This window comes from Ruditapes philippinarum, unplaced genomic scaffold (assembly GCF_026571515.1).
Source record: "Ruditapes philippinarum isolate M1 unplaced genomic scaffold, ASM2657151v2 ctg3034_1_1_1_1, whole genome shotgun sequence".
Taxonomy (NCBI): Eukaryota; Metazoa; Mollusca; class Bivalvia; order Venerida; family Veneridae; genus Ruditapes; species Ruditapes philippinarum.
Window position 1 is genome coordinate 1 of NW_026853259.1, and position 115,135 is coordinate 115,135.

Here is a 115,135-nt window from a genome sequence, read left to right on the forward strand (position 1 = left end):
GTTTTTTCATAATTGATCCATTTTCTATTATTCACATAAATTTATACATGTGAACTTTTTTTGATGATCAAGTGGGAGATTTTTCTTCAAAAACAGGGAGATTTTAGAATTTGATATACACAAAGAAGAATTAGTTCTGAAATCAAAAAGAGGAGGATTTCTTTAAATTCTCAAAATACCCCTTATTTTCATAAAAATCTTTGAAAAAATGGCCTAGAAAGTGAGAGAGTTCACATGTATGTAATATAATTCATAATCATTTGTATCAATGCACATCATATCTTCACAAAACTTAATTTTACATAAATATTTGCACTTAACAACTTTTATGTGATACATTTATGAATATCATCAAAAAGTATCAATGCTGTTAGTGCCTTTAAACAATTTCCTCTTACTGACATTACATCTTAAAATGTCAGATATTATTTATCATTTGAGTTCAAAAAGTCTAGAAACAAAAAATATGAAATTCTAACACACTTAGAAATTTTAAAACCTGCAAAAGATAATAAAAAAAGTATGTCCAGAATTGAATTGAATTTTGATTTTGTGTGTGATTTTTTAAGCCCAATTTGAGTGAAAAGTGTTCCAATGCTTTTTATTTTTGAGTCATTCTGCACAATAAAAATGATGATTCTGGAAAAACGGGGTTTAAATTTTTACGCACAAGTTATTGGTCTAGACCTACATCAAATAGTTCACAATTAAACCTCTGAAAAATATTTCTTGTTTTGTCATGTCAAAAAACCTCAGTTGAGTCCCTTTAATACTGTAGATGTTGTACTTGGTGCCTCCCTTTAATATTGTAGATGTTGTATTTGGTGCCTCCTTTAATACTGTATATGTTGTATTTGGTGCCTCCCTTTAATACTGTAGATGTTGTATTTGGTGCCTCCCTTTAATATTGTAGATGTTGTATTTGGTGCCTCCCTTTAATACTATAGATGTTGTATTTGGTGCCTCCCTTTAAAACTGTAAATGTTGTATTTGGTGCCTCCCTTTGATACTATAGATGTTGTATTTTGGTGCCTCCCTTTGATACTATAGATGTTGTATTTGGTGCCTCCCTTTAATACTATAGATGTTGTATTAGATGCCTCCCTTTAATACTGTAGATGTTGTATTTGGTGCCTCCCTTTAATATTGTAGATGTTGTATTTGGTGCCTCCCTTTAATATTGTAGATGTTGTATTTGGTGCCTCCCTTTAATACTATAGATGTTGTATTAGATGCCTCCCTTTAATACTGTAGATGTTGTATTTGGTGCCTCCCTTTAATATTGTAGATGTTGTATTTGGTGCCTCCCTTTAATATTGTAGATGTTGTATTTGGTGCCTCCCTTTAATACTATAGATGTTGTATTTGGTGCCTCCCTTTAATACTGTAGATGTTGTATTAGGTGCCTCCCTTTAATACTGTAGATGTTGTATTTGGTGCCTCCCTTTAATATTGTAGATGTTGTATTTGATGCCTCCTAAGATTGCTTTTCTGATTAAACTGTTTCCCGCAGATATTACACTGGAATGGTCTTTCTCCAGTATGTATTCTCATGTGTGTTTCCAACTTCCATTTTGTAGCAAAACGTTTGCCACACACAGAACATGTGTGTACAGTTAAATTCTTTATTTGTGCTTCAGCTGAAGATACAAGAAAACTTTATTTTATTAAATGATTAAATGAATATAGAAATAATTAGGTAGAATAATGTTCTTACAGGGTTGGCACTCATACAATACAAAAGCCACTGTTGGACTGGGGACATTACACTCGACATTTTTTTACTTTTTCTATAAGCAAGCAAATAAACGTTTTCAACAAATCTTTAAAAGGAAAAAAAGTCAAGCTGATATTGTACATAAAAACTATTCCATAATTGAGCAAGTAAACAAAAAAAAACATATGAGCCGTGCCATGACAAAACCAACATAATGGGTTTGCAACCAGCATGGATCCAGACCAGCCTGCGCATCCATGCAGTCTGATCAGGACCCATGCTGTTCGCTATCAGTTTCTCTACTTGTTATAGAGTTTGTAAGCGAACAGCATGGATCCTGATCAGACTGCGCGGATGCACAGGCTGGTCTGGATCCATGCTGGTCGCAAACCCATTATGTTGGTTTTGTCATGACGAGGCTCAAATCTCTAACAACAGTTTCAATCCATAAGATTTACAATTTATGAAGTCATGAAAATCACTGCTTTGATCTACAACTAAACCTTAAAATACATAACCCACCTGGCTTGTCTGTCCACCTGACCAGAATTTCCTGGATAACCCACCTAATGTGGTAATGTCTGGATTCAGCCTGACATTATTATAATATAACAAACACAATACTTTCTTTTTATTTCAACATAGTTTTATTTCATTATTTGTTGATTACACAAAACTATTTACATTAATATTACAATTAGAATATAAATCAAAGATATAGTCTACTTTGTAAAGATATAACCCTGTCACATGTAAAATTTTACATTTTTTTAAATCATACTACAAGTATAGTTTTTTTGGGTTATGTTTTGGTTGGGTTTTACTTCCCACCAACATAGTACAGGTCACAAGGCGACTTTCCAGCTTTACTGGCACAGGAAGGCATGAATAGGTACTTGAGTTAAGAACCACCGATTTTCCGTAAGCTTGCTGGATAGCTTCCTCACATGAAAGAATCCAAATTCCCTGTCGGGATTCGAATCCAGTGATGAGGGGCAATTAGTTGAAGTAAACAACCTTAACCACTCGGCCTCAGACAAGTACATGAAGTATAATATAAAAAAATCATTTAAACATGCATTGAAAACCATCATGCTGGCAAATTCCTGTTTACTGAAAACAATTATAAACACAGTTGCATAAAAATTAACAAAGTACATTGTACAGGAATACATCAATCAAATCAAAGACCAGTATAACAATGTCTATTTACAGAATTTCTGGCATAAATTAGTATCATTTTTACATTATAAGTCCAAAAATTTAATGCTCAGTCATTAACTTTATTATATATACAATTTAAAACATAATTAAAGTTTAATCATTTCAAACTTTTCATCTTGCACAAATGATCCTTCACATATTCAAAAGCTTCATCTGTAATAACCCTTGTTAATTACACTAGCTGTCAGATTTACTACATCTGTAATTACCCTTGTTATTTACACTAGCTGTCAGATTTACTACAACTGCAATAACCCTTGTTATTTACACTAGCTGTCAGATTTACTACATCTGTAATAACCCTTGTTATTTACACTAGCTGTCAGATTTACTACATCTGTAATAACCCTTGTTATTTACACTAGCTGTCAGATTTACTACATCTGCAATAACCCTTGTTATTTACACTAGCTGTCAGATTTACTACATCTGCAATAACCCTTGTTATTTACACTAGCTGTCAGATTTACTACATCTGTAATAATCCTTGTTATTTACACTAGCTGTCAGATTTACTACATCTGTAATAACCAAGGTTAATAACATAAGCTGTCAGATTTACTACATCAGTAATAACCCTTGTTAATTACACTAGCTGTCAGATTTACTACATCAGTAATAACCCTGGTTATTTACACTAGCTGTCAGATTTACTACATCTGTAATAACCCTTGTTAATTACACTAGCTGTCAGATTTACTACATCTGTAATTGCCCTTGTTATTTACACTAGCTGTCAGATTTACTACATCTGTAATTGCCCTTGTTATTTACAATAGCTGTCAGATTTATTACATCTGTAATAACCCTGGTTATTTACACTAGCTGTCAGATTTATTACATCTGTAAATAACCTCATTATTTGTTCTAGCTGTAGATTTCATAGAGTAAGGTATGTATTTCAGTTTCCTTTAGTTTTTGACTGAACCCGATACATAAATTTGAAGGGTTTTCTCTCAGTATAAATTCTCACTGTATTTTAGAGAAAATCCGTTACCGAAAGGTTTTTGCAGAATTTGGAGAGTATTTAAAAGGGATGGGCACATGAACTTTTTTGTTTGCCGCAGTTTCAGTGGGGTTTTTTCCAAAGTCAAAAAAAAATAAATAATATAAAAATTCCTTAAATATGTCACATTTTTTTTAATAATAGATATAAATGGGGTAGAAAAAATTCTTTTAAAATTGTTAAAAGTGAAAATGCAACTGTAAGACGTTTATCATATTCTCTGCCGCTTTTACAACTCTCTAAACATAGTATTGCACAGTGGTGCATATATTTTGATGTAACATCATTAGCATTATACAAACATAGCATAAAAACAACCTAAATGTTAGCGTCATAAAGAAAAGAAAAAGTGATTCATTTGTACTGTACACAATTTTATTTTGGATATGTAATAAATAGAATATTATATTCCTGTGGCTGCATTACTAAATTTATTTAACACGTTGACTAAAATGATATTATGCTTGCCAGATGCTCGCATAAAAAAGTTTTATTCATTTTATTCAATACTCGGAAAAAATGGATGGCACAGTCATATAGCTTTGTACTGATTAGTAGGTGTGTAAATTGAGAAGCCATTGGAACAGGTTGAACTTAAGAATTATCAAACTTGCCATTTAAGGTTAACATTGTATGGACAGACAGACAGACAGTTCAATTTAACTATATGCCATGGGGCAGAAAAACAACAACATTTTATTTATAAACACTAGCATCAGCAATGACAGATCAAATTGCTAGCCATATATTTTCAACTTAAAATGTCGATGCCTTGGTGCGAAAGGGTTGTAACTCACAATTTCACCGAAAATGGTTTTATGGTGTTTTTCAATGTAGGAGCAATATACACACATGTTGTAAAAATATTAAACTTGAAAGCTAAAATTAAACTACCAAAAAAGTATATTTGTCCAAAGGTTGTAACTCAAACAGACATAGTTTGTTGGTGCGAAACGGTTGTAACTTAAGTTACAACCGTTTCGCACCAACATTTTGATAATATTTTGAATAAATCCTAGTGCAAAATAGTTGTATCTCAATATCTTATATCATATTCTGTGAAATATTTAGTGGATTATTTCATTCAAACTAATTGACAAGTTTATAAAACAGTCTCAGCTTCTGATTCCTTGTTATTTACATAATTGTTAAGCTTTCATTCAGACATAATACAAGAATTTGAATAACTTACACATATTTCAAACATAAATCAATTCCAATGCTTGTAAAAGAAACAATATCATAGTACATTGCTATATTTGACTAACAGTACTATAATTGTGATTTTTTCTCAACATAAAAATTGTTATTGGTATAATGTTGCATTGTTTGCAAAATAGCAAGAAAAAGTAATGGACCTATTTTGGTTTTACGAAAATGAAATTACTGTAACTCGAAATAAATTTATTATAAACAATTGTCATACAATATTTTATGATTGTATCATAGTTTGGAGACTTTTGAAAACATGTCAGAGTTAAATTGCATACCAATACATGCACAGTGCTTTAACTCACTGTCCGTCTGGAGCTTGCTTCTTAACTGGTTCATTTTTTCTGGTTTCTACATATTGTGATGACAGGGATAAGAGAAAGGGAAGGAGATAACAGTAGAAAAGTCATATTCAGATGCTTAAACATTTAGTACATTTTTCTTGGATGACTGGGAATGTGTTTTCACTTTTGCCTAAGATACAAAAGAGAAAGAACATCAAAACAATCGGCAATCTGATTTATACTCTCATACAAATCCGACAGCCTTGTGTTTCGATGCTTTTTTAATTACTAAATGTTAAAATAACTAAAAGAAATTATACAATTATTACTCAATTCTTATTTGGTTTTAAACTTACATGAATTACTTTTATCACTTACATGTATTACTATTGGAATATTTTCATGTCTTGTCAAAGACAAATTGTATAAATATTGTACTAAAATTTATTTACGTTACAAGACAATGTCTAAATAGATATGTGAACAAATTTTTCTTTGACAACATATTGTAAACAGTAAGTTTAGAGACATATACATATGTATAGACAAAAGTATTACAATATAACAAAGGTGTTTATGTGTACAATGTAGATAATAGAATTAATATAAACCTACTTGTAGATAAAAGATGTTAAAACTAAAATTCTTAAAAAAATTATTAAAGGATTTCTCAGTATCAATAGAAAAATTTAAACCTAACATTATATCCCTAAAGCAAAGATTAAAAATGTAACATGCTTGTTTGCATGCCTGTTTGATTGAGCTTTTCAAGGATAGCAGTAGTAAATGCAATCAACTGTCAACTCTTCTGGCACAAATTTAAGCAAAACTCAACTAAACATGTTCATGGTGTTAAAATTGTGAAATCACAAATATCTGCTGATGGGACAAAAGAAAAAGACTTAAAGACTTTCCATTAAACTGCAAGCCAACAGTATGATGTATGGTTGAATTACACAGATAAACAGGCTACATATAGGTCTAGCTTAATACAAGTTACATAGGTCTATTATTTAAGAAATAATATATCACAAACTGTGATTTTATCGCTCAATAAAATCACTGTTTGGAGTCGGATGTGTGGAATTATGAGGGCGTAGCCCGAGTGATATAATGATGCACATTCAACAAACAGTGATTTTATCAAGTGATTCCAAGCGCTTTGGATATATTATTTTGATTCTAACACGACATCAACAAATAAAAATTTAATGCTGCCGTACCTTATATTTATCTAAATTGCGCCTGATTTGTTTTCGTACTCATTTTCAACATGTCACATTTTTAGTGGTTACTTTGCGTGTATAATGACTATGTCACATGTCTTAATATAGAATGTCAAACAGTGATTTTATTGCATAATAACGCACACTTTCGGTTCTTCTATGTTCAATAGGGAAAAATGCGGGTCATGTTAAAATATTAAGTAAAATATGTTATTGACCCTTTGTTTTCTGTTAGATAAAAGTAAATTATCAGATATATTCCATCTGCTTTTTAAAATCATTCATAAAGATATTAATCACTTCCTCAGCTGTATGTGCGTTTGTGTGCACACTTGTGAATTTTATTGGGGTCACAGGGGATTGCATTTTGTAATTTTTATTATTTGCAGGCCTTATTTTTTTTCTCATTTAATTACTGACTGATTCAGGCTGGACTGATTTATATAATTATAAACAATGAAATTTGGGACTGTAAAGAGTTGTAAGAATAGCATGAGCTTAGAAGCTTAGAACATCTATAATATTTATCATCTTTCTCATACTTTTGGCTTAATAGTAAAGAAGATCCAGGACCTGGATAATGCTTAAATATATAGAATTTGTACACAAAAGCACATCCTAGGAATTATCTAAGTTTTCAAATTAAGAAAAGCCTATGTATAGAATAGATGGAAAATAAAATGAGAGTATTCTTATTTTCAAAAGGCTTATATTAACAAAAATAATGTGTTTTAGATGGTTTTGTCATTATGTAAGTTAACATTTTGAATTGCGAAAATTTACCTTTGATTCTTGCAAAAACATACATGTTAATGCATATTTGGTACTTATGATGGGTTTGACAAGCTGAACTGTGTGTCACATAGAAAAAATATTATATACATGTATAAAGTGAATTTCTTTAAAAAAAATCATTTGACTGAAATTATATTTTAAAAACATAAAATTTGAAGGGTTTTTTTACTGAAATATCCAGGCAATATGTTAAATTAGTTCAGACTTAACACAACTAAGCTTGGATCTGTCCATTTGACCCATTACATTTATCAGAATTTAAAGCAAAAATTTAGTTACAACCCTTTCGCACCAAATCATTTTTTGAAATTTTTGATTTTTTTGGTGCGAAAGGGTTGTAACTGAAACTTTATCAATTATCTCTTTATGCTGACAAAATAAAATAACCTATCCAATCAATTATATATCAGTAATTGAATTAAAGCCAAAAACCAAAATGAAAGAAGTATTTATTAGAATGTAAAAGAATAAATAAGTTTTTTGTCTCTCCTGAATAATTTCAAAATATTGAGTTACAACCCTTTCGCACCAAGGCATCGATGTGTTGTAACCACACAAATGCCCCTGCATGCAGCCAAAATTTCAAATGTAATAATAATATAAAGTTCCAAATTTGTTTGCACAAACCATTTTTTTCATTGTAAGTTCAAAGCCCTTAAACTATTTAATGTTACTACAAACCATTTTTATACAAAGTTCAAGGCCCTGAAACTATTCAGTGTAAACCTTTTGCAAATAGCATATTTGTAGCCGAGATAATGATTAGAAACTGAGACTTTTTAAACCTTTTCAGAGTTCAAGAGGGATAACTGTCAAAAGACATCTGACCAAAACCAAATTAGAACTTGACTTGCATTTTCTGGAAAAATATGCAATGTTCACCTCGGACACACATCCTACAAAAGTTGGAGCAGAAACTAAAAATTTCTTATTTTTTCTATGTTCAAGAAGGATAACTCTGTCAATAATCATCGGACCAAAACCAAAGTTGAACTAAACTTGTAAATTCTGGTGAAATACTGTACAATGCAATGTCAATCTTATTCACACATTGCTACAAAGGTATAAGGGTGCGAAAACACAAAATTTCAAATCTTTCCCAACATTCAAGAGGGATAACTTTGTCCAAAATAATTTAACCATGACCAAGTTCAAACTTGACCTTCTTATTTTCTTCTTTTTTTTTCAAAGTTCAAGAGAGATAACTCTGGCAAAAATCATTGACCCATGACCAAATTCAAACTTAACCTGAGCATTCCTTTAACATAATATTATCCATATGGCAAATTTGAGTTGAATGTGTACAACTGTTGGGAAGATAATAAACGGAAATTGAAAAAAATTTTCAAGGGGCATAACTCTGTCAAAAGTCATAGAACATGACCAAATTCAAGCTTGACTTCCATATTCCTATGATGTATCCATATGCTAGATGTGAGTTGAATTTGTGCGATTGTTGCCAAGATAAGAAGCAGAAACTGATGAAAAAAAAATAACATATAAATGTGGAATATAAAATAACATATGTTACAAACAAATTATTGTAAAATATTATTTATTTCAACTATATGAACACACAATACATATTTGAAAAAATACGAGGGTCACTCATGATGAAAGTTAAGATATATTTGAGAATACCAGTCCTGATAACATATTACATTGTTCATTTGATTATATAAATAAAATAATAATGTAATTTGGTACGCTACATTTGTTTATTCTACAGATAATTAAAATGCTACATTGGCTGGCACGAGGGTAACTGTATATGGCGGCAACAATTAAGGCTCTCCCAAGTTTCCTTGAAAAAGTTACAAAAAAGAGTTTGATATTCCCATCTGTGGTGACAGCCAGCGTTTGATTTTTTTTCTTAAATATTACAAACAGATCATATTTCTGAAAGAAAATTTCAATTTTGCACCATCTTTAAATTTCACAAAAGCAAAAGAATTTACAACACTAATAACAGAAATGATGTCAACCCAAGCATGCAATTCATTCATAAAAGTCACACAATAACAATTTCGTAGCTTAGTAATACACAAGGGGTGTAAGATGGATTGTTCTTGCAGAAGAGAAAACAGTAGAAAATCCTGTCTGGTAATTGCAACAGTCCTCTTTCCACCACCCTTCCATACACCAAACACAGACTTTTACTACCAAAAGTTCTCCGATTTGATCATTTTAATTCAAACAACCAGCTAAAAATTATGTACACAAAATAATTATATATTGTAGAAAAACTATTGTTGAAAATGAATCACATGATGTGATTTCCAGTTACTTTTCTGATTAAATTGTTTGCCACATATTTCACATTTGAACGGTTTATCTCCAGTGTGAATTCTCATGTGTATATTTAAAGCAGACGGCTTCATGAAGACTTTGCCACATATATTACACGTCTTGTTCCTATTTCTGGCGTAATTCTTGGAAACTTCATCCCCGTCAACTTGATAGTTGCCATGGTAACTCTGTTGTAGATGTTGGTCAGAGTACGAACCTGAAACAAAATATCAGATTTGTGTCAAAAAATGTTAAACATAAAAATACAAATAAATAGTTTTGTGTAGAAATAAACAACACGAAAGTGTGGCGTTGGTGATCGCCGGATTCCAGTTGGACTCTTGTGATAACCATGATTACATAAGATGGCTGTTTGGTCGTGTTGACAACGGTTGCTAATGGTAACAATCCAAAAAGTAGTTCAAATATTACAAAATAACTGTTCATAATGATAATATAATGTAACTTTGGTCTGTTTAAGAGAGCTGTTACAGAAATTAAATTCTGTCTTTAGGGGATATTTATTATTCTTGTTAAAATGAAATGGAGTGTAAAATTACACTCCATTCCGAGTGTAAAATTACACTCCATTCCCCTCCATTTCATATGCAATGTGACAAAGTAATAAATATTACTTTGTCACATTGCATATGAAATGGAGGGGAATTTATTATATTGTATTATGAAATGAAGGGGAATTTATTATGCTGTATTTTGAAATGGGTGTGTAATATAACATTGTTATATGAAATGGAACAATCAAGATCAAAACACTACAGTATATATGATAATCAATTTATTTAAATGAATCTATACATGAAAAACAAACTACATGTAATAATAGCAATATCAATACAAAACAAAATGATTTTTAGGTTGAGACAAAATTAAGGAGATAAACAAAACATTTATAGATTAAAGCAGGCCTTCAGATTCAGAAAATTTTAAAAATTTATCTTAAAGTAAAATATTGTGAGGTGAACAAATTAAGTAATTAATGTATTGCAATTGGCACTTACCCTTGCAGAAATTACTGGTAATTTACCAGGATTTTACTAGGATTTTATTGGGAAATCCCAGGAATATTTACAGGGATAATTCCTAGGAAATGCAAGGAAATCTGAGGAATTTCCAGTTACTGGCTGGCGGTAATTGGAACGACTGAAAACTACTGGTAATAACTAGAAAAAAATGTGAAACCAGGAATGCCTTAGATCGACTTGTACTGGAAAATCCTAATTACTGAGAATGACCTGCCCACGGTATTTGGAACATTTTTCTAGTCAATCCCAGGCATTTCAAAGACCTATGATAATACCAGTAACTCCTGGTATTTTTATAATCTTAGGAATGACTGAGAATTACCTGCCCACGGTATTTGGAACATTTTTTCTAGTAATTCCCTGGCATTTCAAAGAACTTGGATATCCCAGACGTTCCTGGTATTTCCAAGATCTAGGAATAGCCTAGGATTGCATTGTACTGGAAATTCCTAGCAACTGGGTATGACTGGACCACAGCTGAATTACTGTTACTAGGGCCACCAAAGGATCATTACGATTAAAATCAAATACCGATAATCAGTTTTGTAGAAGATATCATTACAAGAAATTGCTGACAATACAAGATGCCATTGGACACAGGGCAATCACATTACTTCACATAAGCACATTGTACTGATGTGAACTAAAATGTGCACTTTTAAATCCAGTTAAATGACAAGCAGTTCAACATCAGTCATAAGCAAACTATTAAATTTAATAAAAAGCATGATTGCATATGAAACAAAGTATTTTCCTTACAGTTTAATTGTTTTTGTATTGTTTAGACACACTTCTTTAGATATATCATTGTAGTTACTGGAATGCAATGAGCTTTGGCAATAACACTTGACTTAAGATTCCTTTTTTTAAAACAGTGTAACATGAGACACCTCTTTGAATTTAGCACTAAAAGTTAAAACATTATTATATAATACTTGACTAGGTCTCTCCTAGATTTTAATTTGCTTTCATCATTTTCTTAACTGATTGAATGCGGGACATCACTTAAACAGTCTAAGAAACGTCACTTAAACAGTACAAAACATGACGCAAGAAACCTCCAGTATTACATGCAACTCCTACATTTTCTATTGCTGTCTTCTGAAATGAGTAAATCCTTGCTGTAAGATCCAATTTTTGCCAGTTTAATAATTTTCTTGTCATCAAATTTTTCATACTGAGAATCTCAGAAATCCACTGAATTGATGATCACTGGTAATCAAATGAAATGTTGATCTTTGGTAATCCAACGACTTCTTTGCATTTTCACAGATATATATATATATATATATATATACAACAGATAGAAAGCTCTAAAAATAGATAATAGTCAGATTCAGACCCACAATCCTTTGCAGGCTTCGGTGATAATTGGGTTTTCTCGTTAGTCTCCCATTTTCGCACTCTCGTTAAACTTGGACGATATCCATGAATTATTGTTTACATACCCCAACATAGATTTTCATCAGAGAAATATTTGTATAGAAAAGTGTGTATAGTACCTTTTACAATAAATAACTATTGCTTCTTATTTAAGCAAAAAAATGTTTCATCTTCCTCCGGGAATTCAATATGACGGTGTTTTGGCTATTTTTACCCAGGATGCATCAAATCTTTGAAAATCCCGCAACATATGATAACTTATAAGAACACAATTTTGCCAATACTGAATTTAACTGTGTGACATCACAGTTTTTTCTCCATGTGTATTTAGCTCCATGGCATTTTGTACAACTTGACCTCTTTCAATTAACTGAAGAATTTATGACAGTTTCTATATCAAAATTTTTTGACCCGTTTTATAGATTTAAGCTCTCACTCTCCTCAGCTTTGAACATCATCCACAAGTTAGTTGAACTCCTCCCTTTGTGGCCTTGTGGTACCAATTCTTAACTGAAATCAAACAAATACATTTCTCTACATATGGAAATATACCAAGATATTTGAATACGAAATAAATACAAATCACTTGGCAGGACGTGAAGTGGATGCACACTTGGTTCAAGCGAGTAAAATCATTGCAAACTTGACAAAATGGTTTCTGTGTCTTAAATATTTACAAAACTCTCACATATTTTTTCAGGTAAGTGGGTTTGTATGTTATTTGATTTTTTTTAAAATGGCCATTCATGAAGGAAGTGTTTATGACACACTCTGTTCTGGGCCTCAGATTTGTAGCTTTTGGTTATACAAAGCTATTGAAGTTATAAACTGGTCATGTACATATTTTGAAATTTGATAAGTGAAAATCCAGGGCGGTTTTTATGCTCATTTATTCACATGTGTAAGTTTTGAAGTTCACCAAAAAAGGCAAACTAATGAAAATATACTGTGTATTTTTTTTATTATTATTTACTATCATTGTTATTCCTGTAATTTAGTGATGTTGACCATTATTTCTGTAAAGTTGGTTGATTCTAACTCAAGCACTCAAGGAACAAATAACACAACATTATGAAACAGTTTTTACGAAGTCAAGGGAAATAACTCTACAAATACGGGATAAATCCACAAGCGGAACCCAAGGTGCACAACTACATATGCTGACCGACCTTCCCGTAAGGTTTAATGACTCTATGTCAAATCCTTTATGATTTACATGCGACAAGTTGAAAATTGCAAAAATTTTCTTATTCAAGGTCAATAACTCTAAAAAATAAAATAAATCCACAAGAAAATATCCAGTGCACAACTTCACATGCTGATCAACATTCCTGCAAAGTTTCATGACTCTATGTCAAACCCATTTTGAGTTACATGCGACACAAGTTGAAAATTGCAAAATTTTACTAAGTCAAGGGCAATAACTCTAAAAATACTATATAAATCCAGACAAAAATACCCAGGTGCACAACTACACATGCTGATCAACATTCCTGTAAAGTTTCATGACTCTAGGTCAAATACTTTGAGTTTAACATCCGACACAAAAGAGAACGGACGGACAAGGGTAAATCTAAATGCCCGTCACTAAAGTGGGGCAACAAAAATATCTTGTTCAAGCGTGTTCAACCACTTCACGTCCTGCCCCCTAATACAATAACAGATTACAGTCATCAAATTTAGCACTGGCCTGGTGGCCCATGACCAGTGTAAATTTTAAGAGAATTTAGTTAAATATATAGTAGAATAAATTCAAAACGATTCAAAAATCTTAAATTCGATGACTGAGATTAAGGCAATGTATTCAGGTTAGTGCTTAAAGTATGACACTGTTTGTGCTATTTTTGTTCTTTGCAAATCATCATGTGGGATTTATTTTAATGGACCAGTATTCAGATTCTCTAGTATAGGCTTAGGCAGTGTCAAAGACAAACCATTTTAGCCAGGCTGTCACCTGGACCACTGACCGATAAATTTTGGTGGCCTAGACAACTTTTTAGTGGTCCAATAATTCCTATACATGCACAGAAATCTAGAGATTAAATCACACATACAAAACAAAAACAAACAGAAAACATGATTTCTGTTTCAAATAAATTTTTTGAGGTATCTTATTGTGATTTAAAAATACAGTCAGTAATGTGTTATTTTAAAATACAGACATGATGTAGGCTTATTGAACATCATCTTTTCTTGTTGATCTTGTTTATCATATTCTAATATAACTACATAATTTCATAGATTAATGGTGATATAAAAATATTGTTTCTGCATACTAGGGTATTGAACTGTCTGGGGGGGGGGGGGGAACTTGCTACCATGCATTTTTCAAAACAATATTTTAAACTTTTAGAGGGCATAAGCAAATAATTTCCTGCAGGGAAGCACAACCATCTTCAACGATGGTTTGTTTTTTATTCATTATTATTATATCTTTCCTGTTCAACAAAGAAATAAATAAAAACAGGTCGCGAAAATATGTGACAAATGTCCGTTTACGCATTTTTTCCAGTAAGGTTTAAGTATCTTAATTGTAACTAGGAATAAGCTGGAAATACAATTATTATTTCTATTGTTACAGTCGGCAAATTGTTTCAAAATAATGCTTTTAGAAGTGAAGAAAGGTCATTAAAATAATCTCTAGACTCTTCATTTTTTCTAGGGGTCATAAACACGCCGGCTCTGTTTGGGAAAAAATCAGTGCATTTATGATAATACTCACAGTGAATTTCACCGATTGCAGCTTTGAAGGTCTTCTTCTGATAATTTGCTTGAGCAATTTCACCTTCCTCGTTGAATGTCTTTATTGGGGAGACGATATCAGTTCACTGTTGATATGAGACGAAGTGTCTGCCGTCTTTGAATATTGCGCGCACAATAAACCTGTGTTCTACGTAATAATCCTGTGTACTACGTCAGTAACATGTGCTTGATTCGCATAATTTCGTGTAGTTCCGTTGTTTTTGCCGTCAATACAATGACTGAATAATTTCAATTATATCGTTGAATTTTATTTCACAAATCTATTATTTTAAGCCCAACAAGCGCTTGAATTTCATACAAAGCTACAGTAGTTTCCAAAACAATTGTGTTGCTACGTATCCAATACGTCATGAAATTATGCTCGTCTTGGTTAGCGTATTATATACGGATATTGCTCGAGTATAAACGTAAAGATTCGCTGGTTAAGTTATCATCGTTAATTTCCGTCAGCATAAATATGACCTGCCACATAAATTATAGGCCTACTTTAATTTGATGCGGGGATTCAGGTTTTGACTCGTAAAAACTTGAAAATGCACAAATTTGACACGTGAAAAAATCTGCACAAGAGTCAATTTGCCACATGGGATTTTCAACTATGCAATAATAATCACCTTAAATCCACCCCTAATTAGATCTACATATGTTCAAATCACACTCCTGGCAGTGTAAGCCGTGTATAAAGTGGTTTATACACACAGCCTGTGCACTGAAGCATGACATCAGTGGATGCAATTTGACAGCGCTAAAAATAGCTCTACACAACTGATAAAAATTACATACTTCAGATGTCAATTATTGATTGTTTTTTTTTAAGGTTTATAATACGTCTTTGATTTACTTGGATTGCCTGTACATTTGTTATTTCTTTTTGGATTATATATTCCTACTATCTATTAATTAAATGGCCTATGATAAAATTGTCATAAATTAAGGTCAATTGATTATTAAATTTCAATTAAATGATAATAATAATAGTAATCCTAGAAAAATATTATTAAATAGATCTAGGTCAGTATGTTGTTTTATATAAAAAAAAGAAAGAAAACATTTTTATTTTCAATTTTATTGTCTTCCTTCTTTATTTACTTGCATGTTTACTTTCAACAAAGAGAATTCCTAGTCTTTAGGAATTTTTGTAAGATTCAAGGAATTTAGCACAGATGTTAAGGATTTTGTTCTACAAGATAAATTCTAAGTAATTCCTAAAGACTAGGAATTTTGCAAAATCTTAAGTCTTAGAAATCTCAGAAAATAAATTACAATTCCTAGTATAACTTAGAAATTGATGAGTTGTTTAAAAATTATTAGAAATGCCTAGTTCTCAGTAACTGGTATTTCCTAGGCCATACTAGAATAGCCAAGACTGGTTTTAACATTCTGGAATTTTCTAGGATAATAACTGGGAAATACTGGGACTTTTTAAATGCCAGTATATATTTCTGCAAGGGTATGATTCAAGAAAATTTCCAAAAAGTGGTCAACATATGCAAAAACAGCCCTTACTGCATTAGTAACGCATTTGAAATATGGTGATAAAATACTGCAAAATCAGTCTGAAACGGCACATGTAAAATTATACTTTTTTGGCTCATCTTGAGGCGTGCAGCTTTAATTTACCTATACCAATTACTTATTCTCAACATATAACTTATCTTAATGTTGACATATCAACAAGTGATAACTTTCATTTTTTTACCTTACCATAAAAGGTCAAATTCAAGGTCATAACTTTCATTTTTTTTTACATTACTACTATTAAAAGGATCAAATTCAAGGTCATAACTTTTATTTTTTACCTTACTACATGTACTATTATAAGGGTCAAATTCAAGGTCATAACTTTCATTTTTTACCTTACTACTACTTAAAGGGTCAAATTCAAGGTCATAACTTTCATTTTTTACCTAAGTACTACTATTAAAAGGATAAATCTAACACTTATTTTGACTTATCAGCCAAATGCACCTTAGCAATTATTTTGACTTATCAGCCAAATGCACCTTAGCAATTATTTTGACTTATTAGCCAAATGCAGCTTAACACTTATTTTGACTTATTAGCAAAATACATCAAACACTTATTTTGACTTATCAGCTAAATGCACTTAAACACTTATTTCGACTTATCAGCCAAATGCACCTTAACACTTATTTTGAATTATCAGCCAAATGCATCTAATACTTATCAGCCAAATGCATCTTAACACTTATTTTGACATATCAGCCAAAAGCACCTTACCACTTATTTTGACTTATTAGCCAAATGCACCTTAACACTTATTTTGACTAATATCAGCCAAATACACCTAACACTTATTTTGACTTATCAGCCAAATACATTAAACACTAATTTTAACCTATCATCCTAATTCACCTTTACAATTAGATGGCTTATCAGCCAAATGCACTTAAACACTTATTTTGACTTATCAGCCAAATTTACATGAACAATTATTTTGACTTATCAGCCAAATGCATTTAACACTTATTTTGACTTATCAGCCAAATGCATTTAACAAATATTTTGACTTATCAGCCAAATGCATCTAACACTTATTTTGACTTATCAGCCAAATGCACCTTAGCAATTATTTTGACTTATCAGCCAAATGCACCTTTGCAATTATTTTGACTTATTAGCAAGATGCAGCTTAACACTTATTTTGACTTATTAGCAAAATACATCAAACACTTATTTTGACTTATCAGCTAAATGCACTTAAACACTTATTTCGACTTATCAGCCAAATGCACCTTAACACTTATTTTGAATTATCAGCCAAATGCATCTAATACTTATCAGCCAAATGCACCTTAACACTTATTTTGACTTATTAGCCAAATGCACCTTAACACTTATTTTGACTAATATCAGCCATATACACCTAACACTTATTTTGACTTATCAGCCAAATACATTAATTTTGACCTATCATCCTAATTCACCTTAACAATTAGTTGGCTTATCAGCCAAATGCACTTAAACACTTATTTTGACTTATCAGCCAAATGTACCTGAACAATTATTTTGACTTATCAGCCAAATGCATTTAACACTTATTTTGACTTATCAGCCAAATGCATTTAACAAATATTTTGACTTATCAGCCAAATGCATCTAACACTTATTTTGACTTATCAGCCAAATGCACCTTAAAAAATATTTTGACTTATCAGCCAAATGCACCTTAACACCTATTTATTTAATGACTTATTAGCCAAATGCACCTAAATACTTATTTTGACATATCAGCCAAATGCACCTTAACACCTATTTATTTAATGACATATCAGTCAAATGCACCTAAATACTTATTTTGACATATCAGCCAAATGCACCTTAACACATGTTTTGACTTATCAGCCAAATAAACTTTAACACAATTGTTTTGATATATCAGTCAAATGCACCTTAACACCTATTTATTTAATGACATATCAGTCAAATGTACAATTGCATGTCTCTTCCAGCTACTTTTCTGGTTGAACTTCCTGCCACATATATCACATCTATATGGTGTCTCTCCAGTATGGATCCTCATATGTATATTAAGTGAACAAACACTTTCAAATGCCTTACTACAAATTGTACATACATGTACTTTCATTTTAGTACTCGGATTACTCCTTATATTTTCTGGAAGTACATGAAGAAAATTCCTGCCTTGTTGAGGTGTCTGTGGGAACGTACCTGGAATGTACAGATGTAGAAAATTTTAATATAGCTTCTGACTAGACTACTTTGAGTAATTTCACTGAAATTCTTTTAATTTTGTTCTGGCTATGTTTGATTGATCAAATATTACATATATCGTGTTTAGCTAGTGTCAATTATGCCAACATGTCATAGCTATACAGAGAATTCCATGTAGCAGTGATTTTTTCTCACTTAACTGGGAAGAGGCCTAAGCCACTTGACTTTGGGAAAAATTATCCCTAAAATTGCTAATTTGGGAAGTAAAAAAGCAGGACTGGTTTAAGTTCACAATTTTGAGAAAACTGTACCTGATAAAGCTGAGGGTGACATTCTAAATCTACATTTATTAGGCATGCACTTTATCAACAGAAATCAGTTTAATTTTAAAACTTTTACCTAATCATTTGGGTCAGTCTATCATAACAGAACAAAGTTATATCAAAACAGAACAAGGTTATATCCATCTGAAAGAATTTTATTTGAGATACATGTATATATACAAAATGCTATAAAATATTTCCAATTAATACATTTGTTACTATAATTATATAGTAACAAAATTGCCTACTGATTTCAACTGATTATGAGTGTCACGTGACCTATTATGAGTTTGCGTCCCGGGGCCGAGAACTAAATATCAGCCCGCAGAACATATGCACGTGCACAAACTGAAACAATGACGTCATATTTTACGTCATCAAACAGTTAACTGTTAAAGTGAAAGTAGGTTATCAGCATGAATGGCTTTATTTTATTACGAGAGCTTAAGCGTAATTCGTACAAACACATTTTTGTTACTATTAAAATTTGAAGAAATAATACAACATATTCATTCCGAAAAAATGAAAATAAAACTTGCTTCTAGATTCTACTGCTTTGAACATACAAACAGTAAACATCTCTGTCCAGAACAGTAGAAGTGTAGACAAGAATTCCAACGCAAGAACTTCAAAGTATTTGTTTTAAATGCTACAATGAGATCTACCAAGTGTATTAAAGACATTAATACACGGCAGAGGAGGGCCGGAAGGTGATAATCTGCCCTGAAATGAAGAATGCCCTCGGGTTGAAGCCATCGGGGCCATTATTCATTTTGCGGGCCAATTATCACCTTCCAGCCCTACTCTGCCGTGTATTAATCTCTTATTCCATCATGTCAAACACCCTAAGAATGCCTGACAATTATAAAATTCATCCTATCATTACAACGCTACAGAACATATAACAGCTTTTTAACAAATTAGAACAAAAAAACATAATAATGTGTCAAAAAGACTTAGATGCCCGCACTATATTTGTGAAATATCTCAGGTTAACTCCTATCAAAATTATAAGAACTTCACCTGTTTACTGCACTTAAAGGTGATGATATGTTAGCAATTAGTAAGAGGCAGATAATAGATAATGAAAACTGCTTTTTTAATATTCATAAGAATGACAGAGCACACATTTCACAGTTTAGACTGTTCAGGGGCATAACTGGAAATATAATAGTTCAGTAAGTTTTTACATGAATTTCTATTGTCATATTACATATATAATGTGTCTATTGTCATAGTACATAATTATATAATGTAACTATATCAATGACTATCACAAATTCTTTTGCCAAATGACTTTAAAATTCCTTGATTATGGACCGGTCCAAATTTTTTAACTGCTCACCTTTGTCTTCCAAGTGTGACCTTGCGCATGACAGACTGTCTCATCAAATTTTTATTTTCTCCTTTCATATGTCCCATCAACACATTTCAAAATCCTTAAATGCATGATTATATGCCAGACAAGATTTTCTAACTGCTCACCTTTGACCTCTTAGTTTGACCTTGACCTTGCAGATAGGGCTCTATGTCTTGCAGATGGCACACTATCTCATCATGCAACACAATAATGCCAGGTTATTTTAAAGTCTCAGAGTTATGCCTTATGAGTCCGACAAGATTTTTTTACCGCTGACCTTTTGACTTCTGAGTGTGACCTTAACCTTGGAGCTAGGGTTTTAAGTCTTGTGCATGATACACCGCCACATCATGCTACACAGTTATGCCAATTGAAGCATGACGGAATTATTGCCCTGACAAAGTGTTCGAACACACGCACACACTAACACAAATAAGCCCAGTGGACTTACAGCAGTAACACTATATGCCCTCTTTGCCATTATCATGGCTGGGGCATAACTTAATAATGACTGTAATCATTTGCTCAACTTATATACAAAATAATATAATGTAGTTGCAAGATTTGCTGTTATATGAAATTTAGGTGTGCTATTATGTCTAAAATATCCCTTTTCATTTAAATCAAATACAAGTGTGTAAATCTTAAATTACAAAATAAATGTATAACAAAATTTCTTCAGTTCATGTACAGTAAAAACCCGCTTTACGACCACCCCGTTTTCGAGACCAACCCGCTAATACGAACGATTTTTTAAAGACCCGAATTTTTTATTCTTTATTTTAATGGTCGCTAACCCCGATTTTGAGACCACCCCGTTATTCCGTAATGCGACCAGTAAATTCAGTCCCATTTCGTAAATTCTGTACGTTTGGAAACCCATAAATACGACCGCGGGCACTTTCTCACCTTGATATTGACATGCGTGTATATTGCTGAAATCTTTTGGACACGTGATGTAAACAACAGTTGTCCTAGTTTTACGACATATTACGACATCCAGTTTACGGCAGAGGTAAAGGTTACTTTGTATCAAACCCGGAAATGATCAATAATATTGCCGATAATTTCTTAATTTCACACCTTTAATGTCATAACTGGGGGATTAAAACAACAAAGTATTGAACAGAAAACCTTCAATAAGTTTTTTAGAGGTGTTGCTGCTATCATTATCTCTTTCGTTCCATAATTTTAAACAAAAACGATTAGGTTTTTGAAGTTGTTATCGGCGATGAAAACTGTGAAAATAATTAAAGGTTAATTGTTCGGTGTGCTTTGTAGTAAAATGGTGATTTAATAGAGTAAGTCGTGTCATTCTTTTAACAATAATGTAAAAATATGTTTGTGTTTAAAGACATTCATAATACGTTTTGTACCTCTAAAGAAGTTTAAAAATTTTATAATGTTAAAAAGTAAAAGAAAATAAATGAAAATAAAAAAATCATAGTGTATGCTTTATATCTTCTCATTTGAAATAGGTTAGCCCAGAATTAAACATGTGTACAGTACATGATATCCCTTAATATATTGCCTAGTTTTCTGTTTGGCCAAACTCATTAATGAGACCAACCCGCTATTAAGACCAGATTTGTTAAGTCCCGTCATTGGTCTCATTAGCGCGTTTTTACTGTAATGTAATTACATTTGATATACATCTGATTTTTCATTTTTTTCTTAGCATACCTGAAGTATGCAGCCACATCCTTTATGAATCTTTTTACATGCATTAATCATTATAGTAAATATTTTAATTTTACAAAATACAAATTCATACAACAGTAAAACATTTCTTAAACACATTAACAAATACCGTAAAATCCCGATTTAACGCCCCCGGGGGCGTAACATTTTTTTCTAAGAGAGTTTCTTTATTTTCTTTAATTAAATTATACACAAGGTTTTCAAAAGTTGGTGTGGGGTGTTAATTAGGGTGGGGGCGTTAAATCGGGATTTTACGGTGTAACCGGTAATAATCAAATAGCTTAATCATTTTGAAAAATGTCATTGAATTTAAAAACATGCCAAAATATTTAAATGAAGCGTGTAAACCATCTAATTACACTAAATCTTGCTCTATGAACAATTGAAAATGAAGTCTTCAAGCATTATTATGAATTGCCAACAGTATAAATTATTATGACCCTGTGTAAACCATTAATGAGCCGCGGCATTACAAAAACCAACGTAATGTGTTTGCGACCAGCATGGATCCAGACCAGTCTGTGCATCCACGCAGTCTGATAAGGATCCATGTTGTTTGCTATCAGTTTCTCTACTTGTTATAGGGTTACAAATACTTTCTATTTTTATATATTCTTTTATCAAGATTTCCACATATTTTTCGCCACGCAGCAAAATATAATTTTACATCTATTGATAATGTACTGTTCTGTTTAAAGAATGTAATTAAGATGTTACTCCAATCTTACAATATTTAATGGCACATGCCAAATTAATAATCAACTTATGTACATACTCAATCAAACAGAGTCTGCAATTCTCTTGTAATTTTGTTGTGATTAATGCTTCAGAGGGATCACTTTGTTTCCAGATTATTTATGTACACTTGCAGCTATTATCACTAGTAAAAGAATAATTTCAATAAAGCCCTCTTCCAAACTCACTAATTAAACTAAATATACTTAAAGGCAACTGTCACATTAATTTAACGAAATAATGATTGAATAACTAAACCAGTCTCTAACTAAACAATATTTGAATAACTAAACCAGTCTCTAACTAAATAATAATTGAATAACTAAACCAGTCTCATATTAAGGTGAACCATTTGGTGGGCCTTTAAGTTTCCTTTCTGGTTAAATCGTTTATGACAGACGTTACACTCGAACGGTTTATCCCCGGTATGTATCCGAACATGCATCTCTAACGCTCCTCTCGTTGCGAACATTTTCCCGCATACGTTACAAGTCTTGCCCTCCATCTTGTGTGGTACCTTTGATGCTTGACTTCTCTCCCCTACATAGTCTGTAACTGTAGGCAGGTTCTGAGCCGTGTCTTGTATGTCTGGGTTAATCATCACCGCTGAAAAAAAAGTACAAATATTCATTTTAAATATCGAACAATCTGCAGGTATTATTCTAAAAATATGGCAAATTTTAACTTAAAGACAATTTCAAGCAATCAATGAAACACTTATTCAGTATAGTAACTTAGTAACTCACTGACTTCTGAGCATTTACGCATTATATAAAAATCAAAGTACTTAAAGCACTTCTGAGCATTTACGAAATGGTTTACTTTGTGACAATAAGTAACAAATTAGCAATCCTTAAAAGTCAAATAGAATGTTACTTATTACCAATACACTTAAATATGGTCACAATTCTAATATAACAAACAGGCAAAATTTATGATAAAAATATTTTATTGGCAAGAATTTTATTACAATTTTATTTTTTCATTATATTTTTTGTTTCAATTTCAATTACTTATTACAGGATGAAAGAATACGCTAACAGTTTCTATACAAGATTATATAATGTTTATTATCCAACATAAAACTTGAAATCATTTTAAGAGATTGCCCTCCTTCAGAAACTGTCTCTCTTTTTATTTCAGAAATTATTTTACAGACTCCCAATACTATCCACTCCTTTCTTTTCACTCATGCATCATGCAATATTTGTAAAAGTGTGAGACTGAAAAAAGGATTGGAGCACCACATTAAATACTGTATTCCGGTACATACCGGACGAGGTGCTTGAATGACAAAATGCTAAAATCTTGCCTTTTTACCCAACGGAATGAACTTTAAAAGATTCCTTAACAATGACTGCCAGCCAATTAGAATGGAGAATTTGATACTTTATTTTGGTTTAATTCCCATCCAAGACAGTAATCAGTGACTTAAACATTTAACTAACAGGTAAGTGTAAAAATTCCAACTGAACTTCTTTATCCAATCAAAATGAACAGCAGTTTATCTATACACATTATGTCAGTCTAGCAACACATACTTTCAATCAACAAACTACATGAGTTTAAGGAGATAGATACAAATAATTAAACAATTCACATACAAATAATCAAATTCGAACTATGTTATTGTAATCAATGTGTAACAAATAGTTATAATTTTATCATGAACATTATAAATTTCACAACCTATATGAATGCAGTTTCTTCCTCTTTTTATAATTATGATGATATTTACAGTGTTTCTAAAAATAGCTTCTGGAATAGGTTCTTTAGTTTTTTTTGCACAGAATATTCATTATAATAGAAGGATGTTAGCGGAATCTCAGTCATGACATCACAATGCTTACTGCGCTTATTATCTATGCATTTATCACATTCTGTCATTCTGTAAAAACTTTTTTTTTCATTCAAGCCGAGCTGACCAGAAAAACCCAAGCTGTGGAATAGATGGGAAAAACCCACAAAGTTGCAAAGTTCTGGAGTATATCTATACTGAATTTCAAACAGAATATTTTTTTCATTACAGATGTTTTTCTATATCCCCATAGATTATACTGTGAATTCACTTAATTTCGTGGGCATGAAATTTCGTGGTTTCGTCACAAAGAACATTTTTGTGGGTTTTTATTGTTGTGATTTTTTCCCAAAAGGTAAAATGTAAATAATGTGATGCAAAATAATCTCACAGCAGACAAAATGAAACTTCGTTTGATCTTAAATTTTGTGAATTGACCTATCCACAAAAACCACCAATATTAATTAGTTCTCCACGAATTAATAATGATTTTGTAGTATGCATCAGAGCTGTATCTTCTTTGCCGTATGCATCAGAGCTGAATCTTCAGGTGAGTAACTTGATGAGCTTTCAAATTTCCTTTCTGGTTAAATCTTTTTCCACACATTGAACATTCAAATGGCTTGTCCCCCGTGTGTACACGCAGATGCATCGCTAATCCAGACGGCTTTGCGAAGTACTTCCCACATATACGACAAACTTTTGCCTTGCTTCTCTGATCTTCTAATTCTGCATCTGTAATATTTAAATAAATGTCATTATTATAAATTATAGACGTTGAAATATTCAAACAGGTTATTAATATATATATGTAATAGAAAAATTCAAATGTTTAAAAATTTTAAAACAAAATAAAAATAGTAAACAATTTATACATTGGAACACTTAAACAATACAATGACTGAACATTTGATTCTTAGCTTACGGGCGACTACAGATTCTACCCTAGCCACATGAGCAGACCGAGATCCATGGTCTGCACTATTAAATTTTGCTATTCAGTTTTCCTTTTATGATTGGTTGAGTTCAGATTAAAATAAGGACAAGTCTATTTTAGGTATTTTAGCAGGTAAAAGGGTTAAAATAATCACATACTGAACAAAACTGGGTATGTATGTACATGTATATTTTTCAGTTGAAAATATGTTCATCACATTGTCATAATACTGTTTTCTCTTTCTTTAAAAGTCTTTTTTCTCTCTCATTATATATATTGAGCTATGTCGAAAATAATATATATTGAGGTATTTGGAAAATAATATATATTGTACTATATGATACATTTAAACTTTTAAAAACTTTATTATTATACAAAACTCATTTCATCAAAATCATGTTAAAAGTTGATATATCTAGCCTGTGTCATCAGGACAAAGTCAGGCCACCATGCACATCTTATCTATACAGTAAGAACAAATATTTCTAACATTACGAAAGGATAGTTCTAAAACACCCTACACTTATTAGGGATAGTTCCAAACACCGTACCATTATTAGGGATAGTTCCAAACAAACATAAATTATTAAAATTAATGATACAGATAGTTGTAAAACAGCTAACATTTACAAGGGATAGTTCTTAAACACATAGCAATCATTTAGGAAAGCTCTGTAACACCTTACAATTACAAAGGATAGTAATTCGTCTGTCTGTCTTTCACAGAAATCTAGCACTTAATGGGTTAATGGATTAAGTTAAATGAATTTGATATAATTTGTGAAATGTAATGTGATTTATCAATTTGCATAATTATGTGATAATATGTGAGATGTCAGCTCATGTTATGCTTAAAACATGTGAGATGTCCGACCATGTTATGCTTAAAACATACGAGATGTCAGATCATGTTATGCTTAAAACCTATGAGATGTCAGATCATGTTATGCTTAAAACATATGAGATGTCAGATCATGTTATGCTTAAAACATATGAGATGTCAGATCATGTTATGCTTAAAACATGTGTGATGTCAGATCATGTTATGCTTAAAACATGAGATGTCAGATCATGTTATGCTTAAAACATGAGATGTCAGATCATGTTATGCTTAAAACATATGAGATGTCAGATCATGTTATGCTTAAAACATGTAAGATGTCAGATCATGTTATGCTTAAAACATGTGACATGTGTCAGATCATGTTATGCTTAAAACATGTGTGAGGTCAGATCATGTTAAGCTGAAAACATGTGAGGTGTCAGATCATGTTATGCTTAAAACAAAGTATAAAATTCATAAACATTTTATTATTTTAAATCTGTTACTTTCAAAGACAATGAATTTCTTTTTTTATTAATACCAATATATATACATGATTGTAAATATACTTCAAATAATCTTCAACATGAATAATAGAACAGATTATTATAATGCAAGAAATAGCCTATAACATTAGAAGCAAAAAAAAAACAATACCATAATAGACTAAAAAGTAAAATTGTTTCTTTTTCTTGAAGTATAGTTGGTCTCCATTTATTGTGAAAAAATGCACAGATTTTGTTCAGTAAACCATCAACAAGTTAAATATTTCGCAACAAAATCCTTTTTAAGTTTCAGTATTTTTTTACCTGCCAGTAAATTTAATTCATGATGGGTATTAAAGCAAAAGATCAACCAGGAAATGGTTGAAAATGGTTGGAAAAAAACATAACACACTTAACAACAGTGCATGTCCACAACTGATCAAAGGTGACTTAATTTCTTTCCAATTATCCAATCTAAGTTCATGAATGTGTAAACAAAGCAAATTAAAAATGTTTCCAAACATCTAACACAAAATAAAAAAATCTGCAGCAACCCAAGATTCAAATCCAAAAAGCTGGCACGTTTGAGCCTCACCATCAATTAACTACACCAAAAACTCCTTCTGTTAAGTCTATCAATCAATCAATCAATTAATCAATCAACCAATCAATCAATCAATCAGACAGATGACAATTTCAAGTGCACGATCTGGTGCGTCTTCCAGTTACTTTTCTGAGCGAATTTTTTCCCACATACGTCACATGTATATGGTTTATCACCGGTATGTACTCTCATGTGAACAACAACTGCGGATGCATTTCTAAACACTTTATTACAAACTGTGCACGTCTTGTTCTTTAAGTCCTTTGATTGACCAGGTATTGTACGTTGCCAACAAGAATCTGTCTGGTACCCCATACTTTCATCTCCACCTGCAATGTAAAAATTAAGTCAGTGAACTAACAAAAATCACAACAACAAGGGCAATAACTCTTGAATAGAAAATTGATTACTGTAATACTAATGCAGTGTAGCAAATGGTAAAGTCAGGGAATATTATTAACCCTGTATGTACTGGTAGTGAATATTAAATCTAATGGGGAATAATTATTTTAGATTTACTAAAATGCATGCTCAATAGAACATGTAAGATTTTTAAAGGGCCACACATCTATGCCAAAAAAAACCATGATAGACAAAATATCACTTTTACATATGAACACGAATCAACAAAACACTAATAATATAGATTTTTCACTAAAACAGGGGCTACAACTCGTGTAACAATGCTCTGACAGTATTACAAATATTGTATTTCCAAATCAAGGGCAACAACTCTAGCCGGTACTAAAATTTGTCACACAATGTACCAATGCAAATTTAATTTTCAGTATAAGTAGTACGGCTGTTGAGAAAAAAGATTTCATACCTTACTATAACAGAGAATTCATAAACATAGTTATGTGGGATTGGGTTCTATTTTCAACCTACTTTGGAGTTCACAAAATATTGCACCCCAGTTTTGCTACAATTTTTTTTTTATTAGTAATCTGTCTTCATCAGATGTGTAACTGGACATAAATGATTGTAAATCAAGAAATAGCCTTTTAAATTTCAGTATGCCTGATTATACCAGGTGTATTATTTCATTAGCGATAAGTTAAATGTTTAAGAAAATGTTTTTTATATAGACTACAGTTTTTTACTATTTAGCATTAATTTCAAGGACTTGAAGATACATAGAAATTCCATTTTTTTTATCCATATTTATTATTTACCAATATACACTGTGAAGTTCATTATAATAATAGACAATGAATACAAGGAGTAATGTTTACATAGTGGAATGCCTTGATTTAAAAAACCACCACCTTTAGATTAACGACCTTATCAAAAACATAATGAACAATTCTGAAACACACATTAAGTTATTGCACTATATCAATCATGAGCCGCGTCATGACATAACTGACATAGCTTGTTTGCCATCAGCATGGATCCAGCGCATATGCGCAGTGATCAGAATCCATGTTGTTTGCTATCAGTTTCTCTACTTGTAATAGGGTATGGTATGTAAGCGAACAGCATGGATCCTGATCACACTGCTTTGATGCGTAGGCTGGTCTGGTACCATGCTGGTTGCTTTAACGCACTATGTTGGTTTTGTAGGATGCGGCTGTTATATTTCATTACAACAATATGCACCAAAATAAATCATATTACATTATAAATTGTGAAACACAAATAAGCACCAAAGTTAATTACGCATAACATAACATAATAGTGAAACATTCAACTACCATGAATCATTATAGGGAAACCCTTGTCTATCTTCATGTGTATATTTAAATGCGACATGATGTGCTATAAATTTTCAGGAATGTTTTTTTAATATTGTATATATATTTACACAGATTAATTAAGGTTTTTTAAGTTCTTGCATAAAAAACAACAACAAAGTTTCAAATCAATCAGCTACCCAAACAGAGCCATGTCAGAAATGTTCCGTGACCACAAAGGGCAATAATTCAAGTTGAAAATGAACAAAAGATTTATGTGTATAAACCTAAATTACGGTATGAATTAAGTTTTAATTGTGACTGAAACATATCAGGCTAAATCCAAATCAAATCACATTGCGAGTCCTGTTCTTAGAAATGTCAACATTGGTATCCTAAGAGAACTTATATCCTGAAACCAGCGCTTGAATCACTATATCTTGTTTTTTCTGGTTTAAAAGCTAATTTTAACACCTTTTTTGGTCATATATTCGTGGTTCAATCTGCCTAACAACCTTTCCTGGATAACTAATCGGTAATTAATCCCTGCAAATAACAGGCAACTAATCCAACAGGATTTCTACATCCGTTCGTGACACAAATGACTATAGACTTGATATCCCACATGCATAGTCACAGAGAAATTAAGCCTTGTACGAGGATCTAACACGCCACCCCGGGATAACTGAATCACATGCTCTCCCTATTAAGCTAAGCGTGCAGACAAGTACTGTCGTTAAACACACACGTCCTAAAATGGCATATCCCCTCGTCTTATATACACACACGTCCTAAAATGGCATATCCCCTCGTCTTATATACACACCTGTCCTAAAATGGCATATCCCCTCTTCTTATATACACACACGTCCTAAAATTGCATATCCCCTCGTCTTATATACACACACGTCCTAAAATTGCATATCCCCTCTTCTTATATACACACCCGTCCTAAAATGGCATATCCCCTCATCTTATAAACACACAAGTCCTAAAATGGCATATCCCCTCGTCTTATATACACACCAGTCCTAAAATGGCATATTCCCGTCGTCTTATATACACACCTGTCCTAAAATGGCATATCCCCTCGTCTTATATATACACACCGTCCTAAAATGGCATATCCTCTCGTCTTATATACACACCGTCCTAAAATGGCATATCCTCTCGTCTTATATACACACACGTCCTAAAATGGCATGTTCCCTTGTCTTATATACACACCGTCCTAAAATGGCATATCCCCTCGTCTTATATACACACACGTCCTAAAATGGCATATTCCCGTCGTCTTATATACACACACGTCCTAAAATGGCATATCCCCTCGTCTTATATACACACCGTCCTAAAATGGCATATCCTCTCGTCTTATATACACACACGTCCTAAAATGGCATGTTCCCTTGTCTTATATACACACACGTCCTAAAATGGCATATCCCCTTGTTTTATATACACACACGTCCTAAAATGGCATATCCCCTCGTCTTATATGTGTAGCAGCATGGGGTTTCAGGTGACTTTTTTGTACGAACGTCTTGCCACAAATATCACACGAATATGGTCGATGTCCGGTATGTATTCTCAAGTGTTTCTCTAAATCCGACGGCCATTTGCACGCACGACCACATACAGAACATACATAAGCTTTTAGATGTTTATTCTGTTTGTAGGAATCACTGGATATTGGAAAGTCCATCTCATTACACCTAGACGCATCATCGATGTATATCCCCGCTGAAAAATAAAATAATATCCTTATAATGTTAAATACTGGTTACAAAACACCTAAAAGAAGATAATCCTATTCACAACAAGGAACAAAATTTTAGAGATGTGACTGTCACGTTTTAACGACAAATTTACCTAAAATACTACAAAGACTCTGTAAAACATGAAACATAAATGTTCTATAAATGTAACATAATCAACATAAATCAATACAAAAACCACCATATAACTTCTCCACAACTAAAACTATGGATTTAGATTTTAAGAAGAATAAGATTTCTGAAATGAAAACTATTATGGCATGATACCAATTACCAAGATATATAAATAGGTAAAACATTAATACGTTTGGTATCTGAACTGTTTTTACCTCACTTAAGAGTCTACTTGGCTACCCTAAAAAGATATTTACTGTTTTTAATTCCCTTCATAAGGTCACAATTATGATGTGTATTTGACAAGGCAAATTAATATCATCAAGCAAAACTTATTTTTATTGTAAGTTGACATATTTTTTTGCCTAGAATTTAAACTTACCTGTTCCATGTAGATATATCTGAGTAAACAGTTACACCTATTCTGTAAATTTTGTAAACTTTTGTGGAACTGTCTACATAAATACATGTATATCTTAATGACAGCCACCATAAATGGGAACTACAAATGCATTTTTACTACATGTATTTCCAAAGGTAGGTAACATTGGAGGGAGAACATTGTGATAAAAGGTTTTCAAAGACATTTTCTTTTATATATTATCATATCTGATTTTCATATTGACCTTGATGGTCAAGGTCGTTCACATAATCAAGGTGTTACTTGAATTATTCAATGGGGCCATATCGTCATTATTGATGCTTTGTCCAAGCATGAATCAAATTTGTCCATTTAAAACAATTTAAGCAAAATTCAATAACTTGACCTTGACAATCAAAGGTTTTTAAAAGGTCATTTAAAGGTCAAACATGAATAATTGAACATGTATTTTATGTCAATGTCACATACGCTGTTTTTTCCAAACATTAATCAAATCTGTAAATAAACAACACAGTTATGACAATTCAAGAACAATTCAAAAATTTGACCTTGAAAGTCAAGGTCACTTAAAAGTCAAGGTCATATTTGAACTTTTCAAGATGTCAGTTGTGTTATATGTGTTGTTTTGTCCAAGTATGAATCAGATATGTAATAAATGAAATAATAACTACAAGCAATATCAAATAATCTTACCGTGATTTTAAGGTCAAAGGTCAAACTATGAAGCAAATCCATAAACAGATAACAAAGTTAAGACAGAAAGAGAAAGAAAATTAAATATTTTGACCTTGACAATCAAGGCAATTTAAAGGTTATGTTCACACTATGAGAAAACTCCAAACTGTAGACAAAAATAATTATACAATGCAGGTAACTAAGAACAATGTAGGTTACATAACATTGAAAAATAAACTTCAGCAGTAAAACAATCCTCTTTCTTTCACATTTATTAAGTCGATGATTGTCTTTATTTCAAATTAAAGAGAAATTTCAGGGTGGGGGCGTTAATTAGAGTGGGGGCATTTAATCGGGGTTTTACGGTAGATTAGATATTTTATTTTAAAATATAAAGAAAAATCACACTGTAAAACAAGCTTTGTTTCATTCATATTTATTTAATTAAGTCCAAGTTGTGCTAAAAATATATACATTAATTCTTCACTATAGCAACTATTTCTGTTGTTTTTTTCTCTTACTTTTTATCAGGACAATATTACAGGCAACTGATGACCTTCAAAACACATCACTAAATTCAAACAGGCCAATATTTGTGCATGAATAAATTCTGTAGAGCTCTATTATGAACCAACAAAATTCAACATGAATTTTATGCAACAGGAATAAAAGTTTCAGGTTTATTAAACTTGAAAAACATCAACTTCTATATCAACTGTTTTTGGCTCTTTTTTTTTTATTAACTTTGTTTTTACTCAAACTGTCACATAACTTGTAAGAATTAGTATCAAGTACGAGTTCTATCCCAGCAAAGATTGGTCTTGGTGAACTACCAGATGAGACTTCATATTATTACTCTGTGTAAACCGTTTCTTACATATCGGACACTCGTAAGGTTTCTCTCCAGTATGAATTCTCATATGTAAAGTTAAACCCCATTCTTTCGTAAATGACTTGCCACATATATTACAGGTGTTCCTCTTGCAGCCTTGCTGGGTAATTACAGTATTTGGACTAAGAAATTGGCCGGGGTTTTTATGCTTAAATGGTCCATTGGTAGAGTCGAACATCTCCATATAATTGCTTCCTTCCATGCCCATATTGGACCAATCAGGGGACAGCGTTGATGACTGATAACCACTGTTTCTGGTATCTGTAAAAAATAAAAATAGAACTCAATTGGTGATATACAAATAAATTTCTTTCCAACAATGTAAAACATGTTACCTCAAGAGCCAAATCATCACTAACAAAAGTAGCATATAAAATGCCTAATACCTCCACAACCAAACTATCAGTAACACTGAAACTGCGTTACAATGTAATACTATATTATAACAGACTCATTAAATTTCTCCGATTTGATTTTTTCTTCACTACAAACACATCACAAATTTCATTTAAGTGGTGACATGGCAGAGTGGTTAATGCATCAGACTAGTAATCTAATGATCGCTAACCACATGGGTTCAAACCAAGGTCAGGGGCAAGTTGTTGTTTCCTTGATCAATAAAACTTTACACTCATTGCTCAGTACTGGTTGGTTACCAGGGACAGATTCGAAAGTGTGTCTATAAGCTTATAGCTTCCTACACAATCAAACTAAAATAAATTCTGTATAACACTGGCTGTACAGCTAACAGTATGAAATACTGTCAGATGGCATGGAGCTATTAAAGCTCTAAACAAAATTGCTCAAATAACCAAAATTTAGATAGAATTGTAAACATATGGAAAAATTCATCATTATAGATTACAGTACAGTCAAACCAGTTGTAAAGGCCTTTACCGTATACAGATTGTCATGACAACCATTAAATTTTCATTAACACACTTAAGTTTAAAGGAACTCCACTGAGGTCCACTAGCCTAAAATGATAAATTTTGAAATTCTTTCTTAAAGCAACTGGTACTCTTAAATTTGAAACCAAGCTGTAGATTTTTTGATTGATTTGAGTGAAAAGTGTTGAAACGGATTTCATTTCTTTTGGCCAATTAGCACAATAAAAATGATTATTTCTGGGAAAAGTAATGAGTGAATGACCTGAAATTTTGTACATGAGTTACTGGTCTAGACATACATCTAGTTATACAAAAATCTTGAAAAAATATTGTCAGTCCCTTCACGTAAAAAAAAAATGCAGTGGAGTCCCTTTAAGAAGCCACATAATTCATGAAATACCGCCTTTTCCACTCCTTAAGACCCAGTTTTCACGATGACAGGTTCTATTGTAAACTTAATTCAAACATTTAACCACAAGTATATTTATGTAACTTTATTAAATGCAAATATATGCACATAATTATATGCACAAATCCAACACCTTCTTTTTTAATGTAACTGTATATACAAATTGAAAATGACAATGTATTAAAAAACAAATTTTGTACACGTAACAAATAAAGAGTAACTAAAAACCATCACATACATGCATACCCACATCCTTTTCATTTATAAATACATGTATATAAAAAAAAATCAACATCAAAAATACATTTGCTACAAAACATCTCACAGTACATTTCAACCATCTTCATTTCTTACACAAGCTTTTACAACCATTGTGAAACTGAGTTTTGTCAGTAAATATATAATCTAACTTTATTTTTTAGAGACAGTTAATTGACTATTGATGATGATAATGATGATGGTGATGATAATGATGATGATGATAATGATGATGATAATGATGATGATGATAATGATGATGATGATGATATTATTATATACAAACAATCAAACTATTTACACATGTATATACTCCTCAACCAAAAAGAAATAATAAAATAACAAAAATAAAAACAGCTTCAATTTCCCCGTGGCAAGCTTTCAGGAAATGAGTTTTTCAATTCATATTTCCCATTAGATAATGCATCATCACAATGGTATTTTTCATCTCTTTAATAAAAATACATACATAACCTTGCATAAAAAATGTACAATATCTTAGAATCTTGAATAAAAACATAAGGTTTAGAATTTGATCTACTTATTTAACTTATTTAACTTAACTTACTTATTGAAAATCATCTATTATAATTACTACATAGAAAATTGATGATAGTCACATATTAGAAATAAAATTAACTAGAACAGTGTAGAATAAATTAAAAATTAACTGAAAAATATTACAGAAATCATAGTGTTTGATAAGGGTGTCACATTTATCTGATTTCCTTAAATGAGTTTGGTTGGTTTTAAGCTAAAAACTTTAGTTTTAGACTAAGTGCCGATTGAAAAAAATAATTATTCTAAACATTACTTTGACATTCTATTTGTGTTTCAGTTGTTTTATCAGAATGCTATCTGATCTTGTACAGTACTTTCCTAAACAAAAAATTGTTACTTTATAATCAGACTTCTATTGTAATTACTGAGTATAACAAAATATGAACAAAAAATGTTAAACGTTTAAATCGCAACCTAATCACAATGTTGAACGTTTAACTGACATCACTTCTTCAAGTAGTGTAGTTTCATCTTATGAGCATTTAAATTTGTTTTCACATTAAACCCTCGACCACAGATGTCACAAACAAAGGGCCGTAACCCTGTATGTATAATCACATGCCGCTTTAAAAAGTCTTTACGAGAGAAGCATTTGCCACACTCCTCGCACTTATATAATGTCAGACCGCTGACACTCTTCATCGGAACCGGATCTATATTTAGACTCTGGTTACCCGTAACCATGGAAACATCTTCGGGAGCAGTATATGACTTTCTGCGTGTGTCAGAGTTTTCAAAATTCATTTGATTGAACAGTACTTGATTTTCTCCGAGATCTTGAGCGCCATCCCAAAAGTTTCCATTTCTGTGACTGCCAACATTATGATGTCCGGAGGTGTTTAGACCAGACGTGTTTAGAATGTCAAAAAGCTGATCTTGATATGAACGGTTTGAAGCCTCCTTCTCTAGCAGTAACAGCGGCAGATCCTCTGAAATAATACAAGACAAAATTGTAATTTACTTTACATAAATATTATGTACATCCGGTCACATACATGTATAAAGATATTTTTATGGATTGCGTGCAAGTTGTTGGTTTTTTTTCCACCATATAACCATGAAAGCATAAAACGTTTAACAAACATATAAATCAAGTAATGAAACAAAAAATACATTAATTCAAACTACTCTTTATTGTGACTATCATACATATAACAAATGAAACATAGCAACCTGTACATCATTAATAATCATACATGTTAATATAATATGTCCAGATTTTTAATTTTTTCATGATATAATCATAGACATACAACTACTAACTCATGATGTGGAATCAGTGCTTTCCTCCTGAAGTGTTAGATTACAAAGGTAATTAGAAATTTATTTTCTATAAAGTCTAAGTCAATAATTTCAATAAGAAATGAATGCATATATTTTAATGATTACATATAAAGTTCACAAATATTTGCAGCACATATTTTACATATTCTTTAATGTTTGAAAATTGTTTTATAAGCATAATTATAGACATATATAAAATTTCACTCAAGTGTGGTATACAACCTCAATTATAACATACAGGATCTTTAAAATATATATAAACAGGTTTCCAAGTTATTTATGACCTGAAATAATTACTGAATGATTGAAGAGTTGTCTATATCCTATTGTATCTATATCCTTATAATATTTAAATTGAAAGGTCACATGACTCGCACGAGGTCATTTTTATATAAATGATGACATCACAATGACAGTTAATAATAGTCTCTGTATGTCAGGGGCTAATTGTTCAACTGTTTTTGTCCTGATGAAGGTCCAAAATGAACCTTAACCAGCAGACATTAATAAATGACCAGATCTTGGTTTTGTTGTGTTTTAGCTTCTCTTAATATTTGTTCCTTACAATAGTGTGTAACAATATTTTACAATATTTATATACAAATATAATTTATATACATCATGTAATGAGGATTTTAACAGTTGATTTTTACGTCAATAACAATTGCAGTAACCATTTCTTTCATATTCTGCCAAGTGTCAGCAATTTCACTGATTCCATTTTTTACCATTGTACACGCATGGGAAATATTTCTAACATTGACTTGCTAGTCAGAACTTGGTTTTACATAATTTCCATCTTAAAGGACTCGTTAATTAAATGGTAAATACTTGTTATCATTGGTGTTTTTTATTATTTTCAAATTCAACATTATAGGTACATGTATAGTCAAATTTTGAACTGTTTTAACATTTTTTACACCATTCTTTACACAAATGATAAATTCATTATTTTCCCAGCAGCGTAAAATAAAGTCACATAAATTTATCTTATATTTCAGTAATCTTGTTCAATGTCAAAAGGATAACAGCCATTATTCCAATAATCTTAATCTCACTCCAGTTTTATGTGTAGTCATATGTGACCTCACTCCAGTTTTATATGTGTGGTCATATGTGACCTCACTCCAGTTTTATATGTGTGGTCATATGTGACCTCACTCCAGTTTTATATGTGTGGTCATATGTGACCTCACTCCAGTTTTATATGTGTGGTCATATGTGACCTCAATCCAGTTTTATATGTGTGGTCATATGTGACCTCAATCCAGTTTTATATGTGTGGTCATATGTGACCTCACTGCAGTTTTATATGTGTGGTCATATGTGACCTCACTGCAGTTTTATATGTGTGGTCATATGTGACCTCACTCCAGTTTTATATGTGTGGTCATATGTGACCTCACTCCAGTTTTATATGTGTGGTCATATGTGACCTCACTCCAGTTTTATATGTGTGGTCATATGTGACCTCAGATTGCCTTTCACATTAAAACTTTTCTTGCAGATTTCGCAGACGTACGGACGTTCACCGGTGTGCACACGACTGTGGTTCTGCAGATGAAGCTTCCTGAGGAAGACCTTCCCACAAATAGGACATACATGCTTTTTTCCACTGCTAGGAGGAAGCTCTAATTGAGGCAACACCTGCCCGAACAATCTTTCCATTGTATCTGAAATAGGTAAAGAAAATGGAAAATATTATCGTCTAAAATTTAACAAAACTTACAAAATATTTTACTACATTTAACAATATCATTCAGCATATAAATATAATACATTTTTGTTTAGTTAAAAATATATTAAAGGGACTCCACTGAGGTACATATTAAGCCTAAAAATATCAAATTTGAATGTCTTACATAGAGCACATGGGGCACTTAAAACGGCAAAAGATAACTGAGAAATATATACTAAAGATAATTGAAAATGGTATTTTGCTCTATTCATAGCCCAATTTGAGTTAAAAGCACAGCAACACTTTTCAACTTTGAGTCTTTTTTCACAATCTGGAAAAAAACAAAGTGAGCAAATGATCTGAAATTTTGCCTAGTCATACATTAAATGGAAAATTAATCTGGAAAAAAAATATATTTCCAGTCCCTTCATGTCAAAAAACCTTAGGGCAGTCCCTTTAATATATTCTTATCAACTTAAAGATTTAACAGAATATAATATTTGACTCTGAACAATAAAAGGGAGAGACAATATAAAGACATTGCAAGTTGAAAATAAAAGTATTTAATTTGACTATTGACAAAATTTAAGTTTTACATAATTTGGGTACAAGTGACAAATATACCAGTTTCTTAGATTATGATGATTTACAGAACTATTAAGGGGTACCAGTAAATATACATGGGATAATAAGATACTTTATAAAACACGAAGAAGAAATATAAAGTGTCATCAAAAACCTTGATAACCTACGAACCAAGAATATTAAGCACAAGTTATAATTAAAACAATTTCAAAAGTTTTAATTAAAACAATTTCAACAAGATTGCATTTGAGAAAAATGCTATGCCACCGCATGGTTCAAATTTCATAGCTGTACATCAAAGGACAAGAAAGTAGGTCACATCATCAAAATCTAGGTCACCTGATATCAAAGTTCAATTTTACAACTAAAACTGTGCACATGGTCAAAATGTCATTGCTGTACATCAAAAGACAAGAAAGTAGGTCACTGTCCCCTTGGGCAAGGCATAATTTTGACCCAAGGGTTTAATTCAAAACAATTTTGATACAGGTCCACCAAACAACATTTCAAGTCAAATATCTAAGCTATAGCTTTCTCCCATTCAGAAAACATTTGTTTTATTTTCTGTTTTTACTATGTGTACATAATGAGAATCACTGCCCCCGGGCAGGGCCAATTTTGACACCAGGGGAAAATTTTGAACAACTTTGGTAGAGGACCTATAAATGACATTATATATCAAACATCAATGCTCTATGCCTTGTACCTTCAGACAAAAATATTTTTTTATTTTTTCACTATATGTACATAATGAAAATCAATGACCCCCGGGGCGGAACCAATTTTGACCCCAGGGCTATAATTTGAACAATCTTGCAAGAGGTTCACTACACAATGTTTCATGCAAAATATCTTAACTCTAGCCTTTGTAAATTTAGAGAAGATGATTTTTTAAGTTTTTACTATATACATATAAGGAAAACCTATGGCCACCGGGGGCGGGGCTAATTTTGACACAAGAGGCAAAATTTGAATTACTTTGGTAGAGTACCTTTAGATGATATTATTTAACAAATATAAAAGCTCTTGGCCTTGTACCTTCAGACAATAAGATTTATTTATTTTTTACTATATGTATATATTGAAATCAATGACCCCAAGGGCGGGCGCAATTTTGACCCCAGGGCTATAATTTAAACAATCTTGCTAGAGGTTTACTACACAATGTTTCATGCAAAATATCTAACCTCTAGCATTTGTCAATTGCTAGAAGAATTTTTTTTGAAGTTTTTACTATAAGTTTTTACTATATACATGTAAGGAAAACAAATGACCCCCGGGCGGGGCCGATTTTGACCCCAGGGCTATAATTTGAACAATCTGGGTAGAGGTCTACCAGACAATGCCTTATGCAAAATATATAAGCTCTAGGCCTTTTGGGTCTTTACAAGAAGGTGTTTTAAGTTTTTACTATATGTACATATAGTGAAAATCAATGACCCCGGGGCGGGGCCGATTTTGACCGAAGGGCTATAATTTGAACAATCTTGGTAAGGGTCTACCAGACGATGCCTTATGCAAAATACCTAAGCTCTAGGCCTTTTGGGTTTTACAAGAAGGTATTTTAAGTTTTTACTATATGTACATATAGTGAAAATCAATGACCCCCGGGGCGGGGCCAATTTTGACCCCAGGGCTATAATTTAAACAATCTTGTTAGAGGTCTACCAGACAATGCCTTATGCAAAATATATAAGCTTTAGGCCTTTTGGGTCTTTACAAGAAGATTTTTTTAAATTTATTCTTATAATTCCTTTTGGTTGCCATGGCAACCAGATTTCTGCATGGAATGAAATTCATTGAACAATTTGGAAGCCCTTCACCCAAGGAACAATCCTGCCAAGTTTGGTTGAAATTGGACTAGTGGTTTTTCTAAAGAAGATTTTTTAAGTTCACTATATAATCTATATAACACACACACAAACACACACACAAACACACGCACACACACACAGGTGAATCGCTATATGCCACCGCATCGCAGATGCTGCGGTGGCATAAAAATCTGTTTCCTCTAAATTGTTCTATATCTTAAACCCATTTTGACTAAAATTGATACAGAAACATCATATTGTATCAATTTATGTAAGTAATTCTTGACATAATTTAGTCAAATAAGATGCACAAATGCACCATAATATTGCCAAAAGTCCACATCCCATAACCCCCCCCCCCCCCTGCACCAGTCATTAGATAATGCCATGGATATTTTTTTATATATAAAAAGCATAAAATTTAATAGAATTGTTTCTCATGTTCATAATTATATAGATTTTTTATGTGTCCTAGTTTATAAAAAGCTTTTTGTCAAAATTTAATAACTGTACAATGTGTACAACTATAACATTTTCTATTTAATTATAAATTCATAATAAATTCTTAGGAGAAAGAGAATTTGTTTGCTTTTCTGTTGAATTTTTTTCCTCACAAATTTTAAAACATTTTTTTTGTCATATCAATGCCATCAATCCAACCTGCGTTTCCCTGCTCAATTTCATTTCATTATCAACTTCTCCACAAGTGACACCACTACCAATCCCACAAGATTCCTCAACAAGCATTGAGAGACAAAATGATAATTAAACCTTGATGTCAGATATCAGTTTTCATGGGGAAATTACACTTTTACGAATCTCAAAATAAACCAAACCCAATAGGGTGTTCAGCTGACACTGTCATCACATTCTATATATGGCAACATAAATCTATAAATAGCTTCAATCTATTTTTAACACCTCTATCATTCACACGGGTTCCAGCTTAAAACCGCGTCACATTGTATTTTCATTATTGAAATATGCCGTGTATCAGGGAAAGATGTCTTTTATAACTTCCTAGTTGGTTAAACGTCTTGTCACATTTATCGCATGTGTAAGGCCTTTCTCCAGTATGAATTCTCATATGTACCCTCAAATTGGAGGGAGAGGCATAATACTTCTTGCACGTGGGACAGTACAACCCCTTTAATCTGTCCGCATTATATAAAATGTTCTGTGTAACTGGTACATCATCTCCACCATATCCAGTGTCTGAAATGTATAAAATAATTATCATTAAAATCATTATCAAATAACAAGAATCAAAAAACAAAATTGACATAAATTTGTCAGTTTGTTTGATTGGGTTTTATGTCACACCGACACAGTATTGGTTATAAATTAATGGCAACGTTTCAACTTTACTGTAGGAGGAAGACCTCAGATGCCCTTCCGTGCATTATTTCAGGCACGAACGGGTACCTGAATAGAACCACCGATGTTCAAAAAAATTGGCATTTAGCAATGGCATAATTATATAATAATAAATAATTACAAGGAAGGAAAAGATACCATAACATTATGGGCACTGCAACATTTATCCATATTGTCATAAATTTGAAATTATTCTCACCAATTTAAAATTTATTGCTCAAATTTTTTTTATTTGTTCATCTCACATTATATATTATAACTATTTATCAATTCCAATTGGTAATGTTCCTTCTTTAAATTCTTGCAATGAAAGATTTCCATTAATTTTTTATAAATATTATTGGGTAAATTTCAGTTAAATCTAACCAAAGTCTTTTAACTAAGATAGTATTTTCTTTTAGTTAACATGGCATTTTTTAGGATTTTTCTTTTTTCTTATAAATTGAATAAATGTTCAACTAGGATATAAATTGATGCAAAATTCTATTGCATTCAACTTCATTCAGTCCATTTAGTACATTGGTAATATTGTTTTACACTTTCATGTGCTGATTTTTCTATAAAGTTTGGCAAACAATTATTTCTTAACTGTTAACATAACAAACATTTCAACAAATCATATTAGTTTAACATTTTATTTCCACAATATTGAGAATAGAAAAAAAAAACAGGTACAACAACTAAAATACGACACCACAGGCCATACACATAAATTGAGCCGCATCACGACAAAACCCAGAGATCCAGATAATTTTTTTGGCCAAGGGGTTTTTACACCTCAAAATTTAGAGTGAGGGGTAAAATGCAAATTCTGAAAAACTTAAGGGGTAAAATCTGTCAAAGAAGCATTTTGCATTTTTTATAAGCAAATTAAACTTGTTGTTTTTGTTTGTTTGTTTATTTTCTTTTTTTAGAAAACCCTTTACAAAAATAAAATACTGATTCAATGTGAAACAATACAAAACATGCCCTGCAAAGTCTGACTTCCAGTCAGTATACTGGAACTCAAGTTAAGGATACACAGCAAAATTATCAGGATTTCCATTTTCAAAATTTGGAAGTCAAAGACTTCAAAATCTCTGATATTGGAAGTCACATTATATAGGGCTAGGTATAGAAGGAAAAGTATTAGATTTTAGGAGGTCAAAAGCCAAAATGAAGGAGTGGATGCCTTGAAATTATTTTATTTTCTAGGAGTCAATATTTTTCTTTCTTTATTTCTGTTGGCATGTATCTTATCATGTACTCCAGTTTGAACAATTATTGTTGAAATTAGAATTAAAGAAAAAATAAACGAGATTTTTTTCATCTTTCCTTAAAAAAAATATCGGTCTGAGAGAAAAGTGTAAGTAACTGTAGACTGGGTACGAAAATATTGAGTACAAAACTGCAGGTGAAAAACATGTTATTTTGTTCCCACAACAAAAGTGAAAGAAATTAAAATATATTTCTGTTTACATTGAGGCATAAGCATGTCAACAGATGCCAAAACAAACTTGATACTATGTTTAACTCCTACGATGATTATCTGGAACAAATTTTATCAATAATTTCACAGGTTGATTTACGTTAGTTACCTCCCTTCTGTACTTCCTGCTACTTTCGTTTTTAGCAAGCGTTGTTGACAACAGAATTTTTAGTTTTCAATGCAATAAAATGGAAATATATTGTATTTTTATGCTCAAAACATGCTCTTTCTTAATATCGAATGTTTACACTTCTATTCTTTCACGCTTAAATTTTGACATACAGGCGTATTTTTATTTTGTTGTGCGTAACTTTGACGCACAAATTTTGAAAGTGATGCATATTTTAGATTTTCTATGCGTATTTTACGCTTATACGCACGCTATCTGGAGCTCTGAAAACCAACATAATGGGTTTGCGACCAGCATGCATCCAGACCAGCCTGCTCATCCCGACAGTCTGATCAGGATCCATGCTGTTGGCTATCAGTTTTTCTACTTGCTTTAGGATAATCAAACGCATTATGTTGGTTTTGTCATGGCGCGGCTCAATTATGTAAAAATATTACAACATAAAGTTATCAAACCAATTTTCCTGTTAAAATTCCATTTTTTTTCCTCTCAACTTTTTTCTTTTATCAACATTTTAAAACAAAATTGAATAAAACAATGTAATAAAATGGAGACATATTATCATCATACATTTGAGACTTTAAATCCACGATATATTTAAACTTTGAGTAAGACAATAAAAAAATCCATGAATCATTTTATCCAGGAATAACAGAATCCAGAAATCCATGATGTATTAAAGCCAGGTATCAGATAATCCAGATTTCCATTATGCATTTAAAACTGGCAATCCAGAAATCCACAATATTTTTAAACCAGGAATTACAAAACCAAAAATCCATGATGTATTTAAAACTGGAATTTGAAAATCCATGATAAATTCAAAACTGGAATAAAAAATTCAAAAAATCCATGTTTAATCCAGGAATTAGTGCATCCAGAAATCCAGGATCCATATCAAGTAAAGGTGACACTGTCTTATTTTGTCAAAGATATTAGACTAATTCTACCATGTATTTATCACCAAGCAATTAACTAATTCAAATGTCTAATTTGGTATGCAGAGCCAACACATGTCTTTTGTAACTTCCTTTTTGATTAAATCTTCTCCCACAATCCTGGCACTGATATGGCTGCTCACCGGTATGTACTCTCATGTGGATTCTAAGATGGGCATTTGACACAAAAACTTTGTTGCAATGTTCACAAGTTGCATTTCCCATGGAAACCCCCAAGCCTGTTAACAATCCTTGAGAATTCACCGCATCTGCAATAGAACATAATGAACAATAAATTAAATATTACAGAGAATTATTTTAACATCTTAATTGTAAGGATTTAAATTATGTTGACACTGGAAAGGTCATAAGGTGACTTTCCAGCTTTACTGGTAGTGGAAGACATCAAATGCCATTTGTACATTATTTCATGTATGAGAAGGCACCCGATTAGAACCACCAACCTCCGGTACATACAAACTGTTATTATCTAAATTATCTAGGAGGGGGCTATAAACTGTGTGTTTTGGCAAATCATTATCAATGAAGTTCAATTGTTGTTTATTTTTAACACATACCGATATATATAAAATCTCATTTCAGCAATATATTTTTTTATGCAATTATTCTTTTAATTCAAGGACAGTTTTTTATTTTATACAGTCTTGTTATTCCCCATGAAAGAAATTTTTTTGGAATAAAAAGCATTATTAAAAATTTTAAAGCAAAAAATTAATTTAAAAATTTTTTAACATCTTAACAAGGTTTTGTTTTTGGTTTAAGAAATTTAATCCCAAAACTTATTTTAGGGTAAAAACATAAACTGTTTGGGAATTTTCGATGAGGGGATTAATAAACAGGGCTACCCGGATGATTATAATATCCATCGGAAGGGGCAAAACGTGTGTTTTGCAAAAATAAATGATTAAATTGTTGATTTAAACACTTTAAACCAAATTTTAAAAAATTCTTCCGTCCCATATTTAGTAATTTTCCCTGTTTTTCGTTTTTTTAAAGGGACATTTTATTTACTCACCTTGTTTATTCCTTTGTTAAAATAAAACATCAAACAGTATTTTATGATAAAACCCCAAAATTTTGTTTACTTATCAAAGTTATCTGCCCCTGAAAGCAAAGTTTTTGGGGTTTTCTTTAAAATCACAGTCATACCTTATTTTATTTCAAATTATTCATTCAAATTGTTATTAACGACAAGTTTACAGAAGATATTTTGCTATGCTTCAAAGAGTAAACATGCTGTATTTTCTTCAGAAAAAAATAATCAAAAGATTGTAACTCAAATAATATTTTTCTTATTTGGTATAAGCAACTATAAAATAAAACCTGCCACATAAAAATTTCAGCAAAATTGTGCATTTTTACAGGAAATAAAGTCAGAAATACAAATCTAGAATCAAATGATGTTTTTCTTGTCAGAGTAAAGAGTTATCTGCTCTTGAAAATAACTTTAAAGAACAAAATACTCACTATCAGGGGCAGACAACTTAAAAGTAAGAGAGTGACAAAAGTACAATGACAAGCCCCAATTTTTTATCATTTATTCATTTCAATTATGTTTCTCTTTAATCATGCTACATGAGACAATGCTGTGTCCTTAGGTTTCAATTTTTGTTCCTTTGCTTCCTAAAAGAAAGTCCCCCCCAAAACATCTTTAAATCCTCACGAAAAACATTTTGAATAGTTTTTTCAAATGTCATAGAGTTTCATATAAAGATATACATCTTTACTCTTCACATATTCTATCAACTGTTATCTAGAGTTTTTCATTTATTACTGAACAAGTTTGTGTAAAACCTGCTTTTTTTATAATCTGCAATCATCAACAATTATCTATTTTTTGGTCATGTATATGGCGTGTATCGTTTTCAAATGTCTTTGCAGACTTCCTTTCGTATTAAATTTCCTTTCGCAAAGGTCGCACTTCCACGCCAAAACCCTCACGGGACAACAAACTAGTGGGTTTGGGGAACACCTTTTTATCCGACCAGCCTTGCACATTGCCCCGGCAGTTGACAACCAAAGGCCATCCTCAATTTCATTGTTGTATAGATGGAAAAAGCATATCATCCTTATTGGTGCTTGGCAACCCACAATTTGTTTTGTTGTGAGCTTCAATTTTTTATGGTAGTTAAAAAATCCTTTATGAATTAATTAAAAAACTTCTGGTTATTGTGGCTTAAAGATAAAAAAAAGATATCCTTTGTTTTTTTATAAACAACTTTATTTACAACATAAAATTACAATGGAAATCCAAATTTAAAATACAGTACATAACTGTTTCCCTATGGATAGTCTTATTGTCTGGAAGAGCAGATCTAACTAATTCTTAAAATTAAACTTAAAAACAAGAGCTATCAAGATTTTTGAAGTACCATTTATTGTCATTTAGTGATTGGTCAATTATCAATGCTTACACTGATTGGTCACCTCTCAAAGTTATTTTTATCTTAATATCACCTATGCCTATTAACACCAAAATTAACAAAGATAAACAAAAAAGGTAAATATGGCTTCAATATATATTCTTTAGACATTCTAATGTAAAGTGACTTTAACAAAGGAGAACATGTGTTAAAAGAAGTAGTCTTAAAAAAATACCCAAACATTACTTTATCAAAATTCTTTCTTCAAGAAGACATGATCTGAACCCACATAAATTATTAAGACAATTTTTTTTTTTCAATTCACTATTAACATTAACTTTAACGAATTAAAGATCACTGAAGCATTTTCACCTGGAGCAAAGGGTGGGGTGGGGTGAGTGGGTGGGTTTGGGGGAGAAGGAGAGACATTAAATTGAGCAATATTTTCATTGATTTACTGCTGATTTTAGCCAGACAATAAAATTTCTGCCTTAAATGAGCCCATTATAACAGAAATTTCTGTTTTAACTTTTACTACCTTGTTACTTTCTTTAAAATTCTTTTTGACATTTTTATATTATAAATTGTCAAAAACAAGATATATTAGTCCCTGAAATAAGCCAATACATAAGACAATTTATGGTCCTTCATTCATTATTTTTAACATATAATTATTCAAACATCATGTTATTCCTTGACTATTGCACAATAATAAACACAGAAATAATTACCCCCCTCACTGAGTTACAATAGTTATATAAGTGGAAGAAACAAAATGGAATGCCTATTCCAAAATAACCATTTATTAATTTCAAAATGTTCTAAAAAATCTTATCTATCTTTTATACAAGAAAATCTGTCCAAAAACCTTACAAATAGAATAAAACCATGTCAAGAAAATGTCATTCTTAAGAATTCTTAAGTAAGTCTCTATACAAAGTTATTTATGTTTGCTTTAAACAGATCCAGTTTCTAAACATATTTTATGACCGATTTAACATGTAATATTAACCTTAAGAGCATATCATGGACAAGACAACCTTCAGTCAAATTACAATTTTCTGCAGCCAAGTACGGTAAGTAAAATTTTAGCAAATGGTAAAAAGGCTATTGACAGTTTGTTTTTTCCTGGGTTTTACTCTTGATATTAACCCATGATTTTTGGTCATATATGGCCAATCAACTTAACTGGCTTCCCCGTACAACTAACCAATAAGGCTGATGTCAGAGTGAGGCCTAGGTATGTTGTTAATATTGCTCCACGCTCACAGGCGCAGAGCTATTTCTGTTTCCAAATTTTTTGTCCATTGACCCAAATTTGATCATCTACTCCTTTAACATCGTCTTCACTTTTCAGACTTTTTCAGACCTCAAGGATGATGACCTATCATAATTATGCTGAATCTTGAGCCAATAACAAGCTTTTCGAAAAAAAAAAAATTTTCTAAAAAGAAGTAATCCTTTCTTAGATATCCGTTCACAAGACTCAATATCATTGAAGTATCGCACTTGTCAGCCGACTAGTAAACAGTACATTATGCATTGTTACTGTATGTCGTCTCAGATTATCACTTCTATTGAATTTCTTCGCACAAATCCTACACACAAATGGTTTTTCTCCTGTATGTATACGCATGTGTGTACGGAGGTGAGATTTTGTAGTCGAGACCTTGTTACACACTGGACAGGTGTACGTTTGACTCCCGTCTATCTGGTATGTTTGAGGCGTATAAAACCCGGGACCTAGAAATAATAAAATAGAATTATTCTAAAATTTTTAAACAAACATTCTGAAAAGGACGTAAAAGATTCTGAAAGTTCACCTCGCATGCATCTAAGATTCAATTTGACTGGTTTAATCTTTAAACCGAGTAACATAGCAGTCTGAACATCAGAAGTGAATATTACCCTTTTCAATTTATTATCATTGTCTATAAGGTACAAGGTCATGCAATCTTATATACAGTTATCCTATCTTATACAGTGTTCAAAAAATTAAATACATGTTAAACTTTAGAGCAATGGAACTTGAAAAAATACCTTTGGAGTTTATCCTTAAATAGGAAAACTAACTATATTTAATGGAAAGCTTAGAAGTGGAAGAGCTTTCCTTAAATATGAAAATATTGTATTACATGTGTATGTAATTTTAAAATGACTGCATAAAACTGTCCGGAAGTGACTAATGTTTTATCAGTCTGTGCAACAGATATTTTCAAGTGTTATTATATAGTTACTTCAGAAAGGAAATGGCAAGTACGCTAGTAAATTTCGGCCATGTAGATGTCCAGGATAAATGAACAATTATACCTCTTACTACACAAATGGCTGATTTTGATGCACCTTTTATTCACATAGACATACATGTATATACAAACATTTAAAATTATAATCTGCTTAACAGTATTTTGCTTCCTATAAATTTTACATCATTAAACTTTAATATCAATGTTGCAAGGTACATTATTAACTGTTACAGTATGAATTTAATCTCTGTTATTTTTAAGCTGCATGCTACAAGATGGGCCAAAATATTTCAAGAAATAAAACTTGAGAAAGATATACTAAGATTTTAAGAAAAGTATAAAGATTAAAGATTTAAGAAATCATTTACATGTTAATTTTTTGTGTGCGATTAATGGCTGATTTTGCAGTATTTATCACTTCATCTATAGTATTTTTTTTGTTCACTTGACGATATTTTACTCTATAAGTTTCATGAAAAACAAGCATTAATCTGGGTGCATGCTGCATTAAATTCACAATTTTGTTTGTTTGTTTGTTTCAATTTACGCCTTTTTCCAACAGTATTTCAGTCATATAGGCGGGTAGTTTCCTAACCATTGTTCCTGGAGAGTTACACCAGTACTAGACTTCCTTCCTCCGCGCTAAACTACCAAAGCATCTCCCGGGAATCAAACCCACGCCAGAGAGGTAAATGGATTAGAAGTCATCGACTCTAACCCCTTGACCACGGAGGCGTTTTTTTAAAATTCACAAGGATCACTAAACCTTCACAAAATATCAAAACTCAATATTCTTCAAAACACAAAGTTCAGGATTTTTTATGTTGATTTTACATTTTTGTTGCTATCTAAAAATAAACTTTAAATTATATTCTTAGGCAATATCTTGTCCATTCAAAAGTTCTTTCCTGCTCGTATTCACATGGCAGTATGTTCTATTTGTCAAGAAACACCAACTGACAGCAAACTTGGCATAATAGTTTCATTTGTCAGAAAACATTATAGGCTCGTTTCATTTGTCAGAAAACATTATATGCTTGTTTCTTTTGTCAGAAAACACTCTAGGCTTGTTTCACTTTTCAGAAAACACTATATGCTTGTTCCATTTGTCAGAAAACCTGATAGGCTTGTCAGAAAACACTATGATTGTTTTATTTGTCAGAAACCACTGTTTCAATTGTCAGAATTATCACCAAAACACTAAGACCATGTTTCAATTAACAAGACCTACACTTTTCACTTTGTTGTCACACTGTTTCAGTCATACCTAAAACATATCAGGAGTCAAACTATGTATGGCCACCATGTGACGTTGACAATTATCCTTCCTGTTGAACTGTTTCCCACAATAACTGCACTTGAATGGTTTCTCACCAGTATGAATTCTCACATGTATTCGAAGATGAGCTTTTGACGGGAATATTTTCTGACAATATGGGCATTCCTCTCCGTTATTTTTGATGTCCAAATTTTTCGTGTTGTAGGTCCTCTTATCAAAATCTGACACAAACATCTCACCTGAAAAAGTAAACAAAGCTTTTATAACTTTATTTCTGACAATGTAATCTAATTAAACTGTTTCATTATTGTTTTGAAAAAAAAAAGGTATAACTTAAGGTGTCATCCATTTTTCACAGGATACTACTACATAAAGAGGTAACTGGGTTAAAAGGTCAGATTGACTTAAATTTCAACTGTAACAAAAATGGCTGACAGAACTCCTCAAGATGCATCTACATGCAAAGTTTGACATTCCTAGGTCAAGGCACTTTGTGTCTTAACAACCATTTTATGTCTTGTTTTAACAGATTCCTGTGACCTTAACCTTTGGCCTGAAAAGAGATGAAGCAGATAGAACTTATTCGGGGTCATCTACAAGGTTTGAAGTTCCTAACTCAATACACTGATTTAAAGGTCAACTTTTTTATTATCGGTCCAAATGATCTTAACATTCTGGCCTGAACATAATGTTATGGCAGGTAAAACTCGAGGTGCATCTACGGTATATATAGTTGGAATGCAACGCCAAAGGTAAACAAACACGGACAACGACTACGGCTCCGCAAACTGGGTCATGATTATAAATAGCTCAGCTTTTTCTTCAATAAAGCAAGCTAAACATACACAACATCTGCAACGAGAACTGAAGATTCCTGGATTTCTAAACTATTTCATAAAATACTTTATTGTAAACTAATGGCAGTTATCTCTTGAAAACCATTATAACTATATATAATTTTGAGAAATGTGGTTTTTAATTGATTTGTACAAGATTAAAACCATAATATGGAAAATACCATTTAGAAAATTCTGAAACATACAAAACATTATTTTAACATTTATTCAGGATAGAAAAAAATCTACAAAGGCCCATATATTTTCAATATATATGTTTTAATGAATTTTCTCAATTGAAACAAAAAATATCATTCAATATTTACAAGACAACAATTCAAACACGATGTAACAAGTTAAAACAATAATACATTTTTATTATCATATAATCTCTAATAAATGCCCTCCTTTTTTTTCCCCCGACACCCCAGTTACACAGAGCCATCGGTGATTGATCGGTAGTTATTTTAGCCAAATTATGGAGTGAACCGATGACAACGTATTTAACACCGATATCACCTATTGGCCACCTGTTTTCCACCTATCAACTGTTATTGGGGAAAGATAAGTTTCGTCAGTGAAAAATTACCGATTGGGATTTTTAAACACGTTTAAAATTCTCGATCGGTGAAAATATTTTACAAATTACTGACAGCAACCTATATCACGAGATATGCAAGCTCTTAATCACTGATATCGCTGATCGGACAAAGATAACCAAATATGAATCACCGGCCATATCTGACGGAAAGTGTTTAACCACTGATGACTAGCTATCAAACACCGATTAATCAGGGTAACGCCCGATATAGCTCCGATTTACAAACGATAAAAAACGGTATATTTCAGCATTTTTATCACCGACCCAACCCCGTTTGAGTTTGCTTTCTGTCACCGATGGCCGTTTACACAGAAAACCAGAAATAAAATCACGCATGACAACCGATCATAACAGCGAGTAAATTTAAAATTAAGTGACCGATTGGGGACCGACCGTCTGTGTAACTAGCACCCGACAAAGAATACAGAACATATTTTTTCTAATAAACCCCCCTTTAATCGCCTTAGTAAAATACTGCGTGACCTGAAAACAAGGGGCGTTTATTAGAGAATATACAATTATACATATAAACGACTATGAAATGCATTCAACTATGTAAGAATGTTTTTTTTCAAATGTACAATCTTAACAACATTTACCTTAAACCAAATGAGCTGCGCCATGACAAAACCAACATGTGTTTGCGACCAGCATGGATCCAGACCAGCCTGCGCACCCGCGCTTTCTGATCAGGATCCATGCTGTTCATTTACAAACCCTATAAAAAGTAGAGAAACTTATAGCGAAGAGCATGGATCCTGATCAGCATGCGAATGAGCAGTCTGGTCTGGATCCATGCTGGTCGCAAATGCACTATGTTGGTTTTGTCATGACGCGGCTCAATAATATTTAGAATAGGAGTGCCTTATTGTAATTTAATTATGATACTTATTAGACAGATATTTTTTTCTCCATTCCCTACGAATGATCACATTCATTGGTTTAAACATATTTATTTAAGCTCGATTGCGAAACAAGTTCTTGCAACTTATATTAATCACTTTCGAGTCCGCTTCCTGGAACCAACCAGTACTGGTGTCATGTGGAGAAACATGGTCGTGACCCGAGTAAGTCTCGAACCCATGATCTCTGGGTTGAGAGGCAGACACCTTAACCACTAGGCCACCGCTCCCCTTTCATTCATTGTATACCCATGTACAAACACACATATGCACTAAAAACACAAATATACACAATGCATGTCATTTTATGCATAATTTATATAAATAGTTGTACCGTATGACCATAGAGGAAAATAATTTCTCTGTAACTGGATATTTTTTGTAATCTTGATGAGTACAACAAAATACGAACTAAATGGCATATCTTGTCATAAAGAAACACAGTTTATTTTCAAAATCTAAGATTTATTTTGTACCGTCACTTAAAAGTTTAACACCATTATTACATCGCCATTTAAATGGTTAACGTTTTTTCTTAAAGTATGTATACACATTTTATGCCTGTATGTTCTAAATATATTATGCACAATGCATGAAATTTAATGCATGATTTATGTAAAAAGTTATCCATCATCATTTATATCTTGCATATGTTTTATGTTTACAATTTTCACAATTATGTAAACACAGAATGTACACCTATAATATGTCTTTGTAAAGTGTCTTTCCTACTGAAAGTTTTCCCGCAGATATGACACTTATATGGTCTCTCTCCAGTATGTTTTCTCACATGTATCTTTAGATGCGAAGGCGACGGGAACATCCTTTTACAGTAGTCACACATGACCGCTGACCCCAGGCTTTCACTCATGACAGCTGGGTTTCTTGTGCTCGTAGGACAGCCTGAAAATTTGAACACAAGAAAATCAAATCAAAATCACTGGCTTTATAAAAACTACCATCTAAATTACTATTGCTATATGGATAAACGTTTATTAATATAACATGTTTTAATTTTTTTTTCAATTTTTTGTCACTGTGGAAAACACTTGTCAGGGACTTTTATAACCAACCAATCATTTGGAAAAAAAAGGATTCTGCAGTCGAGTATAAGTGTTGATAAATCTTTTTTTCAATGTGCATAATTTGTCTTAAAAGTGAGTTCTAATTCAAAGCTCAGGGCTATCTCAATGTGAAAATACGACATTCTTTCACTCATTTCTTGTACTGGAATATTTCTTTGCACGTACAAAAATCTCAACAAAGCTACAATTATTTTTACTCCTAAAACCAGTCATATCTTTCCTATTACAAAATACAGTCTAACCTGCCCAACAGGGACAACATGCAATCTCTACTGTACTGTTATCACTGCATTAAAGTAACTAATATCAAAACTTACATATTCATCTCTCATATTTTTTTTATTCCAAAATCACATAAGTTCCTTCTCATACCATAAATCTAACTAAACAGGAATTTTTAAAAAAAATACCAAATATGAATTAAAAGTAGTTTCAAAGTATGCACTCTTTTATCCTACCTAGATGTTTATTGACAAAATAAAGCAATTAACAACATTTATTTAAGAAAAGAGAAAGTCAATACAAATAAATGGTTTAAGTTTCTCTATTCATTATCAAAGACCAACATTAGAGTAAAAAGTTTTAACTTTTATTTAAAGTTTAATCACTTTATCATACGTAAAGTCTTTAACAGTTTTTTGTAAACTTTAGGCCTCAATTCATGGTGGTAGTACAGCGAAATCTGCTAGAAAATGTCATAAATCCATTTTATATCATTTTTTCATCATAAATCTTGTTTATTCTGCAGTTTCAGAAAGTCTCTAAGTCACAAATAAACAGGTTGCTTGCTATAATTCTTAAATTGTTCGATCTCCACAATCAGCTCTCAACTTCTCTCCAACAATCGTAAGAGTATAAATCACAAGCATACTTTATGCTTCAGGTACATATGCAGGTTCAAGTTACCCTTCTGTGCCGATGTAAATTGACAAAGCGTGCACTGAAACGGTTTTTCTCCAGTGTGGATTCTCTCATGTCTCTCCACAAACAGTTTTCTCTGGAATCTTTTACCACAAAACTTGCACACGTGTTTATATGACGATACATATTTCTCATATTTTTGTTGTTCTGCGGGTTCCGACGGATATAGCACTGTACAGCAATCGGTAACGTTGTTAACTGGAAGGTAGATAAAAAGATCATGTTAAATGAGAATTATAATTTAAATTTCTTTACTGCTTGATCATTAAAGAAACGAAACTTAATTAAGTTCAAACTTTTATTTTGCCAGATATGAAAGCATCATTAATTTTTCATGTATCCATAACTGCCTCAAATTTTTTTATACATTAACCAATACAGATTGCACATTTATTTATAACATCATAATAAATAAACTACTGCATTATCGTACAATGATATGAAAAATGTGTGGCCAATCATATAATATTGTTAGTTTGCACTTTTCCATTGTCAGTGACCACTACCCACAAACAATGCTGAAAATAGGTGTACGGATAGTTTCTATTTATATTGTTTGAAACTGCAAAATTGCATTTGCTAATAATATTTCATCCATGTCAACTCTACATAGCTATGCACCATGTCAATATCAACCGCTTTTAAAATTCCCCAAGTTCACAATTAACCCTCTTGAATTTTACACAGTTCATAAATAAAACAAATTCTACTTAATTTTCAAACTTCCATTGCATTTTCACTTTAAACTTTCCTTGTAACATTATGCACAGTTCACAATAAACAATTCTCAGGAAAACGTCTTGCACGCAATCAATACATATTAATTAAATATTGCATCATGCACATTATTCCTTTCCAACTATTCCTGTAGATTTTACCTCGTTCACAAATGAATCAACTTTTAATTTCATCACAGTATTCCATTACCCTGTCAACACTGTCCTTACATTTACTAGAACCATATTAAAACTGTCCTCACATTTACTAGAAGAATTGTATTAAAACTGTCCTCACATTTACAAGAACCGTATTAAAACTGTCCTCACATTTACAAGAACCGTATTAAAATTGTCCTCACATTTACAAGAACAGTATTAAAACTGTCCTCACATTTACTAGAACCGTATTAAAACTGTCCTCACATTTACTAGAACCGTATTAAAACTGTCCTCACATTTACTAGAACCATATTAAAACTGTCCTCACATTTACTAGAACCATATTAAAACTGTCCTCATATTTACTAGAACGTATTAAAACTGTCCTCACATTTACTAGAACCAGAATTACTGCATTACTTCATTGTGCCTCGCAAACAAATGTTGGCGTAGATGACCCTTTTGAGCCGAACTAAAGTTACAGATGTGACAGGCAAATGGCTTTTCTCCGGTGTGCACTCGTACATGTCTTTCCAAGAATAACTTTCTCTGGAATCGTTTCTCGCAGAATATACACACGTGTTTGTAGACAGATAAATACCTCTCCAGCTTCTGTTCCTCAGAAAGATGCGGATCGTCAAACTTTTTGTTGTCTTTAAGTTGATTCACTGGAAAAAAAATAAGTAAAGAAAATCAATATTTAATTAGATGAGAATGATGTGAAATACTGAAATGTCCAATAAATGTATTTTCCCCTATATTTTGAAAAACAATATTTCTTCAAAATACAACACATATCACAAAAAAAAATACTCATCCATTTCATGTCCATAAAATATTCAATGCTTTATTTCTTCATATGTAAGCATTTTAATCATTACTTTAAATGCATTACATTTTTTTGTATTTTTTTTTTACTTTATGTTAACATTTCTTTCAATTAATGAAACAAAATAATACACAAAGCTCAGTAAATAGCTTAAATATGATTTATTCAAAATAACACTTTTCATAAAAATCATATCATTTTTGTTGAAAGTGTTTACAAATGTTTTTTCCTTGAGAAATGTATAACAATAATCACATGTGACTACCGGTATGTACTGAACAAACATCAACATTTATAAATAGCATTATGTCCAAATTATTATTATATTCATATATTGACCAAGTTTTTACGTTTTACCAACAAACATCAGCTTTGGCAACTTTCTCAAGATTTTTTCCCTTTTATTTAACTCTTTCTTATTCCATCAACACAAAATATATTTTTCGTACATCTGATAGCAGCATCTTCTATAGTCATATCTTCTACATCTAAACAATACAGCTATCTCCTTTCTATTTTGTTTCAACAATGTTTTACATTAAGATTCGCACAAAGTCTTATTTTATCACCAACAACATGGTTAAAGTGGCCCTGGACACATTATAATGGACAAATGATCAAATCATCCTTTCATCGGATAAAAACCCTAACTTTACTGAGTAGATTACTTGAAAAATTCATGTTTTTTATACAGATGATGTTTAAGGTGAACTTTCTGCGCGCTACTGTATTCACAAAGGTGACATTTATATGGTTTTTCTCCCGTATGGGTGCGTACATGGTGTTCCAACAGCAAACGTCGAGAGAATGCCTTCGGACAATACGGACATAAATGTTTCTTTTCAAGAGATGGCCATATATATCCACTGTTTCTATCAGATTGATGATCTGTAAAAGACAAAAAGTTTTTTTTCTTTAAAAAAATCATCAACAAAAAATACAAGCAAGAAAATTAATGAACATACAAATATTTTTACCTAAAGAAAATTAAACTGCGATGTCTCTTAGCAACTCAACAGAAAATCTTCTCAACTTTGTAGTAAACTTACTTAATATATACAAAGTAACAACATTTCTTCATCAAGGTTTTGCACAAGACACAAACATCGACCTTAGAAAATGATGCTGAAATTCCAACATGCAGTCTAAATTTTATGAAATAAATATTTTGTTGACAAAAAAAAAGTTATCTGACAGGTTTTCAGACATATCAGGAATACAAATTTATTATGGAGACTTGTTTAGTATTACTGCCTCACTGTTGTTCTTTTTTCCTCCTCAGAACAACTAAGTGTGCATAGTGATTTAAAATTACAAATTGGGCTAAGAATTACACACACAGACACACAAATTCGATTATATTTCTGTACATGTATTTTCTATTTTTTATGAACACTTGTCTAGTAAATTTATGTAAAAATTAAATCCCTTTTGACCCCTCATTGGAGATTCTTTAATACATGTATAAATGGCATCACATTGGCCACCCATAGTAAACGTCTCATAATACAACAAATAATAATTCTCTTCATTCACTTTTTAATCTTCCAGATCCATACACATATTATTAATAATGGTGTAAAATAACAAAAGACAATATTTTTTTTTTTCCAAAATAAACTAAAATCTTCAAGACTCTACAAAGACCTATAACTGCTGCACTTCTGTTTCTATGGGGTGATGAAGTAAAGTTTTGATTAAACTCAATTTTTAACACAACTTTCAATAACATCTATCAGTTCTACCTAATGGTAATTTATATCAAGACAAAACACATTTCTTCTTTCTTTCAATTCAACTAACTCAATGAATTAACAGAAAGGTCATAAAAATGATCAGGTTTCTCATGAATAAAATAAAACTGCTGACCAAAAACCCTTTTCGCAGTAGAAGTAGACCAAGACAAGTGCTTGTCCAACTTTTAATCTACTGTAAAATTCCTATTTAATGCCCCTCACCAGGGCATTTAATAGGAATATTATGGTATAACTGTCCAATGATTATTTGGAGATTTTTGATATCAATATGTAAGTTGAGAGCTGATTATAGGTTTATGTCTGGAACAGGTCTTCCACAATATCGGTAACTTCAAATCTTGGTAACTCCAAATCCTATTTTATATCTAATATTTGCCTATGAACAAGTCCCATGTGTTGTTTTAGGGCCCATCTATCAATAAAACCTCGTTCACATAGGCTACATTTAAATGGTTTTTCTCCAGTATGTGATCTCATATGTCTTTCAACGTGACTTGGGCGGGTGAACATCCTTGAGCATATTGGACACGCCCACTTTTTACCGGTCTTTGCAGCAGTTTGTATCTGATCCTCGGACAATTGTATCGGTGTGTTGTGTATCCCTGTAATATAAATAAAATATGTTTCACTTTTCTTCACAATTTCACAAGAAAAACTTACGACATTATCTTGGTAACACCGACTAGAAACGTGTCCCATAGGGCACAGAATACCCCAAACATCAGTGGACAGATAATGTGACAACAGATGGAGATAACGTGATATTAGAAGGGACAGATACACGAAAATCTATATACCCCAACTAGAGTAGTGGGGAAGCATTAAAATAAATAAAAGCAGTACAATCATGGGACGTAGGCATTTATTTACTTATCTTTCTATTACAAGAGCTACAACAACAACAGAATTACAATAACAAGACAATATATCAAGTTTTTAATAATAGCAATACAAACAGATAGTGATCAAAGTTGAAATGATTTGAGATTCCAAAGCTCTAAGAGACAAATGAATTTACATCATTGAGGGGCGAGGAAGCAATTAGGGACAAGTGATTTCACATCACTGATGGGCAAAGTCAATGGGTCAGCACTCAGGGACAATTTAGTTAATGTGTCAGCAATGTGTCCAATGCTACAATTCAGTACAACACATACAGTTTTTGTGACTACAGAAGCTGCATAAATGATCAAATGAGATAATTGTGAACAAAAATAATGCCAAAAAATACAAATGGTTATTATGACAACAATAATGGTTTGTGAGAACAGTTACAAATATTCTTTCAATGTTCAACCTCAGAGGTCTGAAAACAGGAGTAAAAGCAAATTTCATGACAAGAAAACTCTAGGAGTCCTTTAGAATGATAAGATAATCATTAAAATCTTATTATAAATATGGTTAATAAAAATAAATACATCAATAAAGTCATGACAAAAAAATGACAATGCAAGGTTATGTTTAAATTATCAACTATAACATAGGTTTGTAACATATACATTGTTAGTATATAAACACTGAGTAAAATTTATTATATACTTATAAATGAAATATTGAGAAATATTGATGAAATAAAATGCGTATTTTCATTTTCCGTATTTTCACTGTAAAAATTTATTTTTCACTGCAGTGAAACATATTTTCCGTATTTTCACTGGTGTCTTGCCGGACTACTTTCTTTTAAATTCTGCCAGTACACAAAATTTAAGGGAAAGTCATTAAATTTTAATGTCAAAAAAGAGAAAAATGTATATAATAAACAGAAAATTCAAGTTTTTTTTATAAATACATGATTTATTTTCATCTTGTGGCATGAAAATTACCATATTTCACTCGTGGCTACCGCCACTCATGAAATATTTATTTTCATACCACTCGATGAAAATAAATCATGTATTTATAGAAAAAACTTGAATATCCTCTATATATGCAAGGTTAAAATGTTGAAATAAAATAAAAAATCCAAACACAATTTTCTCACATTCCCCCAAAAAAGTCCTTTATACAACATAGAATAGCATGAATAATCACTGACAGATCACTGTTTCAAGTTAATAAAGTCACAATACCAGATAAATGCATTTACTCTTAACCTTTAATAAGATCTACTAAATTCTTTAATTTGCCCAGCTTTAATTTTTGGATATTTCGATAATAAATTAAAAAATCAAGGTGAAATTTTCAAATCATTGTCAACCATCTGAAAATAGCTCACCTGACACTATACTCACTGGTGGCAAAGGCTCACTATTTTCCATCCCGGCAAATGTTCATGTTTAAACACAAAACACATTCAAAACTAAGTAAATTGTCGCAAACTGGCTTTCCATAATTTTGAACTTCAGCTTAAACGAAAAGAATGCTCTTTTTCATATTTCTTTTAAAATGCAGTAAATTTCCACGACATACACTTATTTAACAAAATAAATAATCTAATCACTATTTTTTATAAAAGAATTAATCTATAAATCCATGTTTTATTGACTGTTCAATTTCAATAATGTTGATCATCACGTATAATTCCATAGCACTTCTTATTCCGATGAAAACAGAACCTTTTCTTTTTATTTCAATTTCAGGTTAAAAAATTATGTCTTGAAGAAAGTCAATCTTTCATTTTCTCGTCAATTTTGTTCTTAAAATGAGTAACCATGTGAACCCGCATGTTACATTTTTCAGAGAAACCACGCCCACAATGTTTACAATGGAAAGGTTTCTCCCCCGTATGACTCCTCACATGCCGCTCCAGGTGCGAAGGTCGATCGAACACCTTCCCGCATAACTGGCATGTATGATTTTGACGTGGAGGTTTTCCAGTTACTGGATTAATCTCGAGTGCAGGCGGCCTGATATGCTCGTACTCGTGTTGAATGTCTGTAACGAGTAAAAAAGAACATCAATATCTTATTATAGAATGTCAAATCTACTATCAAACATTATTTCTAAAAATATCTTACTGGTAAAAATAAGTTCTAATATACTTTCTTTAGCCAATAAAAATACATAGAAATAGCATCAAACCAGCTTTGTACCTACCAAGACCTAAGACCAAATTATCTTCTTTTTTATCTATTAAAGCTTTATTTCTTCAACAAACACAAAGAATTTTCACATGCCGACTCCACACTTACATAAATACACTGTCTAAATTATACATGCATCAATTATTATGAAAGGTAAAACGGAGTGGGTGAGAAAAAAAATGATAAAACAGTATAATGGTAACATTTTATTGTGCAGGTACTGGCACCTTTATTTTCATGTCTTTCATTATGGTTTTGAGAAAAAATAAAAAACCCAAACATTGGAAAAATTGCATTTTAAACACATAAACCAAAATTAAAAGAATTGCCATCATTTAAAAATTATTTATACAAAATCTATCTCTAAGGAGCAATTTTTGCTCTTATAGTTCAGTTATCAATTTGGACAATTTTGCTTTTCTCCAAAAATATTCCTTTTCTTATCTTTATCCTGTCATATACAGACAAAATTTAATACACAAACAATTAAACTGGGTCACACAAACAACAGACACTTCTTTTCAATTAATATAACAATTTTCCGATGTATCACAAATTAAAATCCCATTTCCATTCTAAGATATAAATGTAATGATTTCTGATTTATCACAAATTAATATCCCATTTCCATTCTAAGATTTAAATGTATCACAATTTCCCAATGTATCACAAATCAAAATCCCATTTCCATTCAAAGTATAAGTTTAACAATTTCCCAATATATCACAATTTAAAATCCCAATTCCATTCTTAGATATGAATGTAATGATTTCTGATTTATCACAAATCAAAATCCCTTTTCCATTGTAAGATATGTATTTAACAATTTCCCAATATATCACAATTTAAAATCCCATTTCCATTCTATGATGGACGCTATAGTGAGATTTTAAATGAGACTTCTGTCGAAATGTTTTTGCACACACAGAACATTTGAACGGTTTTTCTCCGTAATGAACGAGCATATGGCGTCTCAGATTGGCAGGTCTAGTACATCTGTATCCACATAGGTGGCAAACGTGAGCCCCTACTTGTTTGGATCCTGAAATTACAGAAATAACCAGGTTATTTAGACGTTAAGACATTTTCTATCAAAGCATGACTGCACCTACATTTTAAAATGTGTACCAACATTTTAAGTAAATACAGCTTTTTAAAGTATCATTTAATAATTCACTGCTACCCGACGATCAATCACTACATCTGATAATGATCGATTTTTTCAATATATTGAAGATTAACACGTAGTTATGTACATGTACTATGAAATCATTCTTTTTTTTGGTTATTTAACTTTGTCACTGAGCCAATGGTCACAAAATGATAACTATAGAACAAAAGCACTGGTAATTTATTACACAATTTACCAAGACCAAACACTTATGTCAAACTTTTCCCAATTCATACATTTAATCACACACAAATCTATTTCACATTAATTCCAATGGTAGGTATAATAACCATTTCACAATCATTCACTGTTCAAAAATCGATTCGGTCTTTCATATGCACGAGGGTGTGAGATTTCAAATGTTGCTTCAGACGAAATGCCTTATCACAAACAGTGCATTTAAAAGATTTTGTTCCGTCGTGAGTCCACATGTGCCGTTTCAGATGCGAGGGTCGTGAAAATGAATGTCCGCACAGGAAGCAAATGTGGGCCGAGTCTAGTTGATTACCTGAAATTACAGAAAAGTTATCTACCATTTAAACATGCCTGCAAACATATAAACTTTCAATGAAATTAACCCATAGAAAACTAAAGTAAAAATCATACGATCTTGGCTTTCTCTAATAAGAAGGAAATTTTACATCATACTAGTCCAAGTTTTGGGGTGTTATAAAATAAGACAATAATTATATGTGTCAATTATTATCTATTTTGTTTAAGCTAACAAACATACATAGCAGTAATTTCTCACAATTTGGGCACATGACTAAAGTCTTTATACATGAAATAGAAAAATTTACATTCACCAATAATATACAGGTTGTCTTAAAAATCGGAAAAAAAAACACACACTTGTTAAAATGACATAAGGCATATTTAAATTGTTTTAAATACTGGACAATAAACAACATAAACTCATTATAAAGTAACAATGTTCATTGACTAAAACAAATCATCTTTAAATGTCAGCATCGTATTAGATTAAACTAAATAGTTATCTCCCTTGAAAGATATCAATCACATGATATAATTATGTACATTTGTTTTATCAGTAACAAAAGTTTAGTTCAGGCTAAAATCTTATTCTTGTATAGTCATTGATACATTTTTTTCTCAATTATTAACTGCTATTTTTATTTTAACAATGGTGTAACAACAATGCTTTTGTTCGTTTTCTGCATCCTTTTGAAGAGAAATTGCATTCAGATATATGTAATCGTAATTTCCAGTTCAACTGTTTACAACAAATTGCTATAATATCACCAGGTATCACATAAGTTCTTCAAACACAGATTTTCATATTCCAAATACTTTTCTTATTCCAGTTATGTTTAGGTCAAACACTTACAAAATATGGCACTCTCTTAAATTTAAAACTTTTTAAGAACATATGGCATTTAAACACATTTAATGTACAGAATTCACTTCTGTTTCTGTACATAACTGAAATTGGAATATTTTGGGAAGTTCCAAGACAAATTCTGTACAAAATTAATTGCAAGGTATCAATTTCTCAAATCTGAGAGAAAATGTATTTTAATTTTCTATCGGCCATGCCCTCTGTGCTTTCAGATCACAGTGGACTATCCATCATGCAGTTTACTATTTATTTTGAAATTTTCTCAAAAGATGAACGGTCAACCCTGAATACCAAGACAGACAAGTCCTTTAAAGATATCAATGTGGTAATGGTTAAATGTGGAACAACCTATGATAAATGTAAGGGGTTTTTGATGTCAAAATGCCTAAATATGACAACAGTGGACACGATCTGGCTCATTCAGACATGAAGGGTAGGTGGGCAAGTCGTGTCTTCAGAGTATCACGGTTTTCACCCCCTCTTCACTGAAAAATCCCTTTCTTAAAATGAGTCACAGTGTGGTCTTTTAGATGATGTTTTAACTTGAAACTCCTCTGGCAAATTTGACACGTAAATGGTTTCTCTCCGGTGTGCATTCTCATATGTCTGCGTAGGTAATAATCATTCTTGTTTTCTTTTCCACACAACGTACAAGTAAACCTATGCTCTGTACCTGAAAGATTAAATGTAATATTTTATATTTAATTAATGCTTTGCTCTTGTTTTCTCAGTTGTTGTCTTCAAAATACAATCAAAGGAGTATTGCTTCAAAGTTTCATAAGCATGCTCTTTCACAATAAAACAGGTATATCAACATGCACATTTAAAAATTTGCTTAATTCACCGTCTATAATTATGTATCTTTTTTAACTACCAACAATGAAAAAGATTGAAATAAACAAGAGCATCACATGCAATGTTCATGCTCATATATTAAAAAAAAATTTAGGTTAAAAAGGGGCATAACTAAAAAAATATTCATTTCAGAATTATGCCCCTTGTCTAACAACTGCACCTTTACTAAGGTTTAGGCTTTATTTGATAAGCAAGTATTCCAAGTTTCATGTTGATGCCTTTTAAAATGTTTGAATGATGGGCTACATCAATTTTTTTTTGCACGAGGACAACAACGATAATAATACCTCACTTTTTCTTCGAAACAGACAAGCTAAAAATGATTTATAAATCACTTTATTTTCATTTCTTATGAAAAATTTTTTTATTCTATACAATCATGCTTATCAGTTTTCTTAACAATAATAACAACAATCTTTAAATTTGATTTCAAAAGCACAAAATTAATGACAATGTATAAAATACAATAGTGAAGTTTCTTTACTTATAAAATTATTTATAAAACTATTCATTGTGTTGATGTAAATCTTAACTTTGTAATCAATTTTATAACATAAAACTATATAAATTAAAACTTTTTTGTACTTAATTATCAGCATGATATGTGTACAACAATATTTAATATAATTTGTATAACATTATTCAAACTGTAGTCAAGTTTCTTGTTTTGTTATGTTCAAAAGACAAGTTCAACAGTTTTTCCAGGTAAAACTTAAATCAAATACTTCATGAATCATAAATGTTTTCATATCATATATCATTTCAAGCCTTGTTTAGTAACTCAACAGAAAATTCAGAATTTCAAACCTCAAACACGAGTTCTGTTTCTCAATAAGATCCATGCAGTGCCAGTTTAAACGATACTTTAGTCATATACCATCAAGAAGTTCAAAGAGTGGCTTTCCAATATGTTTAAATCAAGTTTTAGTAAAAAAAAATCAAAACAGACAATAAAAATAAAAAAACTTTTCAGCACTACATTTTTAAGACAATATAAAGAATTTCTTCAGATAAAAAGAATTTCTTCAGCACTTTGTGTTTAATCCTGCTTTATTTTGTTTTTTCCCCATTCTATCATTTTCACAACACTGATAGTATTACACTGTGTCACATTTCAATCTCTAGAGATTCATTGATTCCTTTAAATGAACGGCAAAGTGACTCTTCAAGTGGTGTTTCAGCGTAAAACACTTTCCGCACACTTTACATTTAAACGATTTCTCGCCCGTGTGTATGAGCATATGTCGTCTCAGATGACTGGAGCTCCGGAAGATCTTCGTACAATAGCTGCATTGATACGAACTTGAGCTATTCTCCGTCACGTTCGTCACTGAAATTGTCAGAAAATAAAACAGAATAAATGGTCACTCATTTTTATACCTCTTAATGTATGTCTATTATACAATAATTGATTTAAAATCTGTTTGTCACTAAACTTACCTACAATGATTTGGTTAGATATATTTTTGGATAGAGGGCATCAGATGACAAATTTTCTCTACGTAACTTTAAACTACTTGTTCCTTTGAGTGTCAACACTTCAGTATATCAAAATTGATCATTTTCAGAGAATCACCAGTAGTTACTAACTCATTGGTTATAAATTTATCCAGATAAGTATTTAAATTTTGTCTGTGTGTCTTTTGAGCTTTGTGTTGTGAAAATACTACGATAACATGCATGACTTGTTATCTTCTGCAGGCAGTTATCCAATCAAAAAAAAGTAACCTATACAAAACCCTAGCTAACTGTACTCACTTGAATTTCATGGGTATTGACAAATAAATCATATTTACCATTCATTTTCATAATTGATTTTTTATATTATTTAAGATGATGTTAATGATTCTCTATTTCAGTTGTTAATCTTTTTTTTTTAAAGAATTCTTCATAATTTCATAAGTAAACAAATAATAAACGATAAATTTTCAGTTTTTAACAATTTATTTAGAATTACAATTGTATTTATACAAAAAGGTTGTAAACAGAAAAAAAAAATCTCCTACATAATCAAGATTTCATTCATGAACCCCTTAGTTTTATAGACTAATGTCCAGCATTTAAACCAAGCTATATTAAAGTTGATTGGTCTGTAATGGAAGGTTTGTTTGTTTGTTTTGGGTTTTACGTCACACCGACACAGTATTGGTCATTTGGCGACAGTTGTTGACAGTGCTCAGTATTATATGTAAAAACAATATAAGAAAGAATTATATATGAATGTAGTTGGTAAAAATTAAAATACATGACCCAATATGACGTATCAATATATATGGCACATAATAAAGTGTACTAGAATAAAATATTATTAGTTTATTATAAATTACTCTAGAGCTCTATACACATTTTTGCTATTTTAGAAAATTAATTTTTCATAAGAATATCCATCTAAATGATTAATTTCCATTGTTTCTATCAATATTTGAAATATTGAAAAATGTACAACTTGTAGACCAATCCACTTTAATGTAAAATTTTTACCATCAATAATCAACAGACAAGTAATTCATGCCTTCAAAATATAATATATTGATATATAAGCCATTCACAGAGAATGCAGAACTTGGTAATTGCTCAATAGTTATCCAGGAAAGTTTAAGTTCAGTGGACTGACTGCTGTAAAATGACCAAAAATGTGTAAAAATCTCCTTTAAAAACAAACATATCATTACACTGATACGAAAAAAAATATAAGTAGTTGATAGCTAAGAATGCAAAGTTTATTGCTATTTTTTAATTATATTCATTAGCATCAACTATTCTATTCAGTAAACAAAATCGAGATAAAAAATACTCAAAACAATACCAATTTAGTAATAATGCAACTTTATACATTCTAAAAGTAACTGTTGTAACATAAAAAGTCACATTATGTTCTACTGATCTTCATGAATATCAGTGTTCTGCTTTTCTAATTCAACTTCTTTGGAGTATTCAACATTATTCCCTTACTTTACTAAAAATCCAACAAGAACACATACAATAAATTTTAAAATAAAATCTTTAGAACTCAATTTACACATATAAACCAGTTCTTATAAATACTAAGTCAAACCTTTCCTTGTTATCGTTCTTTCAATGTTTAATCAATAAAATCTCATGTATCTTTAGAACATTCATAACTTCAGCTTCAAGCTGAAATGTGATTCAGTTTATTGTCTGTAACTCCGCCTAGCCTGTAACTCCACCTATATCCAAACTCTTACCTTTACGCAAAGTTTAAGAGTCAATGTAAAAATATCCATAACTATCTAAATGTTCCTCCATCTAATCTATTTGAACACAATCCACAAATTTAACACAACATCAACTTAGTTACAAGTCTAGTTACAAGTTTTTTATACTTTTTCATACCGGTAAGTGATTTTTTAGCACCGCCCTGTATCTTAACTCCGCCTTTTTTTCGTAGCTAATGAAGGGTTTCGCCACTCGTACTTAAATCACCGTCCTTCATGTGAATTAGTACATGGTTTGTCAGGTGATGTTTCAACCGGAAATACTTCCCACACTCCTCGCACTTAAAGGATTTTTCTCCCGTATGAATTTTTAAATGTCTCCGCATATCGCTGGCTTGAAAAAAATGTTTTCCGCAATATGGACACGTTCTCTCCGCAATTCTAATGATCTGTTTTTCACCTAAAAATAGAATAAAGTCATTCTTGATTTTTGTATTTTGCAAAAACAATTGCAAATGACTACCTACTTACTGTAAATTCACTTAAATTTGTGGGCATGAAATGTTGTGATTTTGTTGAAAAGAACATTTTCAAGGGTTCTAAAATATTAGTAAATTGTCTTTTTTATTTTCAAAAAAATGAAAACACAAATTAATGTAATAGAAGTAATTTGAACAGAGGAGTTATTGAAATTTTGTTGGATATTAAATTTCCTAGATTGACCTATCCACAAAACTATGAATTTAAATGCCCACAAATATTAATGATTTTACAGTATATCAAGAAAAAATTCAAGTAATCTCAATCATGCAAATAAACAAGTCCAAGAATCATAAAGTTTCCAATATTTTCTTTAAACACAACCCTGAAAATTTAAACACCACATATATCATTAAGCTTTCACTATTGTTTTTTCATATTTTATAAACTTGTAAAAACGTTCATACAAAGTGAATAATAATTCAACATACTCAATATATTAGTCCTTCAATCTCCAAAATTTCATTATAAAATTACAAATCATCAATCGACACCAGTATCTTATTCAAATGTTTTGTGACATACTTGTTTCTATACACTAACACTAGCTTTCCAATGATAAAAGCTTATTTCTAAATAACAGGATCCAGAAGTCCGTGTTTATTCCGAAGATGGTTCTTTAGATGATGTTTTAACAAAAACTGGCGGTCGCACACGGAACAACAAAAATCACGTTGTTGTAAATGACTTTTCATATGTCGACGTAAATAGTAATTGTGGGGGAAAACTTTGTTACAGATTGTACATATTTCCCCTTCAAGTGTTGCCCCGGACGGCAATTGTAATGAAATGCTGTCGGTATCATTTTCTTTGTCTGTATGGAGTATGTACCAGCTTGGTCGCCCTGGTCCTGAAATAATAACAAAGAGTAATTTCTGTATTTGTTATTTATTTTCATGTCTAATTATAAAGGTATTCCATGTACCACATAAGTAATATATATTGTCTGTTTTGTTGTGTATGTGTGTGTGCGTTTTATATTAACTATTTTATAAGTCACGCCATATTTGGGCGATCCCTAAATGCTAAAAACTATAAAATTTATTCTTTGATAACCCATTTAGCATGTTTAGCAAAACAAAAATTACAAAAATTCCGATTTGCACACAAAAAATAAGACGATTATTAGTTTATCACCATTATAAAGATATTTATTTTACAAATGCTACAATCATGTCTACTTTTCACTTAAAACAGAAAAGCTAAAAATAGAACAAGCTAAAAATAGATCATGGTGCTGCCAGAACTGGAAATATTCAATGCTTCTCACACTTGCTTGATATTTCTCAAATACAGGTTTTTAAATATCTCTTGATAATATTAGCATAGAGAACAAAGCAAAATGTGCAATTAGTACATAAATAATTTACCCGAACACGTAACTTTCCAGCTATTCAAAGACGTGAAAAAAATTTTGAGTTTATATTATCATATCGTAAGCATAAAAATCATACTGGACATTAATTTCATCAAGTGCTATCCTTAAAAGGTAGACAACAAATAAATAAAACTTCCAGAAAAAAATGAGACCTCGATTTTTAAATTTGGTAAAGGGAGATTATTCAAAATCTTATTTACGTACTTACTCAAAAAAGTGACTGACAATGTGAAATAGTCATAGTATATAAACAAGACTTGACTTAAGGGAGTCAACTGGGGAAAATGGATGCCAAAGTTACGTACTTTGCCAGTCATCAAAGAACAATGCCCCTGCAAGTTCATGCATACACAGCATAATATCATGTGCTGAAGTGGAACATTAAGATAAATCAACGTATCAACATTGGTTGCACAGTCATGTACCTCTATTTTGTCAAGTGCATAAAGGTAAGATAACTGCAGATGATACAGTAATGGTTTGATTTGTTTCGCTCCTTGTAATACCAATTTTTTGGTCATATCTTTCAGTAAAGACAACTTTTCTGTTTTCACTTTTTATTAAACTTTAAACAAAACACATACCATTACCATCATGTGAATCACAAGTCAATGAAGTCATAATTATATGAATATAAACAATATCCAATATTTTCTTTTACAATTCTAAGCCATGAAAATTTGTTAAGCTGAAAAACACTCAAATCATTTTGGCATTCCTTTTCTCTTCAGTGTTGCGTATTGATGTTCATGGACTTGAAAAGGGTTTATACAAAAACACTTGTTATTTTAGACCATAAACGTCTCGACTGTATGCACTACCTCACTTGCATGTGGCATTACATACTTGTTTTTTTTTACACTTATAACTTCCCAGCATTAAAATCACACAAATATCCGATTTCAGATGTAACTTTTACACACAAACATCCAATTTCAGATGCATTTTTACACACTACACATCCAATTTCAGATGCATTTTTACACACTACACATCCAATTTCAGATGCAATTTTACAAACAGTTAACACACATCCAATTTCAGATGTAACTTTTACACACACACACATCCAATTTCAGAGGTAACTTTTACACACACATCCAATTTCAGAGGTAACTTTTACACACACATCCAATTTCAGATGCAACTTTTACACACACATCCAATTTCAGAGGTAACTTTTACACACACATCCAATTTCAGATGCAACTTTTACACACACATCCAATTTCAGATGCAACTTTTACACACACACATCCAATTTCAGATGCAACTTTTACACACACATCCAATTTTAGATGCAAATTTTACACAAACATCCAATTTCAGATGATACATTAATTTTAATCATTTCACATACAACATTTAATCATTTATACTTTCTAGTAAAATTTTATATGATAGGATTGAGAAGTCCGTGTTTATTCCGAAGATGATTCTTTAGATGATGCTTCAACAAAAACTGGCTATCGCACACTGTACAGCAAAAATCGCGTTGTTGTAAATGACTTTTCATATGTCGACGTAAATGGTAATTGTGCGGGAAAACTTTGTTACAGATCGTACATATTTCCCCTTCAAGTGTTGCCCCGGACGGCAATTGTAATGAAACACTGTCGGTATCATTTTCTTTGACTGTCTGGAGTATGTACCAGCTTGGTCGCCCTGGTCCTGAAATAATAACAAAGAATATTTTCTGTAATGTCTTTATTTGTTATATGTTATTCACAAAAGCTGGTGCAAGTTGGTTTTAGTTGTACGTGTTTCTGTTACCTCTAGTCATACCATAATAAGGATTCACAACCAAGGGAAGCCACGTAATACTATCACAACACACTTCCCTTACCAACATCACAAAATAAAACTACAAAAATCTCCTTTCACAAAGTTATTTTAAAGTCAGTCCACAATATTGACCTGCAAAGTTACAAATTTCATTTGCTTGCCTTTCATTATAGAATAGAATAAATCCTGTAGAATTGAATAAATCCTTTAGAATAGTATAAATTCTTAAGGATTTAGACTTCCAGTGTACCTTTTTTTAAAACCTGATGTTCATAACACTTGTTCCACTTCACTCTGTGATTATTGTTTAACAAGACTACAAAAAACATTGTGTATAACAAATTCACTAAGTGTAGATCTAAAGGTAAATCTGTTCTAGATCTACATATTTATGTTTCCGCTGAATATGCTTCTTTAAATGGTGTTTTAATATAAACCCGAGCCCGCATTCTTTGCAGACAAAGTCTCGCTGTCTGGTGTGACTAAGCATATGCCTCTGTAGGTAAAACCATCTCGGGAACACCCTCGAGCATATAGTACAGCTCACACCCCTGCTGCCTTGTAGCGACAGTTCAAATTCCTGATGGTCTGAAAGTAAGAAAACTTCATTTACTATGAATAGGACTTCTTTAATAGAACTCAGCAAGCATTCAACTTTCAAACAGAACAATTATAACTAGACCTATCACTGAAGGTGATTAATACCCCCACCAGCAACTTTTTGAAAAATAAGTAGTCTGAAGAAAAATTTCAACACAAACTATCAACTGTGTACAAAGAAATATTTCAATTAATTGTAATCCCAACTGGGGTCTCCAAATAAGCTTGCTTTTCACAAAGTTTGATTACAATATCTCATTCCTAACTCTAGTTATTGTCCGGAAACCATTTTTCTATTTTTAGGAATGGTGACCTTGACCTTGACCCAAGGGGGTCCAAATGCAATACCAACCCAGGTCTTCATATAAGCTTGCTATACACCAAGTTTGATAACAATATCTCATTCCTAACTCTAGTTATTGTCCGGAAACCATTTTTCTATTTTTAGTAACGGTGACCTTGACCCCAGGGGGTCCAAAAACAATACCAACCCAGGTCTTCATATAAGCTTGCTATACACCAATTTTGATTACAATATCTCATTCCTAACTCAAGTTATTGTCCGGAAACCATTTTTCTATTTTTAGTAACGGTGACCTTGACCCCAGGGGGTCCAAAAACAATACCAACCCAGGTCTTCATATAAGCTTGCTATACACCAAGTTTGATTACAATATCTCATTCCTAACTCAAGTTATTGTCCGGAAACCATTTTTCTATTTTTAGTAACGGTGACCTTGACCTTGACCCCAGGGGGTCCAAATGCAATACCAACCCAGGTCTTCATATAAGCTTGCTATACACCAAGTTTGATAACAATATCTCATTCCTAACTCTAGTTATTGTCCGGACACCATATTTCTATTTTTAGTAACGGTGACCTTGACCTTGACCCCAGGGGGTCCAAATGCAAAAAACCAACCCAGGTCTTCATATAAGCTTGCTATACACCAAGTTTGATAACAATATCTCATTCCTAACTGTAGTTATTGTCCGGAAACCATTTTTCTATTTTTAGTAACGGTGACCTTGACCTTGACCCCAGGGGGTCCAAATGTAATACCAACCGGAGTTTTCACATAAGGTTGCTATATACCAAGTTTGATTACAATACCTCATTCCAAACTCTTAGTTATCGTCCGGAAACCATGATGTGGACCGACCGACGGACGGACCGACCAACCGACAAGCTGACTCCTATATACCCCCCCTAAACTTCGTTTGTGCAATACCAACCCAGGTCTTCATATAAGCTTGCTATACACCAAGTTTGATAACAATATCTCATTCCTAACTCTAGTTATTGTCCGGAAACCATATTTCTATTTTTAGTAACGGTGACCTTGACCTTGACCCCAGGGAGTCCAAATGCAATACCAACCCAGGTCTTCATATAAGCTTGCTATACACCAAGTTTGATAACAATATCTCATTCCTAACTGTAGTTATTGTCCGGAAACCATTTTTCCATTTTTTCGTAACGGTGACCTTGACCTTGACCCCAGGGGGTCCAAATGCAATACCAACCGGAGTTTTCACATAAGGTTGCTATATACCAAGTTTGATTACAATACCTCATTCCAAACTCTAGTTATCGTCCGGAAACCATGATGTGGACCGACCGACGGACCGACCGACCGACCGACAAGCTGACTCCTATATACCCCCCCCTAAACTTCGTTTGTGGGGGTATAACAAGAGCAATAGCAAGTGGGGGTCACGCTCAACTTGTGCATATATCAAAAGGCAAATACATCAGAGGTAGAACAATGTGGTAAAGGCTTTTCAAAGACAACATCATTATTGTACTTAAATTTCATTTAAGTTCTGCATCTGACCTAGTTCCGTATTTGACCTTGACAATCAAGGTGTCATTTATAGATAAATGTCATCCTTGAAATATTTACGCATCAATGTTGTCATAAGTGTTGTTTAGTCAAGTATGATTCAAATTTGCCCAACAATGCAATTCGAGCAAAATATAATAATTTGACCTTCATTGTCAAAGTCATTTACAGGTCAAGGTCTTATGGTGTTTACCGATAATAAAACCTTCAATCTAGTACTGATTAGCCTGTCACTCATTACCACCCCTAATAATTTGACCTCTGAGGTCAAGATCAAATCTCTTTTACCCATATTGTGCCAAATATCTTAGATGGACTTTGGGCTTGTCCATCTATTAATTTGGAAAAAACTATCAAATGAAAAATAACAACTGACAAAATAGGGAAAAGTGTCGACCAAGATCATACAGCATGGGTGTACTGGGTGTTCTTGGTCTGCACTGGCTACATGGGTAGAATCAGTTACAGCCAACACACTTAAAAGTTCAAGTCATCATATTACACTATCAAACTTATTACAAAGCTAAATATAATAAAAAAATTTAAGCCCTTTTTTGATGTAGCTTAAGATGACTGTGAAAGGGTCAAAACACAGGTTAAAGGTATTAAGTTATAATATACACTAGCTACTATCAGCAGAAAAACAATAAATCCATCAAATTACACACAAACCCTGGAATAACATCTGAATAACTTGAAAATATTACAGGAAGTTCATTTGGCAATTTCATTATACTGTCCAAGACTATTATAACTCGTAACTATAGGGACAATTAACAACTTGCTCAGTGTTGCCCATACATATGAAATTGTTAGTTTTCACAACAATATGATAACTGTAAGTGTTTACCTTCAATATTATAACTAATTATAACAATACAGGAACAGCAACGTTGTCTTTACAATTTTTCTGAGACGGTCAATTTTGAATTGTGGTAGTCATTTTTGGCTTGATCATGTAAAACAAGTGTTTTCCAAGTTTTGGAGGTGGCCTGAGACACTAATTTAGGCCTGCAGCAGCCTCCTATTGACAACCCTTACACAACTTGCAACAATAGTACTACTATCAGTGTTACCTTCAATAATGTCAACACTAATTGTAACAATTTATAATTATTGACACAAATGTTCAGCTTGCAACACTAGGAGGATTAGCTCTGTTTACCTTCAATACTTTCAACACTTATTATATAACAATATATAATTATTGACATAAATGTTCAACAATAGGACAACCATATGTATTTACCTTCAATAATGTCAACATCATCATCCCTGATATCATACATTTTTATGGCAATTAATCATTTCTCCTCCTTGTAAAACAATCACACCAGTTGTCAATAGCAACACAAAATCAGAAATTCAAACAATCAGTCTCAAAATTGTATCTTTCCTATATCAAAACTGCAGTAAGTTATGTGTTTTGCGCACTATCAATCAAAATTGCAGTAAGTTTATGTGCTTTGCGCACTATCAATAAAAATTGCAGTAAGTTTATGTGCTTTGCGCACTATCAATTAAAATTGCAGTAAGTTTATGTGCTTTGCGCACTATCATTATATATATAAGTTATAATTTAAGCTATTCAACAGATCAAGACAATGACATTTTTCACATATAACTTAAAGACATAAAAATATACGTTAACATCTGAAACACTTTACAATAACGACATCGCGAAAAATTAAATATCATACTTTGCAATATAAGTAAATACTTTACAAAACATATTAATTAACAATTTCAAACAAGGCACAATTTATTCTCTTAACAAAATACGATGACATAATAGAATATATTTAAAAGAAATCTGAAACAACTGTTACAGTGTACTCTCAGTTGTATCTCTTTTAAACACAAATATTGACACCATCCAGTTTTATTAGCTATATATCTATTGCAGAATTTTTAATAGACATTGTCTTGAAAAAGTTGAAGGACTAGCCAGTTTAATATATAGTAAATATTCTACCATTTGCCTCTAGTTATCAGATGGCCATTATGTAAAATGCTTAAAGGAAAAAAATAAATAAATAAAAATCTAAGAAGAGATTTGCATTTTCCAGTATCCCTAAACAAGAGGGCCATGATATGGCCCTAGATCGCTCACCTGACTTATCAAACTCATCCAAACAATTACCTAGACAAGCATTCTGACCAAGTCTCATGACAGGTGAGTCAAAAATGTGACCACTACAGTGTTATCCATATTTGAGCAGTGCGACCTAGTTTTTTACCCAGGTGACACATATTCAAACTTGACCAAGAAATCATCAAAACAAACTTTCAGACCAATTTCCAAGATACTTGGATCAAAACAGTAGCAACTAGAGTGTTAACAAGATTTTTCTATTTTTAGCTCCGGTGACCTAGTTTCACATGCAATTTTGAACTCATCCAAGCAATTAACTAGACAAGCATCCTGACCAAGTTTGATGATAATTGAGTCGAAAATGTGACCACTAGAATGTTAACAAGGTTTTTCCATATTTGGGCGGTGTGACCTAGTTTTTCATCCAAGATGACCCATGTTCGATCTTGACTTATCAAACTCATCCAAACAAATTTTCAGACCAATTAACAGTATATTTGGATCACAACAGTAGCCACTAGAGTGTTTACAAGATTTTTCTATTTTTAGCTCCTGTGACCTAGTTTTTCATCCGAGATGACCCATGTTCGATTTATTCCCAGCAATGACCTAGTCAAGTTTCCTGACCAAGTTTGATGACAATAGAGTCAAAATTGTGACTAGAGTGTTAATAAGGTTTTTCTTTTTTTAGCTCCAGTGACCTAGCTTTTCATCCGAGATGACCCATGTTCGAACTCATCCGAGCTATCACCTAGACAAGCATCTTGATCAAGTTTGATGATGATTGATGCAAAAATGTGACAGCTAGAGTGTTAACAAGGTTTTTCTATTTTTAGCTCCGGTGACCTACTTTTTCATCCGAGATGACCCATGTTCGAACTCATCCGAGCTTTCAACTTGACAAGCATCTTGACCAAGTTTGATGATGACTGATGCAAAAATGTGACCGCTAGAGTGTTAACAATGTTTTTCTATTTTTAGCTGCGGTGACCTACTTTTTCATCCGAGATGACCCATGTTCGAACTCATCCGAGCTTTCAACTTGACAAGCATCTTGACCAAGTTTGATGATGACTGATGCAAAAATGTGACCGCTAGAGTGTAAACAATGTTTTTCTATTTTTAGCTATGGTGACCTACTTTTTCATCCGAGATGACCCATGTTCGAACTCATCCGAACTATCACCTAGACAAGCATCTTGACCAAGTTTGATGATGATTGATGCAAAAATGTGACCGCTAGAGTGTTAACAAGGTTTTTTCTATTTTTAGCTCCGGTGACCTACTTTTTCATCCAAGATGACCCATGTTCAAACTCATCTGAGCTATCACCTAGACAAACATCCTGACCAAGTTTGATGATGATTGAAGCAAAATTGTGACCTCTAGAGTGTTAACATGGTTTTTCTATTTTTAGCTCCAGTGACCTAGTTTTTCATCCGAGATGACCCATGTTCGAACTCATCCGAGCTTTCAACTAGACAAGCATCTTGACCAAGTTTGATGATGACTGATACAAAAATGTGACCGCTAGAGTGTTAACAAGGTTTTTCTATTTTTAGCTATGGTGACCTACTTTTTCATCCGAGATGACCCATGTTCGAACTCATCCGAGCTATCACCCAGACAAGCATCTTGACCAAGTTTGATGATGATTGATGCAAAAATGTGACCGCTAGAGTGTTAACAGGGTTTTTTCTATTTTTAGCTCAGGTGACCTACTTTTTCATCCGAGATGACCCATGTTCAAGCTCATCCGAGCTAACAACTAGATAAGCATCTTGACCAAGTTTGATCATGATTGATGCAAAAATGTGACCGCTAGAGTGTTAACAAGGTTTTTCTATTTTTAGCATGCTCAGGTGAGCTAAAAAGATACTTAGCAGTGGATAATTGTTACTGAGTTAATTTCTGAATGATCTTTTAATACATCAATATTATCAATGTGCTAAAGTTATATCGTATCACAGAGCTTTGCTTGTCTGTCAAATATCTGTAAAAATATGGTTTCAGGCATACGTAATAAAATAATATAGTTTCTTTTACAGTTGGGGTTGGGTTGTAAACCATCTGAAAGCGCCTTAATTGGCAAATGCTAGAATATTTACTGTAATACAGCTTTTTTATATCATAAATCACCTACAAATACATTCATTCTGTATAAAAAAAAGTATATAATAGATAATACATTGTAACAACATGACTTTTGCATTTTCATTTTGAGACCAGAAATTTGGTAATATGGAAGTCTGACATTAATCAAAATTCATACTGAAACACCTACCTTTTTAAACTCCAATCAGCAGACAAACTTTGGTCTTCATGTCACATTATAAAATGTTTATCTGAATTTGTTTCCAAATTGTAATCTCATTTCCACAAAAGGGTCAAAGTTCACTAATGCTCTTAATAACACCAATGAGGAGCAAACAATGTCTTACTCATTCACATACATTAATTAAAACTTGCTCTTTCTTAACTTGGAACTTGTATCAGTCTTATCTAAGCTTCACTGTGCTTGTGAGCACCTACGCCCTTATTAACATAAATTACATCATATTCATTCATTTACTGGTGTCTTAATTAGAAATTTTATCTATGTGCGACACCAAGATCCCTTAAAATGCTTTTCCAAGTACATATAGCTGTCACAATGCTCTCTCAAGTTTTTATCAGTAATTTAAGACCATTTTTCTTTGGATAAATCCATTTCCTAAGCTAAGGCTGAACACTCTGTCTAGGCATATATTTAGCAGCATATGTGTAATAAATACCTTTTTCGTGTGGAGGTAATATAACATACATTTTACACAGAGCAGGAATTATATTAATTTAGCATATATTGTATTTCAAAATGGTCAGAATTGTGCATATATATGGGTGTCACCAGTGTGACAAAACAATATAGGTCATCACAAGGTCACAATTTTCATATAGTAAGTGTATAAAAACATTTCGTATTAAATATGCATTTTTGGTTCAGCACATTTGTAAAATAGAACAATATAATCAATGTTTTCAATATGCTACTTTGTTTCTACAATGCCCATGCATGATACACTTATTAATCCAATTTAGTAATTAATACAGTTGAATGAAACTCATAAAAAGCATAAAATTCTTGCAATGATAAGCAACACATTTATTCTAAGTTATTTCAAAATCCACCAATAAATGACAGGATTGTTGACCAGATAAGAACATGAAAGAACTTGAATGAAATGATAATTAAAATTAGTGTGACCTTGACCTTTGAGTTAAAGGCCTTGCTTTTGCCCAAGACACATCCACTCAATATGCTACACTATGATCCCTCCATGAATGACAAAATCATGAACCAGACACTACGGTACCATTCATACACAATCATATTTCATTTTAATTTCACGATCCAAACTTTGGATGTACAATTGTAACCTTGACCTTTTTGCTGATGACCTTTTTTTCCCATCCATGTCGGACACATTTATTCAAGTTTTTATATCCATCAAGGAAATACAGAATAATTGACTGGACACAACTGTAAACATACTGTACAAACACGACTTTGACCTTTCAGCTGGAGACCTGAATCTTGGTATGTGGCACTTTTGTCATCATGTCAAACACATATTTGTGTTCAAAGCCATTTTAAAATTCCACCAGGAATGACAGAATAGTTGATCTGCCATGACCACCAATGCCTTTTTATGAAAAATTCATTAATTAGACTTTGGAAGTCAGGGCCCTCGATCAACCAAATCTGCGGCCGATATTCGGCCGCAGTCCCCCACCAAAATAGTATGTTTTTTTCCCCCTAACAGAGGTAAAAATTCCCCCTCAAAACATATAAAGTGTTAAAGAGAAAAAATGAAAACTAATTATGTTTTTGAAAATTAAAACCCATCTATTTGACGTCTATTTAGTAAATGGAATATCGTACAGTACATGTCTGCACGTTTCCGTTTGTTTTATCCCCCAAAATCTACCGTCACATATTGACCTTTCATCCTGTAAAAATGCTAAAATTTCAACAGAAATATGCAGAAAAAATCACAATTCCTACCAACAATTTGATTTCAAATTGTTTATTCATGAAATCATTTTTTTTTTGTCTTCAAATGTTACATCAACCACGGTAAATTTTGCCGTAAATTACAAACTTGTAAGTTTTGTTTTCATGATACTTTATTAAATAACTGATGAAAAATGATCTTATAATAAACAATCAATTTAATTTTATATAATTGACATCAGAAACAACTAGAATCCTGGATGTGTAAACAGAAAACAAACAAATTTGCATTAATTTTGTCACATATTTTCGCGATGCCGATTTTTACGAATGTTTTACAAAGTCAAGAAAAGGAAGCTTAACACTAGAAATGTAGTTTATGAATAGAATTTACTTTAGGTCCATGTATTGATCATACTGGAAATAGAGACATTTGTCTGAATGTGTTTCTAAATGCTTATTTTTTTTATTTTATTTTTTTTTGGGGGGGGGGGGGTGAATCATAAAGAAAGCTAAGCAGCATAAAGATCTGATGGTTTAAGGAGTTAAAAACTTTTCTTCAAATCTTATCAATTACTTCTGAACAGTTTAGTGTTACCTATTTTGGATTTTTTTAGCTCGACTATTCAAAGAATAGAGAGCTATTGTAGTCGCCCCGGCGTCGGCGTCAGCGTCCGCGTCGGCGTCTGCGTTGGTTAAAGTTTTTTGTAAAGTCAAATATCTCATTTATTACTTGAGATATTCAATTGAAACTTACAATACTTATTTATAGTAACAAGATACATCAGATTGACAAGTTTCATAACTCTGCCTACAATAATGACAGAATTATGCCCCTTTTTAACTTAGAAATTTTGGTTAAAGTTTTTTGTAAAGTCAAATATCTCACTTATTGCTTGAGATATTCAATTGAAACTTACAATACTTATTTATAGTAACAAGGTACATCAGATTGACAAGTTTCATAACTCTGCCTACAATAATGACAGAATTATGCCCCTTTTTAACTTAGAAATTTTGGTTAAAGTTTTTTGTAAAGTCAAATATCTCACTTATTGCTTGAGATATTCAATTGAAATTTACAATACTCATTTATTATTTATAATAACGAGGTACATCAGATTGACAAGTTGGATAACTCTGCCTACAATATTGACAGAATAATGCCCCTTTGGAACTTAGAAATTTTGGTTAAAGTTTTTTTGTAAAGTCAAATATCTCAATTACTGTTTGAGATATTCAATTGAAATTTAAAATACTTTTTTATAGTAACAATGTACATCAGTTTGCAAAATTGCATAACTCTGCCTGCAATATTTGCAGAATTATTTGCCCCTTTGAAACTTAGAAATTTTGGTTAAAGGTTAAAGGTTGAAGGTCTTCAAAGATATTTACTTATGCACGTCGGGTCATAATTGGAGGGTCATAATTGTATGTCACTGACCAAGTTCCATAACTCTATCTTGCATTAAGGCTGATTCATATCCCCTTTTCTACTTAGTCTCTTGGTTAATGTTTACATGCAAGTTTTACATTTCTCAATAACTATTAAAGATATTTATTTAAAACTTCACATATGCATTAAGGGTCATAATTGTAGGTCACTAACAAAGATCCATAATTCTATCTTGCATTTAGGCTGCTTTTTCTCCACTTTTTCAACTTAGAAATTCATGGTAAAGTTTTGCTTGTAAGCTGTTATCTCAATAACTACTGAAGGGTTTGTGCCTTTTTTGGGACAATTTTATGCATCCATGATAATAAAGCAGTGATTTACTTGATAAAACATCTTAATAACAAGCCTTTGTACCTTTTCTGTCAAATTTATGTATTCATAGTTAATTAGTATTATTATACTCAATAAAACACCCTTGTGACATTACCTTCCGAATAATCAAGCCAATACTGTATAATTAGACTCTCTCTAAGGCCTATAACATGAATTTATAAAAAAAAATAAGCCCTTTTGTGAACTTAAAAAATTTAACATTACCAATGCTCTTTTACTATCAAGCACTTAGAATAGTCGAGCGTGCTGTCATACAGACAGCTCTTGTTTAAAAAAATAATATGCATGTAAATAAAAAACAGCTGATATTTAAATAAGTTTATTTGATATTTGACCATAAAAGAAAAAGAGAAAAATTCCCCCCAAACACCAAAATTCCCCCTGCTGAGGGTAGCGACCCGCTTCCCCCAAATTGGATTGAGGGCCCTGGAAGTACACAATGTGGCCTTGATCTATGACCTTGAGACCTGGCTCTTGAGCTCAACATGTAATCATCATGTCAAATGCATGCATTGAATTTTATGAATAGGTTTTTATTTTCAAAATTGATTCAGGAATGACAGAATAGCTGACCTGACATGACCAACAATGAAAAACTTCAAGAGATCAAGAGTGACCTTAACTTTTGACCTATAATCTAGGTCACACATATCACGATTCTTTGTTTTTAAGGCTTTTTAACACAGATTCTTAACACAGTTTTTGGTCATATCTTGACAGTCAATCCTCCCTAGCAAGTTTTCTTGGGTAACTAACCAGTACTAACCAATTTGACCGCAAGTGACCAACTTTTAAACAAACATAATTTCTAAATCAGCAGCAAGAAACAAATGACCATTAGATTCCATGTCATAAATCAATTGTCACAGTGAAATCATGACTTGCCCCAGCATTGAACAACCCTGGATTACTAATCTGAAGCTCTCCCTATTAAGCTAAGCCGGAAAATGGGAAGACAAACACACTGTACAAAAATGTGCTAGATGCTTATGGAAAGTAACATGTATTTTGAAATCAATTCATGAATTTCATAGCCATGAACATTGACAAACAGATGTACAGACAATTCAGTAAGTTAACTAAATGCCACCCATCTGGGAGAAAAAAGTTGTGACACCTTATTTATATAGGAATTGACAATTTGTTTCATATGGACCATAATGAAAAGACCTTCAAACTCAATGGGAAAAAGGTAAAGTGCTTTCTCGATATTGGTGTGTTTAAAAATCAACAGTTTTATTTCAGTTTTTTTTAATATAATATTGCAAACCACCCTGATAATTAACTTTTTAAAACAGGGCTTGTAGTAACAAAAACAGCATATGAAATACAGACATATCTTTTATGTATATAAAACAAGAGAATAAAAACATTGGACAGAAGTATTTGGTGAAAGCTTTAAAATTTATATTTTTATATGAAAATGTTTAATGTGACAGTATTAGTCATAGCAAAAAAAAGCTTTCACCAGACACTTTGCCTGCTTTGATACAATCTACATGTTTGTAAAACGTTAACATAGGCCTTCAAAATGGTTAAAAATCAATCAAATTTCTTTTATTACAAGTACTTTTACTATAAATTTGTAATGAAATAAAAAATCATATAAATATATCAGAATTTTGATCAACAGAAAAATTTTGCACCAGTCTAATCTACATTAGTATGTATACGTGACAGATCAAATTTAGGCATTATACGACATTTTTCAATAGCATGATAAAGAAACTAATGTTAGTAAAAAAAATAAATATACAAGTATGGAAAGATTAGACCGGGTTTTCATTTAGCCATGTCAACATTTGAACACAAACATGTAGATTATATAGACTGTGACTCATCCAGACTTTAGTTTCAAGTTTCATTTTGACAGTGTAAATAAATATATACATGAAAGCCTAAAAATCTGACCATATATTTATACCAAATCAGTCCTGGAATGGCTGCTAGTTGGGACTATAAGTAAAACAAGTCGGGACAAAAGACCAAATGTGAATTTTGACAGAATTTCCAGAAAAATTATAGTTTCTTGTGATTGAAAACCGGTCAACCTTCAAAAGGACGGGAAAAAGGTTTGCATCAAGCTACAAAGTCAGCGATGTAGGTGTACGCTTGCATTTAAAGTAACTTTTTTTATACACTATTAGTCTTTAGACACCACAACAGTACTGCAGAGTTCAGTCACAACTACAGAATTCGGTCATAGCCCTTAGTACAAACAAATAGTTCTTTCACAAACAGACACAGGGCGAATTAAATTTGAATGCTAATGCATTAACAATGCATTACTTTTGTCAAGTATTGCAACAGATTTAGCATTATTCTAATTAATGCTTATTTAATTCATCATCCTACATTTTACTGAGGATCTGAGACAAAAACAGACTGACACTTGTTCTGGACGATACTTTATGAGCTCACTGAGCTTACAGTCGAAACAAGCAGGCCAGTACCTATGAAGAAACTGTCTTTGCTTTTTGGTTATACAATGAAAATGAAGATTAATATTAAAACAATATAAAGTTTTTTTTTGAGACAAAAAAATATCCAAACTTTTTTCTTCTCAGGTGGGGGAAGTATGTGGTGATGGGGGGGAATGAAGAATTATTGCTTATTAAATTGATATATTTTGTGTTTCGAAATGCAAAACTTAGAACTATTTCCAAGAATGAGACACAGTCAAGAAACAATGATAAGAAATAACACTTACTGTATCCTTGAGCTGTCATATCACCTGGGTTTCCCGTAGCACCAGTTGGATCATAGTTCATACCCATGGAAACACTAGGATCCCAGTTATCCTGGGGCACCATAGGTCTACCGGGCTCTACGCCCGTTATTTCTAACTCCATCTCATTTTCAGTTAAAGCTTCTAATTTAACACTAACATTTGGGTCCATTTCACTAGCTGTCTCTGAACTTTGCTCCTGGTTATTTCCTGAGATCAAATTTGACAAGTCTGAGTCTAAACTAAGTCCTTCTGCTGGAGGTTCATTTGGAATGGTTGAGTTTGAAGATTCTGATTTGGCATCGTCATCCTTTTCACCGGATTCAGATTTCACTTTTGATGGAGTTGAAGGTGCGTTTGATGGAGACTGACTAGAACTTTGAGCGTTAATGTCCGATTCCGGCGCAGCAGAATCTTGATTGGATGATTCGTCATTGCTGTCCTCCGGTTCAATTTTTATAATTTGTCCGTCAAGTTTATTAGGTGATTTTAATGGACTAGGAGAACTAACTGGCATAGCTGCTGCTCTTATTGGCCTTGTGATTGGATAGGGTTGATGTCTTTGATTTGGTGACCGTAACGGATGCCGAGCTCCCATGAACCTCGGCGATGGATGTCGAGGGGAACGCGTTGGCATGTAGTGACGAGGACTGTATGTATTAGCAGCAACTGCTGCTGCCGCTGCAGCTTTACGCATAGCTTCCTCTCGTTCTTTCTGTTCTTGTTCCTGCTTCTTCTTATGATGATCTGCAATAATAAATTATAATGAATAAATACTCAGAAAGGATCAGTAGTGCTAAACCAAAATCATAGTGCTCTGTTTTCAAGTTAAGTTCCTTTTCCAGCTATTTTGGGTAAAATGGCCTCAGGGTTAAATTGGGAATTCAGCACTAAATAACTTGTTCAAAAAGTACCTTTAACAAGACCTATATTAATATGTAAGATCATATAACTGTAAGATCAATATAAAATTTGTCTCAAAAGTTGGAACAGTTCGAACTTCTTGGATTGGTGGATGCTCATTCTCATGACTGGTGCCTACAGTAGTACTGTAATTAATACATCTCGATTTTGACAACATGGCAAAATCTCATAAAAAGCTACAAAAAAAGTCTTGCATTTATTTGATTGATAAATTACTAATTGGTATCACTTTGCTACTTGTGGCACTTTTACCCTATCACCAAGTGCATTATGAGACTTATTCCAAATTCAGTTTAAAATCCCAACTGCTACTAAATAAATGAAAAAATTGTTGTTATTATGTTTTTTTCCAACACCTTCGTATTTCTCAAATGCTGCATAACTTTCCCAATTTGAAAGGTCTTTTCCCAAAAAAGTTGGAAAAGGCTCACATACTCAAAACTACAGCAACACAGTAGTGATCTATATCACACAAGAAAATTTGTTGTGTAATTTATTGTTACTTTTGGGAAAATTTCAATGTTGAGATGAACATTTGAGCCAAGTTTGAGAAAATGTCTCATGTGAAGAGGGGACACAATACTGTCTTATTCTAGACTTGTAAGGGTGCCCCCCAAATGGTATTAAGCCTACACAGTTGCTGCAATGGTTCTGCAAGTTAACTTATTATTGCCAAGTTTAAGGAAATCCAAGTTTGAGCCAAGTTTAAGGAAATCCTTCAAGGGGTAAAGCATTTCTAGAGCGGAAAACAAGTTGTCTCATATTTGACCTTTGACCTCCAAGGGTGGCCTTGACTTTGAGCTGGCACAGCAGTGGCATGGGTTCTTGAGGTCAACATTAAAGCCCAGTTTGAAGACAATCCTTCAAGGGCTATATAGTATTCATAGAGTAGACACCATGGAAACGGACGGAACAACAAACACCACAAATTGATTAATTTGTATTTAGCTCTCTCATAGCAATACACTAGCAGTCTAAAAATGGCCTAACTTGTAATGTTTTAGCATTTGCAAGATAGATATCATTCACAATACTGGACAGATAACTTTTCATCAGGTATTCCTTGGCTATTTATGTAATTCAAATAGACACTGTAAATAGGTCTGTTAGTATTGTGAAAAACTAGAAATGTGTCCATAGGAAACGGGTGCCCCCACCGCGCCACTGTTCTGTCAATCTTATGACTCTAAGTCAAATATTTTTTGAAAACTAAAAATCTTTTACTAAGTAAAGGGCAATAACTTTACAAATACTGAATAAATCCATAAGCAAACCCCAAGGTGCATAAGTACACATGCTGACCAACATTCTTGTAAACTTTCAGAACTACAAGTGAATTATTTTTGAGCTATGCACATACAAGTTGAAAATTGCAAATTTATATTACTGTAAGTCAAGCGCAATAACTCTAACAAAACTGAAAACAAGAGGGCCATGATGGCCCTGAGGTCGCTCACCTGTATATAGGCCCCCCAACCCCCATCCCCCCAACATTCCAGGGCCAATTTAACCCAAGGGCTTTTATTTGCACAAACTTGGTAGACACCCATAAGAAGATGTTTCATGCTAAACATCTAAGATCTAGCTCATTGGTTTTTTTTCAAAGAAGATTTTAAGTGTTTGCTATACACATATAAAGAAAATCAATGACCCCCGGGACGGGGCCAATTTTGACCGGACCCCAGGTCTTTTATTTGAACAAACTTTGTAGACACTCACTAAAAGATGTTTCGTGCTTAATATCTAAACTATAGCTATTTGGGTTTTTTCAAAGAAGATTTTTTAAGTTTTTGCTATACACATATAAGGAAAATCAATGACCCCAGGGGCGGTGCCAATTTTGACCCCAGGGCTTTTATTTGAACAAACTTGGTAGACACCTATTAGAACATGTTTGATGCTAAATATCTTAGCCATAGCTCTTTGAGTTCTTTAAAAGAAGATTTTTTAAGTTTTTACTATATGCATATAGGGAAAATCAATGACCCCCCAGGGCGGGGCCAATTTTGACCCCAGGGCTTTTATTTGAACAAACTTGGTAGACAACTATTAGAACATGTTTGAAGCTCAATATCTTAGCCATAGCTCTTTGAGTTCTTTAAAAGAAGATTTTTTAAGTTTTTACTGTATGCATATAGGGAAAATCAATGACCCCCCAGGGCGGGGCCAATTTTGACCCCAGGGCTTTTATTTGAACAAACTTGATAGACACTCACTAGAAGATGTTTCATGCCAAATATCTAAGCTCTAGCTCTTATGGTTTTTTAAAAGAAGATATTTAAAGTTTTTTCTTTCGGTTGCCATGGCAACCAGAGTTCTGCATGGAATTAAATTCTTTGAACAATTTTTAAAGGTGACCGCCAAAGGAACATTCCTGTGAAGTTTGGATGAAATTGGCTTAGTGGTTTATGAGGAGATGTCATTTAAAGTAAAAGTTTACGGACGGACGCCGGACGGCCGAAAAACGATCACAAAAGCTCACCATGTCACTTTGTGACAGGTGAGCTAAAAATCAACATGAAAAGTCCAAAGTGCATAGCTTCACAGTGATGTGAATCATTATTCCTTTAATTTAGTGATGTTGATCATTATTCCTGTAAAGTTGGTTGATTCTAACTCAAGCACTCGAGGAACAAATAACAACATAATGAAATGGTTTTTACTAAGTCAAGGGAAATAACTCTACAAATACTGGATAAATCCACATGCGAAACCCCGGGTGCAAAACTAAATATACTGAGCAACCTTCCCCTAAGGTTTAATGACTCTATGTCAAATCCTTTTTGAGTTACATGCAACACAAGTTGCAAAATTGCAAAAAATTTCTAAGTCAAGGGAAATTACTCTAAAAATACTAAATAAATCCAGACGAAAATACCCAGGTGCACAACTAAATATGCTGATCAATATTCCTGTAAAGTTTCATGACTCTATGTCAAATCCTTTTTGAGTTACATGCGACACAAGTTGAAAACTGCAAAATTTTACTAAGTTAAGGGAAATAACTCTAAAAATACTAAATAAATCCAGACGAAAATACCCAGGTGCACAACTACACATGCTGATCAACATTCCAGTAAAGTTTCATGACTCTAGGTCAAATACTTCTTGAGTTACATGCGACAAAAGTTGAAAATTGCAAAATTTTACTAAGTCAAGGGCAATAACTCTAAAAATACTAAAAATATCCAGACGAAAATACCCAGGTGCACAACTACACATGCTGATCAACATTCCTGTTAAGTTTCATGACTCTAGGTCAAATACTTTTTGAGTTACATGCGACACAAAAGAGAACGGACGGACGGACAAAGGTAAATCTAAATGCCCGCCACTAAATTGGGACCACAAAAAAGCCAAAACGCCATTATTTGTCTTGTACATGTATCATAATGTAAAAATTTAGATAAGTTTAAAATTTAATGGCAGTCGGTAATTTGAAATGCATGAAAAAAAATGACTTTTTTGTCATCACTGCTATGAAATATGCTTCTGCATATGTTTTGATTGGAATTCTCAAAATTTCTAGATATTCAATTAGTGATTTTCTAAAATGTGTATCAATTATTGATGGACAGAAAAATATACTAGAAAACTATAAATCCATATTTTTTCTATCGATGACAGCAGCTCTTGATATATGAATATCTGAGTAATATATAGAGGATATTAAATGAGTGTAAGTTTATTAGTTTAATACTGAATTTATTGAACGAGTTGAATAAAATTATATTATGCGAGCCTCTGGCGAGCAAAATATTATTTTATTCAACAAGTTCAATAAATTTAGTATTAAACTTTCACGAATCTAATATTCTATTTACCACATTCCAAAATTAAAGATCGTTTGAAGTAAAAATGACTCATTTTTCATTAACATGCCTTTAGAATAACGCTAACATTTAATGGGTCTTAACGCTATGTTTACACGCAAATGACGTCACGTCAAAATATATGCACGACTGTGCAATACCATTTTTACGGAGTCGTAAAAGCTGCACAGGTGTGTGATAAAAGAATATTATACATACATTTAAGACAGAAGCCAAGGAACTGCGACTTTACATCCTCGTGGTCATCAAGGAAGGACTTCCCAGAATCTGATCCCAGATGGCTGAGTGTGCCATCGTGAATACTAGCTGTTAGGATTATAGAATCCTCAGATGTGTATTCTGCTAACTGCTCAACCTGTAACAATAATTAACTAAATTTACATTTCAACATTATTGTAGTTGACCTGAAAAATAAACAAGGTGGTGTTTCTCTTTAACTTTGCTTTAACTTTAATGAAACGATTGCAAGAGTTAAAAAAATTTTTTAGAGCATAGGGAAAAGGTGGTCTGATTTATATGCAATGTTGTTACAAATCAAACCAGCCAAAGAAACATGTATAAACTAAACAGAAGCAGATTTATTGTAAAACCTTACATAAGTACCTTTTATTTTCAAATTTTCAACTTACCAATTGTTGTATTTGAGCCTTCAGGACAGCTTTCAGAATCACTTTGTATCCTGGGATTTCTTTAATTACCTCCATATCTGGAGCAGCCATTCTGCTGTTAATTTATGATGCCAACAAAATTTGAAATCCAATCTATGTCTTTATGCTGTGTGTAAGGTGCTGTCTTTTATTTCAGTTCTGCGGTTTCGCAAGTTTCTTCATTAAACTACGCTGTCCAATCAAGCAATAAGTGTAAAGTCCACTCAACTTGGGAAACTTGAATTTGAAGTGTTTATTGCAAGATTCAAGTCTGAATGTCTTAATTCCTGAACAGATTTAAAGACGCTTTAACCATTAACCTGAAAGACCAAAAAAGGACAACATATAATAAAATTTCAATCATAAAAGAGGCCATAGTGATTTGCATTTCTCACCAGGCCTCAAGAATACGAAACTTTTTTCTCATCTCTCTCTCAAATCAGTCAAATTTAAAATCTGTGCCAGTTTCTGATCATAAAATACCTTTAAAAAAAACTTTGCAACAGATTTTATTTAGTCATATTATTTAGTAAATTCAAGTGATTTTGACCCATACTCTGCTGGCAAACATGTATATGTTTACGTACCAAATCCTTGTGCCGCATTTTTGTCTACCAAGGATTTTTAGTACGAATGAGCCAAATGTGAACGTGAAATAGTGATAAAATGTTTTTAATTGTCTAGCCAACTGTTTTCACAACGGCCCGGGATATGAATCCCTTGCTTGTAGGCCCGAATCTGGAGTTTCCGGCCTTCTCTTAACTTATAGTATATTTTTAAAGGGGGTCATAATTTACAATTTTTTTTTGGTTTTCGGCACTTTTAAGATGAACACAGGGTTTTTTATCAATCAGGTCATATGTTTTCATCCCAGGTCCGATACTCGTGCCTGTGGATTTTACTTGATCTTCAGAAATTTAGCACATTCAACAGACAAGGTAAATATTCTTATTGTTATCATTTTTATTTTTGTTTATATTAGTCCTTAAAACATACACCTGGAAGTGTACATGCAAATTGTTCATCATTTATCATCATGAGCATTGTTGTGATATGAATTTTGGCCTACTTTCACTTTGGACAAACAAACATGACTGACAATGCTGTGGAAGAGATTTACAGACAGTTCACCCTCAGGCAGTTCACCCTCAGACAGTTCATCCTGGGCCATTTTTTAGCAGACACTTCACCCTCAGACAGTTCACTCCTCATTTTAGGAAATTTAATTGAGACACTTCACCCCTCATTTTTAAATTTTGTGTTCAACAATAAGAAATGTGGAAAATAATAATTGTATTCAATAGTGACTTATTATTGAATGTTATAATAGAAACATCATACATGAATTCATTCATAAATACCACTTTAATCTAATTTAGAAATACCACTTTAACCTAATTAACTAATCCACCATGAGATAACTGTTGAATAAACAAACAACCAATTAACATGTTGAATAATCAAGGTGACATGCATCAGTGTCTATTCTAGGATGGGGGACGGGGGATTCACTCATAATTAAAACTAGAGGGCCATGATGGCCCTAGATCTCTCACCTGACTTATCAAACTCATCCAAACAATTACCTAGACAAGCATTCTGACCAAGTCTCATGACAGGTGAGTCAAAAATGTGACCACTACAGTATTAACAAGGATTATCCATATTTGAGCAGTGCGACCTAGGTTTTTACCCAGGTGACACATATTCAAACTTGACCTAGAAATCATCAAAACAAACTTTCAGACCAATTTCCAGGATACTTGGATCAAAACAGTAGCAACTAGAGTGTTAACAAGATTTTTCTATTTTTAGCTCCGGTGACCTAGTTTCACATGCGATTTCGAACTCATCCAAGCAATTACCTAGACAAGCATCCTGACCAAGTTTGATGATAATTGAGTCGAAAATGTGACCACTAGAATTTTAACAAGGTTTTTCCATATTTGGGCGGTGTGACCTAGTTTTTCATCCAAGATGACCCATGTTCGATCTTGACTTAGAAATCATCAAAACAAACTTTCAGACCAATTAACAGAATATTTGGATCACAACACAGTAGCCACTAGAGTGTTAACAAGATGTCCCATGTTCGATTTATTCCCAGCAATGACCTAGACAAGTTTCCTGACCAAGTTTAATGACAATTGAGTCAAAATTGTGACCAGTAGAGTGTTAACAAGGTTTTTCTATGTTTAGCTCCGGTGACCTAGTTTTTCATCTGAGATGACCCATGTTCAAACTCATCCGAGCTATCACCTAGACAAACATCTTGACAAAGTTTGATGATGACTGATGCAAAAATGTGACCACTAGAGTGTAAACAAGGTTTTTCTAATTTTTAGCTCCAGTGACCTACTTTTTCATCCAAGATGACCCATGTTCAAACTCATCCGAGCTATCACCTAGACAAGCATCTTGACCAAGTTTGATGATGATTGATGCAAAAATGTGACCGCTAGAGTGTTAACAAGGCTTTTCCATATTTATAGCTCCGGTGACCTAGTTTTTCATTCGAGATGACCCATATTCGAACTCATCCGAGCTATTATCTAAACAAGCATCCTGATAAAGTTTGATGATGATTGGGTCAAAAATGTGACCACTAGAGTGTTCACAAGGTTTTTCTATTTTTAGCTCCTGTGACCTAGTTTTTCATCAGAGATGACCCATGTTTGAACTCATCCAAGCAATTGACTAGACAAGCAATCTGACCAAGTTTGATGAAGATTGGTTCAAAAATGTTACCACTAGAGTGTTCACAAGGTTTTTCTATTTTTAGCCCTGGTGACCTACTTTTTCATCCGAGATGATCCATGTTTGAACTCATCCGAGCTATCACCTAGACAAACATCCTGACCAAGTTTGATGATGATTGGGTCAAAAATGTGACCTCTAGAGTGTTCACAAGGTTTTTGTATTTTTAGCTCTTGTGACCTAGTTTTTCATCTGAGATGAGCCATGTTCGAACTCGTCCTAGCTTTCAACTAGATAAGCATCCTGACCAAGTTTGATGATGATTGAGGCAAAAATGCGACCGGTAGAGTGTTCACAAGCAATTGTGGACGGACGACGGACATTCACCGATCCTAAAAGCTCACCCTGAACAAGCTCAGGTGAGCTAAAAAAATCCCCCTATTCAGTGGCAGTAGGGAAATTTTACATAAAGAAAAAATGATCAACAAATGTAATAAATTTTCACTTTAGATAAAAATTTACCCTTTTTTTCCAAATCCTAGGATAGACACTGAATTGTTAAACACAATGAATGAAAGTACTTTGTATTACAATTGGTGATTGAGATAACATTGTCCTTATGTTTAAAAGATGTACAATATTTAATAGTCCTATAACAATTAATATGATGTTGCTTTGAGGTATTTTTGCTTTGGAGTAGCAAAGTCATACTGAAATTTGCTATAAAAAAACCATACCACTTTCCGCAAGAAAATCTGAAGGAACAAAAAAAAACAAACACTTAAATCAGCGTATAAATACATTGATTTTGACCTCTTCATGAACAAAAGTCAAAATTAAATACCTTTTAACAAAATAATTAAACTGTCACATCCGATAAATCATGATTTAATCCTCTTATTTAATTGAATTATTTATACAGCCTATAAACAAATGGCCGTCACACAGTGAGCGAAATAAGATTGGCTAATTCAGATGCAAGCATTTAAATGAGTCAAACGTTTCAAAAGAAATATTTTTTAACAAAATTGTTCCGAATGCCCTACCGTCAGCGTGTAAGAATATATTTTTCTGCCTAGTAAACTTGTGAATCAATCTGTAAAGCACTTTATTTATCCAGTATGGCCGATAGGCAAAAAATAGAATAATGTTTGTATTTTATTTAAATTGATAACTACATTGTTTGAGGTTTTTTTCATGATTGAGTGTGAAATTAAAAGAAAATTTGAAAATTTTTTTAATAAAACTTGAGCCTTGAAAGGCGAGAAAAAAAGATTTTTTTGTGATTTTTTTATGATGCTATGCGTTTATCACAGGAGTTCGGCCAGTGTTCCCACTAGAATTTAAATTTGAGGGTACATGTACCCCCTAGGTCATATTTTCGGGGGTGCACAGAATATTTAGGGGGTACAAACTATAAAGACAAGCAAGTCAGTTAAACACATACTATTTTTACAGCAGCAGTCATGTAAGATTGTTGCTTTTTGGCGTTGCATGACACATTGTGATCGTCGCATTTCTGGTGTCTAACTAATGCTGACCGCTGGAAATTATAAGTCCCAATTGTAAACGCCGATTTCAGACACTTTTTAGTGTTTTTTTCATATGTCTCGCATGTTAAACAAAACATTTTCCCATTGTCTTTGTCAAATCTAACCACAGGAACTTGAAATTCTATCACTATTAACGATAATATGCAAAATATACCCCCTATATACTATAAAAAAACACAAGGAATGAAACGCCTTTTCCCCACCCGAACATAATTTACGCCGAACAAATCAACAAAACAACGGATCAAAATAATCTATCTGGCCATTTCGATAAACAATACATAAATGCATCAAATACCACCGATAACTTTTTTTAATTTCGTAGCTATATATGAATAATTCAACATTTTCTGATTATTTCCCACGATCTGAGTTTGTCGCCGACTCCATTTCGTGACGTCACTGGATGTTGATTCGAGGAGAATAATATTTATTAATATTATTTTTAACAAGTTCCAAAAATAACAAGTTTGCAAGTAAAATACTGTCAAACTAGAACAAATGACTGATTTATTTCTTACGACAGGGCTGAATTTATTTGATGGGCCATATCAAATAGAGTACTCAATTTTTTTTTAAAAACGAAAGTACTATTTCAAAGATTTACCGTTCTTGTTTGGGGTTTCCCTTTCAAATGTATTTATAAAAGTAATTTTTTAAAAAGGTTTTACATGAAGATGTTTAAATCTATTTACATAGAATAATTTGTATAAAAGTTTTATACATACCTGTTATTTTTTGGAACTTATTAAAAATAATTTTAATAAATATTATTCTCCTCGATTCAAAATCCAGTGACGTCACGGAATGGAGTCGGCGACAAACTCAGATCGCAGGAAATAATCAGAAAATGTTGAATAATTCCTACACAGCTACGCGATTTTAAAAAGTTATCGGTGGTATTTGATTCATTTATGTATTGTTTATCGAAATGGCCAGATAGAATAATTTGATCCGTTGTTTTGTTGATTTGTTCGGCGTAAATTATGTTCGGGTGGGGAAAAGGCGTTTCATTCCTTGTGTTTTTTTTATAGTATATAGGGGGTATATTTGGATATTATAATTAATATTGGTTATTTGATAGAATTTCAAGTTCCTGTGATCTAACCCATGAAAATTCGGACAACCAGGAGTTCTGAAATCGTTTGCAATGTTTCTTTTTGGGGGTTCAACACTATTTTCACTAAGGCCTGGTTTTTGATTTGCGCTAGAGGATTGAGTAAGGGTCGGCGATTTTCGCTGGAATCGCTTTTATGGAACCATTCATTTAAATTGCGTTGCATATTCAATAACTTTTCCGGCGATTTTTTAATATTTCAGACGGCTAATTTGTATCACCCGGATGTAGACTTGTTACTGCTTTTAATATAGAGCGTCGCGAAGCGTCGTTAATAATTATAAACCAGTCCATGAGCTAAAAATAGAACAGCTGGGAAACCCGAGTCATGACCTCAGTTATGACTGATGGGATTAAATTACGGTCTTGTAAACAATTTCAGAGATTTATGAGTAGATTATTGATTTGTGCTTCGAATTTGCGGATAATTTTTTGGCAGTTTTACTTCAATTTTTATACGTGCATGCACGCACCTAGCTGTAATTTCATGCGTGATTTTTGTAAATTATGCGTGATTCACGTACATTTGTGCGTGAATGGGAACACTGTTCGGCCATGCCAATAATGGTTCAATTATAATAAAATAATCACCCCGTGACCATCAAGAATAAAATTACCATCCAGCAAGCACCTGTTTATATAGAATATATACAAGGTATATAACTCGCCATAGCGGATTCCACAAACGTAAACAATTTGCTGTCGCATTTTTTGCCCAACTCCTATGGCGTTTATGAGCAATAACTATTAGACATAAACTATACCAAGCCTGTATTGGGCTAAATATCTTAGTTAGTGTTTGTTAACATATGAAAATACTTAAACACATAAAAACTTAATTTGTTGTTGAATTATTAACTAAATAAAAAAATATTGAACGAGGTGTGAAGTGTCTTACTGATCGGGGGGGGGGGTAAAGTGTCTCGAGGGGTGAACTGTTTTGAGGTTGAAGTGTCTTCATAATTTGAGGGTTGAAGTGTCTGGGTGTGAGATGACTTGTTCCCGCTGAATCAAATTATACTATTTTTTCATGTGATAAATCGGGGCCTTTCAATACATTATTGCACAGTTTTGTACGTGAATGAAACATATAACTTCCCCTATATTGAATACTCAAATGGCATAGGATTCGCAGACTGCCACAAATAATTTGAATCAAGTTCGAAACCCACTCAAATTTATCGATTATTGGCCAAGATTTTTGACCCTTTGTTTCCCAATTTGGGAGTAGATATTCTTAAATATTTGGGGATATCATCGCATATAACATAAGTATTGGTATTGCTTCTAACATCTTCTTACCATGTCATCACGTGTCTTTCAAATAAATGCTTTAAAATGTAGCAAGCATTAAAACAGGACGCCGGCTTCTCCTCTCTCGCAAATTTCCACCATCTTGAATCAATTAATTGCATTATCCAATCAAAAAGGACCTCGCGCGCTTACAAACGCATGAGGTACTTGAGGGGAATTTAATTGATTGGGTCAGAAGCCACTAAAACTAAGATAATTAGACGTCGCGTCGCATGTGGTGTAGATATGCATTGCCTATTCTGCAATGGGGAAAATTTTAGACTAGTTTTTGTGTATTTTTTGTTTGTTTAACAACATCACACTGTTTTCTAATAAAAATAGCTTTTCTGATGTATAACACAGGTCACACAACTTTAAGGAATTAAAATAAACGTTTAATAATAATACGGATTTATATTACAAGGATCGGACACTTTCGTTTAGGTTAAAGTCCCGTCGCGCGCATGCGCAGAATCGGATAAAGATGGCGTAACGCTCGGAGTGTGAAATATGACACATTTTCACAAGAGTATGTGGTGTTATTGCAGCTCTGTGAAAAATTATACACATATGAATGTATTGATACAGTATTATTTTGTGCAGCTAAAGTATTAATATATGAAAATATGCCGATAGAACGCTGCGACGCTTAGTTAAAAAGTACCTAATTTAAAAAATATTTGCCTATTGTTTAGGCATACTCTCTACACTTTGACGCCCTTTTACGTCAAGCATAGATTATTACCGCGATTCAGAATAAGATAATTATTTTTTACATGGTTTAATAGTGGCATTGCAAAAAAAATGTTTCTTGATTGCTAAAATACTTTTAAAGAATTTCATGTTTGAAATGTGTCTTTATTTCTGTGAATTATTTCCAAATGATTTGTACATGTTTTATTTGATCTACCTGTATATTAGTATAAATATAGTAAATATTCTACTAATTAGTGTATTAAATATATTTTCAAATCATTCTAGACATTCCATCATATATAAATGAATTCATTAGATTGGCAAGGAAGAAACTTTTATTGGCATACTGAACAGCTGTTTTATATAATTTTTTTTTTGGAAACATATTTTTTTCATAGTTATCCTTCACAATTCACGTCAAATGATTTATTTGACATATGTTTATTTTCATTATTTTTCAAAGAAAGGACTATACAAATTAAGTTGTTTATTTTCAATTTCATTTATAAACGTTAATAAAGAAAATAGATTTACATTGTATTTATATACATGTATATCCTCTTCAGAATCATTTTCTTACCACACATGCCATGGACTGTAGTTAAAGACCGCGCACATACAACATTAACATTCCATTTCTATTTGTTTTTAAAGATTGAGTGTTGAAATTATAATATGTGACCTGATAATGAAAGTTTGAAAACAAAGTTTTTCAATTATCACTTGTTACCTGGTAATTAACCCCCTTCAAAAGTAATTAAACTTCAAAGAAATTTAAGCGATGTGTAAAAGATAATCAACAGTTACTTTTATTTCGCATAATACTGACTCAAACTGTAAAGATTTTTATTGTTTTTTTAGCGTTACATTAAAAATATCAGAAATATCTTTCTACAGTCATTCAAATAAAAAGAATAATTAAAATATACGAGTGAAATAATTAAATTATACGAGTGACATTAAAAAGGCCGGAATCGAGACAGCCACACGAGAGTACTTTACTGTTACGATGATTGTCTACTTCACTGCACCGACATTTGAAAACAGATTTACAAGAAAAATAATAATGATATAAATGATGAAGAAAATTTAAATATCCTATGAAAATGGCAATACATATATTGACAATATTAGCAATATCTTGTATTTAAAAGAATGAATAAATTTACTTTACTTGTTGAGCGAATTGTAAAGCCCGCAATACATTACCCGTAAAACAATTGTGCGTAAATTAATTTGACTACATAACCAAATAAATCTTAAGTATTGCATCTTTGATCACCTGTGAATAACTTCCATGATGGCATCGGCTTCTTTTTTATTTTGAAATTGAATTTATTATGTTACCGTAATAATGAATTTCAAATATCTGCTATTTATATAAAAAAAAAATGTAAATTTACCGCGGATTTCGTCAAGTTAATTTCTTAATCGTCGTTGCAGACAGATAGTCTGTATCTTTAAAAAATGAATTAGATATTTGAATTAAACAAGCATTTTTCTTGAAAATAAACTTTAAATTTCAAAAATCGGATAATAAATGGAAAAGCTATATGGTATTTTGTAAAGTAGGTATCCGTTGCGAACGGGCATTTTCGCTTAGCGCCGATAAATTATCGATCGATGTACCTTTATCGGGTGCACGACAAGATATTTAAGCATTTATATAGGGTTAACTGGGAGTGTCCGATCCCTGTAATATAAATCCGTGATAATAATAATAATAATAATAATAATAATAATAATAATAATAATAATAATAATAATAATCTGTACAGCTGTATTTAGATCTAAACTGGAACTTAAAATGATCATAATGTATATTTGAAGTCCCAGATCTACACAGATCTGAATCATGACTACTGAACAAAACTCACAGAGCACTACTCAAACAGAGACCGTGACCCACAGAGCATTTCTAACACAGTGAAAAAAGCGCAAGCGTTCAACATTTGCCACAGAGGACTACTTTATATAATTGATGTATCGAAAATGACTTACAGAACAATACTAACACATAGTGAACATGACTCACGGATCACTACTCACACAGTTAACTTTACTCACGGCCGGGGCGCACTATATACTCACACAGTTAGCTTTACCCATGAATCGAGCACTACTCACAAATTTAGTTTCACTCACGGAGCACTACTTACACAGTAAACTTTACATATGGAACACTACTCACACAGTTAGATTTACTCATGGAGCACTACTCACACTATTAGCTTTACTCATAAATCGAGCAATACTCACACATCTAGCTTTACTCACGGAGCACTACACACACAGTAAGCTTTACTCATGGAGCACTACTCACACAGTAAGCTTTACTTATGGAACACTACTCACACAGTAAGCTTTACTTATGGAACACTACTCACACAGTTAGCTTTACTCACGGAGCACTACTTACACAGTTAGCTTTACTTATGGAGCACTACTCACACAGTTAGCTTTACTCATAGAGCACTACTCACACAGTTAGCTTTACTCACGGAGCACCACGTACACAGTTAGCTTTACTCATGGAGCTTTACTCAAACAGTTAACTTACTCATGTAGCACTACTCACACAGTAAGCTTTACTCATAGAGCACTACTCACACAGTTAGCTTTACTCACGGAGCACTACCAACACAGTTAGCTTTACTCACGGAGCACTACTCACACAGTTAACTTTACTCATGGAGCACTGCTCACACAGTTAGCTTTACTTATGGAGCACTACTCAAACAGTTATTTTTACACATGAAGCACTACTCACACAGTAAGCTTTACTGATGGAACACTACTCACACAGTAAGCTTTACTCATAATGCAGTACTCACACAGTAAGCTTTACTCACGGAGTACTACTCACACTGTAATTAAGCTTTACTCACGGAGCTCTACTCACACAGTAAGCTTTACTCACGGAGCTCTACTCACACAGTAAGCTTTACTCATGGAACAATACTCACACAGTAAGCTTTACTCATAGAGCAGTACTCACACAGTTAGCTTTACTCACGGAGCTCTACTCACACTGTAAGCTTTACTCACGGAGCTCTACTCACACAGTAAGCTTTAGTCATGGAGCACTACTCACACAGTAAGCTTTACTTATTGGAACACTACTCACACAGTTAGCTTTACTCACGGAGCACTACTTACACAGTTAGCTTTACTTATGGAGCACTACTCACACAGTTAGCTTTACTCATAGAGCACTACTCACACAGTTAGCTTTACTCACGGAGCACCACGTACACAGTTAGCTTTACTCATGGAGCTTTACTCAAACAGTTAACTTACTCATGTAGCACTACTCACACAGTAAGCTTTACTCATAGAGCACTACTCACACAGTTAGCTTTACTCACGGAGCACTACCAACACAGTTAGCTTTACTCACGGAGCACTACTCACACAGTTAACTTTACTCATGGAGCACTGCTCACACAGTTAGCTTTACTCATGGAGCACTACTCAAACAGTGATTTTTACACATGAAGCACTACTCACACAGTAAGCTTTACTGATGGAACACTACTCACACAGTAAGCTTTACTCATAATGCAGTACTCACACAGTAAGCTTTACTCACGGAGTACTACTCACACTGTAATTAAGCTTTACTCACGGAGCTCTACTCACACAGTAAGCTTTACTCACGGAGCTCTACTCACACAGTAAGCTTTACTCATGGAACAATACTCACACAGTAAGCTTTACTCATAGAGCAGTACTCACACAGTTAGCTTTACTCACGGAGCTCTACTCACACTGTAAGCTTTACTCACGGAGCTCTACTCACACAGTAAGCTTTACTCATGGAACACTACTCACACAGTAAGCTTTACTCATAATGCAGTACTCACACAGTAAGCTTTACTCACGGGAGTACTACTCACACTGTAATTAAGCTTTACTCACGGAGCTCTACTCACACTGTAAGCTTTACTCACGGAGCTCTACTCACACAGTAAGCTTCACTCATGGAACAATACTCACACAGTAAGCTTTACTCATAGAGCAGTACTCACACAGTAAGCTTTACTCACGGAGCTCTACTCACACAGCTAGCTTTACTAACAGAGCTCTACTCACACAGTAAGCTTTACTCACGGAGCTCTACTCACACTGTAAGCTTTACTCATGGAGCACCACTCATACAGTTAGCTTTACTCATGGAGCACTACTCACACAGTTAGCTTTACCCATGAATCGAGCACTACTCACACATTTAGCTTTACTCACGGAGCACTACTTACACAGTAAACTTTACTTATGGAACACTACTCACACAGTTAGATTTACTCATGGAGCACTACTCACACAGTTAGCTTTACTCATGAATCGAGCAATACTCATACATTTAGCTTTACTCACGGAGCACTACACACACAGTAAGCTTTACTCACGGAGCACTACTCAAACAGTAAGCTTTACTTATGGAACACTACTCACACAGTTAGGTTTACTCATGGAGCACTACTCACACAGTTAGCTTTAGTCATGGAGCACTACTCACACAGTAAGCTTTACTTATGGAACACTACTCACACAGTTAGCTTTACTCACGGAGCACTACTTACACAGTTAGCTTTACTTATGGAGCTCTACTCACACTGTAAGCTTTACTCATGGAGCACCACTCACACAGTTAGCTTTACTTATAGAGCACTACTCACACAGCTATGTCTCGCAGACCATTACTTAGACAAAATCACATGACATTCAAAACACGTCTAACACTGTGAACATGACTCGCAAGCACTACTCAGTGAACATGACTCAAAGAGCTCTTCTAACACAGTGACCATTACACGCTATATTATAAACAGTACTCAAACAGTGAACATGACTTACGGAGCGCTACTTACACAATGAACATGACTGTCGGAGCACTACTTTTACAGTAAAAATGACCCTCGGAGCTCTACTTACATAGAGAACATGACTCATGGAGCAATACTTACAGAGAGAACATGACTTACGGAGCACTATTTTCACAGAGAACATGACTCACGGAGAACTACTTACACAGCGGATATGACTTACGGAGCGCTACTTACACAATGAACATGACTATCGGAGCACTACTTTTACAGTGAAAATGACTCTCGGAGCTCTACTTACATAGAGAACATGACTTATGGAGCAATACTTACAGAGAGAACATGACTCACGGAGCACAACTTTCACAGAGAACATGACTCACGGAGAACAACTTACACAGCGGATATGATTCACAGAGCGCTACTTGCACAGAGAACATGACTCATGGAGCGTTACTTATACCCCGGTCACATATACACGGAATACGCCCACGGAAGAGCCACGGATTAATTCCGGCATCGTCCGTAGCTACCCGTACTGGTCAGTAGCTCTCGTATTGTAAGCGAATCAATCGTAGTAGTCCTTGTAAATAATCCGTAGCGATCCTTGACAATTTTTGAACTGCAAAAATTTGCTACGGAAAATCAACCGTAGCGTATCCCTACTAGTCCGTATTAATCCGTACTGAATACGTTACTGGTCCGTAACGAAAACCGTAAATAGTCGCGTACTTGATTCGTAGTCACGCAACTTTCAAGGATTTCCACGGTTTGGTACGGAGAACTACGTATTTGTACGGTTACCCTACGTATAAGCTACGGTTTTTAATACGGATTTAAGTACGGCATTTGTCACGGAAACCACGATCGTAATACTGTTGTTTTCTACGGAGAGGCAAGATTAGCAACGGTTCTTATACGGTTTATTGCGTTGCAACACGAAACGGTACGGGAATGGTACGGCCCAAACCACTGTTTAGTACGGATGAATTAAGTATCATGCACTTTTTCAAGGTTAAAATACTACCTTCATTGTTAAAAACAGACATTATTATTTGCGGGAACATTTAATAAATATTAATTGCCATTACTGGCTGCAACTTTATATTGACATGGCTCAGAATCGGAGGCAGTGGTCGAGCTGCTGATGACATGCATAGAAGTAAATTTATATTAATATCGTACTACAATTCATAAGAAATAGAATAACATTTAATGTACATATTTTACAAACATTGGATCGTGAAAATGGAGTAAAATATGTACATAAAAAGAAGTGTCTCATAAGCCTCGGACAGGCCTTGAGTGATAATAAGATTAATTAACAAGCTTTTTACCATATTTGTAAAAAACATAAACATCAACGATCATTATAATGTAATTGTAAGATGAACAGCAAATCTTAAAATTAAAAGAGAAGCAGTATTGATCAACATTTTTTCATTAATGATTAACTAGTCCCATATCTAATCAGGTAAGAGAAGAACAGACGAGATGGTGGACTAGAGATTGGCTTTTACGAAAGACCGCTTCATGTTTAGTATGAGGCTCTCATGGCAACTTGTTGGAGGATGTCCAGCGCTCTTCAATGGAAATTCACTTAAGAGACGGCTGGATGTGTCCTCGGGGGTTCGGACGCGATTAGGCTGAATCCATTTGCAACGATGCAATTCAGGTTTTCTACGTGTTCTTTTCTTTTGAGCATTTTTGAAAATGAGCAAACAAAGAGGGTTGTGGCACCGGATGTATTAGGTCCGTATAGATCCTGGCAATTCGTTCTTCTCCGTATCAATACGTTCTTCTCCGTATTAGACCGTAACTTATTCGTACCAACCCGTGCTTATACCGTAGCAGACCGTAGTGAAATCCGTAGCGCGTCCGACTCCTGATTCGTGTCGGCTCCGTATCAAACGCGTGTCGGTCCGTAACAATCCGTGTCTCTCCCGGGGGCTTTTTGGTTGAAAATCCGTCGGGCTCCGTACTCATACCTTGTGTTTTCCGTACTGGAACCGTAGGGGGACTACGGAATTTCACATTTCCGTAGTAATCCGTGAAAGATTAGACCGTACTCTTCCCTGGGATTATCCGTGAATATGTGACCGGGGCATAACACAGAAAACATGACTCACAGATCACTTCTCACATAGTGAACATGACTCACGGAGCGCTAATTACACAAAGAACACGACTCCTGGAGCGGTACTTACTCAAAGAACATGACGCACAGAGCGCTTCTTACACAGAGAACACGACTCACGGAGCGGTACTTACACAGAGAACATGACTCACGTAGCGCTACTTACACAGAGAACATGAATCACGAAGCATTACTTACACAGAGAACATGACTCACAGAGCGCTACTTACAAAGAGAACATGACTCACGGAGCGCTACTTACACAGAGAACACGACTCACGGAACACTACTTACACAGCGAACATGACTCACGATGCACTACTTACACAGAAAACATGACTCACGGTAACCATACCTACACACGAGACATGACTCACCCAGAGCGCTTCTTACACAGACAACATGACTCACGAGCGATTACTTACAAGAGGAACATGACTCACGTTAGCGCTACTTACACCGAGAACATGACTCACGGAGCGCAACTTACACAGAGAACTTGACTCACGGAGCACTACTTACACAGAGAACATGACTCATGGATCACTACTTACACAGAGAACATTACTCACGGAGCACTACTTACACAGAAACATGACTCACAGAGCGCTACTTACACAGAGAACACGACTCACAGAACATTACTTACACAGCGGAAATGAGTCACAGAGCGCTTCTTGCACAGAGAACACGACTCACGGAGCACTACTTACAAAGAGAACATGACTCAGGGAGCGCTACTTACACAGAGAACATGACTCATGGCGCACTACTTACACAGAGAACATGACTCATAGAGCACTACTTACACAGATAATATGAATCACGAAGCACTACTTACACAGAGAACGTGACTCACGGGGCACTACTAACACAGAGAACATGTCTCGTGGAGCGCTACTTACACAGCAGACATGACTCACGTAGCACTACTTTACACAGTGAACATTGACTTCACGGAGCTTTCTTACACAGACATGACTCAGAGGAACGCCACTAACACCAGAAAACAAACTTACGGAGCACTTACTTACACAGAGAACATGACTCACGGAGCACTACTTACACAGGGAACATGACTCGCGGAGCGCTAACTACTTACACAGCAGACATGACTCAAGGAGCGCTACTTACTCAGAGAACATGACTCACGGAGCATTTCTTACACAGAAGAACATGACTCAGGAGAACGCTACTCTACACAGAGAACATAACTCATTTAACACTACTTACACACGAGGGGAACAATGAAAAAACTTCACGGAGATGACTTACACCAGAGCACATGACTCGCGGGAGCGCTAACTTACACAGAGAACATGACTCACGGAGCGGCTACTTACTCAGAAGAACATGACTCACGGAGAACATACTTACACAGAGAACATGACTTCACGGCATTACTTACACAGAGAAAATGACTCACGGAGCACTACTTTCACAGAGAACATGACTCACGGAACGCTACTTACACAGAGAACATGACTCATGGAGCACTACTTACACAGAGAACATGACTCATGGAGCACTACTTACACAGTGGACACGACTCATAGAGCACTACTTGCACAGTGAAAATGACTCATGGAGCACTACTTACACAGGGAATATGACTCAGGGAGCACTATTTTCACAGAGAACATGACTCATCGAGCACTACTTACACTGACAACACGACTCCCGGAGCACTACTTACACAGGGAACATGACTCAGAGAGCGCTACTTTCACAGAGAACTGACTCACGTAGCACTACTTACACATAGAACATGACTCACGGAGCACAAACCTTTCACAGATAACATGACTCACAGAGCACTATTTGGACAGAGAACATGACTCACGGAGCACTACCTACACAGAGAACATGACTCACGGGGCGCTTCTTACACAGAGAACATGAATCACGAAGCACTACTTACACAGAGAACATGACTAACGGAGCTCTACTTACACAGAGAACATGAGTCACGGAGCACTACTTACACAGAGAACATGACTCACGGAGCACTACTTACACAGAGAACATGACTCATGGAGCACTACTTACACAGAGAACATGACTCACGGAGCGCTACTTACACAGTGAACACGACTCATGGAGCACAACTTACACAGTGAACATGACTCATGGAGCTCTACTTTCACAGAGAACATGACTCATGGAGCACTACTTACACTGACAACACGATCCCCGGGCACTACTTACACAGGGAACATGACTCAGGGAGCACTACTTTCACAGAGAACTGACTCACGGAGCACTACTTACACAGAGAGGATGACTCACGTAGCACTACTTACACATAGAACATGACTCATGGAGCACTACTTACACAGAAAACGTGACTCACAGAGCACTACTTACACAGAGAACATGATTCACGGAGCACTACTTACACAGAGAACATGTGTCACGGAACGCTACTTACACAGAGAACACAACTCACGGAACATTACTTACACAGAGACATGACTCACGGAACACTGTTTACACAGAGAACATAACTCACGTTGCACTACTTACACAGAGAACACGACTCCCGGAGGGGTTCTTACACAGAGAACATGACTCACGGTGCACTACTTACACAGAAAACATGACTCACAGAGCACTATTTACATAGAGAACATGACTCACGGAGCATTTCTTACACAGAAAACATGACTCACAGAGCACTATTTACATAGAGAACATGACTCACGGAGCATTTCTTACACGGAGAACATGACTCACGGAGCATTTCTTACACGGAGAACATGACTCACGGAGCGCTACTTGCACAGAGAACATGACTCACGGAGCACTGATCACATAGTGAACATGACTCACGGAGCGGTTCTTACATAGAGAACACGACTCCCGGAGCGGTTCTTACACAGGGAACATGACTCAGAGAGCGCTACTTTCACAGAGAACTGACTCACGTAGCACTACTTACACATAGAACATGACTCACGGAGCACAAACCTTTCACAGATAACATGACTCACAGAGCACTATTTGGACAGAGAACATGACTCACGGAGCACTACCTACACAGAGAACATGACTCACGGGGCGCTTCTTACACAGAGAACATGAATCACGAAGCACTACTTACACAGAGAACATGACTAACGGAGCTCTACTTACACAGAGAACATGAGTCACGGAGCACTACTTACACAGAGAACATGACTCACGGTGCACTACTTACACAGAAAACATGACTCACAGAGCACTATTTACATAGAGAACATGACTCACGGAGCGGTTCTTACATAGAGAACACGACTCCCGGAGCGGTTCTTACACAGAGAACAAGACTCACGGTGCACTACTTACACAGAAAACATGACTCATAGAGCGCTACTTACACAGAGAACATGACTCACGGAGCACTATTTACACAGAGAACATGACTCACGGTGCGCTACTTAACAAGAGAATATGTCTCACGGAGCACAACTCACATAGTGAACATGACTAATATACTTAACTCCAACGATAACTTTACTTCATTTAAGTACAGTTGACCCAATTCGAAAAGCTGTAGTTTATTCGGTAATGCCCTACAGGTATATATTTGCAACACTAAATACACTGAATAATGCAAATAATGGTCTATGGTTGGCCCTACATCCATTATTCTGTTACAATTTTCCGTGGTAACCCGGTGACTTCATGTACATTTGTGTAGAGACCTAAATAACATTATGGCTACTGGCTGTAGTGAAATTGGTCTGTTCATTGCATGAGTTGTGAGGTGCACCGGCTGTCATGTTCGCTCTAGTCACTTAGCATAGTCACTTTGTAAGTAGTGGTCAGTGAATCCTGATTAATGTGTGAGTAATGTTTTGTGAGTCCCGTTAACTCTGTGTGAATAGTGTTCTGTTGCAAGTGTTTAGTGTGTAAGTGTTGTTCACTGCGTTAGAGGAGCTCTGAGGTTTGTTCGCAGTGTCAGGTAAGTCTGTAAGTAGTGTCTTGTGTTTGTCAGGTCAGTTGCGTCAGTAGTGTTCTGAGTAGCAAGTTTGTGAGTAGTGTTCTGTATGTCTCAGGTCAGTTGTGCGAGAAGTGTCAGGTCGATGTGTCAGGCCAGTTGTGTCATTAGTGTTCTGTGTTTATCAGGCCAGTCTGTGTGAGTGGTGTCCTGTATGTCTAGACTGTGAGTAGTATACTGTGTGTGTCAGGTCAGCTGTGTCAGTAGTGTTCCGTTTGCGTCAGACCAGTTTGTTAGTAGTGTTCTGTATGTGTCAGATCAGTTGTGTGTTTCAGGTCAGTAGTGTTCTCACTGCGTCAGGCCAGTGTGTCAGTAGTGTTCCGTTTGCGTCAGACCAGTTTGTTAGTAGTGTTCTGTATGTGTCAGATCAGTTGTGTGCATCAGGTCAGTTGTGTCAGTAGTGTTCTGTGTGCGGCAGGTCGGTCCGTGTGTAGTGTCCTGTGTGTGCCAGGTCAGTATGTGAATAGTGTCCTGTCTAGCTGTGTCAATGTCAGGTCAGTTGTGTGAGTAGTGTCATGTGTCCGTCTGCTTTGTCTGTGAGTAGTGTCCTGTTTGTGTTAGGTCAGTGTGTGAGTTGTGTACTGTGTGTCACGTCAATTTTGTGAGCAGTGTCCTCTGTGTGTCAGGTCAGTGTGTGCATAGTATTCTGTGTGTCATGTTTCGCCATAGAGGCCTGTGTGTCATGCTCGCAATTATAAGAGTCATTTGCATTAATTTTCTTACGAAAGATTGTTAGTAATTTTAGTGTAGTAGCGGGGGATCGAACTCGCAACCCCTGTATTTGTAGCCAGACAGTGTTACCACTGCCCCACAGCGTCCGCTCTGATTTATAACTATTTTGGAATTCCTTATATACATTATCACATTAGTGGCCAAGAAAATGTGTTATACAATTGAATTTTCACATCTCAATAGTTAATATAGCGGTAAGTTACAATGGCTGATATTCGTATCCTATGATAAAGAACTTTACAACAAAGAATAAGTAAGACGTACTGGTGAAAAGCATTAAAATACCCCATACCGGAAAAGCATTGTTAATTAAAGTTCGAATACTTACAATAAGTAAGCTGAAACCAAAACTTGTTGTTAATGATTCATGAAGGTTTGAAACAAATCTATTAAATCAAATTTCACTAGTTAAAAATATTTCTGTTGGTGGAAATTAGGTGAAAAGAAAAATATGTTAAAGCAGCATACCTCCAGACTCATGCTTATTTTCATGCAAATTTTGAAAATGATATGTAAATGAAAGGTTAATAATTTTTCAAGTGAAAAAAAAAGAAAGTAATTTACATATTGCAAACTACACTTTCAATCACATAAGTTACCAAATAAATGTCAAAATATGTTTGTCAAAAAAAAGCTCTTAATGCGTTAGTCACGCAAAATACTTTTATTTTTCATTAAAATCTCAATAAATTATATCTTATTTTTTGCATGAATAGTTTTTTTCATAAAGCTTTAATCTTTTCAAATGACATTACACTACTTTGTGAAGATGAAAGTTTATGCGGTTCTGACATTGTCCCTGGGACCACCACCAACTGCCTAATTCTGCCCTATACTTACAAACAAACCATTGTTCAGAGATGACAGTGCGTCGAGTTGCAAAACATAGGGGATGCGCCTGGTGTACACGTTTCACGGTGATGAACCTTAACGGTTCGTATAAAGTAATTTATTTATTATAGTGAAAATTGTTAACATATTTTACAAGCCTATAAGTCACCTTCAATAAACATAAAATATTTACATAAAATCATAAGTAATTATATTAACAAACACATTTGTAAAAATCGTAGCTATAACGGAAAAGAAGTATCGTATGTAATCTTTGTTTAATAAAAAGTTTATAAGATATGTGATTTATTCTATACAATTATCAGTAAATGATTTGAAATAAATGTAACGTCCTGTCTTAAGGCGTAATGGCAAAATGTCACATCTTAACGTATACGTCAACGTTTCTGAGATTTTGAGCTTGGGTTTTAAAAGTGATCATTTTTCTTCAATTGTAAGTCAACTTAATGATTTTTTTCTCTTTCGCATTTATACAAAATCTTTTATCAGTCATTTAAAAGCAATAGTTATCATTTTGAAGTAAGGAATTTATTGTTTAAACTAAGGCTTGTTGACAGATATGTCTGTATTTTTGAGCTAAATAACATATAATAACGTATACGTCAAAGTATGCGTTCTATACGATTTGTCACCGGTTTCTATACATATGAGTGCTTTAGGAAAATTGTCGGAGGTCCTAAAAATTTACAACTTTTACAATTTCTGATCAATTGCTAAAAGTCAAAATAAGCCTACACTGCATTTGTCACGTAAAATATTTTTATTTTTATTAAAATTTTAGTCTAATTTTAATCTGTTAAAACATTTTTTGTAATCAATATTTTATTTCCCATATAATAAAACATATTATTAGCATTCCATCTCCATATGTCGACCAGGGGACTCAGTTGGTTATTCGCGTGAATCCCCAACTACCTATCAAAAGGTAGTTGGGGATTCGAACATTGCATGCTTTCACCTCAAAACAGAAAGTACTTTTCCGAAATAAATATAACAGATATATAACAAGAAAGATGTGTGTTTTCAACATTGAAACACCCCGTTTCCCTATGTCCACCAGGGGACCCAATTGGGTATTCTCGCAAATACTCAAATACATACTGGAAGGTAGTTGGTTATTCGGATTTTGCATATACATGTATTCCTCTATTCCTCTAGAAACAGATTTTTTTCTAAAACATATGTTAAATTATGATTATATAACATAAAATGTGCTTTCTGTAATATGGTAACATTGCCTTCACCATAAATCAACCAGGGGACTCCATTGGTTATCATGGTATCTGGTTATTCGGATATTGTATATATTCCTCTGAAACAAATATTACGGTAAAATACTAAGATATGTGTTTTCTTTTATAATATGGTACATGTAACATTCCTTTCATCAGAAAGCTCATAACTAAGCTGTTGAATTTATCATAAACGTGACAGACTTAAGATTATGTTGTTTTGTAGTTACGGCGAATAAATACTGTTAAATAGTATGTTGTGCATATTGTGACTTTTATTTGGTATTTAACGTGAAAGAGTTGTTTGCATTATGTAAATAACTTTTCTTGTTCACTTTAAAATATTTTACCTTTAATTTACATTGCATTTTCAAAATTTGCCTGAAAATTAGCATGAGTCTGGAGTATGCTGCTTTAACTTTATGTTTCACCTAATTTTCGCGAACAGAAATTTATTTAACTAGTGCAACTTGATTTAATAGACTTGTCTCAAACCTTCATGTATCATTAACAACAAGTATTTGTTTCAACTTACTTATTGTCAATGTTTAAACTTCGGCTCTATTTAACAGAACAAGGACTTTTCGGTATGGGCTTTTTAGTTTCTTGTTAACAATCTTACTTATTTTCTTTTTACTGCTCAATTGTGTAAAGTCCTTTATCATAACCCCTCGAGCAAGAATAAAACACATTAGACCTTTACGCTATATTTACTATTTTGGTGCCAAAATTCAATAGCATAATTACTCCATTTTCTTGATCACTAATGTGATAATGTATATAGGATATTCCAAAATAATATAAATCAGAGCGGACGCTGTGTTGCAGTGGTAACACTCTCTGACTACAAATCTAGGGGTTGCAAGTTCGATCCCCGCTACTCCACTAAATTTACTTACAATCTTTAGGACTCTGACTCACAGGACACTACTCACAGACTGACCTGACTCACAAAGGACACTACTCACAAAATGACCTGACATACACAGAACACTACTCACACACTGACCTGACAAACACAGTACACTACTCACACACTAACCTGATAAACAGGACACTATTCACATAATACCTGATACACAGGGCACTACTAACACACTGACTTGGTACACACAGGACACTAATCGCATACTGAACTGCACTACTCACACATTGACCTGATATACACAGTACACTGACATGACTCACAGGATACTACTCATACACTAACTTGACTCAAAGGACACTACTCACACACTGACCTGATACACAAAGTCAACTACTCAGATATTTACCTGACTCACAAAGATACCTGATACTCAGATACTGACTTGAATCACAGGCCACTACTCACACAGTGACTTGACTCACGGGACACTACTCACACACTGCTATGACACACATAACACTACTCACACACTGATCTCACTCACAAAGGACACTACTCATATACTGACTTGATTCACAGGGCACTACTCACACACTGACTATGACTAACAGGTCACTACTCATACATTGACCGAACACACAGGGCACTACTCACACACTGACTTGACTCACAGGGCACTACTCACACGCACTGACCTAACACATAGGGCACTACTCAAACACTGACCTAACAGATAGGGCACTACTTACACACTGGCCTAACACACAGGACCCTAATCACACACTGAATTGACTCGCAGGGCATTACTCACACACACCTAACACACAGGGCATTTCTCACACACTGACTTAACTCACAGGTCACTTCTCACATACTGACCTAACACACAGGACACTACTCACACACTGACCTGACACACAGGACACTACCCACACACTGACCTGACTCACAGGACACTACTCACAGACTAACATAGGACCGTACACATTAAATGACCGGACACACACACACACGCACGCACGCACGCACACACGCACGCACGCACGCACACACACACACAGAACACTTCTCCCATACTGACTTGATTCACAAAGGACGCTACTCACACACTTACCAGACTCATAGACTGACCTATCTGAAACGACGCTATTCACGCATAAGACATAACTCATAAGACACTTCTCAAACACTACCCTGACTCACACACTGACACTAGACAATGCGGTAGTACACAGAGCATCGCCATTGTCCTCATCAGTACATCATCACCATAACTGATGGTTTGATTTTGCCGAAGATGAACGTGATTCATGTTGTAGTGATGTTATGGATGTTGATGATAATTATAATAATAATGATGATGATGATGATGTTGATAACGATGTTGGAGTTGATCATGGTTTTGATAAATGAAGACATGACAATTCTCATGATGATTGCCGTGATGATGAAATCAATAATGATGATGATTGAGATGATAATAATTTTGATGATGATAGGCGTGATAGTGTTTTAATAACGATGAGGATGCTTTTGATGATTATTGTAAATTTGATAATAACTATGATGGAGGAGTTGAAAATTATGATTTTGATGATGATGGGGAAAAGGTGAGGACGATAGTACATGTATAATGATTTTAATGCTGATGATTTTGATGATGATGGACTTAATGGTGAGTTTAACGATGATAATGTTGATGTTAATGAAAATGAAGGTGATGATTTTTATGACTTTGATGGTGATAATTATAATGATGTAACTTAACATTTTCATGGTGACGACATGGTTCATTTATAGCCAACTTCATGAAGGGAAGCTTTATGCGTTACGCGAGGCATCACTTTTGAATTCAATACATGCTGTTGACAAATAAACCTCCCGTGTGCTTTATTATTGTGTATTTAACGAAAATAACTCTTGGATAGTTCAAGGGATAAAGCTTTTCGGAGAGCTATATTTGTCGAGAGCTACATAGTTCTTATATAATTATCAGCTAATTGTAATCCGGGGTGCAAAATCATTGTCGCGATGTCACTTCGCGTTGTTTTGTGTCGACCCTTGCAAATGCGACGGTGACATTATTAAACGAGACGCGACAATCTCAAACGACGCTCGACAAAGCTAATCGACATTTTTCTAATGTCATATCGTATGTCGCGTGTCGCGGTTTTGGTTGAGGGTCGACGCGCGACAATTTCAAACGACATGTGACAATCTAATTTTCGGCTGCATCCGCCATCTTGTTTGTTCGGGTAGCGAACTGCGCGATTCTCCCCCTTGATGTTGTATATACAAGCGGCACTTGGCTGTGATATCATAAATCACCAGTGTAATATTCTTTGTATATCTTATATACTATTAAAGTTGGTCCATGCGATTCACAAATGTGAATATAATAAGAGAAAAGACACAAGTGTGTTCTAGTCAGTTTTATTATCTGGACTGATGCATTGGCGGGAAATCTCCCAGGATATAACATTCTACAGGCACAACGTGGTCAGTGGAAATTTACAGAAATGAGTATTAAGGTTAAAGGTCATATGAATATAAAATAACTCAATATCATTACATTTCCCTCTTTTTAAATACATATAGCTGAATAGTATCCACATTAATAAATCATAAATGTATATGGTTCAATTTAAAATAACGTTAGAATAACACATGTTTAAATATCAATCAATTAAGTAATCAGTTTATATAAACAAATATATGTTTATCAAACAATGTATGTGTTTATTCCAGTTTATATATATTTTTCTTTATAGTTTATTTTTTTGTTTGTGATGTTTTCTTATTAGTAAACACTCAGTATTTTTTTTTTCAATTGTTCACCATGTTCTCATTATAATATCGTTTGTTCAATTTCACTTCCCTGCCTGATCGTTTGTGATAATAGTGGTCAATTGGGCTGGGCTTATTTGAGGTCAATGAGTGGTCAGCATCATGTGATTCTGAAATTTTTCCATTAATTGCGGAGTGATAGGGTTATTATTAGCCAAAATGTTGGGGGAAAATTCCTGAATTTCTGGGAAAGTTTCTTCAGTTTTATTAAGCATTCGCCTATTTCTGCCGGTAAATGCACCTGCATGAGTTATTACAGAGTAGGATCGGTCATTGTGAATTTTTATCACTTTTGCTGGTTCCCATGTTTTGTTGACCTTGATGCGGACATACTCATTTAAGTGTAAGAAGGGGTAGTTGCTTTGATGTTTTATCATAGCAACTTTTTTGTTTCTGCTTTATTTTTTGCATCTTTTCGCGTACCTGTTTACAATTTACTGTTTGGTTTGTAACTGAGAATTGTGGTAGGTAGAAATAGATTTAGTTCTTCTACCCATTAGTAATTGATTTGGGGAGAAGCCACTTTT

General features: G+C 33.3%; 2 protein-coding genes and 1 long non-coding RNA gene across 3 annotated transcripts; all 3 read right to left on the bottom strand.

The window, feature by feature from the left end:
- Positions 1-1,520: 1,520 nt before the first annotated feature.
- On the bottom strand, positions 1,521-10,320 carry LOC132736314 (gastrula zinc finger protein XlCGF8.2DB-like; the record flags this gene model as incomplete). The annotated part of the gene is made up of 3 exons (XM_060723425.1): positions 10,314-10,320; positions 9,752-9,970; positions 1,521-1,640 (listed from the first exon to the last, which is right to left on the bottom strand). Coding segments are annotated over exons 1-3 (346 nt in total), but the record flags the coding sequence as incomplete, so codon positions are not given.
- Positions 10,321-11,493: 1,173 nt separating this feature from the next.
- Positions 11,494-15,269, bottom strand: LOC132736316 (uncharacterized). The gene is made up of 2 exons (XR_009626565.1): positions 14,902-15,269; positions 11,494-12,689 (listed from the first exon to the last, which is right to left on the bottom strand). It is a non-coding gene; the product is annotated as an uncharacterized LOC132736316 (long non-coding RNA).
- A 7,794-nt stretch (positions 15,270-23,063) lies between these two features.
- Positions 23,064-96,590, bottom strand: LOC132736315 (zinc finger protein 84-like). Its single transcript, XM_060723426.1, has 11 exons — positions 96,446-96,590; positions 89,759-90,096; positions 89,328-89,484; positions 84,355-85,119; positions 35,486-35,968; positions 32,907-33,182; positions 31,823-31,849; positions 30,554-30,823; positions 27,530-27,733; positions 25,168-25,290; positions 23,064-23,363 (listed from the first exon to the last, which is right to left on the bottom strand). Exons 2-11 carry the CDS (start codon positions 89,846-89,848, stop codon positions 23,080-23,082), a joined length of 2,679 nt encoding a protein of 892 aa, XP_060579409.1. The 5' UTR covers positions 89,849-90,096; positions 96,446-96,590; the 3' UTR covers positions 23,064-23,079.
- Positions 96,591-115,135: the final 18,545 nt, after the last annotated feature.

Bases quoted from the DNA above. Each gene is read 5' to 3' on its own strand.
- LOC132736315 (XM_060723426.1), bottom strand. From the start codon at position 89,848: ATGGCTGCTCCAGATATGGAGGTAATTAAAGAAATCCCAGGATACAAA. The intron at 30,824-31,822 runs GTATGTGACATT...TTTATTTTTCAG, and splicing joins TAATGTTTGGAAAAAACAGC to CGGGGATATACATCGATGAT. The intron at 23,364-25,167 runs GTTCAATGTGTG...CTTTTTTTTCAG, and splicing joins GGGGGACAAGCCATTTGAAT to CGGTGATGATTAACCCAGAC.